This window comes from Onychomys torridus, chromosome 5 (assembly GCF_903995425.1).
Source record: "Onychomys torridus chromosome 5, mOncTor1.1, whole genome shotgun sequence".
Lineage (NCBI taxonomy): Eukaryota > Metazoa > Chordata > Mammalia > Rodentia > Cricetidae > Onychomys > Onychomys torridus.
The window spans coordinates 33,151,829-33,293,328 of NC_050447.1; the positions used below are offsets into that span (position 1 = coordinate 33,151,829).

At 48.3% G+C, this 141,500-nt stretch overlaps 5 protein-coding genes and 1 long non-coding RNA gene across 8 annotated transcripts in view; 3 read left to right on the forward strand and 3 right to left on the reverse strand.

Moving 5' to 3' along the window:
- Positions 1-20,576: 20,576 nt before the first annotated feature.
- Positions 20,577-25,462, forward strand: Hsd11b2 (hydroxysteroid 11-beta dehydrogenase 2). The gene is made up of 5 exons (XM_036188818.1): positions 20,577-20,887; positions 23,963-24,175; positions 24,292-24,477; positions 24,589-24,726; positions 24,868-25,462. The coding sequence occupies exons 1-5, from the start codon at positions 20,623-20,625 to the stop codon at positions 25,224-25,226; spliced, it is 1,161 nt and encodes a 386-aa protein (XP_036044711.1). The 5' UTR covers positions 20,577-20,622; the 3' UTR covers positions 25,227-25,462.
- Positions 25,463-26,441: 979 nt separating this feature from the next.
- Atp6v0d1 (ATPase H+ transporting V0 subunit d1) lies at positions 26,442-72,335 on the reverse strand. The gene is made up of 8 exons (XM_036187805.1): positions 72,058-72,335; positions 40,395-40,566; positions 32,651-32,829; positions 31,405-31,484; positions 27,648-27,725; positions 27,345-27,521; positions 27,178-27,255; positions 26,442-27,062 (listed from the first exon to the last, which is right to left on the reverse strand). The coding sequence occupies exons 1-8, from the start codon at positions 72,185-72,187 to the stop codon at positions 26,901-26,903; spliced, it is 1,056 nt and encodes a 351-aa protein (XP_036043698.1). The 5' UTR covers positions 72,188-72,335; the 3' UTR covers positions 26,442-26,900.
- A 638-nt stretch (positions 72,336-72,973) lies between these two features.
- LOC118584456 (agouti related neuropeptide) lies at positions 72,974-73,754 on the reverse strand. Its single transcript, XM_036188704.1, has 3 exons — positions 73,625-73,754; positions 73,381-73,463; positions 72,974-73,202 (listed from the first exon to the last, which is right to left on the reverse strand). Exons 1-3 carry the CDS (start codon positions 73,752-73,754, stop codon positions 73,020-73,022), a joined length of 396 nt encoding a protein of 131 aa, XP_036044597.1. The 3' UTR covers positions 72,974-73,019.
- A 28,552-nt stretch (positions 73,755-102,306) lies between these two features.
- Ripor1 (RHO family interacting cell polarization regulator 1) lies at positions 102,307-120,703 on the forward strand. 2 transcript variants are annotated; one of them, XM_036188054.1, is made up of 22 exons: positions 102,307-102,426; positions 112,934-113,060; positions 113,177-113,329; positions 113,482-113,560; positions 113,941-113,964; positions 114,060-114,113; positions 114,235-114,387; positions 114,490-114,553; positions 114,637-114,680; positions 114,759-114,884; positions 115,375-115,523; positions 115,602-115,731; positions 115,812-117,221; positions 117,304-117,425; positions 118,275-118,407; positions 118,662-118,797; positions 118,916-119,077; positions 119,301-119,459; positions 119,589-119,785; positions 119,868-119,951; positions 120,044-120,134; positions 120,283-120,673. In XM_036188054.1, the coding sequence occupies exons 2-22, from the start codon at positions 112,957-112,959 to the stop codon at positions 120,378-120,380; spliced, it is 3,672 nt and encodes a 1,223-aa protein (XP_036043947.1). In that variant the 5' UTR covers positions 102,307-102,426; positions 112,934-112,956; the 3' UTR covers positions 120,381-120,673. The 2 variants fall into 2 exon arrangements, with proteins under 2 accessions (XP_036043947.1, XP_036043946.1); XM_036188053.1 differs by lacking the exon at positions 102,307-102,426 and adding an exon at positions 111,637-112,081 and having other exon boundaries at positions 120,283-120,703.
- A 1,111-nt stretch (positions 120,704-121,814) lies between these two features.
- LOC118584083 lies at positions 121,815-136,841 on the reverse strand. Its single transcript, XR_004944998.1, has 2 exons — positions 136,435-136,841; positions 121,815-122,944 (listed from the first exon to the last, which is right to left on the reverse strand). It is a non-coding gene; the product is annotated as an uncharacterized LOC118584083 (long non-coding RNA).
- Ctcf (CCCTC-binding factor) overlaps positions 135,628-141,500 on the forward strand; it is a 47,974-nt gene continuing 42,101 nt past the window's right edge. For both annotated transcript variants that reach the window (XM_036188055.1, XM_036188056.1), the window contains exon 1: positions 135,628-135,884. The gene's annotated coding sequence lies outside the window, so the exon portion shown is untranslated. The remainder of the gene's footprint in view (positions 135,885-141,500) is intronic.

Consider the following 141,500-nt stretch of genomic DNA (forward strand, 5'->3'; position numbering starts at 1 on the left):
CCACCCCCTTCCACCACCGCTTCCCCATCCACAATGTCTTCCAAGAATCCTACTCTCCCTAAAACACGTCCCATATCCAGTTTCTCCCCTGAAATCACTCAATAGGACCCCAATGAATATAGGCTCTTTGTTCATTTACTTTTGTTTATTTAGGGGTGTGTGTGTGTGTGTGTATGGTGTGGTGTGTGTGTGTGTGTGTGTGTGTGTGTGTGTGTGTGTGTGTGTGTGTGTGTTTCTCCCACCTCTGCCTTCTGAATGCTGATTATAGTACAGGAGGCATGGCCGTCTGCACTTGTAAAATATGTGCTAGGTGGTAGATTCTGTCTCAAAAGTAAAATTATCATTATTAATTATAAGTGTTTGTGCCGGGTGGTAGTGGCACACGCCTTTAATCCCAGCACTCAGGAGGCAGAGGCAGGCGGATCTCTGTGAGTTCAAGGCCAGCTTGGTCTACAAAGAGTCCCAGGACAATTAGGGCTGTTGCACAGAGAAACCCTGTCTCAAAAAACAAACAAACAAAAATTATATGTGTTTGTGTCTGCTCTAGGAGGCCAAAGCTACCAGATCCCTTTGGAGTTGGAGTTGCAGATGGTTGTGAACCCCCAGACATGGATGCTGGGAACCAAACTCAGGTCCTCTACAAAAGAAGTGAAAGGACCAAGCAGATGCCATAACAAGCTGCTCAGTCTTCTCTCAGAGACCAGGCCTCAATTTCCTGAGACTTGAGCAAGCAGTCTCTGGGGGGGCCGGGAACAAAAGACATAGTCCTTGCAGTACCTCCCTTTCTGCACATACTCTGACTGCTCAAGGTTCAGCCAGTTGTTTACTGTCTGGGACCCCTCACCAACTTAGAGCTATGTGTGTGAGTCAAGGACAGAGCCTAGACCACCGAGCCAGCCCCCACAGTCAGTACGTGCTAGGCCAGCCAGACTCCAAGGCAGCTCAAGGACAAAGCCTGGGACTTGTCCCGGACAGCCCCCAAAATGATAATTGTGACCCCCAACCAGTAAATTCAAAGGTTACATACCCTCACCCAATTAAAAGAGCACAGAGATAAAAAACCAATCCAAGTTGCACCTGTGTAAAACCCCCCACCCCCCCCCCCCAACCACTCTGAAGGGCTTGCAGTTTTAGCCTTTAAAAAGCTAGCTTCACAAAGAAAGAGCAACTCCTCCTTGCCCACTGTATTGGGTGTAGGAACGAGTTCCCTGTCTAGATTTGTATCTATAGAATAAACCTGCCATCCACAGTCTTCGGTGGTCTCTTTGGGGTCATGATCTGGGCATAACAGAAGTACCACTGTTGACCACTGAACCATTGCTCCAGCCCCCAAATATCTAATTTCTTTATTGCCCTTAAACCAAGCATAACTGCTTATAAGAGCTCCCATCTTCAGGAAATTCAATAGGTCTCCTCCGTTAGATTCTTCCTTCCCAGATTGTTCCAAAGGACTTGGGAAAACACACACACACACACACACACACACACACACACACACACACACACCTCCTGTCTCAGTTCTTCTCTACTACTGAGGCCACAGCTATTGGCCCAGGACACAAATTTTCAAATTAGGGCTTTGCAGGCTCCTTCTGGGACTTCCAGGGACAGACCATTTGCCTCTTCTCTCTTTCCTTTGAAGGACCTCATTGTTAAGTTGGATTCCTTAGAAATCCCCTCTCCTTGCTGAATGTGATGGCACAGGTCTTTACTCCCAGAACTGGGAGGCATAGGTAGGCCTATCTCTATGAGTTTGAGGCCAGCCTGGTCTACACAGTGAATTCCAGGACAGCCTCCAAGGCCCTAAATGATAAGTTGCTGGCTACCTTTCAGACTGGGTAGAAAGGAACGGAAAGCATGTCTAACACTAAAAATGTGTAAGTCACATGTGTGCAATCAATGCGACGTAACTCCTCTGTCACATGCCAGTTTGGTCCTTATGCAGGTTAGCCTCCCTATAATTTAAATTCTTGCTTGCAGGACTAACTGATGAAGCTCAAATTTGAAGATAATATCAATGCTACTCTAGCTTCAGAGACACATATGACTCCTCAGGTGTTATCTGGAAGTGGAGAACCCCGGGTCAAATAGAAATAGTAACAGTAACACAGGCCAGCACTTGGGAGGCAGAGCCAGGCGGATCTCTGTGAGTTCGAGGCCAGCCTAGGCTACCAAGTGAGTTCCAGGAAAGGTGCAAAGCTACACAGAGAAACCCTGTCTTGAAAAACCAAAAAGAAAAAGGAAAAGCAAAGAAAAAGTAACACAGAAAGGAAGGTAGAAGATGGTGGATGAATGTCCACAGCAAGGAAAGGGACCCAAGAATCAGAGTCTTCTAGCACCAGACTCTCCTGCCTCCAGGGTATCTCTCCTGCACGTCTAGAGTGTCCCACACACAACAGATCCCTATATTCACTCTTAGTCCTTGCCCACAAGCCTGCTCCTGCACTTGCACCTCGTGGATGGCACTGCCATCCACCCACCAGCCCATCTGCACCTGGAAGCATCTTCTCCTATGTATCAGTGACTTTCTGTTGTGCTAAAACACCATGACCAAAGGCAGGTTATGGAAGTGTTTATTTGGACTTATGGTTGCAGAGGATCGAATCCACCGTTGGCGGGGAAGTGCGGCAGCAGGCATGGTAGGTAGCACCAGCGGGAGAGCTAAGAGATCACATCGCTGACTGCCAACTGTGTTCAGATGCTTGAGCATATGGGGGTATTTCTCACTGAAACCAGTACATTTCACTTTCTGGCCCCCGTAGGCCAGTTGCCTTATTATATTGCAAAATGCATTTGGTCCAACTTCAGAAGTCCCCATGGCCTTTCACAGTCTCAACACTGTTTAAAGTCCAGAGTCTCTTCTGAGACTCAAGAAAACATTTGTTTTATTGTTCTATTTTGTTTGTTTTGTTTTTGAGACTGTTTCCCTGGCTGGTCTGGAACTCACTATTTAGGCCAGACTAGTTTCAAATTTACAGAGATCCACCTGTCTCTGCCTCCCAAGTGCAGAGAGTAAAGGTATGTACCACCATACTCAACCTTCAAGGCAATCTCTTTTTTTTTTTTCTTTTTCCTCTTTTTTGGTTTTTTGAGACAGGGTTTCTCTGTGTAGCTTTGTGCCTTTCCTGGAACTCACTTTGGAGACCAGGCTGGCTTCAAACTCACAGAGATCTGCCTGCCTCTGCCTCCGAGTGCTGGGATTAAAGGCATGCGCCACCACCGCCTGGCCAAGGCAATCTCTTAATTGTAACCCTCTGTAAAATAAAAAAGGAAATTATACACTTCCAACATATACTAGCACAGAACATACATTATCATTTCAAAGAAGAAGGATGGAAACGGAAGAAATACTGGACCAACACAAGACTGAAACCCAGCAATGGGGACACCAAATCCATAGCTCCATGTCCGGTGTCTCACCCCTCAAGCTTTGCTGCTCACAGTCTCTCTCTCTCTCTCTCTCTCTCTCTCTCTCTCTCTCTCTCTCTCTCTCTCTCAGGGTGGTTCCTCTACCTGTCTGCAGCTCGGCTTGGCAGATGTCTCACAGCTCTGGAATCACCAACATCTTGGAGTCTCCCCTTCAACCCAGGTTTCATTTTCACAGTCTCATGCAGTGGCATGGCATGCCCTTCTGCCTTCTCGAAGGACCTTTATACAGGGACTCCCTCTCCCACCATGTGCTGCCTGGCCTCAGTGGCTCACTCAAATTGCAGAGGAAGGATTGTAACCCCTTCACCCTTGCCTCCTTCGTGTCTCTAAAGCCAGAATGGTCCTGCGCCCCTCGAACACGCTAGCAGCAACTTTCCTTGGCAGCTTATTTTGAGGCACAGACACTTACCAGTTGGAAGGTTAGCTGGACGGGGTCTTGCCCTGAGGGCACCTTCCCCTTTGTTCTAGTGCGGATAAGGCCTCTCCTTAATGCGGTTAAACACTTTAACAAGACAGGCTCTCTTCCAGCGTGTGCCGTGGCTGTAACGTTAAGCTTGCTGTGGCTCTTTTCCTCTCCAAACTGTGCATACCTAATTTCTTTCTGCCCCACTTGCTCTTTTCCATTGCAGACCCCCCTAGCGTTATCGATAATACTACAGGCTCAACATGATTCAGTGTTGAAATTTCTCCAATAAAGAAATTAGTCTATTGCTTTTCAGTTTAGCCTCAGCCAAGGGTGGAAGGCAGCTAGATTCTTTGCCAAAACATCACAGGAACGTCCTCCAGCCCCGTTGTTGTTAAAATCATCGCTCCTGCTAGGATGGCCCATTACGTTCCAGTCCAAAGTTAAGTCTTCCATATCCGTCCACAGAAGAACATGGTCAGGTTCTCCACAGCCACACTCCTGGCATCGACCCTGGCATTAGTTTCTTCCTGTTGCGATGCTAACACGTGACTGAAGTCAGCTTACAGACAAGAGTTGTTTGGGCTGTTGGTTGCAGAGGGAAAATGCATCCCATTGCTTTCCCATCACGGCAGGGAAGAAGGCATAGTAGCAGGAGCAGAGAGCTGAGAGATCAAATCCTTTACCACAGATATGTAACAGGGAGAGCAAACTGGAAATACAGTGTGGCTATAATCTATCAAAGCCCATTCCCAGTGATATACTTCCTCCAGCAAGGCTGTACCTCCTAAACCTTCCCAAACAGCGCTGCCACCTGGGGACCAAGTGTTCAAATGCCTGAGCCTATGAGGGGCACCTCCTGCTCAAACCACCACTACCTGGTTCTTCTTCACTGAACCGCGACAGACCTAAAGCCAGGCTATGCTGCCTCTAAAACATGTCCTACATCCATTTCCGCCTGCAGCCAGGCCTGATCCCCAGCATCTTTCTTGCTGACTTCACAGCAGCTTCCTGTCTGGTCTCCCTAAAATCAGCCTGCCTACTGCCAGTTCATGATTCTCCCAGCTGCCAGGCTTATCTTTATTTATTAAAGTAAATGGCAGTCGGAATAAAAGCTCCAAACGATGTCGGGATCCTAATCCCTAGACCTGGTAAGTATGTTACCTTTCACATTTAAAGGGATTTTGCAAATGAAATGAAGTTAAGGGTCTCAGAAAGGGAGACTCAAGATAATCACAAGAGTCCTTATGCTGGGAGGCAGAAGGCCAGAGTGAGAGAAGGATGTGAATCAAGGAAAGAAGATTCTAGAAGCCAAAGAAGACAGGGAGACAGATTCACCCCTACAGCCTCCAGGGGAAACAGCCTGCTGTTACTTTGTCTTTAGCCCAGTGAAAACCATTTCAAACTTCTAACCTCCATAACTTCAGGATGATAAATCTGTGTGGTAGTCAGCCACTAAACCTGTGGTAATTGTCATGGTAGCAACGGGGAACACACACAGTGGTTTCAAATAAGAGTGAGCGTACGTATATACAACCAACTACATGTTTGTATATAACTGACAGCTGTTCTTATTTAAAACAAAAACCCTAGCAACAACTCAGATTCTCCCCGTATCCCCATAAAGGGGACTCTCCAAGAAGAGGATTGCTCCCACCCAAAACTTCTTTCTAAAGGCACCAGCATTGCCACCATGTTCTTTCTGAATTGTCCTCAGCCTCCGGTCCCCAGTCTGGTCCCCAGGAGTTCACTGTCTGCCCTTGAGAGATGGCTCAGCAGGTAAAGGTGCTTGCTGCCAAGCCTGATGACATGAGTTCAATCCCCGGGGCCCCATATGGTAGAAGAGGCAAACCAATTCCTGTAAGTAGTTCTCTGACCTCCATATGTGGACACACACACACACACACACACACACACACACACACACAATAAATAAATAAATAAATAAATAAATAAATAAATAAATAAATAGTAATATATAAGTGTAAAGATAAACAAATAAGCAGGTTCCCCTTCAGTCTTGTTTAATATCCTCAAGAGAACACCCAGTTGGGTGGTGCAGGCCTACAATCCAGCATTCAGAAGGTGGATCAAGAGGAGGATTGTGACTTTAAGAGAAGCTTGGGCTACACAGGGAGACCATGTCTCAAAAAGCAAAACAAAACCAAAACGCCAAGCTCCTCCAGGAGTCCCTTTTGGGGATCAGGGGCAACACCAAAGCACGGCTGCCAAGGCTGTCCTCAGCCAGCTTCTGTTCACCTCCCTGGCATGTGAGGCCATTCTTGTCCCATGAGATGAGAACAGATCCTGGAGCCAGAAGCACTGGCTTCACCCTCAGGCCCTTTCTAATACGTTACCCTTCACTGGGATTGTTGACCTCACAGCTCTCTCCCCTTCTCCCTAGGGCCATTTTCCATGAAAACATGAGACAAACATTCTTCTGGGGCAGAAGTCAGCCCCTCAAGGCTTCTTCCTGCTCAGAGCTGTTGCCTCTAACCCATAGGGCTGGTCTTCCCACCATGGAGGGAAAAGACCAACTATGTGTCCAAACTGTTTTAAAGCCTAGAACATATGTGAGTGAGATGACCATGAGCTGGCTACTGGGAATCCTGGGAACTGTGAGAGGGCACACTATGGATATGGGGTGGGTTCATTCGACCCTGAGCCAGGAGGGCCTCAGTCAGGGCCACGTGCTCTGAGGCTTCTTGGAACTTGACTCCTGTTTCAGGGCAAATCAGTGGTCACCTGTTTGCACCTGAGCTCTGCCAGTCACCAGCTAGTGACATAACTTCGCTAAGTCTCCATTTGCTATCTTGTGAAACGGGGCTGCTAATAGTGATTGCACAGGACTGTCATGAGGCCTGAAAGCTTATCCTGCAGATGAAGCATGGCCACTGTCTGAGGGGTTATGGTTGTTGGTGTGTACAGTGCAAACCCCCCTTTTCATTCTACCAGGAAACAACACTGTTCATTTTGTCAATGAAGCAATTAAATTTAATTATCAAGTTATCCTGGGTGGGAAGTGGCCAGCCAGAGTTCTTCCTGTCTGGAACCACTTTATCTGGGTCACAGTACCCTCTTCAGTGGATCTGGGGGAGAAAGCCCATCCACTTGGCTAGTCCCAATGCCATCTCCTCCCTGATCGGCACCACTGCCTACTAACTGATCTTATTGCCTCCACTGGGAACCCACCCCATTCCCATCTCCTCACAACCTGTGGAGACCTTAAGAAGGAAGAGAAGGAGGAGGAGGAGGAGGAGGAAGAGGAGGAGGAGGAGGAGGAGGAGGAGGAGGAGGAGGAGGAGGAGAAGCTGAAGGATGGTTTAGTTGACAAAGAGCCAAAGGGGTTCCATCCTCAGCATCCATGGAAAAGCTGGCAAGGCAGTCCCAGCTCTGGGAGAAAGGGACAAGGGAAGCCCTGGGACTCCCCGGCCAGCCTAGGGGAATCAACAAGCTCCAGATTCATGGGAGACCCTCCCTATCTCGAAAATAATAACCGGGCCGGCAAGACAGCTCGTTTGCCATGATGCTTGATGGCCTGAGTTTGATTCCCAGAATCCACACAAAAGTAGGAAAGAACTGAGTCATCAAGATGGTCTCTCCACATGTCTACACATGATCTGTGTGCCCCCACATCATACACATACACCACGAAATAATTTTTTTTTTCAAAACAAGATTTCTCTGTGTAACAGCCCTGGCTGTCCTGGAACTCACTTTGTAGACCAGGATGGCCTTGAACTCATAGATATCCACCTTCCTCTGCCTTTCAAGTGCTGGGATTAAAGGCATGCACCACCACACTCACACAATTTTTTAATAAATAATAATAATAATAATAATAATAATAATAATAATAATGTGGAGAGTAACTGACACCCAATGGCAGTTTGTAGCTTCTACATGCACACTCATCAGCACACATACATGAGGCGGCACACGCAAACACACACACACACACACACACACTAGAAAGGAAAAGGAAGGAAAAGGGGAAGAAAAGTAAGAGTAGACTATTTCCTTTTCCCAAAGAAGTTGTGTTTCCTGTACTGTGAAATTAGAATCGAAGCCATCAGTCTCCAGGACTCTGCCTGCCTGCTAACTGCAGCTGACCTCTGTGGTGTCACTGGCTGCCCTTCCCTTCCTGGAAAGACTTGGTTCCTTCCACCCAGCAGGCTCTCCTGGTTCTGAGAGCTGCCAGAGGAGCCTCTTGGGTCAGGGGAGCTCATCCTACCTGAGCCTTAACCAGCAGAACCCATGGTAGTCCTCATACCACCTGGAGCAGCACATCCAGAAAATCTTTCTCTGAGGCTCAGAGAAGAAGGAAGGCTCAATCCCAGGGCACCACGGGGCTCTGCCACTGTGCAGTGATCTGATTCAGGCTTGTTTCTCTAGCCAGCTCGTAGGATGGGAACCACCGACGGGGAATCACACTCCTCTTGCTCACCACTGCTCTCTAACAAATGACAGACCACAGCAAGCACATAGTAAATGCATGCTGAGCTGGACACGGCAACACACGCCTGTCATCTCAACATGCAGAAGGCGCGTAGGACAGTAAGGCAGAACAGTACATTTGAAGCCATCTTGGGATACATAGTGAGACCCTGTCTCAAACAAAGAGCAATAAATGATTACATTAGAAAGACGGGGGGGGGGGGGGGGGGGGGGGTAGGAGGGAGAAGAGAAAGATGGTGTTACTCTTTTGCTTTGTTTTGTTTGTTTGTTTGCTTGTTTGTTTTTTGAGATAGGGTTTTTCTGTGTAGCCCTGGCTATCCTGGAACTCAGTCTGTAGACCAGGCTGGCCTTGAACTCACAGAGATCTGCCTGCCTCTGCCTCCCGAGTGCCAGGATTAAAGGTGAGTGTCAAGGCTGGAGAGATGACTCAGCAGTTAAGAGCACTGGCTGCTCTTCCAGAGGTTCTGAGTTCAATTCCCAGCAACCACATGGTGGCCCACAACCATCTATAATGGGATCTGAAGCCCTCTTCTGGCATTCAGGCATACATGCTGACAGAGCACTCATACTAAAAAACAAAAAAGTATATTCTCTTAAAAATTACAGGAGGCCGAAGGTGTGTTCCAACACCATCTGTCAACGGTGTTACTCTTATGTGAAGCCTACTATAAAGTAAAACTGTGAAAGTTTTATGCAATCTCAAGAGGAACCAGGAAATCGCCTTTTATAAAGTAAATAACCACTCATTGAATTATTTTTATATAAAAGTTGGTTTTCCGCCAGGCGCACGCCTTTAGTCTCAGCACTGGAGAGGCAGAGGCAGGCAGATCTCTGTGAGTTCGAGATCAGCCTGGTCTACAGAGCAAGATCCAGTGCCTACCAAAATTACACGGAGAAACCCTGTCTTGAAGAAAAAAAAAGTTGGCTTTCCTGGACTAGAGGTGTAGCTCAATGGCTTGCCTGGCATGGATGAAGTGCCGCGTTGGGTACCCTGCACCAGAAGTGAAGAAAAGGTTCCCCTGCAGCACCGGAAGTGAAGAAAAGGCCCCCTGCAGCATTACTCTCCCTTCAACACAGTCCATCTATTTTCCCACACTCCTTGGGAAACTGGGGGTGCTTCTTTGTTTGGGTTTGGTTTTGATTTGCTACATTGAAGACATTTTGCACCCATTCATTTTTCCTTGTTAAGTGTTTTTTATGAGTGTTCTGTGCTTTAAGCAAGAAGTACCAGTATCCAGTATTTAAAATAGTCTCTTAGCATCCTTGGTGAGAGTCCGGCATCTCTCCTTCTGTTGACTACAGCTAGTGAGACTTGGAACACAATGTTATCCTTCCAGAGCTCTCCTCAGAGCTAGATAAAAATCTACTCCGTGTCTCTAGTTGGGGACAAGGTGTTTGGAACCAGCCCCTTACACAACAGAACTGCTGGAGGGCTGCTCCTAGGAGGCAAATGAAATAAAAATCACGGTGTGTAAAGCATGTGCCCACAGAGTCCTAGGAACCAAAGATTTTAAGGCTTTGGCTGCCCATAATTCACTTTTTATTTTATGTTTCTTGGAGAACTAAAGACTTGTATTTACTGTGTGTGTTGCCTAAGATGTAGAAAGGAAAGCAGAGGGGGAGGAGTGGGAAGAGGACGGGAGGGCAAGGAGGAGGAGGGAGGAGGGAAGAAGGGGGAGGGGGAGGAGGGAGGAAGGGGGAGGGGGAGGGGGAGGGAGGAAGGGGAAGGAGGGAGGGGGAGGAGGAAGGAATGGGGAGGGGGAGGGGGAGGAAGGAAGGGGGAGGGAGAGGAAGGAAGGGGGAGGGGGGAGGGAGGAAGGGGGAGGGGGAGGAGAAGCCATGGATCCTGAGTGCTGAGATTTCCAAGTCTGTGCCAGGCCTGTTCCAGCTGCTGGCTCTGCAGCTGACCTCCACTAGCCCTCCAGGGCTCCAGAGAGGAGATTTCCTTTCAGTCTGAGATCCATCTCTCTGCTTGCTTATTTCTGTGGGGAATGGTACACGCATGCTAAACTGTTGGCTCCTCTTGCTTACTTTATTTCAGAATTGTGCATGGCTGAGACACCTGTATTTCTCCTCAAATACTTTAAAGCAAATTCTGTGCTGGGACCTTTCAGACCTGCTCCTGGTAGATTTTTCTTTGAGCATTCATATCTCAAAACCTTGTGTAACCCGACACGTCACAACTATCAGAAAAAGCTCAGAGTCCACAAGAACTACATTCTGAGCAAGGAATGAAGGTCAGCACTGGGAGTGCTCTCTCCCCTGCCTGGGGACTGCGTCCTACCTCACTATGACAATACTCAATTCATGTTCCAAAGAAAGAATGTTAACCCCCACACGGGACCAGTGGGCACACTTGGCTGCTCGATCTGAACAAGGAATAGCTTAATGATCACATTACAAAGCTTTGGACCTGGCTGGCAGTTAAAAATACTTCAAAAATACGGTGCACGCCTTTAATCCCAGCACTAGGAGGCAGAGGCAGGGGCTGAGGAAATGGCTCAGTGGATAAAAGGGTCTCTGTACAAGCATGAGGACCTAAGTTTGAATCCCCAGAACCCACATAAAAGTTGAACACACAGCATAAGCACATGGAATCCGAGCGCTCCTGTGGGGAGATGGGAGGTGGAGGCTGAAGACAGCCTGGAAGCTGGCTAGCCTGCTAGCGTGAGACATGTACAGGGGAGAAAGGAGCAAAAGGGACCCTGTCTCAAATCAGATGGAAGTGGAGGACCAACACCCAAGGCGGTCCTCTGACTGCCACACATGTGCCTACATTCACACACACACACACACACACACACACACACACACCTTCCACTGCACTCCCAGTGCTAAGAAGGCAGAGGCAGGAGAATCACAATTCTGAAGCCAGTCTGATTTACATAGTGAGCTTCAGGCTAACTGGGATGATATATTGAGACCCTGTCTGAAAAATAAATAAACAAGGGTTGGGGATTTACCTCAGTGGTAGAGTGCTTGCCTAGCAAGCACAAGGCCCTGGGGTTCGATCCTCAGCTCCACAATAAATAAATAAATAAATAAATAAATAAATAAACAAACAAAGAAACAAACCTTTAATAATCACCTTGATGCCTGGCCTTCTTGGGACTAGAAGCAAGAATGGTTTTGAACTCAATTATGGGTCCCAAGCTGCAAAAACCAACCCGTCCAGGGAGTTAGGGCTTGAGGCTAAACAGGGTGTACATAGCTATCTGGAGCTCACGGAGTTTTGTTTTGTTTTGTTTTTTGTTTTTTGTTTGTTTGCTTGCTTGCTTTTCAAGACAGGGTTTCTCTGTGTAGCCCTGTGTCCTAGAACTCTCTCTGTAGACCAGGCTGTCTCAAAGTCACAGAGATCCACCTGCCTCTGCCTCCTAGTGCTGGGATTAAAGGTGTGCACTGTCACCGCCTGGTGGGAGTTCGTTTTTAGCAAATGTTTGGCTCAGATGGTTCTAACTCAAACTTAGCCCCACAAATGATTCCTCCCTCAAATGATCCCAAGCTCAAAGGAAGGGAATAGGAGGAAAGGCCCAGAAGGTGAGATTAGAGTACTGTTGGGACTCCAGCAGATGACCTTGCATTCCGGAAAACCCGGGGCCACAGAGCACCCCCACCCCTGTTTTTACGGTTAGAAACACCAGTCCCCCTCATTATTTGCATACCAGTGGTGAGAGACCTCCACAGAGAATGGCACCACTCATAGGTGGTTGCCTTTTCGTGGAATTCGCTGGAGAGAATTAGAGGCAAGACTGTGAACAAATCCCCCTCCATCTGGTTTCAGTTTGTTTAAAGAAAAAAACAAAAAAAGCACATACAGGGCTCCCCACCAGCAGTCAGAAGACAGCTTGTGCTTCCCCAGGGTCTATTAGCCATCAGGGGTGGGGCGGAATTATGTATATGCAAATAAATGACACCAGCCAGCCAAGTAACCGAGTTTTGTATCTCCTGCAGTTAGTTGTTCTACCAAGAAAAGGCCTAAGGGGCAATAGCAGCTGTGAAGAAGAAGCAAGGCTTTGGAATTAGTTGTAAACATCCAGTGGCCTTAATTCTGCCTTTGGGAGACTTGTTCCTGATCCAGAAGGGAAAAAAAGTTGATAGCCTTTCTCCTGGGGACTGCTCCCTTGTGCATGCCCACCTCCTTTAACTAAAGGCTGGGGCAGTGTGGTCTCCTGGTTAAGGGTACAGAGTCTAGATGACTGTATGATCTCGGGTCCGTCGTCCTCTTCTTCTTCTTCTTCTTCTTCTTCTTCTTCTTCTTCTTCTTCTTCTTAACTATTTAAAAATTTTATTTATTTTTATTTTATAAGCATTAGTGTTTTGCCTGCATGTATGTCTGTATTAGGGTGTTGGGACCCCTGGAACTGGAGTTACAGACAGTTGTGAGCTGCCATGTGGAGGGAACTTGAACCTGGGTCCTAAACCCCATTATACCTGACCATCCCTTGCTAGTACAGCCTATAAAGTACCTTCAGCAAACCCCAAAAAGGAGCAACCGTAAGCAAAAGAACAGCCATAAAGACACTAGGTCAAGGTGCAGCCTAGGAGAGGGGAAGCAGTGGGCTACATTTCCATAACAAGAACACCCACGGTACACTTTATGAAACTTAAGGGAAGAACAGTCAGTGCGCTGAACCACTGAGCCATCTCTTCAGCCCCATGGCCCAGCTTCTTAAACTATAGATCGAAACCCCATATAGGTTCACTGAATGGAAGGGCCGAGAAAAAATCCGACAATAGTAAAATGTTTTTGAAAACACACACACACAAACACACACACATACACACACAATTAGTTCAAAATCAACCATGTAATGAATCTGAGGTGTTTCTGGCAGCCCTTGCCTGTGTTATAACCTGCATATTTACCACAGGCTTGCTTCTGAACACTTGACATGCAGACTGTACTGTGCACACCATCATGCCATGCAAATGTACTTGGAAGTTTCTCTCCCGCCTGCCAGGTCCCAGATAACCATTCAGAGACTTAATATTAATTATAAATGCAACAGCAACAAAAGATGCCTGAAATGCCTCACTTCGGATTTAAGACTATGTGTATCAGAGATTGAGGTGTTTTCTATCCACACAGGCTCGTTGTTCCTATAGAAACATAACGCCTTGGTTTAGGGGGAAAGACTTCATACTTTTACTGTGTCATTCCTCAGTGTGTATCAGATTCACAGATTTTTGGATTGTATTACCTTAGAGTGTCTTATTGTTTTAAGTGCTTTTTTAGTTGTTTAATCCCAGCACTCGGGAGGCAGAGGAAGGCGGATCTCTGTGAGTTCGAGGCCAGCCTGGGCTACAGAGTGAGTTCCAGGAAAGGCGCAAAGCTACACAGAGAAACCCTGTCTTGAAACACACACACACACACACACACACACACACACACACACACACACACACACAAATCATTAAACGAACATTGGGCAGGGTGACACACACCTATAATTCCAGCATTTCAGAAACCGAGACAGGATTGAGAATTTGGAGGATTAAGAATTTGGAGGATTGAGAATTTGGAGGATTGAGAATTTGAAGCCAGGATGGACTATGTGAGACCTTATCTCAAGAAAAAACAAAACAAGGCAGAGTGTGTTGGCGCACACCTTTAATCCCAGCACTTGAGAGGCAGAGACAGGTGGATCTCTGTGAGTTCCAGGTTAGCATTGTCTACATAGAAAGCTCCAGGCCTGCCAGGAAAACATAGTGAAATCCTGTCTCAAAAATAAATAAATAAATAAATAAATAAATAAATCAAAAGAAAAGAACAACAGCAAAATCATTAAATGAACTTTGCTTTGGGATTAGTAGAGAATTTCCAATACATCTCCTACATAGTTATGCAGAACAATTTTTTCAGCATTGACACATAAAATTAAAATGCTTATCAACTCTGAGGATCATGGAAGATGCTCTGTGTCAAGCAGTATCAGACATTTCACCAGCATGAGTGTGGTGGCTCACACCTGTAACCCCAGGACCTGGAAGCTGAAGAGGATTGCCATAAAAACAGCGTGAGCTGCTATACAGTAAGATCCTTTCTCAAACAAACACAAAAACAGGGGCCGGAGAGGTGGCTCAGCAGTGAGGAGCACTGGCTGCTCTTCCAGAGGACCTGGGTTCAATTCCCAGCACTCACATGGCAGCTCACAACTGGCTCATAACTGTCTGTAACTCCATTTCCAACAGATCTGACACTCACCAATGCACATACAATAAACAAACAGACAGAGCAGGCACGATGCACAAGTCTGGTGTCCTGAGTTTGATCCCCAGAACCCACATAAAGGGTTAAAACTGAGTCCTCAAAAATGTCCTCTGACTTCCAGATGTGTCCTGTGGCACTCACACACTTCCAGATATCACACACACACACACACACACACACACACACACACACTAAAATTTTTAAAATCAGAAAAATTCAGCTAAGAAGTGGTGGCGCACACCTCTGATCCCAGCACTCAGGAGGCAGAGGCAGGCAGATCTCTGTGAGTTCGAGGCCAGCCTGGGCTATGGATTGAGTTCCAGGATAGACAGAGCTATTACACAGAGAAAAATCTGTCCTGAAAAACCAAAATAATTAATAATAATAATAACAATAATAATTCAACCAAGATTTAATTCTTTATGTAAAAATTAACAAGTATTTCTATTTCATTAGCATACAAATTTTCAGTTCTCTTTAATAATGATAAAATTATTATGTATACCAAATAATTATTCTAAAATTAATTTTAATGACTTATTATCAGTAAATGTTTGATTTGTATACCTATTTTATTTATTATTTTCATATTTGTTTTGGTTTTTTTTCAAAGACAAAGAGTTTCTCATACCTGGCAGGTACACTTATTTTATATACCTATATCTGGGATTGCACAAAAATTGTTAAGCAGCCAGGCATGGTGGTCCACACCTTTAATCTCAGCACTCGTGAAGCTGGGACTGGTGAATTTCTGAGTCCTAGGCCAGCCTGATGTACGTAACAAGCTGCAGACCAACCCATCTATAGGCTATATAATGTGACATTGTGCCCTCTGCCCCCACCTCCACCCCACTTCCCAAAAACCCAAAATCTTTTTTGTCCTTGGGTAAAGGGGGCTCTCCGTGGAAAAGATTAAAAACTCTGATGAGGGCATAGCAGTTAACTCCTGAGTCCATGTCGTTATGACATGACAAGAGGCCAATGACAGTGTCTGCTTCAGAGAGAAGCTGGGAGAACAGTGGAGTCCAGTAGAACACAGGGCTGGCATGCAGAAACCACAAAGTAAGTGTGAAAAGATTACGACTCTCAGTCACATTTGAGGACCCAGAAGGAACTGGACTCAAGAGTCTGCTGGTAGTCTCTCTGCAGACCTCTCAGCTGGGCCTTGCTTCCCCCCTGGGGCTGATCCAGAAAATTCTGCAGAGCACAAAATGTTTCCCACCTTCTGGTACCCTACTCCCTAAACATCTGCCTTCAATCTTGAAGGCCATAAAATAATTCAAGAGAGAGCCACGGAAACAGCCTGGGAATCTAGGTGACGCTCATGGTATCCTGGATCTCACTGCCCCTCCCCCCAGGTAACCAAAGGGCAAAATCTCCAGGTGCTCATACTAAATAGGGTACCTCTGAAAAATGAGAGGGTTTTTGGCTCACATGTAGGGTATTTAGAAGTGAGTTAGTAATCTCCAGGGCCCCTATACATCACCCACAAGTATCCAACTGCCTCTGGCCTCAGCCCTTTGTGTATCTACAGATACCCAAGGCTCAGTTTGTCTACATAAGACCTCTGTTCCCTTGCCTGGCTGTAGCAACAAGACTCCAGACCTACATCTTCTTCCTAAATCTACTTCCTGGCCATCTGGAACAGAGATCTTATTTGCTCATGACCACACCATGTTCTCTTTTGCCCATAAAATGAAGTTCACGAGGCCACATGCGGGTAAATGCAACTCTGTATTGACGCTGTTCTCAAAAGCACAGATTTTGCATTTAAGCCTGAGTTTAAGTGTTGAGGCCGGACCTGAGAAGACTCTTAGTTCCCGTTCCCTTGAAGGTTAAATGGTAATAATCAGACCTATTAAAAGGAGTTGTCATGAGGCTTCTGCACCCAACTCAGAGCTCAGAACACAAGACGTCTGGAGGCCAGTGCATGGAGTGAAGGACACTCTGGGAAGAAGATGTCCGCCAGGACTGAGGAGGATGATGAGACCAACTTTGGACATGTTGAGTGCAAGCGCCTTATGGTGTCCAAGGGAGGCATCCAGGGCAGCTGGATGCGTGGGCCTGGAGTCAAGAGGGAGGCCTTGGCTGGAGAGCCAGAGTGTGGGTGTTGCCAGCATGTGAGTAGGAAGATGAGCTCATGGGTGGAGGAGGTACGTGTGAGGCCTCCACAACCAGACGCTCATCCACACAGAAGACAAGTTTATGAAGAAGACTGAGGGCAGAGAGCTGGGAGGGAAACCAGGATCAAAGAGAGACAGGGCTGGGTAGTCAAGAGAGGCCAGAAGAACAGTAGCTTTGAGGAGACTGAGACAGCTGAAGGCAGATTCTTAGGCGGTCCGGGGAGGTCAGGAGTGGGAGCTGACCCTGGGCTAACCTGGGAAAATGGAAAGGAACAGTGGCGATAACTTCAGCTAAGAATGGCTGAGAAGAGAGGAGGGCACGAGAACAACGCCCGAGGAAAAGGACGCAGGACTGACTGCCAGGGGGAGAGGCTGCTGGGAAGTGACCAGTGGTCATGGCCGATCTGTGGTCCAAGTACGGGGCCTGGTACCCAGTAGCAAGCCAATAAAAATTGCTATATTGGGGTTGGGGAGATGGCTCTGTGGGTAAAGTGTGCAAGCAAGAAGACCCCAGTTTAGTTTTCGAGAACCCACACAAAGGCTAGGATTGGTAGTGAGTCTAGAACTCCAGTGCTCAGAGTGGTAGAGACAGGTGAGCCCCAGCCAGTCTAGCTGAATTGGTGAGCACCAGGCTCAGTGAGAGACCCTGTCTCGGAGAATAAGGTGGAGAGACATAGAGGATGACATCTAGTGTTGACCTCTGACCTCTGGCCTCCACATGTACACACAAGTGACTGAGAATGTTGCTCAGTATCAGAGTGCATGCCTGGTATGCACATCAGAATGGAAATACCCCCATATGGAAAGAAATTTGCTGTCTTTGACAATAGTGTGAGGTGAGGTCTAGAACATGATAAAAGAACTAGTCAGGGATGGAGAGATGGCTCAGGGGTTAAGAGCACTGGCTGCTCTTCCAGAGATCCTGAGTTCAATTCCCAACACCCACATGATGGCTCCCAACCATCTTTAATGAGATCTGGTGCCCTCTTCTGATATACTAGTCATTGGCAGGAAATGGAGTACTCTGCCACTGTGCCAGAGAAGAGAAAGAGTGTGGGAGTATCATATAGGGTAGGGCTCCCTAGGATTGGGCTGCTTCTGAGTCAGACCACAGAGGAAAAATAAGTTCTGAGTGAATGTCTGGCTCCAGGAATATCGCTTTTACAGCTGCACCCTCCCAGAAAGCCAGCAGATGGTGCCAGTGAGTCACTGGTCACCACAGCAGAGAGCAACCAGCCTTCTAGTTACTGACCCTTGATCGTCCAGAGCCCGGGGCATGCAATGGTTGACTAACCAGGTTTCTGATCAAAGGGGTGAGATTGGGGCTGGGAGATGGGACAAAAGATTAAGACCGTGGTCTGAGTGCATGGGACCAGAAGGCTCTGGTAGCTCCACTGTGGTTACCCTCCACTAACTTGCCTTATCTACTAGGGTTCCTGCCCTTGGCCCATTCCACCCACCCCCCACTCCTCTCCCATGGAGTCCCCTACCAGGCCAGATTCCTGATTGTGACACCAGGTTGGTTCTCTACCCCAGGACAAGCTTAACCTGGCACCAGGCCTCAGACAGGGCTGGGCCGGCCCCTCCCAGTTGTGACTATCTGAAACACTTCACTTCTACCTGAGGGGGGGAGGGGAAAGGGCCGGTGGCTGAGGCCACAGAGTTAGAGTTCAGATCCTAGTGGAGGCTCTGTGGTCTCCTGACTTAGGAAATGGGATGTTTGGGGCAGGGTGGGAGGCGGGGGTGGGGGGTTGGTGAGGGGGAGAATCAGGTGTCGAATAAATGGGGCAGGTAGTCCAATCTCATCAAGGCTCGGAATAGATCCGCCTCAAGTGGTACACCAACGAGAAGCAGCTGAGCCGTCCTGTACTCCACAGCCAAAGGCAATTTCCTCTACCCCATCTACCCAGGCCAGTCTCTCTCCCACCCAGTCCTGGGCTCTTCATCTTGCTTCCCTTTCTCTTCTCTTTCTACCCTTGTTCTAGGTGCAGGGTCTGTGACAAGCTTGGCAGTCCCCCAGGACTCTTCCCTTCTCGGGGGAGGTACGTAGAGGGGCTGAGACTGGAGACCCTGTACCTGGAGTCTAAGGAGGGTCCGTCCAGTCTTCTGGGGGTGGGGGGGGCTGCAATAACTTTCACAGTTAATGTAAGGAACACTCCTCTCTTCTGGACCTGGACAATCGACTCAGGACAGGAGAAGTTGGTGGTTTTGGAAAAGGATTGTTTCTCTGAATTTCTAGAAGCAAGATGACTCAGACAGAAGAGCTATAGGAAACACGCATACCACATGCACACCTACACGCGTGCACATATAAGGTCATGACACGGGAAACAGAACCCCAAGGACACAAGTGCGTAGAAAACAAAAACAAACAACCACACAAGGCCACATCTCCAAGGTCAGGCATATACACCTTACTCAGGCAAATCCTGCCACCCAGGTCAGGGTTCGACCATCGTCTATATTTACAGAGGGAAGTGTACATGGAAGTGCATGAATGGCTGAGTGGAGATGGGTCTCCACCCAGAGTTCCTCCCCACAAGGGGGTCTGGACTCCAGCTCCTTCTTGGAGATTTTTCTGACCCATCATGAACCCATGCCTGGATGAAGAGTGGCTTTGGAAAGGGTGTTTTCATGAAACTTTGGGACAGAGTCTGGATACAGGAGAGGGAATGGGCCACAGGACAGAGAGCTGTGATAAGGAGTCCATGGCCTCTCAGGACCCAGAAAAGACAGAGATGAGGTACTGGGTAAGGTCTGGAGATTCACAGAAGCAGGGATCTCCACTACCATGATTTGTGCCTACTCTCTGCATAGGGCCTGGCACCCAGCTATTGGCACTAACCCCCAATGCCTGCCAGAGCCCTGGCATGCATGTTAGGCACAGAGTGCCAGACACGGGGGTGGCAGAGGGTGCCAGGCCACACACAAACAAGGACCTTCACACACACAGGGAGGGAAGTGCACCCACACACTACTTATTTCATCCCCTGGGGATTCAGGGCAGCAGGTCAGGGACCACCCTGTCCTGACGCTTCTTCCAGGTGTTCCCATTAGCTTGGATCTTGGGAGAGGGTGGGTAAAGCAAAAGCAGAAGGGCGACTTTGCTGTTTCTTTGACGTTTCATTCGTACCCACACACATACTCTTGTGTGGTTTCCCCAGTTCTGGACTCTGGAAGAAAGTGGGGGTAGAGTGGGGGGATAAAACAGAAACTCCCAAGAATCCCGGCCTAGAGGTCATCCTTCTCCCCTAGCTATGGCTGCGAACTGCTCAGACAGTGTGTGAGTGCACATTTGGGTGTGTGCACCAGGAACCTAAGGCCATGGCACCGCGGGTGTGGCCCGGAGCAGACTCTGGCTGGTTCCATGCGATGTTCTGGAAGTCATGGCAGCCATAGCGATATCAACGTGGAATACTTGAATGAAAGTTGGTGTTGGTGCATGTGTGTATGTGCGTGCGTGCGTGTTTCGTGTGTGTGTGTGTGTGTGTGTGTGTGTGTGTGTGTAGGTAGGTATTCTGGGGAAGCGTGAGCAGAGTGTGCACACCTGAGCACGGGAGGCTCCGAGCCCCTGGCGTGCCAGTAGGCGCGCAGGAGTGAATGAGATGCAGGGTACAGGGTTGGGCAGCCTGGCCCTTTCCTCTGGCGAAGCCGGCGACTGACGGCTCCGCCTCATGCAACAACTTGGGACTTTGTTCCGGCTTCTTCGAAAGCGGATCTAGCCGAGGGGGGGGGGGGGGGGGGGGGCACCTGCCTGGCGGGGGGTGCCGAGATAGAAGTATAGGAAAGCCCACCCCAGCCCCGCCTCCGCCCCGCCCCCACTCCGCCTTCGGGGAGCTTTATAAGCTGGGTCCGAGGGCCGGCAAAGAAAGCGAGTATCCCTCCCACCCCAGGCCGTGATTTCTCTACACTCCGTGTCCTGGCCCCGAGTCCCTCTCCGCGCTCCCCAACCCGGCCCCCGCCCCGCCCCAGCCCCGGCCCGGCCCGGCCCCGCAGTCATGGAGCGCTGGCCTTGGCCGTCGGGCGGCGCCTGGCTGCTAGTGGCGGCCCGCGCGCTGCTGCAGCTGCTGCGCTCAGACCTGCGTCTGGGCCGCCCGTTGTTGGCGGCTCTGGCGCTGCTGGCCGCGCTGGACTGGCTGTGCCAGCGCCTGCTGCCCCCGCCGGCGGCACTCGTGGTGCTAGCTGCTGCCGGCTGGATCGCGTTGTCCCGCCTGGCGCGCCCTCCTCGCCTGCCCGTGGCCACTCGCGCGGTGCTCATCACCGGTGAGTGCGCGGAGCGCAGGGACTCCAGGCTGGAGGGCGGGACCGCACACCTAGAGGGTTTCCCTTGGGCACCATCAAGGCGGACTCCGCAGCTCTGAAGTGAGTGAGAGTCCTCTCCGAGATGCAAGAGCGAGCGAGCGAGAGAAAGCGCCAAGTAGGAAGCTCTGGGCACCTCACCAAGTCCCGGTTAACTACCCGCGGCTGCGGGGAGTGTTGAAGGGAAAGTTAGGTAGAAAGTGGGCAGGTGCTCAAAGAAAACTAGTGACTAAGAAGGAGAGACGGAGTTTATGCTGTGCTCTTCCCTAAGAGACCAGGTGTGGAGCAGAGGACAGTACTCTTAAAAGGACTACAGAAGACCTGAGAAGGGAGAATGCCATCCCTTGAACTCTGCCTGGCATCTCCACATCACTGGAACACACTATCTGCTGTCCTGTGGAGACAGAGCTTAGATGCGAGTTCTGCAACCCCTGACCTCCACTGGCTGGAATCCCTGGAGTTCAGAACCGCCTGAGGTCACAGCAGCTGGATAGTAGCTGCTGCTTAGATGCAGCTATCCCATTGCCCAAACTGCAGCATTCTGCACCTAGTACTTCATCCTGCCTAGTCTTGGGTGCCGGGGAAAGAGGCCTTGCAGAGCTGGACTCAGGTGTCTCTGGTGCCTGACTGTGCTCTCTTTGTCTGGAGCAGGGAATAAATCTGTCATCAGAGGGAGGGGAGGGGGAGGAGGGCCGCAGACCCAGCAGGAAATGGGGAGGGGGAGGAAGGCCAGGGGGCATTGGTCCATTACATGGGAGGAGGGGCAACCTTGTCCCCCCCCCCCCAACCACCATGGCTTCTCAGAGATCTTGGTCCTTTATGGGTGGTCTGTATGATCGGATGGGGCTGGGAGAATTTAGGAGGAAATCCTTGGGGAGAGCTGGGTGGAGACAGGTGGAATATGGAAGGTGTCTTGGATCACAGAAAGGGTGTGGGACAAAGGCTTAGGACAATAAGCACATGATTTGGGAAGGGTATAAGAGTCAATAACCAGTCTGGCTGTGGGGGTGTGGTGGGATGTGAAGTTTCCTTGGGTAGAGGAGGGTAGTATAGAGGCTTATGGCTTCAACAGAGGGGGTGGGGATCAAGCAAGGTGGAAGAGATTTCCAGGGTGAGTGTGAAGCCTCAGGGAACCCCAGTTCCAGGAGGTTCAGGAAGGAAAGCTACCAAGCTCTCTTGGAGTGAAATGAGAACTAGCTTGTAGAGTAGAACAGATCCCTTCCTGCCCTCTGCTCTGTGAAGGACTTCACCAGGTCCTAGGCCATCAGGTTCTACTGGCCCAGTTGGTCAGTGGTCCCTAAGATCTCACCTCAGGTCTTTGGTGCTAGTACTTCTAGTCTTGAGCCCGAGCAGGTGACCTGAGCTTCCTTTAGCTCCTCAAAGCTCTGTGTTTGGGAGTGAGGATTGCCCAGCCTACTCCTAAGGCCGGAAGTTGGCTTCTAGCTTCCCAATGCCTGCAAATTTGGGGGTTTTCCCAGGCTGCAAGGCACTTAAGTAACCGGGTCCTGCCCCACCTGCCAAAAACACCTCACCTTATGCCTGCAGAGCTGGCCCTCATTTCTCCCTAAGAGAAACAAACAGCCCAAGAGCTGTTTGTCAAATCTACTCCACAAACTCAGCCCTGGAGTTGAGTTTGGGCCACGTGGTATGGTATCTTGTGTGCATGCACGGGTATATTTTTGTGCTGATCGGTGACAGGGGTCAAGCTCATGTGTGAACATCCAGGCAGGTTAGGGATGTTTGCAGGTGAGCAAGAGAGTCAGATGTGGGTGACTGTTGGGACCCCAGAGCTGAAGCTTTGGTAGGCTTTAGTGGAGTGCTATCTGCTGCTGAAGGGAGCAGAGGCAAGTGTGTGTATTTGTGCACATTCCCCTCCCCCAGTCAGATCTGCCTGAGAAGGACCCCTCAACACTGGCTGGCAGGCCCCAGCCACACAAAGACCAGTTTGCAGCCCCCTGCCCAGCTTTGTTCTCCTCTCAGCATAGGGGGCGGGGCTGAGACAGGAGGGTGCTGTTTGTCCAGGAGAGGGGAAGCCGAGCTGCAAAGCAGCTTTTCTGCTTAGCAGGACCTCAGGGCTGGCGGGCTCCACAGCACCTCCTCCTTCACTGGCCCTCCTCCTCCTTCACTGGCCACCCACAGAGCCAGGATCAGAATGGAAACCATCAAGGAAGCAAGGGCTTATCAGTACCAGGGACCCCCACACTGGGGCCTTGCCTGGTGGTTCTTATCTCTGCATACCAAGGACAAGAAAATGAAGCCTCCATGAGTGGTAGCTGACCTCAGGTCACACTTAGTGGTGTGGGAAGGGATTCCAGCGCAGGTCTGTTTTCTTCACTTACCGTGCCTGGTTCTTGTCCTGAGAGGGAAATGGTCTGGGGCTCAGCAAACATGTATGCCCCAAAGTCAGTGATTGGAATTCCAAGGGCAGATTTCAAGGGGAAGTTGGGAATGGAGCTCCAATTGAGCCTGGAACAATAGTAGGGGTTGAGGCTGAGAGGATGATGTCTTCAGAGAGCTGTGGCTTTATTCTAAGGCACACAGGACCCTAAGGAAGAACACGCCTCTGGGAATTAGCAGCAGCAGAGTGCTACTGTCTTTTTTTTTGGAGCTGAGGATCAAACCCAGGGCCTTGCACTTGCTAGGCAAGCGCTCTATCACTGAGCTAAATCCTCAACCCCTCATTTTTAAAAAAATTTCCCTCTGGCTTAGGAAGTAGATTCATGAGATAAGATGGGACCAGACTATGTCTCTGTTTCTTCTATAAAGTAAGATTTGTCAGTCACATTTGATGGGTTACAGAAAATCAGGGAGAAGACAGCTATCACAGAATTGATGCTCAGGGCTCAGCCAAGAGGAACAACTTATAACATACATTTATTTGTAAGGAAGGAGGGAGGGCTGAGTGTTCAAGACCTTAGATTCTACCCAGATACTGGTTGTTAGTTATTTTGCGCTAGAAACAAGTCCCGGTGATCCTTGGTTTGTCTAAGGCTGGGCTGGGCCATTGTGGGAATTCATTGGCTATCTTACCCTGGATAGGTTGTGACTCTGGTTTTGGCAAGGAGACAGCTAAGAAACTGGATGCCATGGGCTTCACGGTGCTGGCCACTGTGTTGGATTTGGACAGCCCTGGTGCCCTAGAACTGCGTGCCTGCTGTTCCCCTCGCTTAAAGCTGCTGGAGTTGGACCTGACCAAGCCAGAGGACATCAGTCGAGTGCTGGAATTCACCAAGGCTCACACCACAGGCACTGGTCAGCAGATGTGGCTCTATTAGGGCTGGGCACGGCTGGGTGAGTGTGAGGGAGGCAGGGATTGCATGTTTGCTATCAGCTGAACTGAACCTTCCCTCCTGCTTTTGTGCCCTCAGGCCTGTGGGGTCTGGTTAACAATGCTGGCCTCAACAGCATAGTGGCCGATGTGGAGCTGTCTCCAGTGGCAACTTTCCGAAACTGCATGGAGGTGAACTTCTTTGGTGCACTTGAGCTGACCAAGGGCCTCCTGCCACTCCTGCGTCACTCAAGGGGGCGTATTGTGACCATTGGCAGCCCGGCAGGTAAGTGCCCTTCCACTCTGAGGCACAGCAGTAAAGGAGAAGCTATCAGGTGAGGGATGATCTGGGGAAGTCCTGGCCAAGGCTGAGCAGCCTCTCCCCTTCCTACCTCAGGAGACATGCCGTACCCCTGCCTGGCAGCCTATGGAACCTCCAAGGCTGCCGTGGCACTGCTAATGGACACATTTAGCTGTGAACTGCTTCCCTGGGGTATCAAGGTCAGCATTATCCAGCCTGGCTGCTTCAAAACAGGTGAGAGTTCAACTTTGGGGTGGGACAAGCATGTGGCCTGGGGGTGTGGTCTGAGATCTAGTGTGACTTGGGTTATAGACATAGTTCACACTAAATGGCTCCTCCAGCTGCTGCCTGCTGACCTTGCCGTCCCTTCTTCAGAGTCGGTGACCAATGTGAACCTCTGGGAGAAGCGCAAGCAGCTGCTGCTGGCCAACCTGCCTGGAGAGCTGCTGCAGGCCTATGGCGAAGAATACATCGAGCACTTGCATGGGCAGTTTCTGCACTCGCTCAGAATGGCAGTGCCTGACCTCAGCCCAGTCGTAGATGCCATCACTGATGCACTGCTGGCAGCTCAGCCACGCCGCCGCTATTACCCAGGCCGTGGCCTGATGCTCATGTATTTTATCCACCACTACCTGCCGGAAAGCCTACGACGCCGCTTCCTGCAGAACTTCTTCATCAGTCCCCGTCTGCCCCGAGCACTGCGGTCTGGCCAACCTGGCCCTGCTCCTGCTTAGGACACACCCCAGGACCCAAACCCTTCCCTAGTGGCAGCTCGGTGAGCCACAAATGGCCTAAGTACTCCAGCAAAAGAGGCTCCATGAGCCCTTGACCCTTTTCCCTAGCCATTATAAACCCCTCAACCTTGCCCTAGAACAGCAGTTTTTAACCTGTGGGTCGTGACTCCTTTGACAAATTTCTATGTCCAAAAATATTTAATTATAATTCACAACAGTAGCAAAATTAGTTATAAAGTAGCAACAAAAGTAATTTTATGATATGGTTCCATATCATGAGGAACTGTATTAAAGGGTCACAGCATTAGGAAGGTTAAGAACCTCTGCCCTGGAGTCTGTGTTAAGAAAAGCCCAGACTCTGCTGCTGATGCCTGGTCCAGGCCCGGGAAGCTGAAGCTTGCTAGCAAACCTCTGGACCTCTCCACTGCTTCATGAACCCACAAACCCTACCCGATACAATGCTCCACACTGCAGCTTGGAGAACCTGGCTGGATGGAGAGTTTGGTGAAAGATTATCTGTAGCCTTTGATAGGATTCTACGACCATTTCTCTGCAAACTGAAGAGTGATCACGCAGGTGGGCACCTCCTCAGGATTCTCTTGGCACCAGTACCTAAGTGCTGCAAGTCCAGAGTAAATCCCAATTGCCTCTTGACTGGCTCAATAATTAGGTCCCCAACTACCTGCTCCTAAACCACAGGGAAGCTGCACATTGCACTTGCCTGGTTGTTGGCATTTTAAAATAAAGACACATTTTTATTTCTCCTAGAATGGGGGAGATCAGTGTTTGAAGGAGGTGACTGCCTGGTTGCCTGGGTGACAGGGTGTGATTACATGATACAGCTAGGAGTATCCTGGAACCAGCAGAGGAGCTGACTGGGCTTCCCAGGCACTCTGTGGGTCATATCCCTCTTCTACTGACCTCAGGCAAATGCTAGAACCGGGTTTCTACATAGTGAGATGAAGAAAATGGCCAATCATGGGGAGTTACAGGACTTAGTGAGGTCTGGGGCCCCCAGACCCAAGACACGACTCTCCAACAATCCCCATCTCAGCCTATCTTTGTGCCTGAGCTCCTAGGAGAAAGAGCCTCCTCCAGGGACGCCCCTGACCCTGCGGCTGCCGACCACAGGAGAGGGTCAATCAAGGGGGCAGTGTTGAAGAGAGCTGGGAGTCAAGGAGAGGTAGTAGGGCCCAAAGGAGGTAGCAGACGGTAGGCTTTTTAGAGGGGAATTTTATTGTCTCAGAAGGGCAGAGCTGAGGGAGAGAGAGGGGCTACAAAGCTATTTCCCCCACACCCCAGAGACACACACTCTAGTCTCCCATGGGCCATGGCTCTGGGGATGACCACAGAAGGGAACGAAGGTTCACACTGCCCCGGGGGTTCTTAGGTTAGGGAGAGGCTTGAAAGTGACACAAGTTTCTTAGACAAGTCAGTGGCTGTAAACATAGGGCTGGGGGCTCTTTGCTCTGGAGGGGATCTTGGTCCATTCTTTATCAGGGGAGAGGTCCCTAACCCCTTTTTAGGCCTAAGAGTAGTCCCAGAGGGGGTCATGGAAGCTGGGCAACCCCAGGACAACGTGCTACACCTCACCAGGTCAGACAAGTGAGCCATGGGCTTCACACAGCACGCAAAGACACACACACAGTGCATTTGGGAACCTTGGGTAGAACGCTAGAAGATGGGAATATAGTTGTCGATCTTGGCGCGATGGCGCTGGGCGATGCACTCAGCAATCCACACGATGTTACGACATTCCTGTTCCTTAAGCTTCACAAAGGCATAAAAGACACCAAAGTGGAACTGGTTCAGGAAGGCCAGCTTGTTCAGCTTCACCTGTGGACAGATGCAGGTATGATGCCTGGTGGTTGTGGCCAGCAGTCATTAAGTCCTAAGTCACAACCCTCCCTATACTTCCACAGGGCAAGTTCCATAAGGGCCCTGTACTCACCTCATGTTCAAAGAATCGGTCCTCCAGGGTCTTGTCTCCAGGATTGCTACCTGCACCCTCAAAAAGCAGTTTGTATTCCTGGCCAGGAAGTGGGGAGAAGTACAAGAATGAGTGCTGCTGGGTGCTGGGGTGCCCACACGGTCACCTAACCTTGTCAGAGCACTCACCGGGTAGTAATCAGCTACATTCTTGACCTGTTCATAGTCATCAGCCCGAGCCAGCTGAGCCAAGCCCTCAGGGTAGAGTCGGCCACAGTGTGGAAAGAGCTTGGCACGGTCCTCTTTGGACAGCTCTGTGCCGAAAGAGTTGATGGTGATGATGAAGGCGCGGCGGTCTGCTTCAAACTGCAGGCCAGTGCATATGTGAGGAGAGACAGGGAAGAAGAGGGAGACCACTGCCAGTCAGTTGGCAGGCCCCCTTGGCAAGGATCAGTGGGGACAAAAGGCAGAGAGGTAAGGGCAGGCACTCACCTCCAGGATAGGACACATGGCATCAGCTGTGGTCCCACCCAATAGAGTGCAGAACTTGTAGAAGGACTCCAGATAGGCCTGCAGAGGACAGTGTTTGCTTAGAGCAAGGAGAGCAATCCTGGGAGACTTACTGGAAACCTAGTCAGGGGCTAGAGAATGGCTCTGAGGTTCTCTCTGACTGTTCTTCCAGAAGACCCGGGTTCAATTCCCAGCACCCACATGGTGGCTCACGACTGTCTGTGACTCCATTTCCAGGAGACCTAACACCCTCACACAGGCAAATTACACCAATGCACATTTAAAAAAGCAAACAAAAACCCCACAAACATTAAAGAAAAAGAAAAAACAAAGAGAAACCTAGTCAGTTTATTTCTTCTTCTAAGCCTTTTATGGTAGGGATGGGCCAGCTCATGCTATGACAATTTCCCTGAACCAAAACATCTACCAATTTCAACAATTAATAACCCAAGCAGTAGTAGCTTGCTGTTTTCTATCTAGGAGGTGACAGAACAGTTTCTGACCCACTATCTGCTTCAGGGTACATGTTCCCACCCCCGTTCTCTTGGACAGCCAACCTTAGAGGGGCTCTGCTTTCCTTTTCTCCTAGTCTCCAGAAACCTCCCCTTCCCTAGCCTCATAAAACCAGGTATCCAAGGGCTAGTGAGGGAAAGTTATCCTCAGAATTCACGAATGGTCTGGACTGAATCCATAAGCCCTCCCTTGCAATAAGCCACCTTGCAGAACACTATTCCTCCCAGCCCCAGGCAGCCCCTTGGCATCAACAAACAGCAGGAACCAAATTATCAGGTCAGTTCCTGATGAAGGATGGTTATCGCCTATGTGAACGCAGGTCTCACCGTCAATAACTAGGTACATGGGCTGCTGGAGGAAATAAGTACTTTTTGTCCAGACAAATTGGATCTACTGGGCATGAGGAAAGGACAGGTCACCCCAGATACAAGGTCTTTCTTGACTCTCATTCATAAAGTCACACAGGTTTCTTTCCAATACCTTCCCCCTCATCATGATCTGGCAGATTCCATGGGTAACAATCTTACATGAAACTTCACTTAGATATCACCTAAGGTTCCATACATAACATGGTCAGAGACTCTGGATCCACATATTAAGGACTATTCTGAGTTGGGGTTGGGGAGCTTGTAAGGAATGAAAAACTTTCCACATTCAGGTGTGCCTTCTGAGCTGGCTTGGACCACAGGACCTGGCATTCCAAGAGAGATGAGATGAACCCCACAAGCACAGTGATACTATACTCAATGCAAAACCTGAAGGTGACCACCAAGATCACAAGAAACAAAAAGCCAGTGTAAGTCAGTAGTAAGAAAAAGCCTGGAGGCCAGGCAGTGGTGGCGCACGCCTTTAATCCCAGCACTTGAGAGGCAGTGGCAGGCGGATCTCGAGTTTCAGACCAGCCTAGTTTACAAAGCAGATGCCAGGACAGCCAGGGCTATACAGAGAAACCCTGTCTCAAGAAACCACAAAACAAACAAACAAGCAAACAAAAAAACTAAAAAAAAAAAAAGGGGGGGGGCAAACAAAGCCCAACACAGAGGATCTCAGAGAATCAAAAGCCTGCAGCAGAAATGGTTTCTAGCTCCCATCAGGGCTCGGTGATACTTCTCAACCCCTCCAGGAGTCAATGCTCCATAGCCTTCCTTATGGCCAGCCAAGCTGGTTATGCTGGAATCTTAGGAGCTACCCTAGTGGAGCCTGCAGCTCCTATCTATAGGGAAACCACTAGCCAGATTTTAGGTTTCCATGCCCTGTCACCTAACCTGTTTGCTTAGCCAAGTTGTACTGGTCCCCAGAGAAGCTGACCCTTGGGTTAAGGTCTGTACTTTCCTCCAGAGGCTACAGCAGCAAAGGAACTGGCGAGAGCCAGGTGCCAAGGTCACCTCCCCAGCCCCACCCTGTACCATGGAGTCTGCCAGCCCATGGTTCTGCACCAGCTGTCTACAGTTTACCTGCCAGACACTGAGGGTCCACCTAATCTCCCATCTGGGGCCACTGGGCTGGGGCATTCACTGCCTGACAGGCAGGCAGTTCTGGCATGGGGTCCATAGTGCTGGGCTGGTGTTTATGAGCTGGTTCCTGGGCAGTCCTTGCCAGTGACTCCAGCTAAAACCAGTCAGGCCCAGTGAGGGTGTGGGTAAGGCTGGGGGGATAGCCACACCCCTCATCCTGTCTAGGGCAGGGAATGTCAATGACCCAGGTTAGTGTGTGGGACAATATAAGATTTTGTATGTATGTGTGCATTTGTGTATGTGCGCACATATGTGTATGTTTGCATGTACTCCTTACCTTTAATCTGCCTTCCACCCTGCAGTCAAAGGCTTCTGAGAACACTTTGCTCTGTTAGAAGTCTGACGGCTCACACCTAAAGTTGGTTTGTTTTCCACATTTCACTTATTTTGTGTACATGTCCATGTGAAGGTCAGAAGATAATTAGTGGGTATCAACTCTCTCCTTCCACCATGTGGGTCCCAGGGATTAAACTCAAGCTATCTAGCTTGGCAGTAAGCATCTTCATTTCCTAAGCCATCCTGTCAGCCCAAACTTCAAACTTACCTTTTTTTGTTTATTGTTGTAGTTTCTTTGTGACAGGGTCTCACTATGTAGCCCTGGCTGTTCTGAAACTTAATATATAAACTCAAACTCACAGAGATCTGCCTGCCTCTGCCTCCTGAGTACTAGGCTGAAGGTGTGAGCCACTCTGACTGGCTTACTTTTTTTCTTGAGACAGGCTCTTACTATGGAGACCTGACTGACCTGGAATTCACGACATATAGAAGGTAATCTTGAACTTAGTAAAAATTCTCCTGCTTGAGCTTTCTGAGCATTTTGAGGTACCCAACACCACTCCCAACTAAATTCAAACTTCTGATCTGGCATTCCAGGCCTGGGTGGCGTGGCTCAGTGCCTGTCTCTCCTTCACTCAGCCCTCCTCCCTGATATCCATGGAGAAGCTGCACTTTCACAGTAATAGCCCTTGCCGTGCGGCCTGGCCCTGCTCCTGGCTTTCTTTTTGTTTATACCACCCTCTGCCTGCATGATCATAGCTTCTACCATCCAGCTCCAGATCCTTGCTGTATGTTGACCCCAGCTCCTCACAAAGACCAGAAGATCTGATAGCTACCTCTTAATCTCTGCCATGACTGCAGGAACCCAGGAATCCCAAGCCCACTCTACCCTCAGAGGCTAGCCAGTCTATGCCACAGCCTAGTGGAAGCAAAAGGTGAGTAGAAGCTGAAGACAGTGCGATATAAGGTATTGGCTCAGGGTCTGGGAACCTGAAAAGGTCACAATGACCTGGCTGGATCCCTCTCCCACATAACTAAGCATATAGTATTGCCTTTGCCTAAGTGCCTGTCTTAGCTGGCAAAAGCTCATACGATGTAAATCTGAGGGCTGTGGCCCGGGTGGTGGCCCATGACCCTCCTGGATGCTACGGGAGCGGCTGTCCAGAAGCCAGGTCCAACAGGCCAAGTAACAGAGCACCAGTTGCTCCTGCTGATGTTATCTGAGCCCACCGAAGACACCAGAGAATGGATAACCTGTTCCATGTAACTTTGCAACCATCACAGGAGCCTGAGAGTGAGAGGCTAGGTCCCCAGGATAGGAGCCTGATGCACATGAATCCTGGCCCAGCATCTCACATAAATCACCCACTATCAGGCCCATAGACCCACCCACTGTCAAGTCAACCCCCAACCCCCATGCTTCTAAAGAACACTACCTTGTAAAGCGTATTTCGGATTATCTCGATGTTCATCTCATCAAGGTCCTGCTCTGAGATGCAATCCTGGAAAAAGGCCGCTGGGGAGGGAAGACAAGGATATGAAGAGTGGGTCAGCAGCCTAAGTGAGAGGGCCACATTACAAGGCCCATTAGGCTAGGTACTGGGGACCCCCAATACAGCCTTGGAAGTGGTAGAAGCAATTCCCTGGGCCATTTGCACTGACCTGAGCTTTTCCTGCCTCCTTGCTCCTAAAATTGATTTATAAAGGAGGCGGCGGCCAGCCATAACATGATCTAATCGCTGCTGGGGCAGACCCAAGACCAGACCATGCCAAAGACTTGCATAATCGGCCATGAGATTCTCTTTCTCCAGGGGCAGCTATGGACTTGGGGGCTGAAATCTACTGCATACCCTGTGAGGAGGGCCTAGTGCCCACACCTGGGAATCTAGCCTCCTCCTTTAGGTAAGAATGAGGAGCTAGACATGGACTAAGGCTCCACTGCAGGACTAAGAGGAGAGGCCAGGGCAGGATCAAGAAACCTCACTCCCAAGGAGGGCCTGAAGACTTACCTGATGTCTCTCCTTTAAAGATGAAGAAACTGCAGAAGCCACAGAACATCCCAGAATTAGCTCAGAGTTACTGAGAGAATCAGAGGCAAACTAGGTGAATAGATAGGGCTTTTCAACCTAGAACCTTCTGACTCAACTCTAGTGGCTTCCTGGAATAGTTCCCCAGGGCTTAGACTTTGGCTATAAGAGTACTAGCTAGTTATGAACCTCATGTCTTCTCTCCAGCATTCTAGGCAGACAGGAGCCAACACTAGTGAGGCAGGGCTAACAGGAAGCTGTTTGCTTCTCTTTTCCACCTCGTAAAGGAGCCAGCCTTAGCATCTCTGCTTAGGGTCACAGTCTGCCAGACCTCTCAGGACTCCAAGGGACACAAGCGCCCCTTACTCTTTCGTAAGTTCATCCTCTGAATTCTGAAACACTAGACTATTTCCAAGGTCAGACATCTAAGTCTGCCCTGTGGGTTGTCTGTCTGGCCTAGAAAAACCAGAGGGAAAGGAGAAGAAGTAGGCTGGGAAATAATGAGAATGGGAAGTTAGGGGAGGGCAAGGTCAGCAGCAGCAGGCAGATTCTCCCTTTCTGCTTTGGAGTTGCCCCACCTCTACAATCTACAACCACACTGAGGCTCCAGTGCTAAGACCACTGTCCAGCAGCTGTTTCCACTGCAGTGGCTCACCCAGGGGCGTGTCCACCAGAATGGCATTGTAGAGCTCTGCAGGCGTCTGTGCGATGTTCACGGCCTCCATCTGCTCAAAGCTGCCTAGCGGGTGGCACTTGGGCACAAGTTCAGCGATTGAACGCTGGTGCAGTGTGCCAGTGATGAGCAGGATCACGTTGTCAATCATGTAGCTATAACTGTGAGAAGCAGACAACAGGGCAGACTATTAGGGTAAAAGGCCTGGCCCAATACCCTTGCCCACACAACACATGGGTCAGCACCTCCTAAGCACAGTGCTGGCTCATGGATGCTATGATAGGTCCCAGAGGCATTGTCCTTTGGTATCTCTTCACCCAGGTTCCTGTCACCATGACCACCACTACTTCCCTACCCCCAGGAACAGGAACATAGGGTGAAGGCAGCCTCTCCTTTGAAAGGATGGTTGATTCATGCCTCACAAATCGTGGGAACACAAGTAGCTCTCCTACAGTGTGAACGGTGTTCCAACAGCACACAAGAACCACAGGCATATGCAGGTGAGGTACACAGCCCATCCTACAGGTAGGTGTGGCCGGGAGCTTGACAGATGACAGGACTTGGAGATGAAAGTGTGTTCTGGAAAGAGAGACTAGTATCCAAAGGCCTAGAGGTACACACTGAATGAGACTGGACTTGGGGACCGAGCACTGTCAAGACTAGCTAAGGGGAAGGGAGGCAGAGCTGCTGGCGAGGCAGTGCCGTCAGCAGAGGGCTGCCTGGAGACTGAGCCCAGGCCAGGCAGAGGGTTCCCACTTCCCCTCAAACACTAGGGCTGTAAGTGGGCTGAAAACAGGTACCACAGTACAGTAAGGGCTACTCTGGCTCCTTTAAGTTGTGGGGGAAAGAAGAGGGAGAGGGGAAAGGCTAAGGAATGGGCTGGGCTGGGGAGAAGTTTCTCCAAGAGAGGCCAGAGAAGAGTTATAGAGGCCCCATTTAAGAATGAAGAACGGCACAGCCCCACCTTGAAGACAAAAAATTCCTCCTTACAGCCAGATGCCAGTTTAAGCAACTACTGAGGGGGCCTGTAGATCCAGAGGTTAGTCTGACTCAAGTCAGTCCTAGGCTTAGTCTCTCAGGCTGTCCCTGCAAGAGGACAGCTCTATTTGCCACGGCAGCAGAGGGAGCTGGGGAGCTGGGGAGGGTGGGGCTGCCTAGTTAAGACTTGGCAAGGGACAACCAAGACAGCTGGACTCCAACTGAAAAACACAGCCACAGAGGAACTGGGGCAGTTTTGTGTAACCACCTATGGGAGGGGGGACAGGATAAAGAAGGGGAGAAAGAAGACCCAGCTACAGTCAGGCTGCAGCAGTCCCAAGTGTGACCCATCCTGTTACAAGTAATAAACTTGAGGGTATACAGGAGCTGGATTAGGCCTCAGGAGAATGTCCCTAAAGGCCAGTCTGGGCCATGAAAGGGTAAGGATTAAGATGGAGGCCTCTGTGAATTGGGCCCTGAGCACAGGTCTTGTACTATTTCTAGGTGGGCTAGAGCTGGGCTCTATCCCTGTGACAAATCTTGAGTACCTAATGCTGAGACTCTTTAGGGAAGGCCTTGGTAGGAGGTAGTACCCAGTACCAAGGGAATAAAGGGGAAAGGTGGTGGCCTAGAGCCCACACCTCAGTTTAAAGAGCCAGCCACCAGGGTATTCCTCTAAGGCCCTCAAGGAAGGTGCAGGAAAATGTCCCAGCTCCTGTCCCAGCCCAACCCATACTCCTTGGCTTGCTGAACACTCGCCCAGTTCCCACCCAGTTCAATACCATTATAACCTCTGGTCTCCTGGGCCTGGGGCCAGGCAGCAGCCCTCTTTCCATACCCAATCTGGCTGGGTCATTATAGGATATGCACTGAGAAGAGACAGGATTCCCCTTCCAAAACCAAAGGCCCTAGGCAAGGCCCACTTATAGTTGCAAGCCAAGAAGCCTATATGGCCAGCCTCCCATCTCTGACCCCACAGAACTGGCAGAGTGGGGGGGTACAGCAGAGAGAGTGAGCCTGCCAGAGCTTTGTGCTTTGGCCTCAGCCTGTATCTCCTCCACTCTAGATATCTCCTGTCCCTGACATCTTCTATATCTCATAAATAGCAGGACACACATACCACCCTTCATTATTTAACCTGTACCCCAATCCAGCCTCATTAAAATCTATGTACCCCTAGAGACAGCTACAAAGACCCCACTCTAGAGCTTAAGAATGTCCTTTTTCCGCTAACGCCCTTTAGGTAAGCTAAAGAACAGCACATCCTTGAACTTACATTATTCAAATGATCCCATGTGGCCTTAGCACCATGGCAGACAAAATCAAGAGTGGGCTATTACCAGGCCCTATCTCAACAGAAGGCAGAGGAGCTCTCTTCCTACAGTCACTGTCCACACACAACCTACCTACCACCAGCACCTTATGTTCTAGTCCTAAACACCCACCTCTATCTTCTCAGAGCGACCCCACACCCAGTTTCCTCATTCTAAACTTACCCTCTCCTGGTACCCACAATCCAGGACTCTTTTATCTGTTTCAGCAAGGGGCAAGGCCGTAATAAGAGCCCAGAGAAGGTATCTGAGTATTTCTGAGGGTCCTAGCCCATCCTCAGAAGAAAACCCTGTAGGCCCTGCAGGGAGACACTGTCACCTGACTTCACTGCTATCCCTCTAGTGAGTGGAAGAAGCCAGCTGTGGTTCACGTCCAGCTAGAACAGTGTATGGAGAAGCCCGTAGTGGCTCTTCCTCCATTCTCCCAAGCCTCTCTTCACTACAAGCTTTAGTTGAGCACAGAGGAGAATGTTGGACCAAGTTAGGGCCACTCAAATCATAGCACTCAGCCCCTTCCAGTCCTCCTCCTACACAGGCCAGGCCAGTCTCTGTCCTGTGCCAGGCCGAGCACTCCCCTCCCCCTGGGCCAACTGTAAGGAGGCGTCAGTGGAGGCCCCTGCTTTCCCTTCCTGCACAGGAAGGTTCAGAATCCTCTTTCCTGGGAGATGGAAGGCAGGACAGGCCTGGCAGAGATGGTAAGATCCAGCCATACGCCTTCCTACCTTCAGCAAGCAGGGAACCTTCCTCCTCTCTGCCTGGCGCTTCAGCAGTTACCTCCCTGCCCCCAGAGAGCTGCTCTGCCATGTCTCCCTCATTTGGCCTCAAAAGAGAGAATGAAGTTCCAGCTGGTCAGCATCTCCCTCCAGAGGAAGACAGCTGGGGAGTGGATGGCCCGTTGCCCGCCAGGCCAAAGAGGCCCTTTTTGGGGTGGGGGTAGGGCAGTCTATAATCCCCTGCCCTGAGGCCCTCCCCTGCTTGCCCCGTGCCTCCAATAGCTTGGGCTGGGAGAAGTCTCAGGCTGGAGTTTAGGAAGCCACTTCCTCCAAAGAAGCCGTTGGAGCCCCAGCCGACCCTGTCCCTCCATGTGCCCTTTAGTGCCACCTGCTGGATCAACAAAGCTTCTCAGCATTCTGCCAACTTGCCACCTGCAGGTCCCCAACAAGGGTTCCCATTTGTTGCTAGTGACAGTATCTGTATTCAATTACATCTAGGTCCTGAAGAGGCCCACCCAGGAATGAAAATGAACAGAAGCTTCTGCTATGGCCTCAGTACATCTCCTCTTAAGCCTCAAGTTTCCCTTTGCAACCAGAATGAATGAGATGTGGTCCACAGAAGCGTTAGTGGGCTCTGACCATCTCTTCACTAACATCCTGATCCTCCTCCAAGGCCCAGGTGGATTACCCATCTGACTTGAGCCTTTGGGGCCCTGAAGAGCCCTGACAGTGGTGCTTCTCCCCAAGCCAGAAGAACAGGGTCAGTACTGGCTCTTTCCATGACAGGGAGAGACAAGGAAACAGAATCCACAGCAGCCCCAGAGCCTCAGTTAGCAGAGACCTGTAGTCCACCCACACACTCAGCTTACTGGGAACAGTCAGGATAAAAAGTCCTGGAAAACCCTGATGACTGCTCTATGACCAAGCAGGGCCAAAGTGGGGGGCAAGATGTCCTGAAGAGGATAACAGATGCTTTGGTGGGCCTATTGGATGCTTGAGGCCATTGTCCTGGGACAAAGCTTCCTTCCAGGTGTTCACTTCAGCAGATGCAATTCTCCCAGATAGTACAGGTTAACCACAGTTTCTACCAGTGGGCATGTAGGCTACAGGCAGGTGTTATACACTGGGGATGGCCCCTGATAAAAGCTCACTCATTTAAAAACAAGGGCATTAGGATATACCTGAAGATGTCCCAGAGACCAAGCTTATTCTCCTAAAAACAACTTTCCCAACTTCTCTTCCAGGACTGGCTCTCCTCCTATGGGAAAACATTATGGAATAGGCCAGCTAAAGGTCTCCTTCAATGCACAAATAAACAAAAACCCAAAACCCTGAATACAACAAGCTCTATCCCAGTTACACAGCAAGTTAATGGCCAGACCTGGCAAGAGCCCATGGTATAATGGCACACTAAGTGTGTTAGCACTCTAACATTGAGCTGGGTCACTTAAGACACAGCTTACAGTCTACTTCACTTGGACTGTCTGCAGGATGCTGACAACCACATCTACTATCACCTCTGTTCTCTGATCTACTATTGCTCTGTATCCATGTTGCTTCCTCCTGGCACTGGCTCTGGACTCAGCCAGAGTCCTTCAGCCTGGATTCCCACCCCAGTTCTTCCCTCAAACACCTTTCTCCTCAACCAAGTAGCCATTCCTTGGGGGAAACCAGTCATGAGTCCCCAGCCTGGGGAGCCCTACCCCAGCCCAGCATAGAGCCCAAAGGAAAGTTTCACTCATCTCTTTCCAAAATTCTATTCACACTTGAATGATCTGCTAGGGCAGTGGAAGAGAAAGAGCAGCTAAGGAAATACGAGTTAAGTTAGTCAGACAGGAGAAAAGAAACGGCTGAAGCTAGCTAGACACTATCAGGGACCAGTCCTGGAGACCTTGGCCACATTAAAGCCAAGAGTGACTACAGCCAGGGCTTTATTATGGAGTGACAGAACTTCTGGGAAATGACTGCAGGCATGAGTGACAGGGGAGGTGAAGGAGAAGATAAGGTGCCATGAAATGAGTTTCTAAGGGTGGTTAATTATGCTGAAGATTCAGGTATGGTGCTAGGAGCACATGGGAGGGATCTGAAAGGAAGATGGTAACACAGAAGTAAAGAGGTGCAGCCATTCAGGATCCAGGAAAGGGTGAGGGGATTCTCAAAGCTGGTAGAGGGATCTCAAGGAAAGGAAGGTGGAATGGGCTTAGGGAGTGGGATGCAGATGTAGTATTGAAAGGTGTACTGGCTTCTGATTAAACTGTAGAGGAGTCCATGGGCCATCTGCCCAGAGATGAGGAGACTGGAGACAGGAGAGGAGAAATGTTTGGGATGGGTCAAGGTCATCCTACTCTGATGGAAGTTTCAGGGTGCTGAGTAGGGACAGCAAAAAGTTGCTGGGCAGAAACAAGCTGAGGCTAGCTGAGTAGGTAAGCATGTATGTCTGTTAGTAGGAATGACACTCCCCACACCCCACCAAATAGCTGGCTTCCCCAGCTTTGCTCACAGCAGTGGAGGTGGAGAAAGGATAGCTCCAGGCTGGAGGCTCTGGGATTCCTCCAGGGCTGGGGGGCTGCCAGTCGGGTGGGACCAGGAGTTGGGCAGCCAAGAGTGTTGCAGATGTTGGCAGAAGACAGCTCAAATGATAGACCTGGGAACCTCAGCTAGGGAGGTGGGGAAATGAAGACAGAGGGATAGCAGGGAAGGAAGCAAGGCCTGGTGTCTTGTTGAATCCAGAACCCATGCCCTGCAAGGGACTGAAATGAGCTGGAAAGCCTGAAGGCTGTGGTGGAGGCTGGCTGCCTGACTCAGCAATTTCAGGAGTGTAGTAGTTCCAGGTGGTGATACAGCAGTCATCAGTAAGGGGTGGCTGCTGTGGAGAGCCGAGGAGCAGGCATTGGAGATGAAGGGGTCAAGGACAAGCAGCCACAGGCTCAGACTAGCCAACATGTGGCTGCTGAGCTGTTCCTGAGTGGGGGTAGGTGGGGAGACTATAAGCCACAATCACCCATGAATGGAAGAGGCGCGGAAGTGGTGGACTCAGCCAGCTTGCCACAGGACAGCACTTGGCTGCTTTAAGCACACTTGGGGTTTGGAGCCAATCTCCAGCAAAGAGCTGGCGGCTGCTCTGTCTCAGTCACACTCAGAGCCCTCTCCAGTTTCACAGCCTGGCAGGCTGACACCAAAACAGGCCAGAGTAGAAGATGCACAGGCAGGTGGGCAAGTTGGCAGCAATATGGATAACATCTACTCTCTGACCACTGGCATGGGGTCAGGCTTCCTCCAGCCAGCCTAGCTGGCAAGACCAGAACATTCACTAGGAAGCTGAAGGAGCCTTGTGCAAACAAGTTGAAGGTGAAGGCTGAGCTCTGGCAATAAATTTAGCTTCCTGGTATGTCCTTGGCTCTGGCCTCAGGGCAGGGGATACAGGCCCAGGCTAGGGGTTAGGTAACATGGTAGAGTGATGTGTGACACACACATACACAAAGTGGCAGCACATTATACACTCCATCTGCCCTGTCCCACTAGGTCCACATTGGCATACCTTGACGAGGAGAAAGGTGGTTTGAGCATGAGCCCATTTAGGACTCCCTAGCAAAGAGGCACCTGGGGGAGGAGATCTGTAGCCAGAAAAAGGCTTGCTTTCCAGGTTATAGGAGTACCCTGCACCTTTCAGGTGCCCCAGCCTATTACCTTTACCTGAGGATGGAGCCCTCTGCCTAAATACTCCATTTGAGTAGATGGATTCTGTGCAACTGACTGCCCTTGGCTGCGAGGGGAGTCAGGCTAGGCAGCCAGCATAAAACCCTGTCTCAGAAGAAACAAGTGGAGTAATGAGTCTAGTCCCAAGCAAGAGGGTAAGAATGGGAGAAACAAGACACTCAGAAGAATATGGGGATACATTTCCTAACAGTATTCACTGCACAGCATACTCAGAGGCTGGTCAATGATCATACTCCAGCTTACCACTGGCATGAGGCAGCCATCTGGGATAGAGCCATTCTTTATCTGCCAATCCCTGGCTCATGACTCCTAGGTCATTCCTTCAATGGCAAACTCTCTACCTTTCAGGGTCCCAGGTACATAGGACTAGCCCAAGTAGCCTCTTCTAGTCCTGAAGTCCAGGGTCTTCTCTGTTTAGCTTCTCTAAAAGCTTGGTATAGGCAAGAGTCCCACAATGAAGAAGCCTGGTGCAACCAAGGGTTATTATAAACATGGGGAACCTACCCACTATAGCTCCTGTGAAGGAAGGCAAGGAATTTAGCCTCCTCCAGCTCAAACCCATTCCCAGTCTTTCTGACCTGTCAGAGAAGATGGAGAACAGGCCTCAGCCTAAGTAGGGACAGAAGGACTGTAAGCTCTATCCCAGGCTCTTCAGAGTTCTGTCTACACTTGGGCCTTTGACTCTAGCATGAGGGGAGTAGGAGGAAACCTAATGAGTGTTTGATGTGGGTGCTACAGAGTAAGTGAACAGGGAGCTCCAATTTTCCCAGCTTGTGCGACATTAATACCTCCACAACAATGACAGACAGGGAAAGAGACTGGTAACAAAACTTTATGACCTGAAGTCCAGAGTTGTTGAACAACCAGTCTAGTTATACCACTTGAGAAGACTTTAAAGACATTCTTTAACAACAGCTGGCCTAGGCCATTCTGGTGCCAACTTCTGCAGGTATAAAGCTCCCTGCCCAGCACTATGGGTCCACTCACGTAATGAAGTCCAGGAAGCTGGCAAGCGGCTCATAAGCATGGTTCCTCATGTGGCGGAACTCTACTACCATCTTCTCCTTGAGCTTGTCATCGATGACTGACACTGTCAGAGGTGATGCCTCATTGGCCAGGAAGTTGCCATAATCTGTACTCTGCAGGTGCAGCTTCAAGTCTGAAATCCAAGGGTAGATGGAAAGGGCTAGGCTTTCTGAACCTTACCCAGTGCCCTAAGTTTCCATCCCTAACCAATTCTGGGCCCAGCTCCTCCCATGGAAATGTATTCTGCTGCCACCTTGATGTCTACCTCCTTATTGGCTCCGTGCCAATGTATAAAGTAGCCAGGTTAAGGGTCCAGATGCCCCAAACCCTAGTACCAGAAGCCAGCATGCTGAGCCCCAGAGTACAAATATAAACAGAATAAATTGTACAACAAGATGATAAGGCTGGGAAACGTTAACACAAGATGTCATTTACAATCTGTAGCCTGTGAGACTCTGACTCAGAAAAGAATATAACATGGGCCCTACTCTCTAGGGCATTAGGATTAGAGGGGCAAAATATTCAGACATGAGGCACATTAAAAAAAGAAATACCTAAAGCTTTGGGGGGTAGAGGAGAGAAACAGCACAAAAATATGGCTAAGCAGAGAAGGCCATGCTGTGTTGGGCTACAGCAGAGCAAGTGAAAAGGGGGTAAATGTTTGGCTTGGGGATGAGCTTCCCTTAGCAGTGGCTGAAGGCAGATAGGCTAATAGTAAGAGCTCTCTTGAGCTTTTAGAGACACGGGTGATAGACTAGGACTTGCCCTGTCCCCGTCTATTCCTCATAGTAGCCAGTGCTTATGCCATCTTTGCAGTGCTGGGAACCGAGCTTGGGGCTTCATACATCTAGGCACGTATTCAATCACTGGTGTCCCCAGGTCTGCTTTACTGTTTTCCTCTTTCATGTGTGTGTGCATGGCTATAGAGATCAGAGGAAAATCTTGGATATCATTTTTCAGCTCTATCTTTTGTTTTAGACAGGACTGTCCTCCGGCCTAGACCCTGACAAAGTAGGCTAGACTAGCTGGCCAGTGAGCTTATAGGGATTGCCTTCCATCTCACCATCACCGATATAAAAGCGCATGCTACCACGCCCAGCTTTTACATGGATTCTAGGGATCTGAAGTAAGGTTGTCAATGCTTGTGAAGCAAGTGCTTTACCAACTGAGCCATCTGCCTAGTCCCTTATTTCATTGTTTGTTTGTTTGAGACAGAGTCTCACTATGCAGCTTGGCTGGGCTGGTCACTAGGCAGACCAGGCTGGCCTTGAACTCATAGATATCCCCCTGCCTCTGTCTCTCATGTGCTGGGATTAAAAGCACATGCCACTATGACTAGCCACTTTAAAACACGATCTTGTTATGTAGCACAGCTGGCCTGGAACTCACTATGAGGTAGCCCAGGCTGGCCTTGAACTTTTCAGTCCCTCCTACCTCAGCTTTCAAGTACTAATGTGGAGATCACAGGCGTGAACCACCACAATCAGCTTTGAGTGATCTGTTTTCAAAATCACATTTATATGTGTGGGGGTGGGTGAGTGTGCATGTGCCTACACGTTCCCCAGCATGCAATGTCACTGTGTGCCTACAGAGATCAGAGGACTCCTGCAGAAGTTGGTTCCTTTTTCCCACCACATGAGTTCCAGGTATTGAACTCAGGCTGTCAAGCTTGGTGGCAAATGCCTCTGCCTGCCCAGAGTGATCTCCTTAAAGCACAAAGCACTCACCTGCCCCCATCCCTCTCAGGTGGCATTTAACCCAAGTGGGCGTCTCTGCTGAAATAAGGCTCCATAGAGCTGCTCACAACCACCTCCTTGCTTCTCTCCTCCTCTCGACCCCAGTCACATCCTCCCTGTCAGGGTCCCTTCTCTGTTCCCCAGCCTGAAAGAAGACAGTCCACTCCACCCCTTCCTTCAGACTACTCCTTAAACACCCCCTCTTCAAAGGCTCTTCTGCAATCTGGGAACTATTCCTGTGTCATTTTTCTGTGTAGCACTTGACCCTACCCAGTTCAGGGCACATAAACTCTATGAGGATAGAGACTCTGGCCCAATGTGGTACTCTAGAGCCTAGTACAGAGTTGTAACTGGTATGTGTTTACTTATGCTACGAAAATTCTGCAGTATGAATGAAAAACTGTGAGAAGTTGGGTGAAGATGGCAAGAAAATTAGTCCTGGGTATATGGGGGTCACTGTGGTTACAAGAGAAGTACTAAGGCCAGTGGCTGAGGAAAAGATCCATTCAGTGGGAACGAGGCCAAGGAGCTGCTCAGAGAGAATGACAGGTGAAGCAGATAACTCCTCTATGGTCTTCAGCACCTCTCTGATGCCTCTCCTGCTTTATCACTTCAAAAAAGCCTCACTGGGTGGAGGTGGCGGTGGCGGCAGCGGCGGAGGCGGCGCTCACCTTTAATCTCAGCACTTGAGAGGCAGAGGCAAGCAGAACTCTGAGGTCAGCCTGGTCTACAGAGTGAGTTCCAGGACAGCCTGGGCTGTTTACACAGAGAAACCTTGTCTCAAAAACAAGACAAAACAAAAGAATGCCTCAATAGTGTTTGGTATTGTGGCAGACACCTTTAATCCCAGTACTCAGGAGACAGAAGCAGGAGGATGTCTGAGTTTGAGACCAGCCTGGTCTACACAGTCAGTCCCAGGCTAGCCAGAGCTCCACAGTTAGACTCTGTCTCAAAACAAACAAATGAACAACAACGAAGAATGGCCAACTTGCAGTTAAGCATGCAAAAGGAGATGGAAGAGCAAAGTGTGGCAGAATGTGGAGAGGGGGTACGAACGTGCTGGAATGAGTACTTTCCACCTATATGCCTGGGGGCGGGTGACAAACAAACCTTGTTTCTGTGGTTCTTACGCACTAACAGAGTGGACCTTAACCTCTAGAAGCCTACAGGAGCATCCACTGCCTTCATCTCAACTCTCCAACTTACATCTACTTTTCTCCCGTGGCCACCCTAAAGATGACAAAAGAGAAGGCAAAGCAGGTTAAGGGAAGCCAGCTAGCTACCTTCTAGTGATGTGTGCACATGCTCCAATGTCTCTGCCCCAGGGCATGTGCAATCACCCTGCTAAGGGTTCTGTTCTTCCCTATTCTCTCAATCTGGCTACTCTGAGAATAAGGTATAGGTGACAGAAAGTATTCAAGTCAGAAATACTTGGACTGTTATAGTATTTCAGTTGGGTCTTGCAGAAAAAGTCTACTTCTATTGATGGCTACTGCCGTAACAGTACATTGCCTGCATTTCTACCTTCACATTGTAATAACATTGAGACTGGGCAAGTACATAGTGAAGTCCTGGGTTCAATCCCCAGTACTGTACAAAACCAGGTGTGATGGCACATGTCTATAACACCAGTATTTGGGGGCAGAAGTAGGAAGATCAGTTGTTCAAGGCCAGCCTAGGCTATGAGACCCTATCTTGAAAAAAAGAAAGAAAGTAGGGGAGCATGGACGGTGACGACAGCAACAGACATAACACCACATACATCTCAGAACACGTATCTAGTGGTTTCTTACAGTGCACACAGCCACGCTGCTTCATAGCCTGCCAGCTTTCTGAAGCTCTCTGGGAAGCATAACTCCCCTTTCTTCTACCTTACGTAAGCATGTCTTCGTTACTATTTTGGGTCTCACTCTTCTAATGCCCCGTTTCCTGCCATGGAGCTGTACACTGCCACATGGCTGACCCACACTGGTTTAACTCAAACGGCCACAGCTGTCTTTCCTTTTCTAGTCTCCTCCTCCAGGTAGCCACTGAGATTTACAACTCTCTTGCTCTGGAGTTGTTCTCCAGATACTCTAATAAAACTGACCTCTTAAACTTTGGCTTGGAGAGTGGTGGCACACGCCTTTAATCCCATCATTTGGGAGGCAGAGGCAAGCAGATTTTTATGAGTTCAAGGCCAGTCTAGTCTACAGAGCAAGTTCCAGGACAGCCAGGGCTATTACACAGAGAAACCCTGTCTTGGAAAAGAACAACAATAGGGCTGGAGAGATGGCTTAGAGGTTAAGAGCACCGACTGCTCTTCTAGAGGTCCTGAGTTTAATTCCCAGCAGCCACATGGTGGCTTACAACCCTCTGTAATGAGATCTGGTGCCCTCTTCTGTATGCATAATAAGTAAATCTTAAAAAAATGCACCTCATAATAATTTGAAAAAAAAGGAAAAACAACAATAATAATAATAAACTTTGGTTTTGCTTGACTTTCCAAAAAAAAAAAAAAAGTTATTAATGTCTCTGAAATGGTTTTTATGGGTATGAAGCAAATGGTTAAAAATATAAGCAATCCCACCTTGTAAGTACTGAAATGTAGTGGACTTGTCCATGCCCTGATTTATACATTTATATCTACCAATAAACAGATTGCTACTGGGGGGGGGACAGACAAAGGGTTCTGGTCCAGGGCCACCAAGTGCCCAAACTTCTAAGAGAAGCTCCAGAGCTGACAGCAGCTACAACTGGTATTCTGGTTCAGAGCATCAGTGAGGCCAAACTATCCGTTCATCCATGTGGCCACTGCAGCCAGCCTAAAGCTCTCTTCACGACAAAAGACTTTTCCTTCAGCTCATAGCTTGGGTCTAGAGACCAAGACAGGGGCACCAGAAGGCCCCAGGGCAAAACTCAATCCTCTAGAGTGGAATGCTTCCTGCTCAGTGGCCCCATTGGTTCCTAGGGTAGCAGGCCTAGTCTGGAACGTCAATCCTCTTGATCCCTCAAGCTCAAAGCATTAAGGATCCAGACCTCTGCACATTCTGCCCTTCTGTGCCCTGGCATATGCTCTGGGAGGCTTCCCGAGGCAAGCTGTCACCTCCCACTGGGGATCCTGAGCTCTCCAGTAGCATGAAACTTCCTGTCCCAGACTCTGCCTTGCATCACATGGCTTCTCTCTGGGAAGGCTGGCTCAGTAACTTCCCCACTGCCAAACACTTTCTTCTCTTAAACAACTAGTGACTTTCCATCAAATACCTGGTACTCTGGTGAGAGTTTTCTCATCAGAAGGCCTGGAAACACACAGGCCATGAAATGGTCTCATTCCTATGTCAGGAGCAATCTCTGTGCTGGACTTTGCAGCCATGCCCATTTTATAGGTTTATCAATAAAAAGTCTCATGGAACCAGAACCTTGTCCAGAGACTCAGAGTATACAGTGGCTAGAATATCATGCAGGCCTAGTTAACTCTGTCGGTCCCCACCTCAAGGCCTCTTTTGTTCTTCTCTGAGCCTCCTTGACCACATTCTCCATATTCCATGTCTAGGGCAGGCCTTTCAGGTATGGAACCAGATGCCCAAACAGCCTTTAGACCCAGATGAGTCGGCCAGTGGCAAAGAAACTGGTTTGCAGGACACCTAGACACTCTGTGCCCACCTGTCAATAGCAGGCATGGGCCTACACTATCATGACTCATTGACAAATTCCCCTAGCACCACTTTTGACACCAACTATTACTACAGAAGCTAGAAATGTATGCTTGTGATTGAGCAGGGCAATGCTGGGGTTCTCTCCTTAGTATAGCCCCACCTCTGGGACTTCACAGAGGCTGCAGAGCAAACACCCCTGATCCTCCATTGCTGCATTCTGCTGACGCTGCATCTGGGGAAGCCATGGCTCTGAGCACTGCTGGAATGCTGGCAGCTGGGTGGTTTCTGCTGGAGTTTGTCAGAACAGAGCAAACCCAGGAGACTACTGAGAATCCTGCCCAAGGCTGGAAGAGTCTGCCTTACCAGGAAACTCATTTTTAAAAGCCCCCAGAGACAATGTCAAAGGGCTGTTCCAGACCACTTTCTCTGGCTAAGACCCACATTTCCTTGTGACCCAGGGAAAAGGGACAGCCTGCCAGCCAAGAAGGCAACTTGGAGGGAGGCAGGCAGGCTGATCTCTCAGCTCGCCCACGAGGGGACCACACAGGGCTTTTAAACCAGTTCTGACCCTGCTGGAGAAACCTGGCATCCAGACACAGTGGCTGGCAGCCCCAAGCCCTTCAGACAGGCCTGGCCAGGGCTAGGACAAGCTGGGTTAGGACGCTCTCTCCTCAGCTTCCTGCTCTCTCTGAAGGCTATGGACGAGGGAATGTGACTGGGGATAGGATCCAAACACAGAAGAGGCCTGGAACTTATAGATGCTTTGTGGGAGACCCAGCCACTGGGCCCTAGGCCAGCCCCTCAAGGGCACCCGAGGACAACAGGGGCTAGCTTTGCTGTGAGACCTGCCTGGGCACAGCAGCCTAACAGCATCAGTGATGGCCTTTAAGAGGGCCACACATGCCTCCTCTGAGGTATAAGCTGTATTTTAGTTATCGCAGACTGAGGACAACTCTAGTCTACCCACAAGCCCAGCTGTCTACCCTAAGTCCTATCAGGCCCAGCAGCAGTAGTGTCTGGCCAGTTTGGGATCTCTCACAGTAAAAGAATTCCTCAGAGGCTGATTCTCAAGTTCAAAAAGATGCTGCTACTACTATCAGGAAGTTCTTGCTTTAGTGTGACCTAGCTCAGAGGACACAGACTAAGTCAGTTTCTCTGTGTTCCTGGACTCCACTCAGAACCCCGGGCTTGCTCCTCCACACCCCATCCCAGGCCCACCCCAGATCTCCTATGTCTCCTAAGTCCTTGACTCAGCTGTTCTGGCAACTGTCCCCCACCAGCACCATCTCCAAGTGCCATGCAGGCTTCCTGCTCCACTCCTCAGCCCTGACTTCCCAAGTCCACTCTCCACACCAACCCCAGAGTGAAGTCATCCATCTCCATATGTCACCGTCACCTTTACTCAAGAGGCTTTGTGGCCCTGGAGCTTCAGCTCTCTTTCCCCAATGGCCCAAGATCTCAACCTTCCACTCCTTTTGCCCTTGACTCTCTGACTCAACAGTGCTACTATTCTGACAAGAGTCCTTCCTATTATTTCAGCTCCCAGCGGTTTCTCTAGGGAAGTCCATAGGCAGCCTTACTAAGAAGACCTTGAAGTGGAGGAAATGGGGCTGTCTCCTCAAGCCCAGCAGGAAGACTGAAGAAGGAAGGTACACCCAAACCTAGAAACCAAGAGCCTCTGCCTCCCTCTTCCACAGGGCAGCTTCTGTCATCTCAAGGCTGTGTGTCAAAGGCTACTGTCCCGGCTCAGCAGAGCTCTTTGGAGGTACCAGGGGAGACCACAGACCAACAACCACCTGGCATGGCTATTTAGCTTATAAGCCTGTACCAGCTTCAGGCTAGCCTAATAGCTTCCACCTTCCCGAAAACTCCCTTGCTTATCCCTAATCTCCAGTCTCCTCTGGTCATGACCTTTCAGTAGGAAGGCTCTGGTCCCTGCTGACACTACTGACTGACCCCAGGCTCCTCAATAGTACAGTGGCCTGCACCTGCCCTCACCAACCTGACTAGTGCTCAGTTTGATAAAGTATTGGCTTGGTAGGGACTCACACAGCCAGGCTGTGTGAGGTGGAGCTAAGCAACTCTGCCCCATCCTCTTCCTGAAAGCATTCCCTAAGACTGCCAACCCTGAAGGGGATCTTTCAGGCCATTCAGCTGGCCCGCAGGGGCAGGTAGCATATGGCCTCTCCAGCCCTCTAGTCCCTACAGCAGTTCTCCAAGGACCTAGGCAGGCAGAAAAAGAGGGTCACATCCTATGTGTCAAGGAGTTGGTCCCACACTAAGCAGGGTGGCCCAGTTCTACACTTATCCATGGCCTCATGGTCCACAGAGGGGTCCTGTTGGCCAGCTGGCCAGAGCAATGTGTAAGAGGACAGTGTGTTCCCAGACTTCACTTCTGCCTTTCCAGAGTTTACTCAATGACACTCTCCTGGGGAGCTCAGAAGTTTTCAGAAATTGTATGAAACCAGATGCTAGACCATGTTCCATAGAGCCTAATGTGCCAACCCCGCAAGGGTGGCGAGGCCATCAGTCTATTCTACTTTGGATCTACCTTAGATCCAGGTGAGGGGTCTGCTTTGCAGGAACAAGGATCCCCTTCCAATGCTATTACTTCTAGAGGTTCAAAATGAGAAAACACAGGATGGACAGATGGCCAGTCTGATGGTACAATAGAGTTTGTGCCACCCTGACACTTCTGGGTAAAATATGCTGTACTAAAACCTCCTCCCTAGGCTCAGGGGAGTGTCTCAGGCTCGTGTCAGCTCTAAAGCAGATGTGTGCACTGGCTGGCTGGATCTGCAGGGTCCGAGTGGCACAGCTGGAACACAAGCGTGGGAGCTCTGCATGGGAACCATTAACCCTGGGTTTACCTAAGGCCTCAGCACAGCCTGAGTATCCTCTTCACTGCAGCCTTTAAGCCTCCACTATGGCCTATTGAAGGCACTCTGAAAACCCCCTTGGTTCTAACTCCTCCGATCAAGTGCTAGCTGTCTCCTCCCACATCTTTCCTGCTCTTTCTTACCACCCTGCAGAGGCAGAAGTCCCTTCTGGCCAGTGAAGGCATACCCCTTCCTCCAACAGCTGGTTTATGCTATCGTTTCCAATCCTCTACAGACCCACTTTGCCAAACCATTGGAAGAGAAAGAGGAAATGTTGTGTATGTGTGCATGTGGTTACTACAGGGCTCTCTGTGTTACTCAGGATGGCCTCAAACTTAAAATCCCTCTGCCTCTGTCTCTAAGTGCTAGGATTACAGGCATGTATCTACCACTATGCCTGGCTCAAGATGAGAGAAAAATCTGAGCTATGGAGCCATAAAATATGGGTTCAAATCTTGTCCTGTAACTTGGTCCTGAGTATTTTATAGTACATTTCTATATCCAGGCTCCTGGCTAGCTGCCCAGCACTTGCACTGGGTGTCCAGCCCTACCCCCTGGGCACCTATACAGACATTAAATTGAAGTAATGATAGAAAGAGAAACATCAACACAGTACACTATAGAGCATCTTTTCTAGCAGACAGAACACACAAAGCACCCTAACAAACATTCTCAGCCCGATAGTCTCCACTCCAGCTGCCCTATTCAGCCCTACCAAGAACCCCCTGATCATCCTTTCCATGGCCTAAAGCATCTTTCTATACATACGTGGACTCTAGCATGTCCTCCATGTCCCTGTCTGTGGAGATCCCTATACCCCATAAGCATGCAAACACACCAGCACAACTCTATCTACTAGAGATGAAAGAATAGAGCTAGCTCAAGATTTAGGATGCCTGTCCCAAAGTCCATGTGTTACTTCACCTACCAACAAGATTATAGAGCTCTGAGCAGCTCAGAGATCTAGACAGAGGTTATGACCCAACTCTGCCCCATATACTACACCCTGGGCTGCCCTGAGCTATAGCCCCAGTGTCTTTGGAGCAAACAGGAGGTAGAGTAGCCAAGTGCAGCTCCTGCTCCATGGGAAGCCATGGGACCTGGCAGGCCAGCAGAACCTGGAGTCTACTGCTGGCATAGCCATACAGTTATTTGTTTCAGGTGGTGGGAGGCAGGGCTCCTGCAGGGAAAGAACAGGGAGTTCTCTCTCCTTAGTTTCTAGATCCAAATTTTATTTCATGCTGGAGGCTTTTAAGTTAAGGTAAGGCATTGACAGCAGGGGGTGGGACTAACTCACAAAGGTGGTTGAGCTGATACTGGTGGCACCACCCACCAACATCAAACATTGGTGGGAAGATCACTTCCCATGTCCAAGAGTCATCAGGATGTCTGCCCCAGGTAAGCCACCCCACTCCCAGCTCTGGGACAGGTGGCAGGTGGCAGTAGAGTAACATTTAATTACCCACGTGATCTTAGGAACATCCCGTCCCTGTAGCTGGGACGATGAAAGCATCTCTCATAACCCACGAGGAAGTCAACTCATCCATGAGGAAGGGTGGCAGTCAGGCAATGGCTTTATGTGCCAAAGGGAGGGGCAGAGCTGGTTACTGCTGCACCCAGGGCAAGTTCCAAGCAGCTCTCCTCTCTACCTGAGTGGTAATCCAACTGGACAGCCTTCACAAGGCTATTCCCTCCTTGGCCCTAAGGCTTCAAAAGCCTGGTATGACCAAAAGGACACAAGCCTTCCAGGGTAGTTTCCCTGTGTTCCCCAACCACAGCCTAGCCTGACAATCAAGGGACCTGACCCTGGGAGTTAGGGGCTATACCTCTTCTGCTGCCACCATGCACTTTGGCCTTTGCAAACTTTCTTCTCTAGATTTGCTACTGTAGTTGTAGAATCTGCAAACTAGAGTAAATCTGGGGCTGTAAAGAAAACCATTTTGCATTCCCAAAGATGTGAAACTGTCTGGGTATGAATAAGAGAGGTAAAGTGGTCTCACTTGGCTAGGTGCCAGGCAGCCAAATGAAGGTCATCAGTAGCAGTGAGCTGTGCTCAAACACTGGCTCATGTCCATGTCTAGGTCCTGGGTTTACTGGACCATAGCACCTGAGTGATCCAGTCAGTTCTTGATGCTGGGCTCCTGTTCCACATACAGATCTCTGGAAGAAGGACATGAAGGAAAGCTAAGGCTTGCTCAGATGGAGAAGTGTAGTTTCAGAGGCTCTGATCTCTGTGAGACTATATAACAAGATCCTGGCAGCAGCAGCAGCCTGCCAAGTCCATGGTGCTCAGAGACAGTACAAGAGAGAGACATAAGATTTATTTTGCTTTAGCCTCAACATTATGGACAGGCTCAAAGGATCAAGCCTCATTCATATACGTGAAGACTTGATACCTTCAGTATGGAACTCCATTCCCTAGAGCTCATGGAAACTGCACAGAGCAGCCCAGGCCAAGGGCACACCATACATATGTCTTGCAGAGCCAAAACATTTGGACCAGGCAAGAAGGTGGCAGCATCCAGCAGTATCCAGACTGGTCCTGTTCAGTACCCTTCACTCACCTTTAGGTTATCCCCAGTAACTCTACTCAAGGACACAATGGACATGGGGGGGGGGGGGCGCGAGGCGGCGACATAGTAATAAAAAACTAGACTGGATGTGATCAGCACTGTGGTCCTGGACTAGCCTCTGACAGGGTGATGGTTCCAAGCTTGGAAAGCTTCTTCGTTTAAAAGGTAATCTAATGGCTCAGCAGTTAAATGTATTTGTTGCTCTTGTAGAAAACCAGAGTTTGGTTCCCAGCATCCATATCAGGTGGTTCATAATTGCCTATAGCTCTAGTTGCTTGGGGTCTTGTCTCCTTTGGACACTAGCACAGACACCCCTACACACAGAGTCATATTCATTCATATTTTCATTCTCTCTCTCTCTCTCTCTCTCTCTCTCTCTCTCTCTCTCACACACACACACACACACACACACACACACACACACACACACACACACACATTCATTCTCTCTCTCAAATAAAAAATATTTTAAATGAAACAAAAGCTAAATCCAAATAATGGAAGCTACTGGAGGATGTAGGAAGCATACAGTCTTGGCAAGGATTGAAAGATCCTCCAAGACTCTCTGTTCCCTCAGACCTGGCCATGTGCAATGCAGTTTGAAACTTAGTAGGTGGAGAAAATGAATAAGCTGCCACATGTGACCTGGAAGCCTCAGGGACCTGTGCAGCAGATCATGGGTTGCATCTCACCTAAATTCCTCAGCTCCCAACTCATTAACTCTAATCTAGATTCCTTGTAGCAAGGCCTGAGGGATTGGCAAGGGCCCCAGAAGCAGGGATTCTTTCCACTAACCACCCCTTATGGAGTCAGGGACTAGATATGCACAGGTATAGCCCAGGGAGCCTTGAATAAACAAATTAAATAGTAAATGAAGGGGAAAAGTGAGAATCTAGAATGATTGGAGCTGAAGAGCCAAAACAGATGTTAGGTGACCATGATTAAGTCCATGGGCTTTATATGGGACCCAATTTCCCAGATAAAATAAGAGGGTTGGATAAGTTATCCCCAGGAGCCTTCCCTTGCTAAAGTATTCCTGTCTGTCCTTAGATGTCAGACCAGGCCAGGCCTCTGAGCATATCTTCACAGTCCATCAGGGGAGCTGCAGGATGCTGGGTATGGAGAGGTGGAAAAGGCATCCAGGTTATGAAATAGTAGTCTAGCTAAAGTGATCTTTCATTTTTCTGTCTCTTAAAGGGAGTGAGGAGATGAAGGAAGTCAACCTTGGAATACTGGTTGAGGCAGAAGTAGTGACCTCGATGGAAAGGCACTCAAATCAGAGCAGAGGGTGAGGAAGAAGAGCCGTCAGTCACCTGTTAACAGCCCCATTCTTGGCAGAATTAGTGGGCCAACATTGCTTACTTGGAGTTTGGTACCATGTTTAGTTCTCTCTCAGAGCTGCTTACACATATGTATCTGTATGTGCCACACATGCCTAAATGTCCTTCTTAGAGTCCCAGGAAAATACTATGGATGAATTCTGGGTGGAACCACCAAGGGTGGAAAGTTGGTGAAAGGTATATTTCTAGGAGCCTGGAAGACAAGGTCTTGAGCCCTGGAGAGCCTCAAGCTCCTACTTGAAACTCTGAAGACATCTTAAGAGCTCATGAGATAACACACTACCCCAGCTCTGAGAGCTGCCAAAATGACCTAAATGTAAGTAAATGAAGATAGTGTATTAGTCAAGGTTAGAGCATCCTGTACTAGGCATCAGGACAGAGAATATTAGAGAATGTCCTCTGGTCTTCTTCCTATCCTTGGAAGATGGGACACAAGGAGAAAAGAACAGAAAGAATCAAACAATAGGAGACACTGAACCATGAGCCCTACATCTAATCTGAGAGGCTAATTAAGGACTTGAGTGACTGAAACAGAGCCCAACAGAGAATCCTAAAGACAGCAGCCATGGGCAGGTGCTGTGTACAGCAGAAGCACAGGTCCAGCCAGGCTGCCTCTCCCAGCGGCAGAGTGATCCCAGTGCACCCTCTAGTGGCGGAAGGGAGGATGGGTCTATGGACAACCATGAGGGGATTGGTTCTTGGCGAGAAGAAGGTGCTCCGGCTCCAGTTCCCTCTCAACACATCCTTTCAATTTCATCATGCCTCAGACTCTTGGTCTCCATCTCCCCCAGCCATCAGCCCCTGCAGGCATGAGATCGCTGACACCTGCAAAGAGGTGCAGAAATGTGTCATGAAGAATGGGAATTTAAGGGGCTGAAGAGCAGCTTAAAGCATCTACACTTGCAAAGGTTAAAATTCCAGCACACGGGGCTGGAGAGATGGCTCAGAGGTTGGGAGCGCTGACTGCTCTTCCAGAGGTCCTGAGTTCAATTCCCAGTAACCACATGGTGGCTCACAACCTTCTGTAATGAGATCTGGTGTCCTCTTCTGGCCTGCAGTCATACATGCTGTATACACAATAAATAAATAAATCTTAAAAAAAAATTCCAGCACACACATGGTGGCTTATAACCATCCATAACTCCAGTTCCAAAGGATCCAATACCCTCTGACGAAGAGTGCACGTGGGGCACATATGTACATGTATATACGAAGGCAAAACATTCATACACATTTTTTAAAGAACAAATAAAGATGGGCTGGAGAGATGGCTCAGAGGTTAAGAGCACCAGCTGCTCTTCCAGAGGCCCTGAGTTCAACTCCCAGTAACCACATGGTGGCTCACAACCATATATAATAAGATCTGGCTCCCTCTTCTTACCTTCAGGCAGACATGCAGGCGGAATACTGTATACAAATAATAAATAAATCTTTTTTAAAAATGAATAAAGAGAGGCTTGAGAGATGGCTCAGCAGTTAAGAGATCTGGATGCTCTTCCAGAGGAGTTGTATTCCCAGCACCCACATCGGGGTTCACAACCATCTGCAACTCCAGTTCCAGGAGTTCCCATGCCCTTTTCTAGTCTCCTGAAGAACTAAGCAAACATGTGGTGGTGCACAGACCGATACGCAAGCAAAACATCAATACACATAAAAATAAATAATTTAATTAATTAAAAAACAATGAAAATTTAACTCAGAAGTAAGCATGTGTCTGGAAAAGCCAGAATACACACCAGGGTGGTATCAGTCTGGCAAAAGAAACCGGTCTCCACTGACAGTTTCCTGAGGGACAAGGCTAACAGGATGTGGAAGGAAGCTTGGGCACCTTCAGCCCGCCATACTTGTTTTCTAGCTCAGCTAGACCTTTCCAAATCTCTAATTCCCTTTTAACTCTCCAAACTGTTTTGTCTCTACTGACACTTATTACTCAGGAATAAGATAATCTGTGTCACAGTGACTCCCTTCAGGATGTAGCCTGAGCTTTCTCTCTCCTAGATTCAAAATCCTAGGACCCTACTAGTACCATTATGGACCTATCATTCATCTAGTGTCTGTCTGTCTGTCTCTCTCTCTTACACACACACACACACACACACACACACACACACACACACACACGTACATACATAAAATTGAGCCGGGCGGTGGTGGTGAACGCCTTTAATCCCAGCACTTGGGAGGCAGAGGCAGGCAGATCTCTGTGAGTTCAAGGCCAGCCTGGTCTACACAGTGAGTTCCAGGAAAGGCACAAAGCTACACAGAGAAACTCTGTGTCAAAAAACCAAAAAAAAAAAAAAAAAAAAAGTAAAATTGAGCACCCATTTTAGTTAAGAGTTGTACTGCTGGATTTTGTTGTTGTTGGAGACAGATTTTTCTCTGTGTAATAGCTCTGTCTATCCTGGAACTCAATTTGTAGACTAGGCTGGCCTCAAATTCACAGAGATCTGCCTGCCTCTGCCTCTCGAGTGCTGGGATTAGAGGCGTGTGCCTCCACACCCAGCTAATCAGAGGTCTATAGCCCTGAACCTAAGCAGGCATAGATGACTTACCAGACTAGTACAGCATTTCCTTGCACCTGTCTGTCCTTAATGTAGGCCCTTAAATGAACTGGATTATATTTGGTTGTTTGAGCTATAAGCTGAGAAGGGACCAGGATGCTGCAGCAGGCACCCTGCAACCACAGAAGTGACTAGGGGACCAGACCAGAGACAAAACCATTAGAGGTAGACCTAGGCCCTCAGGGGCAGTGGTTCTGATTATTTCACACCTACTTGCTCTTATGCAAGAAACACTCTGCTATGTTTCATATGACTATCTAAGAAAGCAAAGTCTGGCCGGGCAGTGATGGCGCACGCCTTTAATCCCGGCTCTCGGGAGGCAGAGCCAGGTGGATCTCTGTGAGTTCAAGGCCAGCCTGGGCTACCAAGTGAGTTCCAGGACAGGCACCAAAACTAGATGGAGAAACCCTGTCTCGAAAAACAAAAACAAAACAAAACAAAACAAACAAAGAAAGAAAGCAAAGTCTGGGTAGCATACCACATGTACTTGAGAGGCTGAAGTAGAAGGATGCTAATTTCAAGGCTAATCTGAGCTACATAATGAGACCTTGTCTGAAAATAAATACAAAATAAGGAAACCAGGAGAGGTAAACTATTGTTATCAGACGAGTCCTATGCAAAAACATTTAAAATAAGGTATTAACAGGGCATAGTGGTGTATGCCTGTAAATCCAGTGTCTAAGAGACTGAGTCAGGAAGAGCACTGCTACTCTGAGTCCAGCCCAGTCTATAAAGTGAAACCTTGTTTCAAAAACAAACTGTTCCAAAAGCTGCCACTGAGAAGCCTTAGTCTACAGGGCCCTCAACAGCTGACATCTGCCTATTCTAAGTGGCTACCTTAAAGCTCCCAGACAAGACTTGAGACACTGGTTCCACCTCACAAACCAGGCCCAAGAAACTGCTGAGTAAATCTAAGAAAAAGTATATTATCACTCACTATCAAAAGTTCTAATGGACCATCTGGAGCACAGCTTGTGTTCCATGGCAGACTCTTACGGCTTGACCATAAACAGCTTCCCAGATAAAATCAGGTGAAAGTATATACTAGTGCAAGATGTAATAGGAAGGGAAATCAGGAATGGGGATGGAGAATGAGAGGCAATGGAAAGAAAAAAATGGCCAGGCAAGACAAAACCTGCCCAGGACAGCTATATTTTGTCAGGGACCCTATGGCTCTAGTCTGGGATATGTGAGGAGTCTAGGCCTGGTGGGGGGCTTCAAATATTCCCTAGATTCTAAGATTTCAAAGAAAAGGGCTTGACAGGATCTCCTTATGCCTCAGATTAGCCCTATAATGCTGTGAAACAAAATCTGGAACACATATGTTCCAAGCTCACCAGCCCAAGGCTTAACTTGGATGACTATTGAGTGTTGGTTCCTGTATGTCCTAATTTTTCTTAAGTATCTTCACCAGGTTAAGAGCATTGACTGTTGTTCCTTGAGGACTCGAGTTCAATTCCCAGCACTCACATGGGAGCTAACAACGGTCTGTAGCTATATATAGTTCCAGGGGATCTGACACTCATGGCAAAATATCAATGCACATAAAGAGGTAAAAATAAGTAAATTTAAAGCCAGGCAGTGGTGGCGCATGCCTTTAATCACAGCACTCAGGAGGCAGAGGCAGGCGGATCTCTGTGAGTTCGAGGCCAGCCTGGTCTACAGAGTGAGTTCCAGGACAGGCTCCAAAGCTACAGAGAAACCCTGTCTCGAAACAGCCCCCCCCAAAAAAAGTATCTTTACCCGATGCTGTAACTTTTTTCAATATTTTACATATAAGGGTGTTTGTCCATCTGTGCATCTTTCATCTGCCTTGTGCTTGTGGGGTGGGGGAATCCCCTGGGTCTGGAGTTAAAGATCATTATGAGCTGCCATGTGGATGTTGGAAATCAACCTGGGTCCTGGAGAAAAGGAGCTAGTACTCTTAACCATTGATCCATCTTCCTATGCCTGTTCTAAGTTTTTAAAGTATTATTTGTTCATTCTGTTTATATCCAAACAGTGGAAGAGAACATAAATAAGGCGTTCAAAACTGTTCCCCCTCTAGCATCCCCAACTACAGTGGGATTATGTTATATGAAGTGCTTTCCAACTTCCCCAACAATATATCTCTAAATCAGCACTTAGAAAACTTACTGCTAGTGCCCCTCTGTAAGGACATTGCAGGGTTTATCTAACCACTGCAACCACACTAGTGAACATCACTGGTTCTAATAGTCTGCTCTTACTAACAAGGCTGTCATGAATACCTCTGTGCCTACTACCCTATGCTCATCTATAGGATATAATCCTATAAATGGAGTTACAGAGTCATACAGCACCTATACAGGCAGTGTTTTGACAAGAAGGTGACAATTTTGCCTACGAGACTGGTGATGCACATCTGTAATCCAAGCACCTGAAAGATGGAGGCAGGAGGATCAGAAGTTCAAGGTCAACCTAGTCTACACAGCAAACTCAAGGCCAGCCTGGGCTACGTAGAGACTAGACCACCTCAAAATCCAAAACAGACCAATAATAAAAAGTGTGTATGTAGATATAGATGTGTGTCCACGTGTATGTATTAGAAAACAAGAAACAGCCGGTGATGGCGCACGCTTTTAATCCTAGCACTCGGGAGGCAGAGGCAGGCAGATCTCTGTGAGTTCAAGGCCAGCCCGGTCTACCAAGTGAGTTCCAGGAAAGGCGCAAAGCTACACAGAGAAACCCTGTCTCTAAAAACCAAAAAAGGAAAACAAGAAACAAACACAACCAAACCCCATAATCACAGAGAGCGATGTCAGCAACTGAGGAAAGGGAAATTCCAGTATGTTTCTCACTGTGTCTTTGTCCTTGTTAGGCCAAACTTACATACGTTTAGCCCACAATTACGACTCTTCTCTAGTCACCTGGTGGAACTCAGGAGAGCAGGACTAGGCTTCTAAGGCAGGCTGCCCTGGCTGCAAGACTAGAAATAGCTGAGCTGTCAGTCTCCTGCCAGCCAGTGTACTGATGATTCTCAGATTGGTATCTTAATTGAGTGCTCCTTTCCCACATGCCTACTGGACTCCTTCCTCTGGCATCCAAGAGGCAACACCTCCTCTCCTACCACTCTATCTACACTCATGCCATTTTTCCTCAAGGGGCCCCCCACTTCACAAACAGCTTCAGGGATTATCTAAGTCTTTCTTGAAGTCAGAGACTTGACTTCTAATACCTCTCACCTGATATCTAACAAACGTATATTTCATTCTCCACCCCCCCCCCCCCCCCGCTTTTTTTTTCAGAGCTGAGGATGGGACCCAGGGCCTTGCGCTTGCTAGGCATGCGCTCAACCACTGAGCTAAAACCCCAGGCCCTCCACCCCCCTTTTTAAAATCTCTGAGCCAGTCCTTCATCCCCTTAGTTCATGCTGTCACCCAAAGCCACCAGCCTCTAGTTTGATTTCTGAGAATCCAGAACAGGTTTCTGTTTATATCCTACAATCCCTACCTCCTCCACAACTCCCCTCTGCTTCATCCAGAAAAGGATCAAGATCCAGATGGCTCACAACAGCTTCTGCCTCTCCCTAGCCTCTATTCCCAATTTAGAAGTCCATTCTCTTGAGCAGCAGAAGCTACACGTTAGAAAAAAGCAATCAAGGCATCAGGTACAGTTATCAATGATCCATACCAGCTCCTTGATCCATGGACAAGGGGGTCTCTTCACACAATGATGTCATTGCCCAAGGTAATTGGAACAATACAGATCCTCAAATACTGAGGGAAAAACTTCAGGCTTATGTGAGGCTCAGTCTCACTGACTCATATTTATTTCCTTCCTTCCACAGTATAAGCTGTCCTTGGGTTATTGCCTTCTGCAGACATTTCTCCAATGCCCCTGAACACCTCTCTTGTTGTCACTAGATTGTTAGGACTGTGACATCTCTTCCTTTGGATCAGATCTGATTCTGATGGATTTAGGACTGAGCTAGCTAATCTTGTTGTCTAAGCTGTGCTCATCTCGGAAACCATGTTTAGTCTCCTTTGGCAAACAAAATGAAACACGTAAGCATTTTCACACAAAATAAATAAGTAAAGAAATTGCAGAGTATGGTGGCCTACACCTTTAACCCCAGCACTTGGATGATAGAGGCAGATGAATTTTTTTAGTTCAAGGCCAACCTGGTCTACAGAGAGCGTTCCAGGATAGCCAAGAATAAACCTTGTCTCAAAACAAAAAACAAAAACAAAAACAAAAAATAAAAAGAAATTGTTTTGTTTTTGTTATCCGAGACAAGGTATGTCTATGAGCCAAGGCTGGCCTTGAACTCATTATCTTCCTTCCTATCTCAGCAACCCAAGTGCTAGGCTGAAATAAAAAGTATGTGCTCCCACACCTGACCTCAGGACCTCTCCACACACATTAACATTTATGGTGTCTGCACAACCATGAGCATGTGTGGAGATCAGAGCAAAGTAGTGGGAGTCAGTTCTTTTCTCCCACCATATGAGTCCTGGAGAGCGAACACAGGCAGTCAGGGTTGCAGCCATCAAATTGGCCAGCAACTCTTTACAAACCTTTTTTTGCTTGCTTGTTTTCAAGACAGGGTTTCTCTGTGTAACAGTCCTGGCTGTCCTGGAACCTGCTTTGTAGATCAGGCCGGCCTTGAACTCACTGAGATCCACCTGCCTCTGCCTCCCAAATGCTAGGATCAAAGGTGTGCTGCACCACCACCACCACCACCACCACCACCACCACCACCACCACCATCCAGGTAACAATTTTTTTTAAAGATTTATTTTTATTTTATGTGTGTGTTTTGTCTGCATGTGTGTGTGTATCAGGTGCATGCCTATGCCTTCAGAAGTCAGAAGGCAGCACTGGATTCCCTAGAACTAGTTACTGATGTGAGTACTGGGAATTGAACCCTGGTCCCCCTCAAGAGCAACAGTGCTCTTAACTGTTGAGCCATCTCTCTAGCTCCCAGCCAGCAACATTTTTTTTTAAAGATTGATTTATTTATGTATATGAGTGCTCTATCTGCATGTACACCTTTATGCCAGAAGAGGACATCAGAACCCATAGATGGGTTGTGAGCCACCATCTAGTTGCTGGGAATTGAACTTCAGACCTCTGAAAGATCAGCCAGTGCTCTTAAATGCTCAGCCATCTCTCCAGCCAAGCCACTAACTCTTAAGACATTTCCTACACACTGACTTTAACCAAAGCTGTCATCTTTCTCTTTTTAAAAAATCTTAACTCTCATTCCCTTTGACCGTATGTACTTCTGAGGTTCCCATGGCCTTCCACACACCAGCAAGACATCTATCTGGACACAGGCCCTGCACATACTTCATGTGTTCCACCCCCAGTTGCAAAGCTTCTTCTGATACTCTGTAGTTTTGTTCTGATAAGTGTAATGTCACTAATTCTCCCCTTTTTTGTGGGGAGAGGGGGATGGCTTTATTGAGATTTACCATATAACATGCCCATTTAAAGTGTAAAGTACGCCAGGCGGTGGTGGCACACACCTTTAATCCCAGCACTCCAGAGGCAGAGCCAGGTGAATTTCTGTGAGTTCCAGCCAGCCTGGTCTACAGAGCAAGATCCAGGACAGGCATTAAAACTACACAGAGAAACCCTGTCTCCAAAAACCAAAACCAAAACCAAAAAAAAAAAAAAAAGGTGTAAAGTACACAGTTTTCACTGGGTGGCAGTGGCACACACCTTGAATCCCAGCACTTGGGAAGCAGAACCAGGCGGATCCCTGTGAGTTCAAGGCCAGCCTGGTCTACAGAGCGAGATCAGGACAGGCATTAAAAGTACACAGAGAAACCCTGTCTCAAAAAGCCAAAAAACAAACAAACAAGTACACAGTTTTCAGTATATTCACTCATCACAATTTCAGAACATTTTTATCATCCTAAAAAGAAACCCACATATTCTCCCCAAGTACCTGTGCCTACTGGGCATTCAATGTTATTTTGAATGCTCAGCATCTTCAACACACATGCGCTAAGTGAAGCCTGTGTAGTATTTTTGCACCGTCCACTTAAGACCTCACTATGACACCTGCTTCCTCATAGCTAAAGGGAGAATAACCAATGGGAACAGCCAGCTTGACTGTCTACTCAGCAACAAGCTCCATTTTAGCACTTCACAAACATCCTTAAGACACATGCTCACCCTCCTTTTTAAAGATGGCATCCCTATATTGCCCAGGTTGGCCTCAAACTCTCAAGCTCCCAAGTGATCTTCCTACCTCAGTCTTGTGAGAACAGATATGAACCACTGGGGCCAATCACCAGCTAAGGGGTCCTATTTCCACTTTCCAGTTAAGGATAAATTACTTGCTCAAGGTCACAAAGCCAGTGAATGGTTAGGCTGGGAGATGTTCATCAATGAGATCTATTGTTATCTATTTAGCGTCTCTGTGAATCCACTTTCACTAGCTTCTACCCCTTCCTTCCTCTGTTCTCCTTAAAGTCACTCATGACTTCTGAATGGTAAAACCAAATGAAAGTTCTTCCTATAAAGCTCTTGGCCATGTTCGAAACTCACCATCCCCTTCACTTCCAGGTCCTTTGGCCACTTAACAGTATTCTCTCTTCATCCCATCCAACTTTGCTGAACTGAAGCACTTTCTGGAGAAGGATCCCATCTCTGGTCTCTATTCTGATTCTATACTCTTTGGGGGACTTTGGTCACAACTCCACTCTGGTCCCCAAAGCTGTCTTTCAAGTTCACATCTTACACCTGAGGGGGGTAGGAGCCTTCACTCAGAGGGCTCACAGATGCTCAGTCTCATCTCACTTTTTCCCCACCTTTTCTTTCCCTTACACGCTGTCATCATTTCATCCTGTCATCTACACACTTACCTAACCCACACCAACCTTAATTCCTTATTTGCTTCTTTTCCTTCTTTTTTATTTTTTTAGACAAAGCCTCATATAGTCCAAGCTGGCTTCAAACTTGTTATATAGCTGAGGATGACACTGAATTCCTTACACCCCTGCTTTCTGAATCCCAGTGCTGGGATGACAGGTGAGCACTACCACACACTTAGCTTTTTTTCCTCCATCGTTCTCGCTTGCTCAGCCTCCTTATCTTATGTTCTTCCTAAAACTCCCCTACAATACTCCCAGCCAATGTCTGAGCACAAGTTGTCATCACCTCAGATGCCTATAAGAACCTACAGACTAGAGCTGGAGAATGGGCTCAGCAGTTAAGAGCACTTAGTGCTCTTGAAGAGGAACTGAGTTCAATTCCCAGCACACAAATGGCAGTTTACAACCACTGTTCAGAGGATCTAACATCCTGTTCTGACCTCTAAGGGCACCAGGTATGCACATGGTGCACAGACATACATTCAAACAAAACACTCATACACATAAAAGAGCCTCTATCACCAGCCTACTTTCCAGTTGTAGTTGCCTTCAAAAATCAAGTTTAATAGTTTACTTTCCCATACTCTAAACTCAAGGTCCTCCGGCTTTTGCATCTTTCAAGAGTTGATCTCTGTTTAACTTTCCAGCCACATTCCTAGCCATCCCACAATTAATCAATGCCACATGACTTGTAACTAATGAAAGACAACATCAACAGTTGTACCTTCAGTTTCTTAAAACTGCTGACTAGCCAAGCCCAGCCTAGATTTCCAGTATTTCTTCACATCAGACTATCTCTTATGAAATAATGTTAAACTACAGAAGGAAATGGGAAGAGAAAATTACACCAGAGCAAAGAGGGATCAAAGCACTTTTGAGGGGCTGTGGGGACAGCCTAGTTGGTAAAGTGTCTGTGGTGCAAGCATGAGGATCTGAGTTTAGACTGCCAGCACCCACCATGAAAAACAAATCTGAGCATGGAGTCAGAGTCTGTAACTTCAGTACTTGGAGGTGGGGAGGAGCTCATCAGTCAGCCAGCCTAGCCACCATGAGGAGTACCAGGTCCGTGAGACACTCTGTCTCAAAAACTAAGCTGGAGAGCAATCAAGAAAGACACCTGAGTCAGGTGTGGTGGCGCACGAATTTAATCCTGGCACTTGGAAGCAGAAACAAGTGGATCTCTATTGGTGAAATTATTAAGGCCACTCCATGTAGTTAAAAGGGAGGTTCATTTTGTGGGGTAACTTACAAATGAAGGGATAGGTTTCAGGGTCTGGGAAAGGGATGGTGCAGTCCGGCGGTGTTCTCTGGAGAACTCTGCTCGGTCTACCTCCAGCGTCCAGGGTCTTGGAACCAAGAGAAGCCTCTCCTCTCGATCCTGGGTCTTCAGCATCCTCCCTCAGCCCCAACTTGTAGGCATGACCATTACCGAAGCCTCAATGGGGGTTGGAACTTCCAGGCCAAGGCTGGAATGGCTACCCACTACAGATCTGTTAGTTCTAGGCCAGCCTGGTCTAAAGAGCAAGTTCCAGGATAGCCAGGGCTACACAGAGAAACCCTGTCTCAAAAAACCAACACACACAGAGAAACAAAGACACTTCTACATGCAAGCACACACATGTACATGAGTATCCACATGCATGTTTGCACACATCCACATAAACATACACATCTTACACACACACATAAATACTAGAAAGTATTCTAAAAAATAAGCAGCACATCTGTCTTAGTTAGGGTTCCTATTGCTGCAATGAAACACCATGACCAAAAAGCAGGTTGGGGAGGAAAGGGTTTATTTGGTTTACACTTCTACATCACTGTCCATCACTGTAGGAAGTCAGGACAGGCACTCAAACAGGGCAGGAACATGAAGGCAGGAACTGATGCAGAGGCCATGGTGAGGTGCAGCTTACTGGCTTGTGTCCCATGGCTTGCTTTCTTATAGAAGCCAGGACCAGCAGCCCAGGGATGGCACCACCTACAATGCACTGGGCCCTCCCCCGTTGATCACTAACTGAGAAAATGCCTTACAGTTGGATCTCATGGAGGCATTTCCTTAACTGCCGCTCCTTCCTCTTTGAGGATTCTAGCTTGTGTCAAGCTGACACACAAAACCAGCCAGTACACCATCTATGTGAGGGCTTCAACCATAGCACCAAGTAGCTAACTCACTGGCTGTGAAAAACTATCCTTAAAACCATCTGGTGCATGTGGAAGTTGAGAAGACTATAGAGCTATGCTTCTCATATGACAACAAGAAGGAAATGTCCCAGCTGGCCCAAATGCCATGGAAAGCCCCATCTGGACTAGAGAACTTGCATTCCAGTAGTCATTAGCTGGGTGTACAGCATAATCCAGAAAGCCATTTGATTTTCTGTGTTTTCCAAATTTCTGAGTGACAAGAACACTAAATTACCAGAGAAAAACCCATGGCTGGCCTAGTAGCATTGAAAACCCCTAGGATTCGGGTTGTCATCTCTAAATAATATTTTCCAATAAATGAAACCATGTCTCTTGAAAGAAACAATGACTATAATTTTAGGTCAGAAAATGTTCATATGTGATTAAAATATTGACATCTTGGGTGGTAAGAAGTGCAGGAGGCATACAGAAAGCCAGGCATGGTGGCACACACCTGTAATCCCAGCACTCAGGAGGTATGGAGCAAGGGGCCTAGGAGTTGAGGCTAGCCTGGGCTATATTTCAAGACCCTGTTTCCAAAGAGTCTTGAGGGGTAAAAAAAAATTTTAGGGGGTTGGGGAGATGGCTCACTGAATAACATACTTGCTATGCAAGCATAAGGATTGAGTTCAGACCCCCAGCACTCACATAAAAGCAAGGCATAATAGTACACACCTGTAGCTCCAGTGCTGGGGGAAAGGGCAGAAACAAGTGAATTCCCGTGCAAGTCCCAGGTTCAGTGAAAGATCCTGTCTCAAAAAAATAAGACAGTGATAGAGGAAGATACTTGATGTTGACCTGTTTCTATACATGCATGCACAGGTGAGCACAATAATTAACTTACAAATGCAACATATCCCTACACACACAAATACAAACAAAAACAAAAACACCTTGGCCGCCAAGCCATTACTCCTACTGACCAAGAGACAATTTTAACATCAATAGGTTAGCTGATATAAGCTTTAAAAAAAAGAAGCATTAGTGTGTTATTTTGTGTGTGTAACTGTGTTCATGTGTATATGTGTATGTATGCATGTGGATATGCATACATGTAGAAACCAGAGATCAATGTCACTCGACTCTTACTGAACCTGGAGCTCATCAATTAGCTAGACTGGCTGCCAGCAAGCACAAGGGTCTACTTGTCTCCTCCATGCCCCCCAAGCACTGGGGTTACAGCTGAATGGGAATCTTGCTTTTATATGGATGCTGGGGAGCTGAACTCAGGTACTCATGTTTGTGTGGTGTCTTAGGGTTCTTATTGCTGTGATCAAACACCATGACTAGAGTAATTTGTGGAGGAAAGGGTTTATTTGGCTTATGCTTCCACATAACCGTTCATCATCAAAAAAAAGTCAGGACAGGAGCTCAAGCAGGGCAGGAATCTGGAGGCAGGAGCTGACAAAGAAGTCATGGAGGAGTGCTGCTTACTGGTTTGCTCCCTCTGGTTTGCTCAGCCTGCTTCCTTATAGAAGCCAGTACCACAAGCCCAGGGGTAGCACCACCCACAAAGGACTGGGCCCAACTACATCAATCACTAATTAAGAAAATGCCCTTCAGGCTTGTTGCCTGCAGCCCAATATCTTATGAAGGTATTTTCTTAACTGAGGCTTCCTCCTCTCTGATGACTCTAGCTTGTGTCAAGTTGACATAAAAAACTAGCCAACATATGTGGCAAGCACTTTTACCAGGTGAGCCATCTTCTAAGCCCTTCATTAGTGTTATGACAAACCTCCATTAGTCATCTTTGACTAATGCTCAAAGACTCATTTCACTCATTCATTCATTCATTCACTTCTGAGAAATGGTCTCATAGATCCTAGGCTGGACTTGAACTCCCTACGTAACAAAGGGTGATCTAGATCTTCTGATTTTCCTGATTTCACCTCTGGAGTGCTGGAGTTAAAGATCTGTGCCACCATATCCTGTTTTTTTTGCTCCTGGGAATCAAACTGAGAGTCTTGTACATGCTAGACAATCACTATCAGTTTAGTTACATTCCCCAGGCTAGGAATTCATTAGCTTAAAAGCCAGTGAATGTGGGACCCAATAATCCTAGTATCTCCTATATACCCTGTATTTCAGAGTAACCAAATAGCTAATAACTAAAAGTTCCCACTGCTGGTCATAGTAGTGCATGCCTTTAATTCCAACACTCAAGGAAGAGGCAAGCAAATCTCTGTGAGTCTGAGGCCAGCCTTGTCTACAAAGAGAGTTCCAGGACAGCCTGGGCTACATAGGGAGACTCTGTCTCAAAAATAAAATAAATAAAGTTCACAGGCATAGAACTAATCATGCACGCAATTAAAGAAGAAAACAGAATTGGAGTACCAGTTACTGTTTGAACATGAAATGTCCTCTCCCAGGCTCATATATTGATACCCTGATCTCTAGCTAAAAGAGCTATTTTGGAGGTGTTAGAAAGTGGGAGCTAACTGGAAGAAGTAGGTCCATGAGGACAGATCTTTGAGAGCAGTACTTGACCACGGGCCTCTTCCTTTCTCTCTTTGCTTCCTGACCACCATGAGATGAGCAGCACTAGTCCTCTCTGTCCTTAATGCTCTTCCTCCCCACAGGCCCAGAAACAATAGAGCCAGCAGAACATGTACTGAAGCTTCTGAAGCCACGAGCCAAAATGCCTTCCTTATTTAAATTTTCAGGAGTGTGTGTGTGTGTGTGTGTGTGTGTGTGTGTGTGTGTGTGTGTGTTTACGTCTGAGTGCTGTTGCACACTTGCTATAGCATGCTCACAGGAGTCAGTGGACAACCTTAGGTGTCAGTCCTCATGTTCCACGGTTTGAGTCAGTTCTTGTTGCTTGTTACTAAGTACAACAGGCTAGGCAGCCTGCAAACTCCTGGAGAGTCTCCTGTCTCTGTCTCCCAACTCCCCACAGGAGCACTGAGATTCCAGACATACATACACTAATACGCCTGGCTGTACGTGGGTTCTAGGGAACAGAACTCAAGTCCTCACACCTGCTTGAAAAGAATACAGTCTAATACAAGCACCATTTTTCATTTTTTGTTTTGAGTTTTTGTTTGTTTTGAGACAGCGTTTCTCTGTGTAGCCCTGGATGTTCTGGAACTTGCTCTGTAGACCAGGCTGGCCTTGAACTCAGAGATCCACCTGGCTCTGCCTCCCAAGTGCTAGGGTTAAAGGTGTGCGCCACCATCAACTGTCAGGAATGGTTCTTTTTCACACTCCTGAAGTGACAGATAGGATGTATAATATGGAATAAATGGGCATTGGAAGTCTTAAAGAGACAGTTCTTTCAAAGGGGGAGTCAGTGGGGGAAGATACCCTGCTGGAGTGGAATCCAGGAAGGCTTGGGTGTACGATACTTGCCATTTATTTTCTGTTCTGCTTTTTTGTTTTGTTTTGTTTTGTTTTTGAGACAGGATCTCAAGCCTGTCTTGAACACATGATTCTCCAACTTTCTTGAGTGTGGGATTACAGAACCACACCATTGCACCTGTGTCTTTTACTTACAAACTGTCTTGCAAAGCAAACAAACACCCTTAGTCCTGCCCTCTGCCTCCTGGAAACTGCCCAATACCTGAAACATTCTCTTTAAAATCTGTATCACCCCCAGAGCATGCCTAAAGCTCCTACTGGGGAGCCGGTGTAGTGGTGCACACCTTTAATCCCAGCACTTGGGAGGCAGAGGCAGGTGGATCTCTGTGAGTTCCAGGACAACCAGAGTTACATAGTAAGACCCTGTCTTGAACTCCCCATGGGCCACCCCCACCCAAGAAAAGATCTTACTGGGATTCACAAGTTTCTTCGGTTTCCTCACTTCTCATCTTTTCCCTCTTCCCCTTGAAGGCATTAACATCTAGCGACAGAAGCCCAAAGCTCAGGCTTTCAGTACCACCTTCAAAAATCACACAAAGCTTTTGTGCAAAAGACAAATGGAGTTTTTGGTCACTATTCCTGCTTTTTAAATTTTTTTATGTTATTTTACATGTATGAATGTTTGTCTGAATGTATGCTTGTACACCATGTAGGTACAGTGCCCATGAAGGCCAGAAGAAGGTATAGGATCCTCTGGGACTAGAGTTACAAATTCCAGTGAGTCATGAGGGTACTAGGAATTGAACCTGGGTCCTCTGGAAGAGCACCCAATGCTTTTAACTGCTGAAGCATATCTCCAGCTCCTCCTGATTTTTAAAAGCACCACTCGGAGCCTGGCAATGGTAACTATGCCTTTAATCCTAGCACTTCAGAGGCAGAGGCAAACAGATCTCTGAGTCAGAGGCCAGCCTGGTCTACATAGTGAGCTCTGGGACAGCTGGGGCTACACAGAGAAACCCTGTCTTGAAACAAACAAAAAGTACCACTCTGTGGAGGCCAGAAGACAACCTGTGAGAGTTGGGTTTTCAATATGTGGGTCCTAAGAATTGAACTCAGATCAACTGGTTTGGCAGCAAGTGCCTTTACCTGCTGAACTCTCACTGGCCCTCTTTGCTGCTTCTGATTATGTCCTGCCCTTAAAGGTCCTGGGCATCTCCAGCACACAAAGCCCCTGGGATTCCAAGAAATTTCTGGAAAAGTATCATTGCCAAATACCACAGAAGCTATGATTGAATGGAGGAGACAACATTCTAGTCAACCATGACCAGAGTTTCAAAGATGAGGTTGGCAGCCAGGTGTGGTACCTCACACCTGTAAACCTAGCACTTGGGAGGATTACTGCTAATTCCTGTCAAGCCTCTTCTATATGATAAGTTCTAAGCCAGCCTGAGCTACAGAGTGAGTTCCTTTCCCCAAAATAAACAAACAAATAAGGGACTGAAGAGCACTGCTGCTCTTCCATTCAATTCCCAGTACCCACATGGTTCACAGCCATCTGTGACTCCAGCTCCAGGGAATGCAACTCCTCCTCGCTGGCCTCCAACGGTACCCAAACTCACATGCACATGTCCGCACACTCATATACACATAATATTAAAAATAAGCACAAAAACACAAACACAATTCCAGCTATTTGGGAGACTATGGAGGAGGATCACAATATCAAAGCCAGCCTAGGCTATAGAGTACAAGCCAGCCGGTGTAACTTAGAGAGACACTATCTCAAAATAAAAAGTTAAAAAGAGGGCTGGAAGCCAAGCAGTGGTGGTACGCACCTTTAAACCCAGCACTGGAAAGGCAGAGGCAGGTGGATCACTGAGTTTGAGGTCAGCCTGGTGTACAGAATAAGTTCCTGGACAGCCAGGGCTACCCTGTCTCAAAAACAAAACAACAACAAGGAGGGCTGGGGCTAAAGTTCAGTGCTTGGGGCACTTTCCAAGTATCTACAGGGCTCAAATCATAGTACTGAAAAAAAGAAAAGAAGAAGATGGCAGTGGGACGGTGCTTATGGGTGGAGAAGGAAGCAGAGAGACAGCAAGTTAAGTAACAGACAACACAAGCTAACATTTATGGAATTCAGACTTTGTCTTTAGCCCTTACTGGATTCCTGGTGCTGGGCTAAGTGTTTTAGACAAAGCAGTACTGTGGTCATCTCACAGTCTTTATGAGACAGATGCTGCTTATATGCCAGATAAAGAGTTCTATGTCCAGAGATATTAAACTAAACAATATGTCTACAGGGAATCCAGTAATGGGCAGATTGAGATTCAAACCCATGTTTGCTTGACTCTGAAGTCCTATCTCTTTTGTGCACCACATTTACAGAATTCAGACTTTGTCTTTAGCCCTTACTGGATCCCTGGTGCTGGGCTAAGTGTTTTAGACAGAGTGGCACTGTGGTCATCTCACAGTCTTTATGAGACAGATGCTGCTTATATGCCAGTTGAAGAGTTCTATGTCCAGAGATATTAAACAATATGTCTACAGGAATCCAGTAATGGGCAGATTGAGATTCAAACTCATGTTTGCTTGACTCTGAAGTCCTATCTCTTTTGTGCACCAAGTGCTTGGGGTATACTGTATGCAAAGGAGAAGGGTATGTGTGAAAGAGCAAGGGTCCCTATATGTACCCTAAAGGTCTGAATGATGTTCCAACAAGGGGGCCCATTGCTAAACATCAGAAAGAATGCCCTAATACGTTTACTGTCGATGATGGAGAGTCTGCTGCAAAGACAGGAACATGGATCCCCAGAAATTCTACAGGGGAGCAGGCAGCAGCTGGTGTAGGGAAGCCAAAAGAGAAGCCAAAAAAAAAAAAAAAAAAGGGCAAATAAGGATCTTTAAGAAAAAACTAACATCTTCGTAATGGGGGAAAAAAATCTTCCTCGAGTTCCAATCCATCCACCAAACTCACATTAAGTGCCAACTAGGTGTTAGGCCATGCCCAGGGCAGCCTCTCTATTTCTCCTCTTCCAACAGTGAAGTCAAACTGAGCTTTGTGGCTGGTTCCCACAACCCAGCATCTTGAAGTATCCTCTCCTCCCCATTTCTTTTTTTAAAGTTTTTCCAGACAGTTTCTCTGTGAAGCTTTGGTGCCTGTCCTGGATCTCGCTCTGTAGCCCAGGCTGGCCTCGAACTCACAGAGATCCGCCTGCCTCTGCCTCCCGAGTGCTGGGATTAAAAGCGTGCACCACTGGTGCCCGGCTTCTCCTCCACATTTCTACTCCTGTAATGAAGGTAAACAAATTTCCTTGCAGGTTAACATAAAAATCATAAAGTCTACTACTGCCCTTAACTTCACTAAGTTTCCTATCTTAAACATTGTTTTTCACTTGACAGGTCTAGTTTTCAAGGTAAACAATAACTGAAGGAGCTCAATTTAACTCCAGAAGTATTTGATGAGAAGTTTCTAAATTGGGTGAACCACCAAGCCTTCTCCTCCAGCCATAAGTACCTTTCTTCAAAGGAATCATTTAGGACTAAGAGATGGGAATTCACATCCCCATCCTTCACTGCCACCAAGTTGGAGGGTCTGGAATTAGAGACATCTCTAACTTAGTACTTTTGCTACAGATGGACCTGAAAGTCACGTCACTTTAGAGTAGTGGCTCTCAACCGTCCTAATGCCTGGGACCCTTTAATACAGCTCCTTATGTTGTGGTGACCCCCAACCACAAAATTATTTTCGTTGTTACTTCATAACTGTAATTTTGCTACTGTTACAAACCGTAACGCAAATATCTGTGCTTTCCGATGGTCTTGGGCAAACCCCTGTGACCCCAAGGGGGTCACGACCCACATGTTGAGAACCACTGCTCTAGATCTAACGCTATGAAAGGGGAACTGAGCTTTTGTCACTCTTGTGTAAGACACTGTTGTCCCAAAAGGCATCGTTTCTCACTGGGTTGGGGGTGAGGGAGCTAGGGTCAAATACTTGTGCATGAACTTCAGATTTACAGGGCTACCTCTTGCTTTCCCAAACATTCAGTCTGGAAGATACTTCATAGCCAGCGGTTCGGAGCTGGGAGGAACCTGTCACCAAACTGGCTTAGCAATTCCCCTGGAAGGCTCAACCCTCAGACCAACACCAAAACACAATGATTCCAAAGACCTTGGGGGAAGGGAGGGCTTTTCCAACCTAACTTCCCTATGCATTGCCACCGGACAGGCCCCGGCTTGGGCCAGGGTCAAGAGGCTTGTAGGTGGACACTTCGCGCCGACTAATCAATCCTCAGGAGCTCAGCCTTCTAAATTACAGGACTAGCTCTACGAGGTTAGAGGCAACCCAAGCAGAGGCAAACCACTGCGGTTTTTAAAGTCTTGTTTATGTCTGGGCCCCTCACAGAGCCGCAACTACAGGTAGACTCCCTTCTGACATGCCCGCCATCCGCTCGCGGATTCCCAGAGGCCTCGCAGGCCCTTCAAGACCCTGCGTTTCCGGCTTCCCGGCTCAGGGCGGCCTCCGTTCTGGCCTCTCCAGGCCCCTCAGACAGCCCAGACCCGCGGCTCACCCTCGAGAGTCTCGCACTGCACCAGGTTGAGGTAGTCCGCCTGGCTGAGCACCCCGGCCTTCAGGCCGCGCACTAACCCCTCCAAATAGCCATTGTCCACGTTGAAATAAAGCTCCGGGAAGAACGACATGGCTGCGGCGGGGGCGGCGGGGGCGGCGGGGGGCGGCGGGAGCGGCGGGACCAGAGAGCCCTGATGGGGCTCACGCAACTCGGACTCCGGGATCAGCTGACTCGGCGCCCGCAGAGGGCTGTCAAGTGCGTCAGATGACGCAAAGCGTCTCACGTGACCACAGCGGGGCGGGCTCCTGTAGGTATCCAGCTTCCGGGTAGCCTGGTGCGCAAGCGTTGCTCAGGAGCGAGCGGCGGGCGCCTGCGCACTAAGGCAAGGCGGGCCTTCGGCGCCCAGCCCTGAGCAAAGCAGCAGTGATGTTGGAAGTCGACCGCGTGGTGGTGCTAATACCCGCAGAATTGGAGCGGGGCCCTCAGTTTAGTTTTCCCGAGTTAGGCGCTTCTGTCTGGCTCTGTTGGGGCCAACCAGGTCAAGGTGAGCCTGTGTGCTGTTCCTTACGCTGCCGCGACCATCTCCTACCAGACGGAAACCGAGGTCCGGAGAAGGGAGGGTTTTGAAACCAATGTTTAGCCACTAGCTAGACTCTACACCCCATAAGCCAAGCTGCGCCCGCCTTCCCTGCATTTGTTGCACTAGATTCTCTGGGGCTGGCCTGTGGCCTCCTGCTTTCCCCCCACAGGGGCCTGGAGCCTTAAAAATCGCCCGTCTACGTGACTCAGAAGATGGAGTAACCTAGACCCTGAGGTTATAGTGTATGCAGTTCCGGCACAACGACGCCCCCTACCCTTCGGTGAGCCCAACGACCCTTCGACAGCCACATTCAAAATAACCACAGCTTTAGGATTGGTCCCATCCTTTATTCGCGTCCCTGCTTTTGCCCAACATCCATTGGTTAGGTGCGGCTGCAGAGATTCGTAGTAGTACCCAGCTTGCGGCAGTAGCAAAAGGCATTGAAGAAGCGGCAGTAGCACGTGGCGCACGGGTCGCAGCAAGGTACTTGTTGTCCCAGGCAGGACTCGTGCAGCCTTACACAGCGACGCGGAGAACGGGACTCGCGATTCTGAGGATCTAGCACCTGCATTCATAGGGGAACAAGAACGTCAGGAAACTCTGCCACCCCGATCCCAATAGGATGGCAGCGTGGGCCAGGGATGGTCTACAGTTCTGCCAGGTTGGATGGTCCGGAAGTGGGGAGTGAGGATGGTATCTGATGCTCCCTACCTGCTACTTCATCCCCTTCCCTGAAGAGTTACCTCCGCCAAAGCTTCTGTCCTCTTCAGCAGAGCCTCTTCTGTTCCATCTGCAGTTGTCCTCTTCGGGCCTTTCAGACTTAGACCTGGGACAGACGATGTGAGGGCCACACCCACCGTGCACCAAGTACCCACCTCCCAGGGTTTGGGGATTGGGATTTGGGGAACGAGGGCTTAGCCCCATACAGGCAGATTTGTGACCAGCAATTGTCCTTGCCCCACACATCACTAACCTGCCCATACTCACCTGGGAACTCTGGGAACAGGGCCTGGTCAGGCCTTCTGATGCCTTCCAGGGGTGCCAAACCCATCTGGACCCCCAGCGTGGGAGGCAGTGCCAGCAGCAGGGCACAACTCAGCAGCATTACAGTCAGCATGGCCTGGCTCAGCAGGAAAACCCCGTTTAGTCTCTCCTCATCCTCAGAATACCCTACAAATGCCTAGAGAACTAACCCCAGAAAGTTGGAATTCCTGTCTAGCCTTTGCACTTACCTTTGCTTGCTGATCCTTGCCTAGAGAGCTCCTGGCTGCTGGTGCCCTGAGCTTATATGGCAGAGTCTAATAAAGGGCCCACACGTGACTGCTTCCTGCAGCCAGGGCATGAGGGGCCCTCCCTGGGAAATGGGGACACAGTTGGGCCTTCTCCCTAGAACCTGAACTATTGGGAGAAGTGCCTGTCCAATTTGGCATAAGCCTCCAGGAACCAATTAGACTTTGGGAACAAGATAGGGTGTCCAGACCCCAAAATTTCCATAAGCCAGAAACTAAGGATGGGTCAGGCTAGAACCATTAGCAATAATGAGGCAGGCGGCCAGGTGATCTTAATTTAATTTCTGGTCCCACAGATGTTCACTTAGCCTCTTCGTGGCATGTTGTTTCCTTTGCTTCCAGGAACTTTGGTCAAGGGCACCAAAGGGCAGCGAGTGTCACCAGGCAGAGTAGAGTAAAAAGCTGGACCCCAGGTTTCTTAGGGAGACAGGTCAAAAACGCTCTCCCAGCTAAAACCAAGCCCTCCAGCTCTACCTCCTCCTTCCCTTCTTCAAGACCCCCCACTCTTGTTCCTGTCCCCAAGTCCCTTTCCACTTAGGGTTCCTGTAAACCACAGGAACAGAACGCACTGTTCCCAGGGTGGGCACACAGCTTCAGAGTAAAAAGCTTTCAGCCCGCCAGCTTCATTAGTGTTAATGGCAGCTCCCTTCTGCCCTGTGTTGTCAGGTCTCTGCCCACGCCTGGTCTCATCAGCTTGAGGACATGGTGAGGGCTGCCTATGTGTGGATGTAACAGGACCCATGGGACCCTTTGTTGGTTTGGTTTGGTTTGGTTTGGTTTGGTTTTGAGACAGGGCTGGCCTCCAAGTTACAGAAAAACACCTGCCTCTACCTCTTAAGTGTTGGGATTAAAGGCATTCGCCACCACACTTGGGGGTTTTTGATGTTGTTGTTTTTGCCTGTATTTATCTATGTATATGCACCATGTGCATGCCTGGTGCCCAAGGAGGTCAGAAGAGGGTTTTTGGATCCCCATGTAGGTGATAGGGACTGAATCTGGGTACTCTGCAAAAGCATCAAATGTTCTTAACCTCTGAGACAACTCTCTAGCCCCTTGGTGGTCTTAAAAAAAAAAAAAATCATTCACATGCTCATTTGGAAAAGGAATACAGGTTGAGTCATCTTGGAGACGCCAGTGCACACGGCAATGAGAAAAGATGAAGAATTGCCAGGACATATAGCCCAGTCCATATGCACTCTTCTCATCGGTGGTTGCCTGAGGAAATCTTCCCACCAGGAGTAAAAACAGCAGACTGTCCTCTAGCAGCCTTCGGCCAGAGTCCACATCAATTAGTGTTTGGGCTCATGGGAAGGAGCTCTGCAGAGGATGGGCCTATAGCAGGCCTGTTCACAAACAGACACTGGTATCTGGGGTCTGGCATTGTGTTCTCCTGCAGGTGACTTGGTACAGTCCTCAGAGCTCAGAGTCTACTTCTCCTTCCCAGGTTGGGGGCATGAGGAGCTGGAGAAAGCCCTTGAGGGATAGTCCCTGAACTCACCCTTTAGGGCAGCAAGGGTCAACCCTTTTTTCTCCCCTGAGAATAATAGTGTAAGCAGTCACTGAGTAGGCCTGGCATTGAGACCTGTTTGGAAGCTGATCTGGAAGTTTGGTGCCCCACTTCAGGACTTTGTCTTCTCTGGAGTGACAGGGAAAAGAAAACAGGCTATATCCTAGCTGCAAACTTGGAGCCCAAGAACAACACTGCTGTCCATGAGGTACTTTCCCAGATCTTATGTATTTATTGGTTCTTTGAGACATGGCTTCTTTGTGTATCCCTAGCTGTCCTGGAACTTGCTCTGTAGATCACGCTGGCCTCGAACTCAGATTCATCTGCCTCTGCCTCCAGTGTTGGGATCAAAGGGGTGTGTGCCACTACTGCCCGGCTCCCAGATCTTCTCTTCAGCCTCCGTTACTGGAGATTCTGGCTGAAAAGGTTAAACAGGTGCAGCTTGTGAGTTGAGAAGATGCCCTAATGAGCTGAAACACTTATAATCACAATACTCAGGAGACTGAGGCAGGAGGATTGCTGAGACTGGGTGCTGGAGAACTAACCACACCTATTAGCACCTATCCTCAAGACAGCTCTTCATGTCTGCAGTAGGGCCTCTTCCCACTCTGAAGGTCAGCTGTCTTCACCTGGTAGTGTGTGCACAAGTGTATCAGCCCACTAGGCAGTGGCAGACAAGGGCCATGGTGCTTGTGGCGGCAATCCACGATCCTGGTCAGGTCCAGTGGAACAGAGTCAAGAAACCCAACCATCAAAATACAGTAACATAAACAATAGGCAGCAAGATGGTGTCCACCAGCAGGGACATGCAGGTAATAAAGCCACATGCTACATTAATAAGGTTCTCTGGCAGAAGAGACAATCCTAAACTTGGAGCCTCAGGAACTTTGGGATCAGCAGAATTGTCTAACTCTTCTCTGACTTCACAGCATTCTCTCTCTCTCTCTCTCTCTCTCTCTCTCTCTTTCTTTCAGAGCTGGACTTCACAGCATTCTAAAGGAAGTAAACATCAGGTCTGCTGATGCATCCGGACCCAACAGACACTGCAGGAGTATTAGGACATTACCCCAGAAATACGGAAGGAATGGTCTCACAAAATAGAATTCATCCAATTTGGAGATCCAGAATAATTATTGTAGCTATTGTTTGCCATCAGACAAAAGAATTATGGGAACACTCCTCCACTGTTGGTGGGAATGCAAACTTGTATAGCCACTCTGGAAATCAGTATGGCAGTTTCTCAGAAAATTGGGAATTGATCTACCTCAAAACCCAGCTATACCACTCTTGGCTTATACCCAAGGAATGCTCAACCATACCACAAAGATACATGCTCAACTATGTTCATAGCAGCACTATTCGTAATAGCCAGAACCTGGAAACAACCTAGATGCCTGTCAACTGAAGAATAGATTAAGAAAATGTGGTACATATATATATAATGGAGTACTACTCAGCAGAGAAAAACAATGACAGCATGAAATTTGCAGGCAAATGGATGGAACTAGAAAATAATCATCCTGAGTGAGGTAACCCAAACCCAGAAGGACAAACATGGTGTGTACTCACTCATAAGTGGATTCTAGATATAAAGCAAAGAACAATCAGACTGCAACCCACAGAACCAGGGAGGCTACATAGCAGGGGGACCCTAAGATGACTGTGGCTTATAATAAGTTTTGGTTTTACTCAACTACAGAGCAAGCCTCAATGAAACATTTCACTATTAAGATAAGAATTTATACTATATCAAGCTGGTAATAGAAAAATAAACAAATAAATTTTAAAAATAAATATTTTTGAAAAGAATTATTTTTACAATAAAGAACTTCCTAAATAATAAATGAAAATTGTATATTGAACATAAATAGCTTGAAAAAATGAAATATAAAAAATTTAGATGAACTTTTTGTTTGTTTGCTTGTTTTTCAGAGCTGAGGATCGAACCCAGGGCCTTGCGCTTGCTAGGCAAGCGTTCTACCACTGAGCTAAATCCCCAACCCCTTGTTTGTATTTTTTGAGACAGAGTTTCTCTGTATAGCCCTGGCTGTCCTGGAACTCACTGTGTAGACCAGGCTGGCCTTGAACTCACAAGCCTGCCTCTGCCTCCTGAGTGCTGGTATTAAAGGCATGCACCACCACTGCCCAGCTAGATGGATACTTTTATCTCCTAATTTATGTATCTTGATCAACTTCTCCATAAGCTTAACTAATTGCTTATGTACTTTATACTTATTTTTAAAGATTTTTATATTTTTATTTTATGTATATGTTTGCCTTATCTTGTTGAGATCCTGTCTAAACTTTTTAAAAAATTAAAAAGACTAGGAAGATAATACAAAAAATTATAACTATATTCAGAAAAATAGGCAGTGTACAGAATGGACAGTGAGAGACCAGCATAGATAGAGCATAGAAATCTTTCACTACAAATGCCAATTTGAAAAAATAGTGACATAAAAGTCAAGTGCAGTGGCACATGCCTATAATCCTGCAAGTGGGAGAGGGTCATGACTTAGAGGCTAGCATAGGCTCCATTATAAAATGCTGTTTTTTAAAAAAGCTAAGCGTCTAGGTGTGCCTTTAACCATAGCACTCAGGAGGCAGAGGCAGGCAGATCTCTGAGTTCCAGGTCAGCCTGGTCTACATGAGTTCACAGACAGTGAGGATGACATAAAGAGACACCGTCTCAAAACAAATTTCAGCACGCTAAGAACTTTGATTCAAGAATGTCCAAGGACCTGTTGGACCAGTTTGGGCACCCACCTCAAGGAAGGCTTCCTGGGGGAGGAGACCTTCCTTTGGTCATGAAACTTGAGCAGGAGTTGAAGAGTGCTGGGGTAGTATGAGTTCCTCGGATTCATAATTGACACAGAGTTTACTACTCAGTCTGGTTAACACTGCTTAACACATACTCTGCATCCAACATGGTTTCTTCCCAAAGGAACCCAGCCCAGCCCAATAAACAGTCGGTTGACTTTTTCTCTTCAATTGGAACTGGGAAGCCAGCCATCCTCCAAGGTTCAGCTAGTGAGTCACCAGCAAACATCTGTAGTCATCACCACATTGTACAACTTCTGTGAGTGTGCATGGGCTCAGACAACCTGCCACAGAACCCAATATCATCCATAAACACAAGTAGAGTCCAGAGAAGGAAATATGTTTACACCCTTCCCCATTCCAATCCCCTTTGCCCTTCAGTGTTGCCCTAAACATGGCCTGAGTTTCTTGTCCTAACACTCTATGTATACATATATCTATATCTGTCTATCTGTCTATCTATCTATCTATCTATCTATCTATCTATCTATCTATCTATCTATCTGTCATAGATATCATACCCCGAGTGCTAGAATTACAGGCATGTACCACCATACCTGGTTCTATTTTATTTATTTGTTTGTTTGTTTGTTTGTTTATTAATTTATTTAATTTTTAATTTTTAATTTTTTTTGGAGCTGAGTGAGGACCAAACCCAGGGCTTTGTGCTTGCTAGGCAAGTGCTCTTCCGCTGAGCTAAATCCCCAATCCCATTTATTTTTAATATTTATTTATTTGTTATGTATATGGTATTCTGTCCGCATGTGTGCCTGCAAGCCAGAAGAGGGCACCAGATCTCATTACAGATGGTTGTGAGCCACCATGTGGTTGCTGGGAACTGAACTCAGGACCTCTGGAAGAGTAGCAGTCAGTGCTCTTAACTGCCTAAGCTATGTCTCCAGCCCCTTATTTTATTTTTTGAGACAGGGTCTTACTATATATATCTGGTTAGCCTTGAACTCACAGAGATCTGCCTGCCTCTCAAGAGCTGTGATAAAAGGTGTATGCCACCACACCCAGCCTCAATTCAATTTTTCTTACAATTAGAAACCTTTTGAATGGCGCACACCTGTAATCCCAGCACTAGGGAGGCAGAGGCAGGAGGATCTCTGTGAGTTCAAGGCCAGCCTGGGCTACAAAGCAAGTTCCAGGACAGCCTCCAAAGCTACAGAGAAACCATGTGTGTGTGGGGGGGAAACATAACAAAAGGGGCTGGAGAGATGGCTCAGAGGTTAAGAGCATCAACTGCTCTTCCAGAGGTCCCAAGTTCAATTCCCAGCAACCACAGGACAGCTCACAACCATCTGTAATGGGATCTGGTGCCCTCTTCTGTCCTGCAGGAATACTTGTAGGCAGAACACTGTATACATAATAAATAAATAAATCTTAAAAAAAAAAAAAAAAAAAAAGAAAGTAGGAAAGGAAGGGAGGGAGGGAGGGAGGAAGGGAGGAAGGAAACCTTTCGAATGTGTCCTCTTTCCTCAGTGCTAGGGTTTGAGTGTAGTTTGTCCCCACCACCCAGACTCTTATGATTGAAGTCCAGCCCCAGAGGCGCAGAGAGCGGGAGTAGAGCCTTTAAGAAGGGCCTAGTTGGAGGCCCTTAGGTCACTGAGGAACTAAGTTCCTGCCGCAGGGTCCTATAAAAGGAGGAGGCCTGGCTCCGCTAAGCTCCCTAGCACCTGTGGCAGAGGTCACCCTGTGGCTCAGGCTGCACTCCAGCCATCTGTCACTGCAGTCTTGCCAGGTCTGCGGTTTGCCACATCGCCTCTCAGCTTTAAAACTGAGCTAACTAAGCCTTTTGGTTTTTAATAGAATTTCATACATATATGCAGCATGTTTTGATCGTATCCATCCTCTTATTCCCCTTGGAATCCCACTGGAGCTTCCCTAACAAGTCACCCTCAAAATTTTTTTTTTTTTTTTTGCTTTTTTTGAAACAGGGTTTCTCGGTGTTGCTTTGCACCTTTCCTGGAACTCACTTGGCATCCCAGGCTGGCCTCAAACTCACAGAGATCCACCTGGCTCTGCCTCCCAAGTGTTGGGATTAAAGGCATGCGCCACCACCACCCGGCAAAAATTTTTTTTAAATAATCCAGAGTCCAATTACTGCTGCCTGAATGCATGTGAAGAAAAACCTCTCTCTCTCTCTCTCTCTCTCTCTCTCTCTCTCTCTCTCTCTCTCTCTCTCTCTCTCCAGTAGCCATCCACTACCAGGTCTCATGTAACCACTACTGTCTTGAACTCCTGATCCTCCTGCCTCCACTTCACAAATACTGAGATTATAGCTACACCATTATGCCCAACTAAACGTTTTTCCCCCATAAGTGTCCTGCTTCAGGTATTTTCTTATAGTGGTGGAAGCACTTCTACACTAATTCTCTGAGGTTCTTGTTAAGATTTGATATAGGGTCTTACTCTGTAGTTTAGGCTGACCTAGAACTCATATGTCACCTCAAACTGTAGCATCCTTCTGCCACAGCCTCCCAAGTGCAGGAATTCTAGGTATGTGCTACCATACTCAGCTTTTGGTTTTGTCTTTTAAATGTTTTGTTAGAGCTGGAGACATGGCTCAGCAGTTAAGAGCACTTGTTGTCTCGCAGAAAACCTAGGTTCCATCCCCAGCGCCCACAACCATCTGTAACTCCAGTTCCAAAGGATCTAACACAGATGCTACACAGACATACATTCAGACAAAACACTCATGCACATAAAATGAAAAATAAATCTTAAATAATTTTTGAGGGGTTTTTCAAGACAGGGTTTCTCTGTAGCTTTGGAGCCTGTCCTGGACTAGCTCTGTAGACTAGGCTGGCCTTGAACTCACAGAGATCCTCCTGCCTCTGCCTCCCGAGAGCTGGGATTACAGGCATGTGCCACCACCACCCGGCTGCCAGGATTTTTCTCAAGCAACCCAAACTGAGGCTGAGGCCTACTCCCTAGGACTGACAAAAAGTACTCAAAGCTCCCTTAACCTTCTTTGAGGGTGGAGCCTTTTACTGATTCAATAAAGAGAAAAGAGGTAGCTGGACAGGAGGCAGGGGCATGCCTTTAATCCCAGAGGTAGAGGCAGGTAGATTTCTGAGTTTGAGGACAGCCAGGATTACACAGAGAAACCCTGCCTTGAAGAGAGAGGAGGAGAGAGCTGAGTGCCTACTCCTTAAGAGTTGTTCTCCCCAGAAAGGGCAGATTATCAAGAGCACCTGTTTCAGTGTGTCCAAGCATGTGGATCTGAGTGTGGTGCCCACACCAGCAGCAATAGCCTAACTAAGAAATTGTGAGGTCGCCAATCTGACCTTGTACAGACTCTAAGAAATCATCTTCTCCCAGGGCTGGGCTCAGCTTCCACTGCATGTGTCTATGTGTGCACATGTATGTCAAAGCCAGAAATCAACATCCGATGTGTTTCCTTAGGAGCCAAGCTGTATAACTTGGTTTTTGAGACAGTCTGTTACTAGAATGCTGGGTTCATCAATTAGGCTAGGCTAACTGACCAGTGAGCTCTAGGGATTATAAACGTAAGTTACTGTGCCTGGCTTTTTAATGTGGGGGCTGAGGATCAGACTCAGGTCCTCATTGGAGTAGAACAAACACTGATAACTGAGCTATCTCCCAGCCCCCCCAGCGGCCCCAGCTTTAACAGACATTCTAGGAGACTTGGATGCAGCAGAGCTTTAAGAACCCTTGCCCCACTTTGTAACTGCAAAGCTGGACAACTTCCTCACACAAGCCCAAGGCGTCAGTGAGCGAGGAGTATCGCAGGAGTGTCTGCTGCAGGCATCACAGGCAAAGGTGTATTTTCAAACATGAAGGATTCATTGAGTGGACTGTGGACCATGCCTGACTGAGGGGGCACAGATCCTTAGGACTGAGGAGAGCCTGCACAGTCCAGAAAGTCCCCTGCTTCTTTCTCTAAGGGAGCGATCCACTGCAGTATGCATGAGCACAGGCTCTGTGCGCTATCAGTGGAACACGCAGAAAGCCTATGGTCTTGAGACGACCACCTGACCATAAGCCAGCCCACGTTCAAACTTGAAGACTTGAACCTATGTCAGAGAGAAGCCCACAGAAGCTAGACCCCACACCTTTTTGGGTCTGAATATCATCTACCAGCTGCCTGTGTTGGGGTGAATAACCCAGGGATTCCTGTGTAAGAATACTCCTACCTCAGAGCTGGAGAGATGGCTCAGAGGTTAAGAGCACTGACTGCTCTTCCAGGGGTCCTGAGTTCAATTCCTAGTAACCACATAGTGGCTCACAACCATCTGTAATGAGATCTGGTGCCCTCTTCTGGCCTGCAGGCAAAACATGATGTATACATAATAAATTAATAAATCTTAAAAAAAAAAAAATGTTTGACCAACCAAAATATCCTTAAAAAAAAAAAAAAGAATACACCTACCTCTTTCAACCCATCACCTCTTCTGAATTACCTCCTATAAAAAGTCAGTGACAGAAAATGAAGGTGTGAAGACTCCACTCTACTCCAGAATGGCAAGAACAGAGCTTTTTTGGTCACTAAACCTCAAGCAGCTCAGTATCTGAGAGGTACAAGAGAACAGCCCATCACGCAGGGCCTGAAAATCAGCTTTTGTAGCTGTTGAGTAGGGAGGTGGAGGGCTTGGTGAAGCCAGGCCCATGGAGTGCTTTTTTTGTGTAAACTGTTTTTCAAAACTCTGGGGTGGGAAATAATTCATATGATCTGTTTTCTGCAACCTCTGTGCTCTGGGGTGGCTGACAGATTGGCTGCTTTCTGAAATTCCATGATTAGCAAATTTCTTGAAGCCCTGAACCTGTTTTATGAACCTTTTTTGTATGTGGGGAGTCTTTTACTTCTTTTTTTCTACAACTTCCCACACCCCCATATCACTAGCTCCCTTGCCTTCTATTTTTGTTATTTTGTCTCCACAACCCCACCCCCCAGAGCTGAGGACCGAACCCAGGGCCTTGCACTTGTACCCAGGGCCTTGCACTTGTAAGGCAAGCGCTCTACCGCTGAGCTAAATCCCCAACCTCACCTAGCCTTCTATTTGTAGCCTCCATCTGCAGCCTGGATCCTAGACTCAATTCTCCAGACTCCTTTAGCGTCATCCAAGGACAACATATGCCACTCTTGCTATTAATAGCCCTTTGAAAAGTAGGATTCAAGGGCATTTGCTCTGACATCTTTGCCAGGCTCCCCTAGCACCCAGTAGAGCAGACCTACCCTTAGAGTCAGGCAGGGCTATACTGTTAGAAATCAGAAAACACCCTCACAGCCAGAGTTGATGCTAGCACACAAAATGCCTTTCTCCCTTAGACCATAGCCTAGCATGTGTCTGGGGCAATCTAGAAAAGGAATAAGCTGGAAAGGGCTATGGCCCACCAGAGAGGTCGCAAATACAGTTAAAACTCCTCCATCATAGCCTTCCCAAACTCATCACTGCTATGACTATACAGTCCCATCCCACAGATTTTGTTATATAGCCTGCAAAGGTTGAAGATGACATCTCATGCCCAATCCCATTCTTTTTGTTGTTGTTGTTGTTTTCCCAGACAGGCTTTCTCTGTGTAGCCTTTGCTGTCCTGGAACTCACTTTGTAGACCAGGCTAGCTTCGAACTCACAGAGCTCCACCAGCCTCTGCTTCTCAAGTGTTGTGATTAAAGAATTTCATTCTTTGGGAGACGGTGGATTCAGCCAGCATTTCTCATCAGTTCTTAAAGGCCTAGGACTGGGGAATGACTACAGAGAAAAAGGAGCAAAGCCTTGACAACATCCTCTGAACCTGGTAGCCAAGCTGACGATAGTCTCATTTTACAGAAAAGTCTACATGACTCAGCAAGGAAGCAGATGTCAGGGAAACTGGACCAGATTTCCTTCCACTTCCTGGGTCTGCTCAAACCCCTCCCTTGCCTGAGGCCCTTGGGGTTGAAGGAAGAGCAGTGTATGAGTCAGCGTTCTCTAGAGTAACAGAACTTATAGAATGAATGTATCATTTTCTCTTTCACATATGTATATTACATACATATATATATGTACATATATATATATATATATTTATTAAAATGATCTACAGGCTGTAGTCCAGCTGATCCAGTAGTGATTGACTATGAATGGAAAGTCCAAGAATCCAGCAGTTGCTCAGTCCACGAGGCCAGATGATCTTCAGTAGACACTGGAATCCTGAAGAAGTGGCCTAAAATGCCAGTGAAGGAGTGGATTTGCCGGCAAGGTGAAGGTAAGCAGGCAAAGAGCAAAGCTTTCTCCTTCCATGTCCTTATATAGGCAGGCTTCCAGCAGAAAGCATAGTGGCCCAGATTAGATCTGGACTAAAGGTGTGTCTTCCTACCTCAGAGATCCAGTTAGTAGATCTTCTCACTTCAAACTAAGCAGAAATCTCTCTCAGGTGTGCTCTCTACTTGGGGGTTTTAGTTAATTCCATATGTAGTAAGTTATCTTTTCAAGGAAGAGGTTGTACCGAACTATGCAAACTGATTTAAACAGAGTGAGAGAAAGATTTTACAGGAACTCTGGAGGCCTTGGAGAAATGTTTAGATTATTTCTTGACCTAGAATTCTGTAACTAACACCACAGAGGATAGACATTAAGCTAATATGATTAGCTAGGAAGGCTCCTCCTCCTAACATTTTTTTAAAGATTTGTTTTCTATCTATGAGTGTTTTGCTTGCATATATGTATGTATGTGTACCATGCATGTGCCTGGTATCATCAGAGATCAAAAGGGAGCATCAGATTCCCTGAAACTAGAGTTACAGATGCCTGTAAACCACCATGGGTGCTAAGAATCAAACCCGGGTCCACTGCAAGAGCAGACAGTGCTCTTAACCTCTGAGCCATCTCTCCAGCCTCCTTCCTCTTAGCTTTCACAAATGACTTTTAAGCAGTGGTTTTGTTGGCTGTCCAAGTGTTAAGGCCATGAGAAAGCCGAGTTCTTGGCCTCATCTCCACAGATCACTGCAGACTGGGCCCTGTTGTCTTTCTGATTTTTTGTTTGTTTGTTTGTTTTTGTTTTTGTTTTTCAAGACAGGGTTTCCCTCTGTAGCTTTGGAGCTTGTCCTGGACTAGCTCTGTAGACCAGGCTGGCCTCGAACTCACAGAGATCCACCTGCCTCTGCCTCCCGAGTGCTGAAATTACAGGCGTGCGCCACCACCGCCTGGCTGTCTTTCTGATTCTTATCCTAGATCTCTCTGCCTTGGTCCTGAGGTTAAAGGCGCCTCACACGGCCCATAACAGCATCTTTGGATGAAAGAGAAGAGCTCCTACTGAGCTTCCATCTGCACTTAGCTCGTGACGGGAGGTATCACCTGGACCCCAACAGACATAGTAGCTGATCAATTTTCCAGAAATATATAGAACATGCCGGGCGGTTTTATATATATATATATATATATAAAACACTCATGCCTCCACATCTGGGCTTCTCCAAGATTGGCTCACAAACCTGATACAGCAGTTGATGGTCTATTGAATAATGTAGATCAGCACGTTTCCTAGGATTGTAACCACCACACCTGGCTTGACGAGGAAGTCTTTCTATGTTGCCCCTACTGGTCTTAAAATCCTGAAGTGAGGCCAGGCAGGTATGATGGCAAACATGTCAGATCCCAAAACTCAGGAAGCAGAGGCAGGAGGATTTTTGTTATTTCCAAGGCTAGCCTGGTCTACATAGGGAGCTCCAGGATAGTCAAGACTACATAAAGAGACCCTGCTTTAAAGAAAGAAGGAAAGCGGGCGGTGGTGGCGCACGCCTGTAATCCCAGCACTCGGGAGGCAGAGGCAGGCCGATCTCTCTGAGTTCAAGGCCAGCCTGGGCTACAGAGTGAGTTCAAGGAAAGGTGCAAAGCTACACAGAGAAACCCTGTCTCGAAAAAACAAACAGAGTGAACCCTGGGATGTAGCTCAGTTAGTGCAATGATGGTGTGGTATATACTGAGCCCTGATTCAATCCCAAACTCTGAAAAGCTGGATATGATAGCCAGCTGTGGGGGCACATGCCTTTAATTCCAGCACTTGTGAGGCAGAGGCAGGCATATCTCCATGAGTTTGAGGCCAGCCTGATCTACATGGAGAGTTTCAGTTCAAACCAGCCAGGGCTACATAGTGAGACTCTGTCTCAAAAAGCATACCAAAAATACACAATCAAAAATTTCATATAAGCCAGGTGGTGGCACATGCCTTTAATTCCAGTACTTGGGAGGCAGAAGCAGGTGGATCTCTGTGAGTTTGAGGCCAGCCTAGTCTACAGAGCGAGTTCTAGAACAGGTCCCAAAGCTACACAGAGAAACCTTGTCTCAAAAGAAAACCTTTTTTTTTCACATTAAAAAAAAAAGTAAACTTTTTTTTTTCCCCCCGAGACAGAGTTTCTCTGTGTAGCCTTGGCTTTCCTAGAACTTACTCTGTAGACCAGGCTGGCCTTAAACTCACAGAGATCTGCCTGCTTCTACCTCCCAAGTGCTAGGAAGGTGTACACCACCACCCACTGGCTAAGAGTCAACTTTTTTATGCCTACTATCCAGATCCTTTCATAAACTGAAGGAGGGCTAGAGAAACAGCTCCGTGGTTAAGAGCACATACTGCTCTTTCAGACGACCTAAGTTTGATCTCAGCGCCCACACTGCAAGGCTCACAACCATCTATAATTCCAGGGGTCCTACTCTCTTTTCTGGACTCTTTTTTTTGGAGCTGAGGATCGAATCCAGGGCCTTGCGCTTGCTAGGCAAGTGCTCTACCACTGAGCTAAATCCCCAACCCTCTGGACTCTTCAGGCACCCAAGTGTACCTGTACATTCCCACCTACACACAGACACACACAGAACAACAACAACAAAAATACATTAATGTGAAAAAATAAAATTAGGGCCGGGCAGTGATGGTGCACACCTTTAATCCTAGCACTCGGGAGGCAGAGGCAGGTGGATCTCTGTGAGTTTGAGGCCAGCCTGGTCTACAGAGCTAGCCCAGGACAGGTTCCAAAGCTACAGAGAAACCCTGTCTCAAAAAACAAAAAAACAAAACAACACACACAAAAAATTAACTAGTCTGTCATTCCGTCTCTACTATACTTGCTTACCATCTTCTATACATCTCTCTATAATTAAGGGTTTGTCTTCTTTGATTTTCTGTAATGAGTTGTTGTTGTTGTTTCGAGACAGAGTAGGCCAAGCTGACACTGAGCTTGCTATATAGCAAAGGATGACCTTGAACTCCTGATTCTCCTGCTTCCACTTCCTGAGTGCTGTGATGACAGGCATGTGCCACCACTACTGACTCTTCTTTCTCCTCCTCCTTCTTTGTAGTGCTGAGGGCCTCAGACATCCTCAGCTCCATAATACTTTCATAACAAAGTCAATAATACTTTGTAAATGCTAGGTATGTAATAATCAGGTTTTTCCTGAGTGTTTTAATTTGTTATTGAAAGTAAATGCACTCCCTCTTGTGGCTACATGTTTACCTGCATTTCCCCTTTGGAACTTCTTCCTAGCCTGTCACATGGTCTCTGTTTTTTATACACACACACATACCACACCACACACGGGCAAATTGGCTGAGGTGCCTATGAACATATCAAAGCTAACATTGTCTGCCAGCCTCTCTTAGCATTGCCAGTACCTGTTATGGAGAGCAACTTCCTGGCTGGCATACCCTGCCCCCTACCTGCAACCTCTCCAGTCCCTGCCCTTCACTGGCCTTCCCCCAGCTTCTCTTCTCTGTATCACCCAGACATTTTTGCTATGCTGGTCTCTTGCCCTTTTGGTCTCCTGGCTCACTCCTGGCCTCTTGACCCCAGGTTTCTCTCCCCTCTGCCCTTCCCCCCTCCTTAGATGGCCTAGTTCAGTCTGGACTCTTTCTGATGCCTCTACCTTGGCCTGTGCTCTCCCTTTTATCTATAATACAAACCTCAAGCCTTTAGGAGCTGTCATGTCCTTTTATTCTGTTTTTCATTCATCTGGTGCTGAAACCTGGGAGGAAGAGAGAAAAGGGTCAAAAACAAAATTCCGCTGGAGGGAATTCCTATAAACCTCCTTTTCTTTTCCTTCCTTCCTTCCTTCCTTCCTTCCTTCCTTCCTTCCTTCCTTCCTTTCTTCCTTCCTTCCTTCCTTCCTTTCTTTCTTTCTTTCCTTCTTCCTCCCTTCCTTCCTTCTTTCCTTCCTTCCCTTCCTTCCTTCCTTCCTTCCTTCCTTCCTTCCTTCCTTTTTTAAAAGTTCATCCCCATCCTCTCTATCCCTTCCCTCCCCTGCTCTGTCTCTAACTGGTCTCCTCACCAGATTTCAGAAAATGGCAGCTGTTCAGCTGGAACCTCCAGTTCACTACTGCTGAACCCAGAAAGCCCATCTCTCTTTCTCCAAATCCACCCTCTCAGAAAATCTCCAACAAAGAAAAGACACCAAAAAGCCCAGTTCCACATTCTTGGTGACTGTGGTAGCTCCTCCTCTGAAGTCGTCAGTGGCCCAAGTCCTCTCCTAAAGCATACCATACATGGACACGAACCCAGCTTATGGAGGACACATCATCACCCTTCCCTATAGGGTATTTAAGCTCCCTGCTTTAGTTTGGGCATGTGATTCCTCCAGACCCCGGTCTCTGGGGCTGGAGGGATCACCCGGGAGTTGCTTTGTTCAAATAAACCTATTCTTTTACTTTTTCAGTTTGGCTTGATCTGGCATACTGCATCAGCAGAGGAACCTACAATCCAGGTATAGAAAACCTATTAACAACAACAAAAACAAGCTCTATGTTAAATGACTTCAGGCTGTGTGTGTAGCTCTGCTTCTCAGAGATGAACTTAACTGCAATATAGAGGTCCCTCTAGGGTTGGTGAACATCAGTCAGAAGCACCTAGACACAGACCCCATAACATTTTGTTTTTGTTTTTTTTCAAGACAGGGTTTCTCTGTGTGGTTTTGGTGCTTGCCCTGGATCTGGCTTCAAACTCATAGAAATCTGCCTGCCTCTGTCTCACAAGTTCTAGGATTAAAGGCATGTGCCACCATTGCCTGGCCCCCATAACATTTCTTACACACACACACACACACACACACACACACACACACACACACACACACTGATCACCAGCAGTCACATTGCCATCGGATGGGTGCATAATTAGTTTTCATATGGACAGACTGTACTTCAGTCCAAGTGTGCATTAAAGCTCAATTAACATCTCAGCATCATTTAGTAACTGTAATTGCATGGGCTCCATGCTCTAAAGAGTCCATGATTAGTTTCATGCTCTGCTGTTGTTATCTTGAAATCTATTGAATGAGGCACTCCGCATTTACTCTTCCCACTGAGTCTCACAAACTATGTCCTGGGTAAAATGTTTCAAGATCAAGGCAGAATAAGTGTGTCAATTTGAAATAATATCCAGAAAGTAGTTCTCCAAGGAAATGAATATACTTAAAAATAAGCAGGGAAAGGCTGGGTATGGTGGTGCAGGCCTCTAATTCCAACATTCAGAAGGCAGAGGCAGGTGGATCTCTGTGAGTTTGAGACTAGACTGGCCTAAATAGAGAGCTCCAGGCCAGCCAGGACTACATAGAGAGACCCTGCCTCAAACAAAACAAGAGAATGAGCTGGGGATTACAATCCTAGACACACCCAGAAAGACAAGAAAGGACAAAGATTTTTAAAGGTGAAATAAAGTATCACAAGTAGTTTTGAAATAATTATCTTTGGCTACAAAGATCGTCAACTAGTTGGCGTCTGTTCAAGGCTGAAGAGGCAGTTGCAAGGTAAGTGTGTGTGTGTGTGTGTGTGTGTGTGTGTGTGTGTCTACTTTTGTGCAAGACTGATTTTTTTTCAGGAAGTCAAAGCACACGTGAACATGAGAGCTCTCACCTCACGGTCTCCTTACTCCATTTTGTTAGCGTTTGGCATAAGTGATTCAACAACTTTGTTGTCATCGCTTTGGGGATTTTTGCTTGAGACAGGATTTTACTGTATAGCCATGGCTAGCCTAGCACTCACTATGTAGCCCAGGCTGGCCTCAAGCTTGCAGCAATTTTCTTGCTTCAGCCTCCCCAGTCTGGCTTGATTCTGGCTTGATTCATGTGGGTAAATGAGGTAGGTGGCTGAGGAATGCTAGCTTAAAAATTCACGGCCTGCCGGTGATGGTGGCGCACACCTGTAATCTCAGCACTCGGGAGGCAGAGGCAGGCGGATCTCTGTGAGTTCGAGGCCAGCCTGGTCTACAGAGTGAGTTCCAGGAAAGGCACAAAACTACACAGAGAAACCCTGTTTAGGGAGTGGTGGTGGGGGAATTCAAGGCCTGCAAAGGCTTGCCTGGTGTGATGATGGTTAGTGTTGTCAATGTGACAGGCTCTAGAATCATCTGATAGAAAGGTCTCTGAATATGTCTGTGGGGGCTTATCTTGATTACCGGGATGGAAAGACCTGCCCACAGTGGGTGGCACCATTCCCTGGCAGGATCCTGGACTGTAGACAGAAAGAGCTGAACATCAATATGCAGGTATCACTCTGTTTCTCATTGTGATTTGATGTGACCAACTTCTTCCAGCCACCTTGATTTCTCTGTCATGGTGGACTGTCCCTCGGACTGTGAGCTGAAATAATCTCTTTCTCCTTAAAAAAAAAAAAAAAAAAAAAAAGAGTAAGGAAAGCTGGCCGAGCACTAAGAGAGTGAACAAGAAAGCAAGGATCTCTGCATTTTCTTCTCTCTGCTCTTGACTGTGGATGTGATGTGACTAACTGCTTGAGTTTCTGCCTTGATTTCCCCTCAGCAGTGGACTGTAACTTGGAATTGTAATGCAAATAAATCTTTCCTTTAAAAAAAAAAGTTCAAGGTCTACTGGTTGTGATGTCATAAACCTTTAATCCCAACACTTGGGAGACAGAGGCAGGTGGCTCTCTGAGTTTGAGGCCACCCTGGCATATAAATTGAGTTCCAGGATAGCCAGTGCTACACAGAGAAACCTTGTCTTTAAAAAAAAAAAAAAAATTTTTTTTTTTAAAGTTCAAGGCTTTTTGAGAGACTTGGTAAAAACTTGTCTCAAAAATAGGGCTGGAGATCTAATTCAGTGATAGAGCACTAGTATGCCCAAAGTCCTGGGTTCCATCCTTAGTACTAGAAGAAACTGATGGCGATTGTTACTAGTGATGAAGAGTGAACTATAAGCCTGGCAGTGGTTGCCCACACCTGTAATCCCAGCACTCAGCTAGCAGGGGTAGACATCTCTGTGAGTTCCAGGGCAGCCTGGTCTACAGAGTGAGTTTCAGGACAGCCAGGGTTATACAGAGAAACCCTGTCTTGAAAAACAAACAAAAAAGAAAGAAAAAAGAAAAGAGTGAACTCTAAAGGTGATTTTCAAACTTCATTTAAGCCTGCTCAATTCATCACCTACATTTCATCACTCTGCCTTCATTCACTAATATATTTGTAAAACACATGTTCAGCTGGGCATGGAGCACACACCTCTAATCCCAGCACTTGGAAGGCTGAGATAGGAAGATTACCAAGAATTTGAGACTATCTTGGGCAATATAGTGAGTTCCAGGCCAGCCTGGGCTATGGAGCAAGACCCTATCAACAAAACAGTACAACAAAGCATTTTTAAAATTCTACCGGGGCCTTTGACAACCCTCAGGAATTCAACACAAACACTCCCCCAGCCTTTCAAATACGTGCTGAGATGTTGCACATTCCATTCAGATATGAGCCCCATCTGTCAATTGTATCAAAATCCCACCCTACCCCTCACCTGGCTGTCATAGATCCTCTCAAAGTGTGTGTGTGTGTGTGTGTGTGTGTGTGTGTGTGTGTGTGTGTGTACAAATCCTATAGGTTTCTAGATTTCTAGGGCGATCCAAAAATTGCCTTTATGCAGAAACAGCAACAAAGTTGATTTCATCATTTGCAGGATTTGGAAGTTGGGAAGCCTTTGGAAGTTCTGCAAAAGCTCCACCCTGGACCTGTTGGATACAAAGCCCCGTGTTAATGAGGGCGCCAAAATCTAGAGAAAAACTAACAACTCCACTGCCTCTCGTGATATAACAAATCAGGGTTTTAGATAAGAAAAGCCAGGGCCAAGAGTGGGCATCATGAAAACAGCATCTCGTGAGCTGCTCTCAGGTTTCCTGTGAGAAATCCCAGCACTGCAGGCTGCTGTGTAGATGAGTCACAGCTTTATAGGTCAGGGGAGATGGAAAGCAGAGTTCAGGAAGTAAGCAAGCAGGAATCTCAGGGAAAGTTTTCCACGTTAGTGTGAAGCTGTCAAGCCACTGTTCGATGCTAGAAACTTGGAGAAAAACAGCAGCAAGAAAGACTAGAGAAAGCAAGTGAGGGCTGGGGATTTAGCTCAGTGGTAGAGCGCTTGCCTAGCAAGCTCAAGGCCCTGGGTTCAATCCTTAGCTCAAAAAAAAAAAAAAAAAAGAGAAACCAAGTGAATCCTGGCAGCCCAGATGAGAGGGACTTCGTTCATCTGGGCATTCTGGAACCAGCGGCCAAGATGGCACCGTCCATGCCAGGTAAGGCGAGAGTGAGAAAATATCTCAGTGCCGCAGGCTTCTAGCCACCTACAACCCAGCAGGTATTCATTGTGCACGTCACCACACTTGTGTTAAGTGACCAAGAAGAAGGTTTGGGTGGGGGTGGGGCAACGGTGGAGATTGGGGGGGTTGTCCCTAAGAACTTAAGGAAGGCAGTTTGGGGAACAGAGGCAAAAAACTGGATGGATCCTGTGTGTTCTATTTTGGGTTGTTTGCTTAGTATATTTGTCAAAGTGGAAGGGGTACTTCCTAAGAGCCAGGCAGCATCCTCTTTGGCACGTTTTTGTTCACTTACAGAGCAATTTGGTTCTGTTTACTGAGCTCTCTGAGCAAGGGAACTGGGTCCCCACATGGGGCAGACAGAGGATACAGCAGTATCAAAGACCCAAGACTGGACCCTGAATTCTCAGAGGAGAACTCCCATTGTACTGGAGCACAATGATGGTTCAGAGGCCTGAAGGCTATTGAAATGACCTTAAACTTTAGTCTGGTAGTGGGTAGAATAGGTCTGGGGAGATCAGTGCCCTTCAAGGCCAAGGCTGATTGGGGGAGGTCCCACTCAGCACATTCTCTTCTGTATGACATTAGAAATAATTAACCTGGGGACCATAACTGCTGCCACCAGCACCCTGTAGGAATTCAGGCCCTCCCTGAATGACGTGTGACCAGCACTCCCACTGCATAGCCCTGAAGGGAAAGAGTCTCACTAGGATGTCATCAAATGTGCTGACCTGTGGTCACTGTATACTAGTTCCCTTGGTGTCCTGGGACAGCCCTCTGGGTTCTAATGAGCCTGAGCTGATGGCTGCTGTTCCCCAAGGACAAGAGCACCTAGAACGATTCTCTTCTTTTCAAGTCTTATCCGGCCTTCAAGGATCCTAACTCAGTTCACAATGGCATCTTGGGGAGCAAAGAAGCCCAGGAGAGGAAGGTAAGTCTTGGGTCCCAGATCAGATCAGCTTGGCCCTGGGTTTGCTGGGATGGCCAGCAATCATGGCTTTCCTCTCCCTAGAATTCAATGCTTTTTGATATCTGGGTCTTCTGGGCATAGAAAATTGACTCCACCTAGATGGAGTATGGTACTCTAGGTAGGAACGGGCAGATCAGGGTAGTGATAGAGGAAACAAATGTAGGTCATGTAGGGCAAAGAAAAGATTCCCGGCCAAGCTCGGAGTCCATAGGAACTATCCAAAAGGCACTGGCATTGCAGCTGGGTCCTTACAGGCAGACAGGTGTGAGTCAGGTAAAAGAAAGCAGAGAAGGCATTCAGGTGCACAGACCACCTTGTGCCAAGACAGAGAGATGAGAGAATGGGTGCATTCAGGGAACAGGAAGTTCAGTCTGGCAGGACTTAGGTCCTCCTAGCGGGGAACTGACCAGAGATGAGGGACCAGTAAGAAAGTGAGGATGGGCAGGGTCCACCCTATAGAGGAAACCCACCCCTGAAGACTAGACTAACTCAGGAAAATCAAGGACACTAGGGCCAGGCAGAAGTCTCAGACAGACAGCTGAGGGCAGGGTGGTACAGGTAGAGGCTCGATGATGAAGTGTCAGAGCAGTGGTCACAGGAGCACAGTCGTGACAGATGAGATCAACTTTACACATTGAACTTGGGGTATCCAAGGGTTATCCTAAATGAAAGGACAGTGAGAGAAGATCAAAACACAAGGAGCTATTGTGGATTCAGAAGCAAGGCCCTGGAAGTTGTTAGAATAACCAAGGAAGAGGGAAGGGGACCCAGCCCTCAAGTACCAGGAAGAGAGCTAGCCAGAGAGAAACAATTAGAAATCCTAGAGTAGACGGTACAGAAACCGAAAGCATCTTCGAGAGAGAGAAAGATGGTGGCCGGTGGTGCGTGCCTTTAATACCAGCACTCGGGAGGAAGGGACAGGCGGATCTCTATGAGATCGAGGCCAGCCTGGGCTACAGAATGAGATCCAGGAAAGGCGCAAAACTACACAGAGAAACCCTGTCTCGAAAAAACCAAAAGAGAGAGAGAGAGAGAGAGAGAGAGAGAGAGAGAGAGAGAAAGGGGGAGGGGGTACTGGAAGGAATGAGGACAGGTAGTGAAGGGACAGGAAGTGTGGAGTGTGTGTCCCTCCTGAAGAGGTTTTGGGCTGTGGAGATCTTGATGGTAGCGGTGTTCCAGGGTGCCTGAGCTGGGACCAAGTTTGAGTGTAAGAACTGACACCCCAACTGAGCAGTCGTACACTGCACACCCCAGTCACTATTCAAGGAGACAGGACTCAATTGATGGGGCACCCCTGGCATGGGTAAGTTTGTAACCGCACTGTGGATACTTCCCACACGGTGGCACCAAAGGCCCACTCTGGGCTTGGACCTGACAGGGCAGGGGTCAGTTTGGTGATCCTCACAGGCTCGTCACAGTCCAGGATAAGAAGGGATTGCCAGATGCCTGGTGTCCAGGACTCTTTCTATCTCCACTAAGCCCTCCTTGCTATGACCCTGTCAGGAGATTTCTAACAGTAACAGACACTGTGAACCGCACTCCACAGTCTTTACTAAGAGGCCTAAAAGGATCCCGTGACCTGGGAGAGGCAAGGACATTCCTCCCACTTGTCCCTTAGGAGAAAGGAGTCAGGAAGGAAGGAAGGACGCCCAGCCCAACTCCAGGGAGACACAGTCACCCCACCCCTCATCCTTACCAAACCAAGAGCCTACACATACACACACACACACACACATACATACATACATACTCATTGCTTCCCCCTGGAGGCTTGAAAGTGGACCAACAAAGACCACAATGTGTTGGGTGAGTCCCCGGGTAAATCAGCCTGCTTGCCCAGCCTAGAAACTTACACCTTCTAGTGCCAGCCTGGAGCTGTCCAAATAAATAATGGCCATGTTTGCTTTTCAAAACAGTGCCAAGTTTACGGAAATCTTTCTTGGTAAAAGTAAATACTAAGAGGAAAATTCAGTCAAGAGAAATTACAGCTCTGGGACAAGACAGTCTACTGACACAGGAAGGTGCTGACAGCTCTCTTGGGCGATGGATGCAGATACAGGTTGTTCTGGAACTTTCTCCACCCACTGTGCTTGTTGTGTTGAGGGACCAGAAACTCTCAACATACTCAAAAACATAACATTCTCTCTTGCCACCCAGGCCTGATCCTACTCAGACCTTCCCTTCCCACTGGCCACAGAGTGCCTGTAGGCACTCACAACCTCCTTCAGCATCCCTCACTGATAGACTCTGCCATCTATTTAGCTCCGAATGAATAAATGAGAAATCAACATTTTCAGACACAGATCTTCTCCTTCTTGAACAACTGTTTCTTTGGGGTAAATTTTTCAAAGACTGTTAACAGGGAGAGGGAAACAAGCTTGTTCCTGCTATTCTGATAATACTGACTTCACTCTGAAACCCTCAAGCCAATTCCCCTTCTCTTCAGAGTGTCCACTCATACATACATCATGCCCATCACGGCCAATTTGAAGAAGTGGGGAAAGGTGTATCTCGTTGTTTATTAATGAGATGATGTGCCTCCTCAAAGTACATTAATTTGTGTCAGGGGGAAAAGGTGGTTCAAGACAGGGTTTCTCTTTGTATCTCTGGCTGTCCTGGAACTTACTCTGCAGACCAGGCTGGTCTTGAATTCACAGAGATTTGCCTGCCTCTGCCTCCCAAGTGCTGGAAATAAAAGCATGAGCCACCACTGCCCAGCTAACTGAAAATTACATTTTTTTAAAATGATGCAGGGACAGTACACAGGACCAATGAGCTGCTTACCCAGCCCTCAAACTGCAATTCCAACAAGTCATGAGTAGATATAATTAAAGCACCAGAACGAAGTGCTCCAAGAACCACAGGGAGGAATGCTAAAGCCTGAACTTGAACTTGGGGAACATCCTTGGCCCATCACCTCTGACACACATGATACAAAAATAAGTTTTAATGTCAGGCAGTGGTGTCCCACGCCTTTAAACCCAGCACTTGGGAGGCAGAGGCACATGGATCTCTGAGTTTGAGGCCAGCCTGGTCTATAGAGTGAGTTCCAGGACAGCCAGGGCTACACAGTGAAACCCTGTCTTAAAAAAAACCAGCCCCCCTACTACCACACACACATACTCACTCACAAAATAAGATCTAGGTTGAGGCTAGAGGGTCCAGAGAGAGAACGGATGTGGATAAGAGCATACAGCCCCCTACTTAGTCCTTTTAAGACTGCTTCTATCACCACCATACAGGAAGAGCTCTAGTAGACCACTTCATGGGCATGTTTTATCCTTTTCTAAACATCTTGCTGACATGCTTGACCATTGTCTCTTCCAAAAGCTGTCTCTAGCCTAGATCCCTCTTTCCTCTACCCATGTGTCCAGCTGCCTTGTGGGAACTTCCGTTCAGATACTACCTGTCTAAACTAACCATGTCACTGTCCTAACTCAATTCTGTAGGCCTCCCGACTTCATTAAGGAAACACCAAGACCCAATGCCCTTGCATCATCTAGGATACCTCCCTCTCTCCAGAGCTCTTAAAAACCAACCTCTGCATTCTGCCTTCCAAATATTTCTTTAATTTCTTCTATTCTTCTCCTTCTCCATTACCCCCAGCTAGGCCCATGCCACTATGAACTCACCTAAAAAGTGTACCAAGGTCCTTATGACCCAGATCCTACTGCCTGAGTGACCTTTGCTAAGCACAGATGTGATACAACTCTAAAATCCCTCAGCTTAAAGCCAAGACTGTCATTGCTCTAAGGATAAAGTTTTGCCCTTCACTCGGTGCCTAAGGCTCCTTATGATTAGTCCCCTCACCAATGTATGCATGCATAGACCTCCAGCCATGTTGGACTTTCGTTTTTCTCTAGCAAAAAAAACTGCATCTCTTCTCTTGCCTTGAGCCCTGCTCCCATCCTACCTCATATGAGCCTCAAAGACCTACTCTCCACCTGCCAAGAAACTCCAACACATCACATTAAAGGCCCTTTTTCTTTTCTTTTCTTTTCTTTTCTTTTCTTTTCTTTCTTTCTTTCTTTCTTTCTTTCTTTCTTTCTTTCTTTTTTATGCCAAATGCTGTTTATTGAAGGAAGGAGGAGGTCTTAAAAACAGGCTTACAGCACAATGGGAGAACCCCGAAGGGCAGAAGTTCGCTACCGAAGTTTTACAACCTTGCATCTAAGCTGTTAACGTAAGGGCCCTTTCTTAACAACTTCCACTTACACACACACACACACACACACACACACACACAGAGAGAGAGAGAGAGAGAGAGAGAGAGAGAGAGAGAACTCACACATATACATTCTTAGTTTTGGTGACACAGAGGTGCAAAAACTCAAGAGATCAGAACAAAATCTGTTCTGATTGTTAGCCCCCAGGGACAAGGATGGTGATGACCTTAACTGTGGTCCCTGTAAGGTGGGTGGATGTTCTTGGACATTTTCTGAAAGCTTGGTAAATATCTGGCCAATGAATGACATCGCCAAAACACGGTAGGGGGGAGGTTTCTATTTCATCTCTTCCCAGAAAGCTGGTTTTCGTGTGTGTGTGTGTGTGTGTGTGTGTGTGTGTGTGTGTGTGTGTGTGTAACTTGAACGCATACTTTCCTAAAGTAGAGCGGGCAGCACCATGCACTAGGGCCCTTACCACCCTCTGATTCTGCTGAGGGACTTTCCTCAGGCCTGAGTCTTACCCCTCCAAGAATGTGAGCTCTTCCAGGTTAGAAGTGCCCATGTTTCCTTCAGCTTGAAAGCCACTGCTTGGCGAAAGATGTGCTCAGGGAGCGATGCCCTGAATCAGGCAGAGCAAAACCATGACTCAGGGAGCCAGTTTGGAACTCAGACCTAGCCCTTCCGAACCACATGACCTGGAAAGTCATTGCCTTCTCTTCGCTTCATATGTCTCCTCTGTGAAGTGTGTTTCTGCTCTGTCCATCCAAGGCCTGCTTGCTAGTGGCTGGAGAGAGGCCTGAGAGTTCTCCAGCACTCTATGGCCCATGGATGTTTCTCTTTCTTCAATGCCTCGTGCAAAGAGGAAAGGGCCCGGTAACTCAGAGCTATGCCATCGCATCATCATAGTCCAATGTGCTCCTGGTCACAGGTCTGGCTATGGATAAGAACAACACACAGGGATGGATGCTCAGACAGAATAACTGGGAAACCAGAGGGCACAGTTAGGGGTGGCATTTGATTTGTTTTCTAAGAGGATGTGGTGGGTGACATAGCATACCAAACAGAAGATAGCTTAGGAGAAAGGTCAGAGTCAGAAGGTGGGAACCACAGGCAAGCTGGTATAGCTGAAGTACTGCAGACGTGGTGCAGAGTAGATGGGAGATAAAGAAGAGAGGCTCTCTGGGCCAGATCTCTAAGGCCCTATCACAGTCTAGATGACAGTGAGGATCCATTGAAACCTCTTAAGTAGGAGAACTTATGACTGAATTAATGATTTAAAAGATTGCTTGAAAGGGTTGAGGATTTAGCTCGGTGGTAGAGCACTTGCCTAGCAAGCACAAGGCCCTGGGTTCGATCTTTAGCTCCAAAAGAAAAAAAAAATGGGGCTGGAGAGATGACTCAGTAGTTAAGGACATTTGATGCTCTTGCAGAGGCCCCAGCACACACACAGCAGCTCACAAACATGTGTAACTCCAACTCCAGGGGATCTGACACCCTCTTCTGGCTTCCTAGGTCATCAGGCATGAAAAACAGCATTTATATACATACAAGTAAAAATTAAAAAAAATATCGTTTAATTTAATTTAACTAATTTATTTATTTTGAGACAAGTTTTCATTATGTAGCCTTGGCTGGCCTGGAACACGACTAGGCTGGCATAGAACTCAAGGACATTCACCTACCTTTACCTCTCAAATGCTGGGATTAAAGGTGTGTGCTACCACTCCTGGCAATTTATTTATTTATTTTTCTTTTTTTCTTTTTTTTTTTTTTTTTCTTTTTTTTTTTTTAAGCTGAGGATAAAACCCAGGGCCTTGCACTTGCTAGGCGAGCGCTCTACCACTGAGCTAAATCCCCAACCCGCAACTTATTTTTAAATGGGAATTTTAAGGCTGAAACTAAAGCTCAGTGTCAGAGTGATTATGTAGCATGCACCCGGCCCTGGGTTCTAGTCAAAGCACTGTGGAGGGGGAGGTGTTCCCAAAGTGGAATTACAGGATTTCAGGCTTTCAAAGAGTTCCCCAGAAAGTGCCTTGATTAGCCAAGTGACAACACAGGGACAGCTCCATGCCATTGTCACTCCAGCAGCCATCATGCTGCCTTGGTGCCCAGTGTTCACTGATGGATGGCTGAAAGACCGGGCAATAGTAATGTGGGGAGGGGAGAGGAGGGGAGGGGAGGGGAGGGGAGGGGAAGAGAGGGGAGGAGAGGGGAGAGGAGGGGGAAGGAGAGGGAAGGAGGGGAGGGGAGGAGGGGAGGAGAGGATGAATTCAATGTTAAGTGGATACAACCTGGAGGACTAGGAACCACGTTCAGTGGCACATACCCTCAACCCCAGACTTGGGAAGCAGAAGAAGGAATAGTGTGAGTTTGAGAGAAGCCTAAGCTATATAGCAAGGCCTTGTTTCAGTGGACCAAAGGCAGAGTAGCTCAGTGAGAGCTCCTGCCTAGTGTATAGAAGGCCCTGGGTTTGATTCCAGGGGGGGGGGGGGGGGGGAGAGAGAAGGAAGGAAGGAAGGAAATAAAGAAAGGAAGAAAGAAAGAAAGAAAGAAAGAAAAGAAAAAAGAGGACAAGAAGGGAAGGATAGTAGAGCAGGATACTGATACTTGCTCATTCACTTACTCATTCAATAAATAGTTCTTCAACTCCCACTATGAGCCAGGACAATGGTGACGAGCACTTCTGAGAGCTCTGCCCCCACAGTGCTTAGAGACCACAGTCAGGTACCTTAATCTCACACACAAGGCCACTAACATGGCTTGCTTGCTACCTGGTGCCAATACAGGGCACAAAAGGAGTTGGTTAGAAGCTTCACAGAGTGGAAAGAGGGAGGCTATCTGCAGAGAAAGTGCTTGAAGAATGTCTGACTGAAAGGGTGACTCCTGAGCTAGCCAGAGGCCAAGGGATGCCAGTGTTGAGAGTTCCAGAGAGACTCAACCTCTGACCACAAATGGGTGCCTGGGCAGAAGTGATGCTGTACAAGGTTAAGGACAAAGCACCTGGTCAGATAATAAGAACTGGAGAGGGAGGCTGGAAAGACGGCTCAGTGGTTAAGAGCATTGGCTGCTCTTCCAGAGGACCCGGGTTCAATACCCAGCACCCACAGAGCAGCTCATAGCTGTCTGTAACTCCAGTTCCAGGGGATCTGAAATTCTCACACAGACTTGCATGCAGGCAAAATGCCAACGCACATAAAAAAAACCATCAAAAAAGAAGAACTGGGGAGTAGTGGGGCACTCACAAGGGCCCAGGGCTCTGGACCAAACAAGTGTTCTGGGGAAAAGATGGGAGGGCTGGAGAAGTGGAAAGCTGAGAGAGGCTGAGGGTGTCTCTGGTAAGAGCCTGGGAGGATGAAGATGTTGGTATCCCAAGAGTCCCAGGTCTACCATACCGGGTTGGTGAGATCAACCCTCAGGACCAGGGTCAGGGTCAGAAATCCGGGGACCTTTTAAGATTAATGAAAGCACTCCTGAGTATGCCTGACATACGTCAAAAGATAAGGTGCTACAGGAGTCAGGAAACAGGGAAGCCAAGGAATGGAGGATCAGGGACGTAGGGCTGGTGAGAGCTAGAAGCATCTGATTAATGGGAGGGGTAAGGGTTGGAGTCAGCACATTTACCCCATTAGGGGTCAGTCAGGCTAGCTCTCTATTCAACCATAACCCATTCCTTGGAAGGGCTAGCATTCCAGCCCTGGCCTGGCCTTGGAGAAGATAAGGCTTTGGCCGGGATGGCCAAAGTGTGCTTCCAATATGCATACCCAGATCTTACCAGGTTAGTCACATATCCCAGTAGCAAAATCTCTGTAACTCCCCAGAAAGCAGTACCCAACGAGTGGTGAATGCGTACATGGCCTGGCTATGATCTCTAATATATTAGCCAGACGATAGCAGAAAAGGCTTTCTGACCCTACAGTGGGAAACTGAGGCTGGCTGAAAAAATGCGGAGGGATGAAGAGGCTGCGCTTCAACCCAGGAGGTGTGGGATGGTTAGGCTTCCCAGCTCTCTTTTGGCCTTTCCAGACCAATTTTCTCCAACCACCCCAACTTTCAGTGTCAGCTCCAAAAACCCGTTTATAGTGACAGGAAGGGAGCCTGAGGTCTTTAGAACTGCAGCGATCTGGGTAAGAGGCAAGTAGGAGGGGTTCCCTAGCGCCCCCTACCCCAGTTTTAAGGTCTGCATGCGATTCCCAGGAAGCCGCCCGCTTCCCGCAGACGCCTTCGGGTTCCCCAAGGTCTCCCCTCCCACGAGCTGGTGGACACGGTAGGCAGACAACTCTGCCCGGCTACCCGCGAAGGTGGAGCGAGCTGTGCGCTCCCCTTAGGGGTGCGGGAGCCGGGGGAGTGGGGGGGGGGGGGGCGCAGGAGGGGGGGCCCGGCGGGGCGGGGCGGCGGGGCGGAGGGAGGGAGAGAGGGAGAGAGGGAGGGGCGGGCGCCGGCGGCGGCGACAGCGGCAGCTGCGGCGCGAGCAGGCCAGGCAACGCCGAGAGCACCGACAGCGCGAGCTCCTTGAAGCCCAGTGCAGCCATGTGAGTGTCCGTGCGGTTTCCGAAGGCCGTGGCCGGGAGAGGGGGCGGGCGGTGGATCCCGTGCCTCCCGCACCCGCGCCGCCCAGCGGCTCGCGGGTCTGCGACCGGGTCCCGCCTCACCGCATTCTCGCGACCCGGATCGCGCGGTGTCTTTCCTCCCCACTCCCCCACCCCCATCCCGGGCGCGGAGGACGCAGCTTCGTCCTACAAAAGCCGCCGCCTCCGGGTCTGCCGCGCCCGCCGCCGCCGCCGCCTTCTTCCCTTCCGTAGCCAGGCCGCGGCGGCCGTGCCCCGGGGCTCCGCGGTGGGCAGGCCCGAGGGCGAGCCTGAGGCGCCTATCTGGGCCTGGGATTGGCTTTTCTCCCCGAGCCTGTGCTGCCCACGGAGCGACGGGAGGCTGATCTGGGAATGGGAAGGGGGCGACAGGGTGCAGGAGACCTCCCAGATGAGCTAGTCTTCCCGGTCCTTCCGACCTAAGCTGCTTTGGGGCCAGGCCCGAGGTGACTGAGCCTGCCCGAGGCCACACTCTCCACCCAAACCAAAGCTGAAGCCGGAGAAGGTCGCACTGGTGGAGGTCGGTGACCAGACCCTGTCCCTGGAGATGGAAGCTGCTACGGAGACTCAGCAAACAGTCAGAACTGAGCATCTTGTAGAACTGGTTTGGGGAAGGGGTTGTTCGCGTGGACTAGAGCCCCGGCTAAGTCAGCTTCAACACCCTCTGTCCCCCTAGCCCGAGTTAAGCCTGGATCTGACCTCTGTGGCTGGCCCTTCCAAACCAGTTCTGATATATGTGCAGACTGGACTCTTGTGTGTACAATCTAATATAATAATAACGGTGCCCTGGCCACCATGTGGGTGGCTGCGTGCGTCTTGGGTCTGCAGCATTCAGCTGACATGCAGCCTTTGGAGGTCTATGACCATCTGGCAGATGCACATACTGGGCCAGAGAGATTAGCATCGTTCTCAAGGTCACACAGCTGTGTTGGGGAGAAGCCAGAATTTGATCTGAATCTTTGCCCCTGCACCCATCCACCATCCTAGTATTGACAAGGAGGGTTGGGTAGGGGGCAAAACCGTAAGAGCTACACAACAATACAGCCAGACAAGGACTGGCATGTCTCCCTCGTCTGCCTCCTACCGGGTCCCGGGTCCTGTGGGCAGCAGAGCGGGATGAGCAGACCCAGAGCCTGGGTTTGGGTAGGAGGGAGGGGTAGCACACAGAGCACTGGACTAGGCTATGCCTAGGTGGAAAAGCAGGCGAGGAAAGCGAGGGTGAGTCAGAGCGTTCCCAATTCGCCACCGCTGGGACTCGCGTCCTAGCCAGACCCAACTGGGGGAGGCTGTCCAGCTCCCAGAACACGGCGGGACAGGGAATGTGACCAGCTGACCAGGGAGGAGGCCGGCAGGAAGTGAGGCCACCAAGCAGTCTCCACCCGGTTCCGGGGTGGGGTGGGGGTCCTAGGCCAGAGCAGGCCCCCCTCCCCTCTAAATTGCCGGTTCTGGTTGGCGGCTGCCAGATGACGTCAGCAGCAGGTTTGGGGCAGTTGCCATGGAGACAGGGACAGGCTTCTACGCGCGACCCCCTTCTCCCTTGCAGCCACCCTTTTGCCTGGGATATTTATAGCTTCTGTTTACCTCAGTCTCCTGTGGCCCTACAGCTGAGCCGGGCTGGACCCACTCGCGGAGAGGCTATGGCTAGTGTGACCGATCACGGCACTAGATGGACAATAATACTGTTAGTGGTACTTTCCGTCCCATACAGGTGGATTAGTCTTGGCACACAGGAGCTATTGGGGGGTCTATGAAAACAGAGTTCGTGCAGGCAGTCAAGATGCCATTCACTGTTGAGCCGCACGCCTCATAACCTTTGGGACCTGGATCCATTAGCTGGGGGTGGGAGTGGGGTGTCAGCCTTCTCCGTCCACCCCGACAGGGATGAGACTGCCTCCCCCAGAGATGGCCAGTCAATTGATTGTACATTCTCCATGACTAAATAGTGAGGTGGGGTGGGGGGTTGGTGTTAGTCACAGTTCCTGAGTATAAGTGGCAGCAGAGACACTGCCAGGGAAAGAAAATGGAACAACTATTCTCTGAATTCCGAATCCCAGGACACCGCCACCCTGTCGCATTCCCAGGGAGCAACCCTTGCCCCACACGTATGGTAAGGGAGGTAATAAAGTGGGGAGGGAAAAGAATCTTAGGTTGGGTAGGAAATCCAGACTTGTATCCTATGATCTACCTCTCTAGCAGGTCAGGATCCTGTTCCAAAGACTGGGCAGCCCAGTTCCCACACTCAGCTCCCTCCTCCCTTGGTCGCCCAGATGCTCAGGTCTTTGTGGAGGGCCCCGGAAATTACAGTAGTGGGCAAGCAAGTAGGCCCCAGGACCCAGAGTAGACTGGTGGGAAAACAGACCCTGGAGAATTACAACCTAGCCCTGTGGTCTTGAGGGCCAGAGAGAGGAAGCTATAGAGGCGCCAAAAAGGGGGAACCATCCCAGAGCAGGCTTCCTGGAAGAAGAAGTTAGGGAGACAGAAGAAAAAGGAGAAGGGGTCAGTCAGGCTAAGAGTAGTGAAAAGATGGGGCTGGGAATGTAGTTCAGTGGTAGAGTGCTTGCCTAAGAGCCTAAGCTTGAACCTAGCCCCTCCCCCCCCCCCCCAACTCCCTCTCTCTCTCTCTCTCTCCCTCTCTCTCTCTCTCTCTCTCCCTCTCTCTCTCTCTGGTGGAAAAGGGATATGGGAGGGATGGAGTTTGCTGCCCAGATGCTAAGAACCTTGAGTGTGCCAGGAGGGGTCACAGTTGCTAGAGAGGTCGACAGGGGCCCAGGAAGGAAGAAGCATAGGACTTTATTCTTAGGAACAGGAGGTAGCTGTGAATTTTTCATAAGAGTCTGAATAGAGAGATTCTAGAGATCTATAGAGTCTGAGATGAGAAAGCCTAGGCTTGAATCTGGGCCCTGCCACTTCCTAGCTTCGTAATCTTGGGTAAATTAAAATTATTATCAATAGCAGCTAATACTTGTTGTGTACTACATGTACTGCCCTGAACACTCCCCATAGATATCTCACCCCATGCTTCCAGCAGTGATTGTGGTTATCATCCACAGGAGATTCTGAAGTCCAAAAGCTTAAGAAGGTCTTGGCCCTGCAAGTTCAAGGCCAGCCGGGTCTACAGAGCAAGTTCCAGGACAGCCAGGGCTCCACAGAGAAAGTCTGTCTCAAGAAACAAAGAAAAGTCTCACCCAAGGTCACATACAGCCAGTTGACCTCAGCTGTGAAGCAGGCTAATAAAATCTCCCTACATAGGTTTCTTGCTGGAGTTAAATGACCTTGGTTCAGCAGAGTGCCTGGCATACAGCAAACACAAAAAGGGACAGGGTTGTTTTGCTGTTGGTGGTGGTGTTTTTGGCATTGTTGGTGACTGGAATTTTCAAAAGACTGTTAGTGAATAAAGAATGGTTGCCGGGTGGTGGTGGCACACGCCTGTAATCCCAGCACTCGGGAGGCAGAAGCAGGTGGATCTCTGTGAGTTCGAGGCCAGCCTGGTCTACAGAGCTAGTCCAGGACAGGTACCAAAGCTACAGAGAAACCCTGTCTCAACCCCCCCCCCAAAAAAAAGGGGGGGTTGGGGATTTAGCTCAGTGGTAGAGCACTTGCCTAGCAAGTGCAAGGCCCTGGGTTTGATCCTCAGCTCTGGCAAAAAAAAAAAAAAAAAGTAAGAAAAAGAAAAAGAAAAAGAAAAAAAGAATGGTTGATTGCAGGATAAAGCGGAGACAGGGAGCCTATAGGAGGCTGCTAGGATTCTAGGCTAGAGTTGGTAATAGCTTGGACCTGATGTGAGGGTGCAGATTCTAGAGACACATTCTCTATGAGTGTATGTTTGTATATATGTATGTATACTGGGCATTAAACTAGGACCTTAAGCAAGCTGACCAAGTATTTTGCCTCTGAGCTATACCCCCAGACTTTAAAAAAAAAAAAAAAAATCTTAAAAAAAATATTGAGTTCAAAGCCAGCCTGGTCTACAAATCGAGTTCCAGGACAGGCTCCAAAGCTACACAGAGAAACACCACCACCACCACCAACACACACACAAATTGTAATAGGTTAGCCAGACTGGCCTTGAATCCACTTTGTAGTTCAGGTAGGCTTGAATATTTGATCTTTCTGCCTCAGCCTCCCAGGTAGAAGGGATTATAAACTTGTACCCCCAGGACTGCATCTAAAGACATCTAGAAGGTTGATCGGCCAAGAGTGGGTGACTGAGTGGAGGTGGAGTGTAACTCAGAGCAGGACCAAGGATGACTCCCAGTTTCTGTTTTGAACAACTGGGCAGATAGATAATAGCACTGTCATAGAATGGTTAAAACTTGGAAAAGTGGTCAGTTCAGTCCAGTGACCTCAAACTCAGTTCACCTCCCTTTACAAGCCACTATGCATTGTCAGTTACTCTGTGGATAGTCATCTGGGAGGCAGTTGGATAAGCAGGCCTAATGCTTACAAGAGTGGTTTGGTTAAGGATAGATAAGGATATAGAGAGGTACATAGCCCAAGGGCTGAGACAATGAAGTCCATTTGAGGATAAAGAGAGAAACAAACCCTCTGTGGGAAAAGAAAATGTGCTGAGAGAAGTAGGGAGAAAAACAGAAGTATGTTGCTTCTTTTTTTTTTTTTTTTTTGGTTTGTTTGATTTTTTGTTTTTCGAGACAGGGTTTCTCTGTGTAGTTTTGGTGCCTGTTTTGGATCTTGCTCTGTAGACCAGGCTGGCCTTGAACTCACAGAGACCCACCTGCCTCTGCCTCCCAAGTACTGGGAATAAAGGCATGTGCCACCACCACCCAGCTGCTTCTTCTTTTTTTAAGTTTATTTTTATTTTGTGTGCATTGGTGTTTTGCCTGAATATATGTCTGTGTGAGAGTGTTGGATCCTGGAGTTACAGACAGTTGTGAGCTGCCATGTGGGTGCTGAAAATTGAACCCAGTTCCTCTGGAAGAGCAGCCAGTGCTCTTAACTGCTGAGCCATCTCTCCAGCCCCACTGCTTCTTGAAATTCATGGAAGGAAGGGCTTAATGAAGAGGAAGGGAACCACAGAATCCAATACTTTATTGAAATCGAGCAGGATAAGAAACAGACATTAGATACTGAGTTGATTCAGCAACAGAGAGGTCATTGTTGACCTTGTCAAGACTAGTCACAGAAGGGGTGGGTGCAAAAAGCCAGCCAGCATAGGAAGAGGAGTAGGTGGGTGTGGCCAGGAAATGGAGGTGACCATTCTTCCAGAAACTTGACTCAGAAAGGAGCAGAGCAATTGGGGAGAGGAATGGGGTAGCTAGAGAAAGGCACAGGACACACTGGGATGTAATTTTTTTTTAATTTATTTATTTTGTGTGTGTGGTTTTTCAAGACAGGGTTTCTCTGTGTAACAGTCCTGGCTGTCCTGGCATCTGCTTTGTAGACCAGGCTGGCCTTGAACTCACAGATGTCCGCCTGCTTCTGCCTCCCGGGTGCTGGGATTAAAGGCATGTGCCACCACTGCCCGACTGTAATTTATTTTCTATAGTTATTCATTCACTGTCTGAGTGTGTGCATGAGTTTTGAATCCAAAAGTTTGAGCATACTAAGCATGTACTTTTTACCATTGAGCTACATCTAGATTCCCTGTAGTTGCTTAAATCCAACTATATAGTAAAATCTAATGTATGCAGCAAGTAGCTAGAAACAGTGGCATACACCTAAGGTCCAAGCTTCTCAGGAAGCTAAGGCAGCAAGATTGCTTGAGCCTAGAGTTTTTGAGGCTAGCTTGGGGAATATAGCTAAAACCCCATCATTCCTACACACACATGCACAAGTCTGTCCTAAATGCACATCATGATACATTTTGTAATGGAACACACCTATATATGACTGGGAAATAGAACCCACAGCAGGAAATAAAGCCTTGCTAACACTTTGGAAGACCCCTTTGCCTACTTCCAGTTACAGCCCAAGGATAACTGCTGTCTGAATTAGGGTTTCATTAGTGTGGTAAAACACCGTGACCAAAAGCAGCTTGGGGAGGAGAGGGTTAATTCCTTTTATACTTTCAGGTAACAGTTCATCACTGAGGGAAGTCAGGGCAGGAACTCAAGTAGTGCCGGGACCTGGAGGCAGGAACTGAAATATAAGCCATAAAAGAATGCTGCTTAATAGCTGCCCGTGGCTCATTCAGTTTGCTTTCTTTTTTCTTTTGGTTTTTCGAGACAGGGTTTCTCTCTGTAGCTTTGGGCCTTTCCTTGGAACTCGCTTTGGAGACCAGGCTGGCCTCGAACTCACAGATATCCTCCTGGCCCTGCCTCCCGTTTTCTTTTCTTTCTTTTGTTTTTTTGAGACAGGGTTTCTTTTTGCTTGGTTGGTTTTTTAATTCCTTTTTTTTTTTTTTTTTTTTGCCGGAGCTGAGGACCGAACCCAGGGCCTTGTGCTTGCTAGGCAAGTGCTCTACCACTGAGCTAAAAATCCTCAACCCTTGTTATTTTGTTTTTAAAGACTTATTTATTTATTATGTATACAGCATGTTTGACTGCAGGCCAGAAGAGGGCACCAAATCTCATTACAGATGGTTGTGAGCCACCATGTGGTTGCTGGGAATTGAACTCAGGACCTCTGGAAGAGCAGTCAGTGCTCTTAACCTCTGAGCCATCTCTCCAGCCTGAGACAGGGTTTCTTTGTGTAGCTTTGGTGCCTGTCCTGGATTTCTCTCTGTAGACCAAGCTGGCCTTGAACTCACAAGAGATCTGCCTAGCTCTGCCTCCTGAGTGTTGTTATTAAAGGTGTGCACCATCACTACCTAACTTCAGTTTGCTTTTCTTTTTTGTTTTTTTGAGACAGGGTTTCTCTGCATAGTTTTGTGCCTTTCCTGGATCTCACTCTGTAGACCAGGCTGGCCTCGAACTCATAAAGATCTGCCTGCCTTTGCCTCCTGAGTGCTGGGATTAAAGGCATGCACCACCACCGCCTGGCTCTTTTTTTTGAGGACCGAACCCAGGGCCTTGCACTTGCTAGGCAAGCGCTCTACCACTGAGCTAAATCCCCAACCCCTCAGTTTGCTTTCTTATACACCCCAGGACCACTTGCTCAAGGGTAGCACCACTCCCAATTGGGTTAGACTCTCCCACATCCATCATTATAAAAAAACATGCAGAGCCAGTGTGGTAGTACATGCCTTTAATCCCAGCACTCAGGAGACAGAGGCAGGCAGATCTCTATGAGGTCAAGGTTAGCCTGATCTACATAGCAAGTTTCAGGCCAGTCAAGCAAGGCTACATAGCTAGATCCTATTAAAAAAAAAAAAAAAAAAAAAAAAAAAACCGAAGAAGAAGAAAAAGAAAAAGAAAATGCTTCTTGCCTACAGTAGTTCAGTCTGATGGAGACATTTTCTCAATTAAGATTCCCTCTTGCTAGATACATCTAGATTTGTGTCAAGTTTACAAAAACCAACCAGGACAATTACTAATCTGACTTCTGCCATCATAAATTGGTTTTGTGTGCTTTTTGTTTGTTCTGGTTTTATTTTTGTTTTTTGAGACAGGGTCTCTTGTAGCCTAGGCTAGCCATGAACTTCTGATCTTCCTGCCTCTGCCTCCTGAGCGATAATAGGGATGGGCTACCATGCCCATATACTTTCTCACCTGTTTTTGAACTTCATTATCAAGGGAACCATAAATATTCCCTTACTTGTGTTTGGTGTCTGTTACTACTTGATATACCTGTAAGATTCACTCATGTTACTGGATGTAATTGTATTTTTCATTGATTTTATCACATAGTTATTCTGTTATTATTGATGGGCATTAGAATAGTTTTCAGGCTTGTTTTCACATTTAGTGTGAGAGCGACTTGACTTTACTGGTAAGTTGAAGAGAAAGTCTGAGACATCCATCTTCTCTGAGAAGGAAGAAAAAAGATTAGTACCATACAGGATAATCTCCTAGGTAGTAAGTGAGAACCATCTGACGCTGAGAATTGCTCTGTGATTCCAGCTACTGTGCCAAGACCTCCCGGCTCAATCCAGGAGTGTAGGAGCTGCAAGGACAGGGAGTTAGTTTGCCAGGGTTGGTTTCTGCCACCCAAGACAGAGTGTGGAGTGCTGAAATTAACAGCAGGCAAGAGATAGAAGGGTGGCTGCGGCTGCGGCTGGGAAGAGGGTGTGCAGAGAAAGGAAGGGAGGAAGGTGGGAGGGAGCTGGAAGAGAAAGCAGGCAGAGGCGGACTGTGCTCTCTGTGCACAGTGGTGTCTGTGAAATTCTGGGGTGTATCTCCAGTGACTGGCACATGCTTGCCACTCAGTGGGTAGCTGAATAAATGAGTTGTGTTCTGGGGACCAGAGGTCTCAGGTAACAAGCAGATGTGGTAGTGGTGATGGAGAAAACTGACAATTCTGGACAGTGAGGCTGTGGTTTAGGAAAAGGGAATTCCAGAGCAGACGATAAGGCAAAGGTATTGGGTATGGGAGCTGAAAGACACATAAAGGCTTGTATTAGGTGGGCAGTCCACAGGAATGCATAGTTCCTGCTGGATGTAGACACAGGGTATTCAAGTAGGAGATGCTGGGATCAAGAAAGCTGGTACCAAGGGAATTCAGACTGGAGGGGAGCCAAGGGTAGAAGGATAACTTCTCAGTCCTAGCTTCCATTATGGGGGAAGCCCTGGCTGGGTGGTAGGTCCTGATCTTTTCCCTGGGTCCCAGGGAGGGGAGAGCCCCAGACTGAGCACCCTCTTTGTGAGTGTAAAGATATTGCAGGGGGCTTTGGAATTGTCAGTGTCTTGGAGGAGCCGAGTGGAGAGAATATATATACTATATGGATGATCTAGCCCCCATCCTTTCAGCTCCTCTCTCTCCTCAGCTTCCTCAGAGTCCTTATTATACAGTGTCCTTCATGGGCACAATCCCTGCACTCAACCCCCCAACTTCCTGCTTTCCCCCCTTCACACACACAGAACCCTAACTCCCAACCCTCTTTATGTTGAATCTTTCCTCAGCAGCCTGACAACCACTTTTGAACACCTTTCTTTCTTTTTTTACATTTATTTTTATTTCATAAGTATTGGTGATTTGCCTGCATACACACACACACACACACACACACACACACATCTGTGTGAGGGTGTCAGATTCCCTGGAACTGGAGTTACAGTTGTGAGCTTGTGAGCTGCTGGAAATTGAACCTGGGTCCTCTGGAAGAGAAGCCAGTGCTCTTAACCGCTGAGCCATCTCTCCAGCCCCTTGCACACCTTCCTATCACTGTCCCACTTGTCTCTTCAATCTGTTCTCCCATATTCATTTTGGGGTTCAACTCCCTTCACAGGCGCCCATAACCCCAAACCCTGTGTCAACCTACTCGGGAGGAAAGCTACTAGTCACCCCTTGCAGAGGCCAAGCAGACTGAGGTCGGGTGCCCCCCTAGTCCAGGGAACCAGTCCCGCCCCATCCCGGCTGGCTGAGTCAGGAGGCAGGAACTGGGCGGGCGGGAGGCGCGGAGAGCAGCCGAAACCAGGGCCAGAGCCGCTGGCAGTGAGCTGGGAGCCCAGCGGGGCCAGTACCAAAAGCCCCAGGCCAGCGGGACACCGTGGGTGAGCGCGGGCCCGGGGCCATCCAAAACCTACCATGAACTCCAAGAAGAGAGGTAGGACTCGGCTCGGAGTTGCGAAGGCTCCGGAGATGGCCACAAGGGATGCAGACGGGATTCTGGGGGCCTAGGGTGCGTGTTTCGTTCGAGTTGTTGGGGTGGAGGTTCGGCCGGGACTCCTTCCCTCCCACGGCAGGGGAAGCGTGCGTCCGTGACTCAGTTTCCAAGAAGAGTGTATAGAAAGGTGGAGGAGGCGGGGCCCTTCTCTCCGCACTGCCCCCCACTCTGGGAATCCCCGGGCGCCCAGCCGGGAGGACGCTGGCGTCAAGGCGTCTGCTAGTCGGTGTGAGTTGGGGGCATCGTTTACACTGGGCGGTGGGTTACAGGAGTGGGTTACAAACCTGCCGCCAGGCGTGTCTCTCCGCTCTACTGAGATCCTAACCCGCGCCCCGCCTCATGACCTTCCACGGCCTCCCGGGGTGGTGGCACCCGAGCTTTCAGCCACTTGGGGGGGGCGGTCAGGGGAAGGGCTGGGGATGCCGCCCCGCCCCCGGGTAAACAGGCGCTTCCGCACATTCTTCGCGCGCCCCGCCCCTTTCCTGCTTCTTCCCAGCTGGAGGAGGGTCCCCGCGCGACCCCCCCTTCCTGCCCCGCGACAGGCGGAGCCCTCACCTCCGCAGGAAGTAGGGGCAGAGCGGAGGCCACGCTGAGTCCGAGGCCGAGTCGCCTGCCACTGCCCTGTCATTAGCGAGGGGGCCAATGAGGCTAAGACTGCCAAGGCTGGAGCCCATTGGGGCAGATGTTCTTGGCGACCAGGGAGGGCCTGTTCCAGCCCTGGGACCCGGCCACGGGAAGGGGGCTTCTTCAGGGACCCGATTAGTGCTGGACACACACCCCCGCCACCCCCAGGGAGCCCCGCGCGGACTCATTCCATGATGTCCCTGTCGGTGCGGCCGCAGCGCCGCCTGCTCAGCGCCCGGGTCAGTAGGAGCCAGTCCTTCGCAGGCGTCCTCGGCAGCCACGAGCGCGGGCCCAGGTACGCGACAAGGGGCTTAATGGGGTTGAGAGAGTTAGATGGGGTTGGGACTGGGTGTGTAAGGAGGGCTTGGGGGAGTCTTGCTGACCCTTTTCTAAAGGCAGTCTCTTCTTCAGGAGCTTCACGGTCTTCAGCCCACCAGGGCCCCCGCGGAAGCCCCTAGTGCTCTCCCGAGTATCGAGGATGTTTTCCGTAGCCCATCCAGCCCCCAAGGTGCCACAGCCAGAGCGGCTGGACCTGGTGTACGCTGCCCTTAAGCGGGGACTGACGTAAGCAACTCCCTCCTTGTGCAGTGTCCCAGGATTCCACCTAAGTTTCTGCAAGTTTGTGTCTTCCCCAGCCAGGCACCCTTTTCCTACTGCCAGCACGCTGCCAGCTTGAGGCTGGATAAGTTGACTCTTGTCACTTGCCTTTCCCCTAGGGCCTACTTGGAAGTGCATCAGCAGGAGCAGGAGAAGCTCCAGCGCCAGATCAAAGAGTCCAAGAGGAATTCCCGCCTGGTGAGCAAGTGATAGGGGTGCCCTGGACCAGTGCCTCTTGCCTGTACAGTGTAGGGGCTGGGCCTTGTTGATATTGTTTGATATTGAGCTGTGTTCTGAGGTGAGTTGGCAGAGGATTCTATCCCAACTTGTTGAGTGCACTTTCTGCTTGAGACCTGGTGCCTTATCCCAAAAGCTTCCAGTGGGAGAGTTCAGGCCTCACTCATGACAGCAAGAGATTATATTGTGGTGGCACAGGAGAGGGCCAGGGTTCTTCCTGGGAAGATGGTTTCAAAAGGGGAAACATGTCTGTTGAATCCTGAAGAATAGCTGGGTGGGCAAGTACTTTCCTGGGGTCCTTCTGAGGCTTTCTAAGATTCCCTTCTTACCTCCCTCTGTAGGGCTTCCTGTATGACTTGGACAAGGTAAGTGTATATAAAATAGTGTTGGAAGGGGTTGGCTCATAGGGAGAGGAAAGAGTCCTAGGACTTCGCCTCGTTCTGACTCAACTCTCCCTTAGCAAGTCAAGTCCATTGAACGTTTTCTTCGACGACTGGAGTTCCACGCCAGTAAGGTACAGCATGCATGCAGAGTGGGGTGTGGGTTTGGATGTCAGAGGGGAAGGGGAAGGTCCTCCTGGGGCACCAGTGGTGAGTCTCAGTTCCCTCCTGCTACACCTATTGTCATTTTCCCAGATCGATGAGCTGTATGAAGCATACTGTGTCCAGCGGCGTCTCCGGGATGGTGCCTACAACATGGTCCGTGCCTATAGCACAGGGTCCCCGGGGAGTCGAGAGGCCCGGGATAGCCTGGCTGAGGCCACTAGAGGGCATCGAGAGTACACAGAGGTGAGAGATGCGGACCACTGTGGCAGAGACACAGGGTGTGGGCTGGTGAGAGAGAACTGGTTCTTCATTCCTTCACATTCTTACCCCTCCCCCCCTTCCCAGAGCATGTGTCTTCTGGAGAATGAACTAGAGGCCCAGCTGGGCGAGTTTCATCTCCGGATGAAAGGTACTGAGTTGTAGGGGCAGAGAGGCAGGAGTGGGTATGCTTATGGCCCTCAGCATGGCTCACCTTCTCCTTTTTGTGCCCAGGGCTGGCTGGCTTCGCCAGGCTGTGTGTGGGCGATCAATATGAGGTATGAGGTTGTACGTGAGAAGGCTGGGATGGGAGGGTCACAATCCCAAAGGCTGCTTCATCCTGCCTGTTTCTCCAGATCTGCATGAAGTATGGCCGTCAGCGCTGGAGACTACGAGGCCGAATAGAGAGCAGTGGGAAGCAGGTGTGGGACAGTGAAGAGACCGTCTTTCTTCCTCTACTCACAGAATTCCTGTCTATCAAGGTGATTTTTCTGACCAGATCCCTAAGACAGCTTGAACCCTGTTATCCTGTGACTTCCTTGTAACCATTTCTCCTAAGGCTCTCATTATTGTGGCCCCTCATAGCTCTATGGCCCTGTAAATGTGACTCTGTGACCTCTATGATCCCCATAACCCTCTTTATGTGACCTTGAAAACAATCTTTGTAACTCCTATACCTCATGACTTTGATACTGAGACCTTTTGATCTTCCAAACTTGTGGATATTTGCTTTCCATTGAAATCCCATGAGACCGTGAACCTACCAACGTGGACGTCTATGATGCTCATGCTCCCATATTGCCTCCGTGGCCCTATGATCCCTAGAATTCTCATCCTCCTGTAATCTGCACAGCCTGGTGACCCTGTGACTATCTTATAACCTCTATGCACACTGAGATTTCTGAATGCCCTGAAGCTCGTTAGCCCCTCCCCTCACTCATGTGACCCCCCTCCATGTACTCTTGGCCACAGGTGACAGAACTGAAGGGCCTGGCTAACCATGTAGTTGTGGGCAGTGTCTCCTGTGAGACCAAGGACCTATTTGCTGCCCTGCCCCAGGTTGTGGCTGTGGACATCAATGACCTTGGCACCATCAAGCTCAGCCTGGAAGTCATATGGAGGTTGGTAGGAAAGAAGGGCTTAGGGCAGGGTAAAAGGTTGTGCTAAGTAGCATGGCTAATGTCTTTTTCCCTTCACAGTCCCTTTGACAAGGATGACCAGCCCTCAGCTGCTTCTACAGTCAACAAAGCTTCCACTGTTACTAAGCGATTTTCCACATATAGCCAGAGCCCACCAGACACACCCTCACTTCGGGAGCAAGCCTTCTATGTGAGTCAAAATCTAGGCCCCAGGTCTTACCATCTCCTGGGGTCTTTTTGGTGTAACCCTGAAGTGTCTCTTTCTCTTAGAACATGCTGCGGCGGCAGGAGGAGCTAGAGAATGGGACAGCATGGTCCCTGTCATCTGAATCTTCAGATGACTCGTCCAGCCCACAGCTCTCAGGCACTGCTCGACATTCATCAACTCCCAAGCCCTTGGTGCAACAGCCGGAGCCTCTGCCCATCCAAGTTGCCTTCCGAAGGCCAGAGACTCTCACTTCTGGTTCCGTGGATGAAGAGCCAGTTGTGACTCCAGCCCTGGTCAACGGGCATACCCCTTACAGCCGGACTCTCAGCCACATCAGTGAGGCCAGTGTGGATGCTGCCCTGACTGAGGCTGTGGAAGCTGTGGGCTCAGAAAGCCTGACCCCAGGACCTAGTCCACTTGCAGATTCCACCCATGTGGAGCACTTGAGGAGTGTTCCTCCTGGGCTAGATACTGGCCGTTCTGCCACGAGACCCACCCCAAGTACAGCTGGCCCTGCCCCCACATTTATAGACCCTGCATCATCTACACAGCTAGACTTAGTTCACAAAGCCACAGACTCTGACCCTTCTGAGTTGCCAAGCCTCACACAGACAAGCTCTACCTACAGTGCTGTAAGCCCCATCAGCAGTGTTCCAAGCCTAACTTCCACTACTACAGATTCTACCCACAAACCCATGCCCTGCTCTATCCCCAGTGCTACAGACCAGGCTACCCCCAGCCCCACCCACACTACCCCCGGCCCCACCCACACTATCCCCAGCTCCACCCACACTACCCCCAGCCCCTCCCACACTACCCCCAGCCCCTCCCACACTACCCCCAGCCCCACCCATACCACCTTAAGCCTCATCCACACTACTGCAAGTCCCTCCAATGCCACTGGTCCAAGTCCCAGTCCCACTAGCCCTACTCGAAAAACTGCGATGTCAACTCATACCACTACAAGTCATACCACTAATGCTGTGGGCCCAGTCCAAACCACTACAAGCCCCATTTCTACAACTGAAAGCCCTACCCCTTCTATAGACCTTGCTACAATTTCTAGCTCCTCTGCAGACCCCATACTCCCAGGCACTGAACCTCTGCCTTGCAGTCACCCAGCCTCCACTCCCTACACTCAAACAGACCCCACAGCATCCTGCACCTCTCACCAGAGTCCTGATTGTTCTGATTCAAAGTCCCTCATAAGCCCTGCCCCAAATTCCCCAGAACAAGTTCTTAAGAGCCCAAGTTCCTCTCCCTCATCCATAGTCCCTGCACCCCAGCATTTGGAACTTAGCCTGGCCACAGCTGCTCAAGCCCCAGTCCCTGAAGCAACTGGAGGAGCTGGAGACAAAAGGCTTGAAGAGGCCCTGGGGACCCTAATGGCTGCCCTGGATGACTATCGTGGTCAGTTCCCTGAGCTTCAGGGCCTGGAGCAGGAGGTGACCCGACTGGAGAGTCTGCTCATGGTAAGGAGGCTGGGCTGGGCTGGGGCAGCACAGGGAGAGCTGCCAGCCCGTGGCAGTAGCTCTGATCCCCCTTTACCATCAGCAGAGACAAGGCCTGACTAGGAGCCGGGCCTCCAGTCTTAGCATCACTGTGGAACATGCTCTGGAGAGCTTCAGCTTCCTCAATGATGACGAAGATGAAGACAACGATGGTCCTGGGGCCAGGTGAGGGGGCCAGACAAGGAAGGACTGGGACCTAGTTGGGCAGGGAGAGATGAAGGGGAGGAGGTGAAGCAACGTAAGGCAGAGGAGGGGCAGGTGGGGTGGGGGAAAGGCAAGATGGAGGAAACTGGTGAGGTGGGGCCGGATAGAATACATGAGGACAGGTGTGTGGCGCAAGTGCGGTTGTGTTTCCTTGTGTACCTCATGTATCTTTGATGCCCACATCACCAACTCCATCCATCCCAGCATTTCTGGCCACCCTGCTCATCTCTGCAATGTCTGCCTCCCCTGCAAGTTCCCATCAGCTTGTGAGCCTCCTGCCTCTCTTCTTTCCCTTGACTTCATCTTGGACTCACCCCGTGAAGGAGCTCTTTCCGTGCCTCCCCATGTATCCCGTGTCCCTCGGTATCAGCCCCCTCCATCACGACCCCGACTCTCCCGGAAACCCCGGCCTCTCAGCTCTCATTCCTGGAGCAGACTTTACCGTTTCAGATTTGAGAGTCGCACCCGGTCCCTCCTTCCTTTACGACTTCCTAGGTTCCAGTCCCAAGCCTTGCGTCCCTTGCAGTCTGCATTTTATAGACCATCCCGCCTGCAATCCTACTGGCGCCCATCTCGGGGCCGGCAGCCCCTTTGGTCTTAGCAAGGGTTGCAAAAGGTTGACTATAAAGACCCATGCTACTCATTGCTGGTTACAGCCTCATCCTCCTGGAAGTCCTCTGTGAATTTGCCTACTGTCTGTGTCTGCACATTGTTCTTCCATTCTGGGTGGGAGGAGCTTAATAAAAATAATCTCTGGTGACCAGAGGTGATGTGTGTTGTTGGGGTGTTTGAATTTAATTTTTTTCTCAGGTCCACAAGCAGCCCAGAGGCTGTGGCAGAGGACAGATTAGACTCATCAAATGCCCAGTCCCTAAGCACAGGGTGTCCAGCCCTGGATGCTACCTTGGTCCAGCACCTGTATCACTGCAGCTGCCTCCTGCTGGTGAGGGGATAATACCCCCCACCCCCACCCCATTGCCCCAGGGAGCCCTGTACTCCAAACCTCACCTCTGAACCTCTCAGTTCCACACACCAATGCCCCAAGGTCCTGGCATTTGGCTTCCACTGAATATAATAGCTCCTATACCCTTCCCATTTCAGCCTCTCCCAATGCATGCTGGGACCTGAACTCCCCTGATCCATCCCCCACAACCCTTACCATGGGGTCTAAATTACTTGGCAACCCCTGTCCTCTAGAAACTGGGCACATTTGGGCCCCTACGCTGCCAGGAGGCATGGGCCCTAGAGCGGCTGCTGAGGGAGGCACGTGTGCTTGAGGAAGTGTGTGAGCGCAGCAGGCTGTGGGGAAACTCTGCCACTTCTGCCCAGGAAGGTAAAGGCCTCTTGGGCTGTGATGTCCAGTGGAGTGCATGCCTAACCTACTCCCATTTACGTGCCTGCCCCTCCTGCCTGACCTGCTCCGTTGCTGATGGTTTCCTCACTCCTCACAGTGGTGCAGTTCTCTGCCTCTCGGTCCGGCTTCCTGACCTTTTGGGACCAGTGTACAGAGGGACTCAGCCCCTTCATCTGCCCGGTGGAGCAGGTGCTCCTGACTTTCTGCGGCCAGTACGGTGCCCGTCTTTCCCTGCGCCAGCCAGGCTTAGCCGAGGCTGGTGAGTGGGCTGCCTACCTGCCCCTTCCTTCCTTAGCTCCCTTAGGGAAGGCCTTGTCATCTCATACTGACTGGCAGGCTGAGCACTGAAGAGAACTAGTGAGTGCTTGTTCTTAGAGTGTGGACAAGGAGTCCCTGGGCCTGAGCTAGAACAGGGACATTCTCTACCTGCTTAGAGGACTGGGTCTATCTCAACTCAGGCTGTGGTACTGTCTCTCCTGCAGTGTGTGTGAAGTTCCTGGAAGACGCCCTGGGACGGAAGCTGCCTAGGAGGCCCCAAGCGGGCCCCGGAGAGCAGTTCACCATCTTCCAGTTCTGGAGTTATGTAGAAGCCTTGGACAGCCCCTCCATGGATGCCTATGTGACAGAGACTGCAGAGGAGGGTGAGGCAGTGGCCCCGGCCACAGAATGCTTGCCCCATGGGTGGCCCCGAGGGCGTGAATGATGAGGGCGAAGCCTCTCACCCCAAGAGCTTTGCCAACTTGCCGTGCCCCTCCCCCCACTTTTTCTAGTGTTACTGGTACAGAATTTGAACTCTGATGACCAGGCTGTTGTGCTGAAAGCCCTGAGGCTAGCACCTGAGGGGCGCCTTCGAAGGGATGGGCTTCGGGCTCTTAGCTCCCTGCTGGTCCATGGCAACAACAAAGTCATGGCTGCGGTCAGCACCCAGCTTCGGAGCCTCTCGCTTGGTCCTGTCTTCCGGGAAAGGGTGAGTTTGGCAGGATTCTCTTGTGGATAAGGTGAGGACCGAGGGCTCCCAGTGTCTAATTCTGCCCTCTCACCTTGCCCAGGCTCTTTTGTGCTTCCTGGACCAACTTGAGGATGAGGATGTGCAGACTCGAGTGGCTGGATGCCTGGCTTTGGGCTGTATCAAGGTGATCCTTACCAACCTACCTACCCGCCGCTTCCACTCCAGGGCGGTTCCTACTTGTTAACACTGAACCTGCCTCCATGTTTTGTCCGATAGGCTCCTGAGGGCATTGAGCCCCTGGTGTACTTGTGCCAAACAGACACAGAGGCTGTGAGGGAAGCTGCCCGGCAGAGCCTACAGCAGTGTGGTAAGGCTGGGAAGTGGGAGACAGACGTGAGTTAAGGGGATTTGGGAACACCTTGGCTATTGGGAGTAGGGTGAGGTAATGCCAGGTGTGAGAAGGCCTGGAAGGCAAGGCCACTCTTGACCTTATCTTCAATCTTCACACCTTACAGGGGAAGAAGGACAGTCTGCTCATCGACGGCTAGAGGAGTCCCTGGATGCTCTGCCTCGCATCTTTGGGCCTAGCAGCATGGCCAGCACAGCATTCTGAACTCTCCAATCACCGGCTCCCAGCGTTCCTTCCCCCATTTCAGGGCTCACCAGGCACTGGCAGGGAGGGTGAGGGCTGGTTCCAGACACCTCTCTCCACAAATTCCTATCAATGAAAATCTAATATATTCTTCTGTTACCCCTGGGGTTGGTAGAGTGCCTGAAATGAAGTGCCTCCCAGCCTTGGTTCTGCATATCCTTTGCCACAGTGTCAGGGGCCCGGCCACATCTTTCTCTGCCTCACCACATCCCTTGGTTTTGTATTTTATTTACAGAGTTTTACAGAAAATAAAAAAGCAAAATGTGTTTCCTACATGGCTTGCTGCACTCCTGAACCTCTGCTCCAACACCTTCTGGTGTGCTCTTCCTGGCACTGTTGTGCCCACACTCCAGCTGTGACAACATCGTGGGCATTTGCCCTGGAAATCCTGGTGGAAGAAAGCCCAGAGTCCAGGGTTGTGCTTGGAGAAGACACAGAAGGGAAGAGAGCACCACCGAACAGGCTGAGCCTGCAGCTGGGCCCTGGAACTACAGCCCCCGAGTGGATCTAAGCAGCTGGCCCGGAGAAGGCCCCAAACTGTGCTTATTCCAGACTGGCTGTGGCTAGAGGGCCAAAGAGAAAGCAAAAGAAGTTGGCACAGGGTGTCTGAGCTGTTGCCACCAGGGGGCAGCAGAGCTGCATCAGTAGGTGGTAGGCGGCTTCAGTGTGTGCCCCTTTGACTAGGCAGCTTCCTACAGTGAGGCTCAAGCAACTTGTGTGGGGAGGTGGGAATCCTTGCTTGGGGGAGGAGCTGGAGCCTGGGAGACAGGAGACCCGGATGGCTGTCCGGTGAACCAAGACAGCAAGGTCCTTCCCTCCCCGAGGCACCTCCTTCCCTGCAATAACAAACCTGTGAACTCTGTGGCCCCCAACAGCCAGCAGACCTGCGTTGAGGAAGTAGGACTCCCCAGAGAGGGCTTCCCTGCCTCCAACACAGGAGTTTGTTAACCTAAGTTAGGAGACCTTTGGGAGGGACCGGAGGATGAGGTGGGATTTCGGGATGGCAGGCCTTTGCTAAGAAGGTCCCGAGGGACTTCCACACCCATGGCTAGAGAAGCGAACCCTCCACCCTCCTATCAGAATTTCTATTGTCTGAAGAGACTGGACATGCATAAGGTCTCCCCAGCTTGAGCCCACTCTGCTATCCCAATACCTGTGGTGAGATAGCACCGCAGTATGACAGACACTGCACAAAGCTGTCAGGGGTCCTGGGGAGCACCCCAGAAGAGCCAACTAGGTGTCAACAGCTGCCTAGATGTGGTGGGAGTGACCCAGATCCCTGGGGAGCTTTACCCCAGTGTTTTAGAACTGCCTATGAAGAGGTTTTTGGCTGGGCCATCACCACCTGCTGGGGAGGTCAGGCTGAACAAAAGAAACGGCAACAGGAAACACCTGTGAGTGGATGCTGGCAGTTCACTATAGTCTGGTGGGGGCAGGGGGTAGGGCGGGCAGACAGCCCTTACACACTGGCATAGCTGGGCAGGATGGAGCAGTTCAGCTTTTTGGTTGGTCAGCTGGGGTATAATGGAGTAGATAAAACAATCAGGTGAAAGACCATACCACTGCCTATAGCTGGTCATAGTTTGGAGACAAGTCCCAGAACCAGCAGAATTCCTGCAGGCCTGAAGCCACAGAAGAAGCCCACCGGTAGGGTAGGACTGTTCAGAGTGGTGGGGAAAAGTGGGGTCAAACCTCGGCTGAGCAGGGCTTAGGGAAGTGAAGACAGTGACCACCGCCTCATAGCACAAACCATAGGACACCGCCTGGCAAGAAATACAGGATGGGAACATGTCATTATTCCAGTCAGAGGTCAACTCTGACGTCACTGAATATCCCTGTTCTCCAAAACAGAAGGAACAAGACCCCTCTGGGAGCACAGCTAAGTGAAAACTGTCAAGGCCAGGGAAGGCCCCTCAGGCCTTTGCCCCTCCAGTCTTCTGGGCTTGAAGCAGCATGGATCGACCACAGGACAACCACTTGACCTCTCAATTCACAACCTGAGGTCAGGCTGGCTGGTCTCTTAGCCCAACAGCAGGTCTTGGTCTGTCAGATGGTGGGAGGCATACATAGGGCACAGCTGCCTCAGAGCTCTTACTTCCTACCCTGCCTCCTGCAGGCTGGGAGGACATTTGTTCTTCCGGCTCAGATTCAGGACAGTTGGGTGCCTGCTGCCCCAGGTTGGGGGGAGATTGGTGATATTATCAAGAGTCACAGGTATCAGGGCAAGGAAAGTGTGTGCCTAGAGGGGGCAAGTGGAAATGGGCTTTCAAGGCCTGTAACGTGCTGATGGGTCTCATCATTTAAGACCACCTAGGTCACAGCCACGTCTTGCTCATCATCTTCAGAACTCTGCAGAGGAAACTGACAGGTGCATGCTGCAAAACAGGGGCCAGGCAGAGGCGGTTCAGGATACACTTTATTGTGTTGGTGGCTGCAGGAGCTTCCTTCCATCCCTCTTTCCTCTGGCCCTCTTCCAACCTTACTTTTCTTCTTGTTTCTCACTCTTCTTTCTCATGTATTCAAAGCTGTAGTGAACCAAGAAGAAGAAAAAACATGTTTATGAAGGCAAAGAAGCAGAAGGGCTGGCACATGGGAAGAGGACTGCTTCTTTGTCTCCCCCACAGAGTGGGGGTAACTTCCTTGTACGGTTCTGAGCCTGGTATGTGGGTACAATTTGCTGAATACCAGCACATGAGATGTTCCCTGCTTCCCCACCATCCCCTCAGAAAGAAGTGTACTATTCAGGCCACCCACCCGCAAGGTTAGAAGGCTCTTGGAGTGGCTGGAGGGACAGCTCAGCAGTTAAGAACACTTAGTGTTCTTGCAGAGGACCTGGGTTCAGTTCCCAGCATCCACATAGTAGTTCACAACCATCTATAGGCACATGCATACATGCAAGCAAAACCTCATATACATAAATAAATCTTAAAAGAACAAAAATAAAAAACAATTACGAAAAATACAGGTAGTGGCGGCGCACACTTTTAATCCCAGTACTCAGGAGGCAGATACAGGTGGGTATCTGTGAATTTGAAGCCAGCCTGGTCTACAGGGTGAATTCCAGGACAGCCATGGCAGTTACACAGAGAAACTCCGTCTCAAAAGAGTAGAGAAAAAAAAAAAAAGTTCTTGGATGCCAGGCTAGGCTGTTCTGGACCTGGATAATATGAGAAGGTAAGATTGGAAAGACTCCAGTTCCTCCTCTAAAAGTTAAGGAAGCACAATATATCATTTAGAAAATAATGTTGTCAATGGCCTGCAGTGACAGCCATCAGTTTAAAGTTGATGCTCAAATTCAAGGCCCAGTTGAATTTTATGATACAACCCAGACACATGGACATACAGTAAATGCTGATTTAGAGCAGCTGAATAAGCAGCTGCTTTGCTACAGCTAACAACCAGCTAACAACTACCTATGTTCTTAGCTAGCTCCTCTGACCTCTTCCTCCTCCTCAGGCACCCCCTTAAACAGCACTCCACAGAGTTCTACTCTCTTCAAATACATGGTTTGCATCTACATTCTGAGGCTAATGTCAGTCATTCTGTTTTTATTTTATTTCTAGACCTTTGGGAATCCAACACCAGACTGGATACTTCCTTTTGAACATCCAAAGCATTTCAAACTCAACAACTCCAAGCCTACTCTTTGTTCCTCTTGGCCTTACTCTCCATGATGGTGCTTTGGAGGCTTTATTCTCCAGGCCTTAGAATGGTTTCTAAGACTCTACAGGCGTCTTCCTTTATGGAAAACCCCAGCCTACGTAACCTCACTCAAAACCCTTTGAGTCTCTTCCAGTCTGGATTCCCATTTCTACTGTAACTGCCCCTCTGCCCTAGAGCTTTACTGAGCTATCTGCAGGGCTTGCCTACACCCGAGCCTGGTACCACTCCTTTTCTGGTCCATTATTTTCACCTCTACATAGCCTTGCTCAAGCCAACCCCCTGAAAACTTTCAACTTAGACATTACATATTTCTTTAAGAGTTGTCCCTCCCTCTCTCTCTCTGTCTCTGACTCTCTCTCTCTCTGTCTCTCTCTCTCTCCTCTCTCTCTGTCCCTCCCTCTCTCTCCTCTCTCTTCTCTGCCTCCTCTCTTTCTCTCTCTAAAAAAGGAAAAAAAAGAGTTGTACCTCACTGTTGTGTAGTGACAAATGCTTGTAATAAGACTGCAGCCGGCGGCGATGGTGGTGGGGCATGTGAACGCCTTTAGTCCCAGCACTCGGGAGGCAGAGGCAGGCAGATCTTTGTGAGTTCGAGGCCAGCCTGGTCTACAGAATGAGATCCAGAACAGGCACCAAAACTGCACAGAGAAACCCTGTCTCAAAATGCTGTGAATTCAAAGCCAGCCTGGGCAGCACAGTGATTTTGAGGCCTAGCTGGCCCATATTACCATTCTAATGCATTAATCACATGCAACTGCAATTGCTCTGGTGTATGCCTAATTACCCTGACGATTCTACTAAGTGGCTGACACCACAAAAGTCTGAGGATGACCCACAGCAGTCTACTGGGTCCTTTCCAGTAGAGCTTTGTAAGCTCTTTTAGTCTTGTTTTTGAGACAGGGCCTCTCTCTGCAGCCCTGGCTGGTCCTGAACTCAGAGATCCGCCTGCCTCTGCCTCTCAAGTTCTAGGATTAAAGGCATGCATCACCACCACCCGGCACCGCCTCTTTAAACAATACTTTATTGGTAGTCTCCACACTATGTAGTTCAACCTCTTAAAGTGTACAATTTGCTGGACATGCCTGTAATGCCAGCACTTGGGAGGCTAAGGCAGGAAGATCAGGAGTTTAAGGTCATGCTCAGCTACGTAAGAAATTTGAGGCCAACCTAGACTACTTGAAATTCTGTCACAAAACAAAATAAAGTTTTGGTTTCTTTTTTCTTTTTTTTTAAACTGGGTATGGTGACACACACCTTTAATTCTAGCACTGAGGAGGCAGAATTCTATGAGTTCAAGGACAGACTGTTTTATACAGTGAGTTCTAGGATAGCCAGTTACATAGTGAGACCCTGTCTCAAACAAAACAAAACATCAATTTTTTAAAATTAAGCAACAAAGTATGCAATTCAAATTAGGCCTGATGGTGTGAGTGTCTAACGCCAGCTACTGGGGGCTGAGGCCGAAGCACTGTGGATCCAGACTGCTTGGGCTGTAGAGTGAGCGCAAGGAGACCACCCTGGGCAACTCAGCAAGACCAGTGTTAAAAACACAGGCAAGCTGGGAATGTAGCTCAGTGGTAGAGTGTTTGCCCAACACGGGCACGACGCTTGCTTCAATCCCCAGTACTGCAATAAAGCATCTAATGCTTTATTAACTTAATGGCTTCGGATATATTCAGAATTTTATACCAAGGAGTACAATTTTAGAATATTTTTACCTACCCATAAAGAATGTTACTCCCTTTTAGCTATCTTTCCCAGAACTCCTGCATTCTCCCACCTTGCCCCACCCCACCCCACCCAACCCCTAGGCCTAGACAACTAGAAATCTATTTTTTACCCCTATAGATTTGTTTATCCTGTATATTTTTCATAAATGGAATCAGATTATGTCTGTCCAATTTATCCAGTTTTCAGAGCCATCTGAGAACTTCCCTGAAGATTATAAGTCTGCCACGGAGCCTGACAATTACTATTTGATCAGCCTGCATTTCCTTGTTTTTGTTTGTTTTAGACAAGGTTTCTTTATATAGCCCAAGCTGGTCTTGAACCTGCAATCTTCCTGCTTCCACTTATTGAATGTTGGGACTATAGGTATACACTACCATGCCCTGCTATATATCCCCTTTACCTCTAGTACCCAAAGCCAGATACATAAAAAGTGATCAAGAAATGTCTTTTAGGGCTCTTGAGAAGACTCAGTGGGTAAAAGCATGTGCTGCACAAGCCTGGCAATATGAGTTATATCCATGTAATCCACATGGTAGGAGGAAAGAACTTGCTCCTGCAAATTATCCTCTGACCTCCACACTCAGGCATAGACACAGGCACATATATAAATAAATATGTGTGCGTGTGTGTATCTCACATATATATACACACACCATATATATATTTTTTTTTTTTCCTTTTCTTTAGAGACAGAGTTTCTCTGTGTAGCTTTGCACCTTTTCTGGAACTCACTCTGTAGCCCAGGTTGGCCTCAAACTCACAGAGACCCACCTGCCTCTGCCTCCCGAGGGCTGCGATTAAAGGCGTGCACCACGACCGCCGGCCTATATTTTTCCTTTTAAAGAAATGTCTTATAAGGCCAGGAGGGGTAGCTCATACCTGTAATCTTAGCACTTGAGACACTGAGGCAGAAGGATTTCTTTGAGTTCCAGACAAGGCTGGGCTACAATGTGAGATCCAGTCTCTAAACACATTAACAGAAATGCCTTTGGATGTGTATCTCTGCAATCTGTTATCTCTGGGCTCTCTATATCCAATTTCTCAACTTAAGTCTTACTCTATCTCAAATGCAACTTCTAAACATTTTGAGGATGAAAGTACCATGTTTAGTGTACAAGAAGCCTTTAAATTCAGCGCATCGCTGGGCTGTGGTGGTGCAAGCCTTTAATCCCAGTAACTAAGGAGGCAGAGGCAGGCAGGTCTCTGAGTTTGAGGCCAGCCTTGGCTACAGAGTAAGTTCCAGGAAAGGTGCCAAAGCTACACAGAAAAACCCTGTCTCAAAAAACAACAAAATAAAAAATTCATTACATCCCTTAGGAGTATCACCTGTTTCCTGTAGTAGAATATGATTTTAAGGTGTGTTACTTTTGTTTATGTTGCATTTGTTTAACTCTGTGAAACTGTGTTACTGTGCCTGTCTAGAACCCCTGATGGTCTAATAAAGAACTGAATGGCCAATAGCAAGGCAGGAGAGAGAAATAGGCTGGGCTGACAATCAGAGAGAATATACAGAGGAGAAATCTAGGAGGAAAAAAGAGGAAGTAGTAGCCAGAGAAGGAGGAGGACTTCAGGGGCCAGCCACCCAGCTACACAGCAAGAAACAGAGTGAGATTTACAGAAGAGAAAGGGAAAAGCCCAGAGGCAAAGGATAGATGTGATAAATTAAGGAAAGCTGGCAAGAAACAAGTCAAGCTAAGGTGAGGCATTTATAAGTAATAATAAGCCTTAGTGTGTAATTATTTGGGAGCTGGGTGGCAGGCCCCCCAAAAAGAGCAAAAACAACAACAGTCTCCCTCCAGCACTACCTGTCTAGAGCATAAAGCTGGGTTCAGTTCCTCAGGACGTACTTAGAGACTAAAAATCATAGCTCCAAATACCTCTACTCTCTGTCTGCCAAAGATGCCTGAAACTTCCATCATTCAAGCCCTTTTGAGCTGGCTCAGAGGTTAAAGGTGCTTTCTGCTCAAGTCTGATGAGTCTGACTATAGCCCTTCCTTGAGTTGAAGCAGTAATAGCCAGCTTGTCTTGGGGTCAGAAATCCTTTTGTCCCTCCCAAACCAATCATGTGGAAATGAGAGCTCAGTGTTCAGTGAAAAAGCACATGCTTAACCTGCACAGGGTCCTGTGCTTAATTCCTGGCAGAGACATCATCTCCCTTCTCCTTCCTAGGTAGCCTTGGAGCTATAGCATCATCTCTAGAGGACTAGCATAGAAGCAGAAATGTTGAGCTAGGTGCTGTGGTGCACACTTGTAATTCTAGAACTCGGAAGGCTGAGGTAAGGGAATAATTTGAGCCTAAAATTTCAAAATCAGGTGGGTTAACATAGCAAGACAAGGAAAGAAGGGTAAGTGAAAAGGGAAGGGCAGGAGAGGAAAGGAAGGAGAAGGAAGGATGTTATCTGAAATTGGGCCTGGTGGCAGACAGAGGCTTATAATCTTAGTTACTCCAGAGCTCTGAACATTTAAGGCCAGCCTAGGTCACAGAATTAATTTAAGACCAGCAACTTAGTCAAATCCTGCCTTTAAGAAAAAAAACAAAAAAGAGCTGGGGATATAGCTCAGTGGTAAAGTATCTGCCTAGTATGCCCAAGGCCATAGGTTCAATCCCATTATACAAAGGGGAAAGAAGTAAGAAAAGATTATGAAAGCGGGTGGTGGTGGTGCAGGCCTTTAATCTCTGAAATTCAGGAGACAGGGGCAGGCAGATCTCTGGGAGTTCAAGGACAGCCTGGTCTACAAAGGATAGCTAGGGCTGTTACACAGAGAAACTGTCTCAAAAAAAAAAAAAAGTGATGAAGGAAATGTGATCTGAGGTCAAAGGGAGGGAGGGAGTGAGGAACCCCAAGCAGCCAATAAGAGAACATGAACAGAGAGAAAAGTGTGGTTGGCAGACATGAGTCTCATTATGGTTTTGAATGAGTAACTTTTTCTTTTTACTTTTCTGTTTCTTTTGAAACAAGATCCCCAGCTGTCTTGGAACTCACTATATTGGCTAAATTGGTCTCAAACCCACAATCCTCCTGCCTAAGCCTCCTGAGTGCTGGGTTTAGAGGTGTGCACCACTACACCTGGCTCATTTCCCAAACTTAAGATAAAACTAGGTTAGGCATGGTGAGGTACACCTGTAATCCCAACACATGGAAAGGCAGTCACGAAGGAGATGTATAACAGAAAGCTAATCAATCAATGCCTGGAAAATGCAAAGAGTAAAACCTAGGTACTTGAAAGGGCAACTGTTGTATGATATTTTGTTTGTGTTCTGACAAAGCTTGCCTGGATATCAGAGGGTAGAGCTAGTCACTAGTTAACCATAGAAGCCAGGTAGTGGTGGTACCCAGTTTTAATCCCAGCACTCAGGAGGTGAATACAGGAATATGAGGTGGGTGGAGATAGGATCTTGGCCCCCTCATTCAGCCTGAGGATTCATGGAGGTAAGAATCTCTAGTAGCTGCTCTGCTTCTCTGATCTTCTCAGCTTTCACATTAAGATCTGACTCTGGGTTTTTATAGATAAGAATAATTAGGATCACACTTCAGGCAACCATTTGAACTGGGAGGTAATAAACAAATACAGCTCTTGCAGGGGTTTGAAGAAAGAAGACATTGATATGGAAAAATTATTGGTGTCTGAGCAGGAGATGTGTGGAAGTCTGTAAAATCTAAGAAGTAGTTGGTTTGGCAGTTGATTTGGATAGACACTGAAAACTTTCCAAGTGTTCTATGAGGTTCATCATCGTATTTACTCCTAGCCCAGTGGCCTGGGCTTGACCCACTGTCCTCAAACATGCTTACATACTTTTTTTTTTTTAATGTTCTTTACCTTGCATGCCTTTGTCTCACCTAGTAATACTTTGGCAGCACTTTAGATCCAGCTGAAGTGAGACACTGCTAGAGATGATTGTTTTCTTTACACTCTTTTTTTGGTGAATCCATTCTTGCCTTGTTAAAGATTTTTATTTTCTGAGCATTTGCCTACATGTATGTATGGCCACTACATGCATTCCTGGTGCCCTCGTAGGCCAGGAAAGGGTGTCAGATCCCCTGGTATTGGAGTTACAGTTGTGACCTGCCATGTGGGTGCTGGGAGCCAACCCAGGTTCCTTGCATGAGCAGCAGGTGCACCTAATTGCTAAGCCATCTCTCCTGGCCCAGTTGTTGCATTTTTTACACTTAAACTTTTAAGTTCAAAGGCAGGAAGCAGTTCTTGAATCCAGTGCTCAAAATAGGGAGCCGCAAGGGTACAGTTACTCTGGAGCTGGAGGTGTAACTCGGAGGTACTGTGCGACTTTAGCATCCTAGTGTGCACAGGCCCTGGTTCAATTAAAAAAAAAAGGAGTTGGGGGAGGGAGGGAGGGAAAGAGAAGAGGAATAAGTATGAGAGTATCTGATGAACTGGATGGACCATGTCATATCTCATACATGTTCTCAATAGGTACAAAGACAACAGAAGGATTCATGTGTACTCTTAGGACCTACACCAAAGAATCTTGTCTACTGTTAACACACTGCCCTTTCACTTAATTTTCTGGTGTAAAGAGTTTAAAAATATATAAGTGAAATAAAATGTTCACAATTCCTTCAAGCCATACATGGAACAAAAAGGAAGCCAGGGAGGATCTTAGAAATAGAATCTCAGCAGACAGGTCTCTGAGTTCATGGCCACCCTGGTCTGGTCTACAGAAAGACCCTGTCTCAAAAAACAAAGCTAAAGAATCTCTTTAAGAATTCTTGCAGAAAGTATGTCTTTCCCAGAAGGAATGACTCTAAGGCCAAGAAAAACCTACTTAGAAATGTGGCTGATTCTACTGATGACTCTACAAAGATGGAGCTGTTTGAAAGGGAGGGTTGGGACTAAAAGATCAGAAAGCATGACAAGTACACTTACTGGGTGATAACTGGTACTTACATCAAAAGCTTTACTTTTCAAGACTGTTATCACTATGTCAATACAATATCAATCTTATAGAGAAGACATCTACAGATGAGCTGCTACTCACTCACCTGAGATTACATAGCCACTAAGAAATCAACACAAGGGCCCACAAGATAAAAAGGCTCTTGCCACCAAGTCTGATGACCTGAGTTCAATCCTCAGAACCCGCCTAAAAGAACTAACTCCTCCAAGTTGTCCTCTAATGCCCATGGCACACATGTGCCTCTCCCTAGAAATAATTTTTTTTTTAAAGTCAACACAAGACCTGAATCCAAGTATCCTGATTAGGTGTTTTTTTTTGTTTGTTTGTTTGTTTGTTTTGTTTTTGTTTTTGAGGCAGGGTTTCTCTTTGCAACAGCCCTGGCTGTCCTGGAACTCCATTTGTAGACCAGGCTGGCCTTGAACTCACAGAGATCCACCTGCCTCTGCTTCCCAAGTCTGGTGGCACCTTTAACCACATTCGCGTACCACATGGTTAGGTTTTTTGGTTGGTTGTTGCTTTTTGTCAGTTTGGTACAAGTTAAAATCACCTAAGAAGAGAAAACTTCAATTGAGAAAATGCCCCCATCAGACTGATCTATAGGATGCTTGTGATTAATGATCGATGTGGCAGAGTGGCCAGCTCACTGTGAGCGGTGTCACTCTTGGGCAGGTAGTACTGGATGGTATAAGAAAACAGGCTGTGTGAGCACGTTTTTTTAAGCCTGTAAGCTTCTGGCTTCTGCTTCAATTCCTGCCAGCCAGGTTCCTGCCTTGAATTCCTATCCTGACTTTCCATGAAGGCTGTGACATGGAAGTGTAAGGAAAATAAACTTGTCCTCCTCAAGTTGTTTTTTGGTCATGGTGTTTTATCCTAGTAATAGAAACCTTCACTAAGACATTAGGACAGTCAGACTCCCACATCCAGACAGGGTGATACTAAATATTTAAATTATATAACTAACACCTAGCATCTTGGTCTGTTTATCAAAAGTTCTCTAGACAGCCTGGTCTACAGAGTGAGTTCCAGGACAACCAAGACTACACAGAGAAACCCTGTCTCAAAAAACCAATCCCCCCCCCCCCCAAAAAAAAGTTCTCTAGTAATTTGGCCACTCTCCTATAGATCTCCTCTAGAGAAACAATGTAACTTTCCCCTCATTTTGGGGGGGATAAGGTCTTGCTATATAGCCCAGATTGGCCTCCAATTCATGATCCTTTTGCTTCAGACTCTCAAATGCTGGGATTTACAGGTGTGTACCACCACACTTGGCTACAACATGACTTATTTTTTTCTTTTTCTGGTCTCACTAGAGATTTGCCTCAAAGCCTCACACATACTAGATAAAGTGAATACCACTGAGTTATAACAACACATCTTTGCCAGCATGGATACTAGTCTATCTGCCAGTTAAACAGCATTTTGCCTATCTTCAAGCTTCCAGGCACTTAACCCTTAAGAATTTGAAATTAGGGGCTGGAGAGATGGCTCAGTGGTTAAGAGCACTGACTGCTCTTCCAGAGGACCCTGGTTCAATTCCTAGCACTCACATGGCAGCTCACCCTCATGTGTGTAACTCCAGTTCCAGGCCTTCTGACACCCTCACACGGACATAATGCAAGTGAAACACCAATGCACATAAAATAAAAATAAAAATAAATAAAAAAAAAAGAATTTGAAATTACTCTAGGAATCTGCCCCCACCAAAGAGGCTGTGGGACAGGTATATTTTAGAATATAGTGACTTTACCAAAGCCATATGATAAACTGAGCAGCCATCTGCTAAAAGGCCCTGACCACTTCCCTGGACTACAAACCTAATAGAAAGTCCATGGGAAGGACCCTTTCTTACATTCTCAAAATGTAAGGGGTGTTGTGTGTGTGTTTGTGGGGGGGGATAGTGAGATGACTTAGCAGGTAAGAGTACTTGAGACCATGCTTAACAACCTGAGTTTCATCCCTGGGACCCACATCATAGAAGAGAACCAACTGCAAGTTATCCTCTGATCCCCACGTGTATGCCCTGGCATGCACGCATGTGCATACACCTCACACAAAATAAAAGGTAATAAAACCTTTTAAAAAGGGGCACTCATAATCAATTTTTCCTAAATGACACCCCCTTAATAATAATACTATGCGCGCGCGCGCACACACACACGCGCGCACACACACACACACACACACACACACACACACACACACATTCAGTCTGTATTACATTCTAGGATACTCTAAAACTATCCTTTATAAACCAGGAATGGTTGTGGCTTATGCCTGTAATCTCAGGAAGAAAGACAGGGTAAGGGGACACATGGGACACTATTATAAATGAAATCTGAGGCCACCTTGGGCTACAAAATGGGTACAAGGCTAACCAAAGTTATATTGCAATAGCAAGACCCTGTCACACAAATCCCAATTATACATACAAATAAAACACAGGTTAGCAAGATGGCTCAGCAGGTAAAGCCACTTGCCACCAAGCCTGAAAACTTGAGTTCCATGCCCAGGTGAAAGGCGAGAACTTCTGCAAGTTGTTCTTTGACCTTCACACATTGAGCCATGGACTATGAACATGCCCACCCCTAGTAAATAAATACAAAAATCCAACAAAAACAACCAGTTTCTTTTATATATCTTTGGCATGGGGTAGCCTCAACTGTTACTTTAGGGAACAAATCTGCCCTTATTCTTCAGTGCTGGGGAAAATCCAGGGCCTCAAACATGCTAGGTACTCTGAGTCATATTCCCCAGGCCCTGGTCTTATTATCCTATCTGTTCCTCATATTACTCTTCCCTCTCAGCATGTCTTTCTAGCCTGAAATGCCTTATTCTTTGGAGATGATGCTACAAAGGAGGACACATCAGGATTTCCTAGAAGAAAACATCTTTTTTGCTCCTTCCTATGTTTTCAGATGACAGAACAGCACATAGGTTCCTTTTTTTCAGAAAGCAGTCCTAAGGTTACTGGGACCTTATTCCTGGCTTCTGACGCCTCGTCGTACAATGGTAAAGATAGCTGGGATTTTTTTCCCCTTCCAAAGACACTGCCTTATACTTGTCCACACTAAAGCCTTAGAAGGTATCACTGTAAATTACTCTCAAGGTGATCTGAGATAAAACAGCTCAGGAACAATACCATATTATTTATCTATCTATTTTGAGGCAGTGTTTCTCTGTGTAGCCCTGGCTGTCCTGGAACTCTTTCTGTAGACCAGGCTGGCCTTGAACTCAGAAATCTGTCTAGCTCTACCTTCAGAGTGCCATCTTTTTAAACATCTTCACTGGACTGAGATGAAGCTCAGTGGCAGAGCACTTGCCATGTGAATGGAAGTGGGTTGGACTCTTACCACCAAAAGGGAAATAAAACAAAACTCCCTTGACCTTACATCCTTCTGCACTTATCCCCAAACGTCTGTTCCGCCCACAGCAAAACTCTCAAGTTGCCTTCATGTACTGTCTCCATTTCCTTAATTTCCTGTTTACTTTGTAACCCATTCTACTCAGGCCAACATCTTCAGGTGGTCCACACTAGTCAAGCTAAAGTCACCAATGATATTTTCCAGTTATCTCCGAGGAAACAAATTCAATAACTAAGCTTCTGGCTCAACTGTACCAGAACGATCAGCACCTGGAAACAGAAGCCTCCCTTCCTGCCTCAAACCTCTGGCTTTGGAATCTACAATTCAACACTCTAGACTTGACTTTCTGTCTGCTTATCTAATATTGGAGTTTCCCAGGATTTAGTCATGGAATTTCTCTTTTTACTTTCTTCTAAGTCAAGGGTCATAAGCCGATAGGCCCTCAACCGTGGTTGAATTGGCTCATGGTTTAAAAACATCTTAGTCGCTGACATCTGAACATCTGGGTGCTTACATACTTCCAAACCCAACTTTCTGATTCTTTTGGGGGATATAACAGTATCAGTGGATAATGGGCCAGCATTCCCACAACACAGCATAAATACACGGATAGAGCAGAAGCAGCTCCCTTGATTCTACATGCATCTGTTATCCACATACCTAAAGCAAGAAGTTTGGGAATACAGTCCTACCTAAGTCACATTCCACGGTCTTTCGGGAGAGAGGTGATCACCAGAACATCTGGCAATAGGGCCTTCGTCAAGTTTACCACTGTAAGGGTAGGGGCCCCAGGCGCCTTCAGGGAGGGGGAAGGGCTGAAGGACTTCACCAACTGGGAACCTAACAGAAATAACGTCTTTCCACGGTGCCAAAGACAACTGCTGTGGTTTGCTGTCTCTCCGGACTAAGGTGGCCTCGAGACATCCAGGAGGCCCTGTCCTGGTCCTCTTAACTTCACACCCGGCTTTCTAAGGCCCTTTTCTAGATCACCAAAGCCACTGGGCAAAGAAAGCCCGTCTAGCTGTCGGTCTTGAGCACCGGACAGTGTTGGAGGGGTGTGAAGGCGTGGGAACTCGCTGGGTCTTACTCGGCAGCGGACCACGGTGCAGAGCTAAACCCGGGTTGGGCCCAGCTGGATAGGAGGGCCGGGCAGGGCCGAACCTTGGAGTCTCCTCGACCCCACGGCCCAGTCCCGTGCGCTCAGTTCGGCTAACCTTAGTCCTCCCGCCCTTCACGGCTTCGCGGGAGAGAAAGAGCTAAAGAATCACGGCAACCAGGCGGAGACGCGACTGCCCAGAGGCCGCAAACCTCCGCCCAGGAAGCCCCACCCAACGGGAACCAGGACGCCTCCGCCGGAGCCGAGCCCACGCGCGACCGGGCGAGGGCGCGGAAGGGCGCGTGCGGCGTGACGACGCGACTCGCGGCGCATCTCGTGACGCCATCGCGCCTGCTTTTGAAAGTTGGCGCCCGGGGCCGCCTCCCATGCTGCCCTGCGCCAACCCCTCCCCTCACCTTTCCTCCCCCGCCCTCAACTCGCCGCCGGCCGGCCCCCCCCACCCGTCTCTTCCCTTATCAGCACCCGCGGCCCCGGCAGCGCCGACGCAGGCGCACTGCACCGCGCCGCCGCCATTTTGTGTCCGAGCCTGTGGAGCGATTAAACCGTGCGCGGAGCTGCTTCTTTGGCGGCAGCGGCGACAGCGGTAGCCAGTGCAGGCACGCGGAGCTGGCCGGGGACGCCAGGTGGCCGGAGCGGTGGAGCGGCGGCGGAGCGGGCGCCGCGGGGGGTGTGGCGCGAAGGTAAGGGGGCCCGGGGTGGAGGAGGTTTCGCGGGCCGCCTCTAGGTGTCACGATGGGGCCGCTCCGGTCGGCGCTGGCTGCAGCCCGGCGCCAGCGCCGCCGCCGGGGGGTGTTTGTCTCCCTCTACCGTCCCTGCTGCGGCGCGGCCGCCGCCATTGCCCGGCGCTGCCGCCAGGGCCTGGCCAACCCCCTCCACGCCCGCCCGCCCGCTTCCCTCCTCCCAACATGGTAGGCCTCTGGCGGCGGTGGCGACGGAGGCCTGCGCGCTCGGCGACTCCATTTTCCTTCCTTTGTCTCTACCCTCGAGGCCGGCTTTTGGCCCGGCTGATCTCCGGGCCGCGGCCCGCCCTCTGCCCTCCGCCCCTCCCGCGACGGGTGGCCCTCGCTGAGGCTGAAGCCCTGAGGCTCGGTCTCCGCGCTTGCCTCGCTCGGGGGTCTTGAAGCCTCTGCCGCCCGCGCGTAGCCAGGTCCCGGAACCGTGTGGGTGTCGGGTCCCTACCGACGCGCCTCGGACTGCCCATCTCGTAGTCCACCCGGTCCCGGAACCTACCCGGCCGCCCTGAGCGCTTCTCCAGCAGCTGGGGTGCTCCGTAGCGTCTCCGAGTCCGCTCATCGCCGCCGCTGGTCGCCGTCACCGCCGAGTGGCGCAGGCGGCGCTGCTGTGGCTGCGAGCAGAGGGACCCCTGAACTGCCAAGAGCTCCCTCTCCCTCTGCAAGGCTGGCTGAGCTGCTCGCGCCTCGACGCCGCCCGAGCGGGCGGGGGAACGCGCGCTCGCCGCCCCCGCCGGGCCCCGTTGCGCCCCCAAACTCCACGCCAGGGCATCGCTCGGGACCCGGCCGGTGCGGCCCCCAACGGTGGGCGGAAAGAGACACGAATTTCCGCACCAAATAGTTTTCCCCTAGCTAGGTTCGCACTCTTTAGCGCCTTGGGAATGAGAGCAGGCAGACGTCGTGCGCCCAGAGATCTCAAAGGGACTGAAACTTCATTTCACTCGGGTCTCAAGAGATGTGTTAAAACTTCAAAATTCGGGAGTACAGGCTGATTACGTTTGGGCAGGCGACACTGGAGTTTGCCTCCGGGTTTAAAATGTCCTGACGGTAACTTCGCACTCCACTTAGGACCTGATGCTCTAGGGCTAAGACAGTTCAACCCCTCTGGGATTGTGCAACCCGATCTAAAGCGCCAGTAGGTCAGAATGAATTTATTCTTGACTGGACTGGTAATTTGAATGTTCGATGAAATTTGAGGGTTGATGTTGTAATTGAATCCTGGGTCACTTGCAGCAGATGGTTTATAAATGTCTGTGTCTGATGTAACTACTCTTTAGTAGCTGACTTCCTGTATTCAGTTTAGCATTAAGTAAACACTAGCATAGAGACAATACTTTTTTGGAGTTTAGATCACCTAAGAAAGCTAAAATTCCACGGCCTCCATAGACAGGAAAAGAAATTAAACAGGTTATTCCCTGACTTGAAGTCCTTTGCATTAAAAAGCTTACTCTGTTAAATTGCTGGAGTAACGTTTATGTCCCGAGGCGCCCCCCCCCCCAAATTTTGTTACCAATTAGCTGGAGGCGCTTTAAACATATCTCTCCCCGCCCCCCCCACACACACACCCCAACAATTTCTCTTTGTAACTCTGGCTGGCCTCTACTCAGAGATCCACCTGCTTCTGTCTCCCGAGAGCTAGGATTAGGGGTGTGCTCCGACATGCAGGGCTTGCTTTAAACATCTTGATACTAAGAAAAAAAACGAGCTATTCACTGTATGTGATCTCAGTTGGTAGGTCCTGGCAACCCACATTGTATGCAATTATTTCAACACTCCCCAACGTTTATGCCCTCCCATCCCCCTCTCTGAAATGAACCTAGGATTCTCCCAGCTAGTTAGGCCTTACTAGTCACATTGAAATCCTATGCAACTTTGTTTTTTTGTGGTGCTTGTGCATGCCCTGCAAGTGTTCTACCTTTGAGGTATGTTCTGAGTCATTCAGCATTTCATCCCTTCTTTGAACTCCAGAATGTTCTTCCTCACCCTCCCCCACAATAAAATTGCATTGAGTAACTAAATGTAGTAGTGTCATGGAATGCCAGCCTTAGTAGAACCATCTTTCTTTTTTCTTTTTCTAATACACTAGCTCCAACTGTGTAGTTCATTACATTCTTTAGAGTTTTACTGTCAAGGTTCTGTTTGACAAGTGACATTTTGTTTATTAAAGTAAGCTGCACAAGTTCCAGTGGTGGTGTATCCCAGCACTTTGGAGGTAGAGGCAGAAGGATAGGGAGTTCAAGGTCATCCTTAACTTGATAGCAAGTACCTTTGGTACCTGAGACTGTCTTAACAGAGAGTAGTTGGAATTTGTGTTTGTAGCACTAGGGTTTGAACTCAGGGCCTTGAATAAGCTAAATGAGTGCTTATTCTCTACCTCAGCTACACCCATAACCCCTTTTTATTTTTATTTTTTATTGGTTTTTCGAGACAGGGTTTCTCCATGATAACTTGGAGTCTGTTTCTGAATTCACTTTGTAGACCAGGCTGGCCTTGAACTCACAGAGACCCGCCTGCCTCTGCTTCCCAAGTGCTGGGATTAAAGGCGTTTGCCACCACTGCCCGCCTTTTTTTAATGAAGTTTCTCATTAAGTTGCCCTGGTTGGCCTTGAATATACTATGTAGCTTAGGTAGGCCTCCCACTTTAAATCCTTCTAACTCCCTAATATCTGGGATTACAAGCTTGAACCCTGACACATTTAAAAGGTAAGACTGATCGGAGTACATGGCAAAGTTTAGTCCCCAGTACTACAACAACAAACAAATGGCAAGTATTAGCAAAACACAGTGTGTTTGAAAATGTTGTGAAATCCAATCCATTATTTTATACGATAAAGATTTTTAAAATGGAAAGAAAACAACTAAATCACTAAAAGAAAATAAATGGGGTTGGGATTTAGCTCAGTGGTAGAGCACTTGCCTAGCAAGTGTAAGGCCCTGGATTTGATCCTCAGCTCAAAAAAAAAAAAAGGAAAGAAAAGAAAAGAAAAATGGGAATGCCTGCTTAATTTTTTTTTTTTTTTTTTTTTTGGTTTTGGTTTTGGTTTATTGAAACAGGGTTTCTCTCTGTAATAGTCCTGGCTGTCCTGGAACTCACTCTGTAGACCAGGCTGGCATTGAACTCACAGAGATCCTCCTGAGTGCTGGGATTGAAGTCCTGGGCCACTGTACCAGACTTTCTGGACCCCCACTCTCCACCCCCCTGTTTTCCATTTGAAATAGGGTTTTTCTTCATAGCCCTGGCTGTCTTGGAACTGACTATGTAGACCAGGCTGGCCTTACACTTGGTTTCTCTGCCTCCTGAGTGCTGGGATTAAAGGTGTGGGTTACTACCCTGGTCTTTTACTTGATTCTGAACTCATCAGACTTTCCTGGAAATAGATTGTACCCTCAGAGCCGTCTTGCCCAGCCCATGGACTTACTTAATTTAAATCTATATGACACAAGTACATGCTGCCTATACAAGGAAATCCTGTTTATTTAAGAGTAATTGGAAAGTTCTCCTTAGATATCTCTCTAACCTTGTAAGAAAATTTAAGTGCAAAAGTTAACCTTAAGATGTGTTGTAAGAGTTTTAGGGGTTTTTTGTTTGTTTGTTTTCTTTTTTTAGGATATTGGGAATTAAAGGAACCCAGTTGGGACTAATGACTGTCTTGGGAGTTCCTTGGCAGAGTCTACATGTGGCTGGCTAATGCTGTAGGAAGGGGTCCTATGGCAGAATCTTGCACACTTTTACTTGCTGGCAGAAAATTACCTTTTGAGCCTTTTTTTTTTTCCTCCTAGGGGTTGCTGCTGGCATCACAGCTATCCCACAATGTAGGAATCCTGATTTGTCCAACTTTATATCCTATTAACATGTCTTGACTCCAGATGACTTGAAACTGTTGATAAAAATGATCCTTCAAATAGCTAAGATTTGTCATGATGTCAAGACTAAAAAGGAACTTCCAGGTTTAGGAAGAACAATAGAGGCAAATGTGTACAACATTGAAGATAGCTATTCTTCTTCTTCTTCTTCTTCTTCTTCTTCTTATTATTATTATTATTATTATTATTACTATTATTATTATTATTAAATGCAGTTGGTTTTGTTTGTTTCTTGTTTTTTTCTTTTTGGGGGCCCACCACCCACTCCCAAATAAATACATGGAGACTTATTCTTACTTATGAATGTCCGGCCTTAGCTGTTCTCAGATAATGTAGATTTGTCATATCACATTTATTTTCAAGACCACTTAAAACCAAGCATGGTAGTATATGCCTATAATCTCAGCACTCAAGAAGCTGAGGCAGGAGGATCATGAGTTTGAGACTAACCAAGTCTATGTAATGATACCTGGTCTCAAAAATGCCAAAACAAAACAACAAAAACCCTTCTGGAACTAGAGAAATGGCTCCTAGGCATTATTCACCATCCTGTTCTGACCTCCATGTACTTAATGTGCATGTAGGCAAAACATTCATACATAAAATAAAATAATAAATCTTTTTTTTTTCTTTTCTTTTCTTTTTTTTTTTTTGTGGAGCTGAGGATTGAACCCAGAGCCTTGCACTTGCTAGGCAAGCGCTCTACCACTGAGCTAAATCCCCAACCCCCCAAAAAATAAATATCTTATTTTGTAAAAAATATATATATATATATTTTAACTTGTGGGATAGGGCTCTATATGTAGCCCTGGTTGGCCTAGAACCACTGATGTAGATAGATTAAGCTGGCCTCAAACTCAGTCATCATCCGGCCCCTGCCTCCCAAGTGTTGGAATTACAGGCATGTACCATCCTAAGAGGTTGTGGTAAATACCATACAGACTTTTTCTAGTCACTATCTTCAGATCATTCTGGCCAGTATCATTGTACTTTTTTTTTCCCAGTGTTTTAGTGTTTGAATGCAAAGATGTGGCATTATATAGTCTATTGATATACACCTCAAGAGTGGTGATATATTTTTCATGCACTTGATATTTATTTTTTGAATAACTTTAAATTTTTCAGGGATGTGAATTCTATTGCCTTTGGTGTTATAGACTTCAATATGAAATTGTTTCTTAGAATAACAGAAGAGCCATGCCATCGCTTTATCTTGAGGTTTTCTTTTTTATCTTGAATTTTAAAAGTGTTATATCAGCTTATTTTATTGAGCTAGTTAAATTATGAGAGAGATATCCTCTTCGGTGTACTTTATATAATGAATTCTTTGAAAACTTTTTGTTACCATTAAAGATTTATTTTTATTTTATGTGTGTGAATGTTTTTGCATGCATGTATGTATGTATTGCATGTGCATACCTTGTGCCCACGAAGGTGAGAGGGGGTCAGATTCCCTGGAACCGGAGTTACAGATAGTTAAGAGCTAACATACAGGTGCTGGGAACTGAACCTGGGGCCTCTGTAAGAGCAAGTGCTCTTAACTCTAGGCCATCCCTCCAGCCGTTTGTTTGTTTGAGGTAGTCTCACCTCAAACTCAATCCTACTTCAGCCTGGGCCTATGGGTATATGTCACTGTCTTTGAAAAATCTTCAGAGAGTATTTCACTTGGGAGTTTCTTTTTTCCTCTCTTTCTTTCTTTCC

Excerpts from the sequence above, each read along its gene's own strand:
- Hsd11b2 (XM_036188818.1), top strand. The coding sequence starts at position 20,623 with ATGGAGCGCTGGCCTTGGCCGTCGGGCGGCGCCTGGCTGCTAGTGGCG. Across the intron at positions 20,888-23,962 it reads TCGCGCGGTGCTCATCACCG|GTTGTGACTCTGGTTTTGGC; the intron begins GTGAGTGCGCGG and ends TACCCTGGATAG. Across the intron at positions 24,727-24,867 it reads GCCTGGCTGCTTCAAAACAG|AGTCGGTGACCAATGTGAAC; the intron begins GTGAGAGTTCAA and ends TCCCTTCTTCAG.
- Atp6v0d1 (XM_036187805.1), bottom strand. The coding sequence starts at position 72,187 with ATGTCGTTCTTCCCGGAGCTTTATTTCAACGTGGACAATGGCTATTTG. Across the intron at positions 31,485-32,650 it reads TCTGGTGGACACGCCCCTGG|CGGCCTTTTTCCAGGATTGC; the intron begins GTGAGCCACTGC and ends TTCCCTCCCCAG. Across the intron at positions 27,256-27,344 it reads ATGTAGCTGATTACTACCCG|GAATACAAACTGCTTTTTGA; the intron begins GTGAGTGCTCTG and ends CTTCCTGGCCAG.
- LOC118584456 (XM_036188704.1), bottom strand. The coding sequence starts at position 73,754 with ATGCTGACTGTAATGCTGCTGAGTTGTGCCCTGCTGCTGGCACTGCCT. Across the intron at positions 73,464-73,624 it reads CCTGTTCCCAGAGTTCCCAG|GTCTAAGTCTGAAAGGCCCG; the intron begins GTGAGTATGGGC and ends CGTCTGTCCCAG. Across the intron at positions 73,203-73,380 it reads GGACAGAAGCTTTGGCGGAG|GTGCTAGATCCTCAGAATCG; the intron begins GTAACTCTTCAG and ends CTATGAATGCAG.
- Ripor1 (XM_036188053.1), top strand. Across the intron at positions 114,554-114,636 it reads GTTTCATCTCCGGATGAAAG|GGCTGGCTGGCTTCGCCAGG; the intron begins GTACTGAGTTGT and ends TTTTGTGCCCAG. Across the intron at positions 114,885-115,374 it reads CAGAATTCCTGTCTATCAAG|GTGACAGAACTGAAGGGCCT; the intron begins GTGATTTTTCTG and ends TCTTGGCCACAG.